At 33.7% G+C, this 132,415-nt stretch overlaps 8 protein-coding genes, 5 long non-coding RNA genes and 2 other non-coding genes across 27 annotated transcripts; 9 read left to right on the top strand and 6 right to left on the bottom strand.

Moving 5' to 3' along the window:
* The first annotated feature begins 14,016 nt into the window (after window positions 1–14,016).
* Window positions 14,017–17,042, top strand: LOC148771458 (inner membrane localized protein). Of its 2 annotated transcripts, none has more exons than XM_088815346.1 (5): window positions 14,017–14,214; window positions 15,334–15,430; window positions 16,071–16,167; window positions 16,313–16,399; window positions 16,675–17,042. In XM_088815346.1, exons 1-5 carry the CDS (start codon window positions 14,151–14,153, stop codon window positions 16,807–16,809), a joined length of 480 nt encoding a protein of 159 aa, XP_088671472.1. In that variant the 5' UTR covers window positions 14,017–14,150; the 3' UTR covers window positions 16,810–17,042. The 2 variants fall into 2 exon arrangements, with proteins under 2 accessions (XP_088671472.1, XP_088671471.1); XM_088815345.1 differs by having other exon boundaries at window positions 14,056–14,214; window positions 15,331–15,430.
* An 883-nt stretch (window positions 17,043–17,925) lies between these two features.
* On the top strand, window positions 17,926–21,333 carry GAPB (glyceraldehyde-3-phosphate dehydrogenase B subunit). Its single transcript, XM_088815344.1, has 8 exons — window positions 17,926–18,087; window positions 18,336–18,449; window positions 18,886–19,050; window positions 19,141–19,308; window positions 19,474–19,634; window positions 20,292–20,353; window positions 20,451–20,907; window positions 21,018–21,333. Exons 1-8 carry the CDS (start codon window positions 17,989–17,991, stop codon window positions 21,148–21,150), a joined length of 1,359 nt encoding a protein of 452 aa, XP_088671470.1. The 5' UTR covers window positions 17,926–17,988; the 3' UTR covers window positions 21,151–21,333.
* A 14,453-nt stretch (window positions 21,334–35,786) lies between these two features.
* LOC105953654 (serine/threonine-protein kinase/endoribonuclease IRE1b) lies at window positions 35,787–39,707 on the top strand. Its single transcript, XM_012977329.2, has 6 exons — window positions 35,787–36,199; window positions 36,696–36,930; window positions 37,015–38,402; window positions 38,530–38,702; window positions 38,796–39,042; window positions 39,154–39,707. Exons 1-6 carry the CDS (start codon window positions 36,078–36,080, stop codon window positions 39,602–39,604), a joined length of 2,616 nt encoding a protein of 871 aa, XP_012832783.2. The 5' UTR covers window positions 35,787–36,077; the 3' UTR covers window positions 39,605–39,707.
* A 118-nt stretch (window positions 39,708–39,825) lies between these two features.
* Window positions 39,826–45,298, bottom strand: GLR3.3 (glutamate receptor 3.3). 3 transcript variants are annotated; one of them, XM_012977328.2, is made up of 7 exons: window positions 45,001–45,298; window positions 44,230–44,531; window positions 42,090–43,438; window positions 41,599–41,876; window positions 41,485–41,516; window positions 40,992–41,398; window positions 39,826–40,411 (listed from the first exon to the last, which is right to left on the bottom strand). In XM_012977328.2, the coding sequence occupies exons 2-7, from the start codon at window positions 44,504–44,506 to the stop codon at window positions 39,938–39,940; spliced, it is 2,817 nt and encodes a 938-aa protein (XP_012832782.2). In that variant the 5' UTR covers window positions 44,507–44,531; window positions 45,001–45,298; the 3' UTR covers window positions 39,826–39,937. The 3 variants fall into 3 exon arrangements, with proteins under 3 accessions (XP_012832782.2, XP_012832780.2, XP_088671469.1); XM_012977326.2 differs by having other exon boundaries at window positions 44,613–45,256; XM_088815343.1 differs by having other exon boundaries at window positions 44,927–45,238.
* A 5,953-nt stretch (window positions 45,299–51,251) lies between these two features.
* Window positions 51,252–53,595, top strand: LOC105953655 (putative protein phosphatase 2C 27). 2 transcript variants are annotated; one of them, XM_012977331.2, is made up of 4 exons: window positions 51,252–52,003; window positions 52,088–52,282; window positions 52,373–52,578; window positions 52,680–53,595. In XM_012977331.2, the coding sequence occupies exons 1-4, from the start codon at window positions 51,803–51,805 to the stop codon at window positions 53,236–53,238; spliced, it is 1,161 nt and encodes a 386-aa protein (XP_012832785.2). In that variant the 5' UTR covers window positions 51,252–51,802; the 3' UTR covers window positions 53,239–53,595. The 2 variants fall into 2 exon arrangements, with proteins under 2 accessions (XP_012832785.2, XP_012832784.2); XM_012977330.2 differs by having other exon boundaries at window positions 51,674–52,003; window positions 52,085–52,282.
* On the bottom strand, window positions 53,557–56,080 carry LOC105953656 (TLR4 regulator/MIR-interacting MSAP protein). Its single transcript, XM_012977332.2, has 8 exons — window positions 55,869–56,080; window positions 55,731–55,757; window positions 55,153–55,232; window positions 54,995–55,067; window positions 54,769–54,826; window positions 54,165–54,241; window positions 53,977–54,068; window positions 53,557–53,867 (listed from the first exon to the last, which is right to left on the bottom strand). Exons 1-8 carry the CDS (start codon window positions 55,971–55,973, stop codon window positions 53,810–53,812), a joined length of 570 nt encoding a protein of 189 aa, XP_012832786.1. The 5' UTR covers window positions 55,974–56,080; the 3' UTR covers window positions 53,557–53,809.
* Window positions 56,081–69,760: 13,680 nt separating this feature from the next.
* TRNAG-GCC (transfer RNA glycine (anticodon GCC)) lies at window positions 69,761–69,831 on the bottom strand. The gene has a single exon. It is a non-coding gene; the product is annotated as a tRNA-Gly (tRNA).
* A 1,441-nt stretch (window positions 69,832–71,272) lies between these two features.
* LOC105953657 (U-box domain-containing protein 43) lies at window positions 71,273–75,039 on the top strand. Its single transcript, XM_012977333.2, has 4 exons — window positions 71,273–71,584; window positions 71,799–72,363; window positions 72,474–72,783; window positions 73,352–75,039. Exons 2-4 carry the CDS (start codon window positions 71,818–71,820, stop codon window positions 74,911–74,913), a joined length of 2,418 nt encoding a protein of 805 aa, XP_012832787.1. The 5' UTR covers window positions 71,273–71,584; window positions 71,799–71,817; the 3' UTR covers window positions 74,914–75,039.
* A 766-nt stretch (window positions 75,040–75,805) lies between these two features.
* Window positions 75,806–75,876, top strand: TRNAG-GCC (transfer RNA glycine (anticodon GCC)). The gene has a single exon. It is a non-coding gene; the product is annotated as a tRNA-Gly (tRNA).
* Window positions 75,877–79,407: 3,531 nt separating this feature from the next.
* LOC105950498 (uncharacterized) lies at window positions 79,408–82,697 on the bottom strand. Of its 9 annotated transcripts, XR_016030185.1 has the most exons (5): window positions 81,995–82,697; window positions 80,945–81,051; window positions 80,566–80,803; window positions 80,261–80,456; window positions 79,408–79,539 (listed from the first exon to the last, which is right to left on the bottom strand). It is a non-coding gene; the product is annotated as an uncharacterized LOC105950498 (long non-coding RNA). The 9 variants fall into 9 exon arrangements; XR_016030181.1 differs by lacking the exon at window positions 79,408–79,539 and having other exon boundaries at window positions 80,071–80,456; window positions 80,945–81,101; XR_016030180.1 differs by lacking the exon at window positions 79,408–79,539 and having other exon boundaries at window positions 80,071–80,456.
* A 23,633-nt stretch (window positions 82,698–106,330) lies between these two features.
* Window positions 106,331–107,805, top strand: LOC148771455 (uncharacterized). The gene is made up of 3 exons (XR_016030463.1): window positions 106,331–106,687; window positions 106,779–106,811; window positions 107,364–107,805. It is a non-coding gene; the product is annotated as an uncharacterized LOC148771455 (long non-coding RNA).
* A 4,798-nt stretch (window positions 107,806–112,603) lies between these two features.
* Window positions 112,604–114,605, top strand: LOC148771454 (uncharacterized). Its single transcript, XR_016030175.1, has 3 exons — window positions 112,604–112,776; window positions 112,898–112,945; window positions 114,324–114,605. It is a non-coding gene; the product is annotated as an uncharacterized LOC148771454 (long non-coding RNA).
* Window positions 114,606–115,197: 592 nt separating this feature from the next.
* On the bottom strand, window positions 115,198–116,061 carry LOC148771453 (uncharacterized). Its single transcript, XR_016030176.1, has 2 exons — window positions 115,900–116,061; window positions 115,198–115,527 (listed from the first exon to the last, which is right to left on the bottom strand). It is a non-coding gene; the product is annotated as an uncharacterized LOC148771453 (long non-coding RNA).
* A 6,127-nt stretch (window positions 116,062–122,188) lies between these two features.
* Window positions 122,189–123,505, top strand: LOC148771452 (uncharacterized). The gene has a single exon (XM_088815990.1). It carries the CDS (start codon window positions 122,189–122,191, stop codon window positions 123,503–123,505), a length of 1,317 nt encoding a protein of 438 aa, XP_088672116.1.
* Window positions 123,506–130,062: 6,557 nt separating this feature from the next.
* On the bottom strand, window positions 130,063–131,654 carry LOC148771451 (uncharacterized). Its single transcript, XR_016030462.1, has 3 exons — window positions 131,573–131,654; window positions 131,358–131,470; window positions 130,063–130,337 (listed from the first exon to the last, which is right to left on the bottom strand). It is a non-coding gene; the product is annotated as an uncharacterized LOC148771451 (long non-coding RNA).
* Between the last annotated feature and the right edge of the window lie 761 nt (window positions 131,655–132,415).

Genomic DNA, 132,415 nt, shown 5'->3' with positions numbered 1-132,415 from the left:
TTCAATTTCTCCTAACCCAAGATTTTTAAAAGTAGAGTACGGCATAAGATTAATGCTAGCACCTAAATCAATGAGCGATCTAAATTTTTTACCTCCTATAGTACAAGGAATAGTGAACTTACCTGGATCGCCGAGTTTTTGTGGAAGAGGCCGAGTAAGAATTGCACTAATTTGCTCCGTGAGTTGGATCATCTCGTTCCTTTGCAATTTCTTACTTTTCTTCACGAGGTCCTTGAGGAACTTCACCCACTTTGGCATCTTTTGAAGTGCTTCAATGAAAGGAATATTTATTCGAATTTCCTTCAACTTGTCCAAAAATCTTTGATATTCGGCATCGAGCTTCTTCTTTATAAACTTTTGAGGATAAGGAATTGGAGGGACTTGTGAAGGCACCGTCGATGGTGGCTCGTCATGAGATGATTCTTTTTCCTCATTCGTTTTCGGCTTCTCGATTACCGTGCTTCTCTTCTCTTTTCGTGGGGCTTCCTCCAATTGCTTACCGTTCTTCAAGGTGACTGCTTGGCATGTCTCGACCTCGATCTTTTTCGTTAGCAATCTTTGTGGATATGGGATTGGCTCGACCCATTCGGCTACAGTGACTTGCGGCTTGATTTGAATTTCTTCCCTTTTTTCGCTCTTGACATCGATAGCTTGGCACGTCTCGAACTTTTGATTTCGAGGATCTTCCGTATTCGATGGCAATGCTCCCGGCGGGCGGTTCTCTTGCTTCAAAGCTAATTGAGTGAGTTGATTCTCCAAATTTCGCAACGAGGCTTGGGTAGTGGTCATGAATTGGGCCAATATCTCATCTGTGTTTGATTTTTGGGCCGGTGGATTGTTGCCTTGATAGCTTTGTTGAGGAGGGGCTTGATTTTGGAATTGACCTTGAGGTCTTTGATATCCTTGGCCTTGTTGATTTCCTCCATATTGCCCTTGTGATCTCCACCCTTGATTTTGAAATTGGCGAGGCGCGTTGTTGACGTAGTTCAGCGACTCCACATCTTGTTGGCATTGGAGTGTGTAATGATTTCCCCCGCAAATTTCACAACATGGAGACTCGACGGCTTGGACTTGTTGTGGTGGATTTGCTTTGATGTGCTGCAAAAGGAGTTGATTTTGTTGAGCAATTTGGGTCACTTGAGCTTGAAGGGCCGTAATTGCATCTAACTCCAACACTCCGGGAACTTTCTTGGCTCCACTAACCGTCCTCTCGCTTGATTTGGCAAACCGATTTTGAGCAATTTGATCTAACATGATAAATGCGTCCGGTATCGATTGACTCATAAAATTCCCCCTGGTTGATGCATCTAAGACCGTTCGTGCATTCTCGTTAATCCCTTGGTAGAAGATGTGGATTTGCCGCCATTGTTCGACTCCATGTGTTGGACACTGCCGCAAAAGAGTTTTAAATCTCTCCCATGCCTCGTATAATTGCTCGCCTTGCTCTTGGACAAAATTGTGAATTTCTCGTCGGATTCTCTCGTCCTTCTCGGGTGAGCTATAGACTTTCATGAAAAGATTTAGGAGTTGAGGCCACGACGAGATAGAGTGGGGGGCTTGGGACATCAACCACTGGCGAGCTCTTCCTTGTAGGGAGTGCTTGAAGAGAATTAATTGAAGCGCCTCTTGGGAAACGCCGTTTTGACGGTGGGAATTACAGGTATCTAGAAAATTGACAATGTGAAGATGGGGATCTTCACCTGCCAACCCACTAAATAGCCCGTTATTTTGGAGCATCGTCAAAAGGCCTTGCTTGATCTCAAAATTATGCGCCTCAATGGGTGGATATTGGATGCTCGGGCGGAATCCGTCATGAGTCGGGATTATGTAGTCTTGAAGTGCTCGTGGCCTAGCTGCTGGCTGTAATGGGAGTTGAGGAGGTGGGTCTTGGATTTGGTTTCCGTTGGCATTGAGTAAATTACCCGCTGCCATGCGTTCTTCGTCCTCCATTATATTGTTTTCGCGTTGAAGTCTCCTAGCGGCTCGAAAAGTACGTTCGATTTCGGGATCAAACGGTTCTCTAGCAAGATCGAGTCTCCTACGCATACACAGTACCTAAAAAGAAAAATAAAATAAAACAAAAATTAAATGGGTGAATCGTGAAAATTGTTCAAATCTAGAGCTAGAATAAAATAAATAATTAAAATATTCCCCGGCAACGGCGCCAAAAACTTGTTGGTCGAAAACCTACACGCAAGTGCACGTATCGTACAAGTAATAAAGTGGATTTTTTAAGTCCAAGTATCGATCCCACAGAGAATATTTAATTATCTAATCCTAGACGCTAAATTCTACCAATTGTTTTCAAGCCCACCCTACACAGTCGAATTTGGAAAAGATTAACTAAATTAAACTATATTAAAAAGCAAATTAAAAAGACAAGAACACGAAAGCAATAAAAAACGAAGGTTTAATCAGAGTAAACAAGCCTAGGATTTTATTCTTCCCCCTATGTGATTATTATTCCCCCAATTCCTTCAATTATGCAAGCAATTAACCCGGATTATTAACCTGAGATGCTAAAATAATCATAACCCGCTTCCGCGTGTATTACGATTCTAATACTCTAGATTCAATTACTATATTCCTATGCAATTAATTCTAGAACACAGCATTAAGCACAAATCTCAATAATGGCTACCTAAGAGATTAACTATATTCCTATGTTAATACCACAAAGGCTCTTCTACCACAGTTCTAATTATTAACCCGATCTTCCGATTCATGCGATTAACAATAACATAAAAGCGCATAAAGTGGCCAGTTTCATGAACTTAATAAAACAAGTAGAAGAAATAATCCGGAATTAAAACTTGCATAAAATCATAGAATTGGGTTCATAAATCCCACATAGGGTTCCAAATAAAATCCTAGAAATAAAGACTTAGCTACTCGTAATTCTTATGATAAATAAAATAAAATAAATAAATTAAATAAGAAAAACTATGCTTGAATCTTCGTTGATCTTCTTTGCTCTTGATTTTTGCGTAAAAAGATAGATAATTGTGTGCTTGGATTGGTCTTATATAGGGTGAAGAACTTGGGGAAGAAGGCAGTTTCCTTGTGCAATTAAAATCCCTTTACTGCGCAACTTCGGGGTATGGGACGGGGGTCCCATAATTTGCACTAAAACTGGGACGGGGGTCCGAGCCTTGTTTCTTCAGAATTTTGATATTTTCACTTTTGACCCATATTTTCGCCAAAATTGCAGTTTTGACCCCATACTTTTCCAATTCTTCAATTTGTACCTAAAATACAATAAATCAACTTTTTAAGCACCAATTATCATTAAAACACACCAAAAGCCCAAATAAAAAGGTACGATAAAGTGTAAAAATATACACTTAACAGTAACATACACATTTTGCATTGTTCATATTCTCTATGTCGTGCACATTACTGAATAATAAATCACCTAAAAATGTAAAATAAATACAATTTATATAAAATTACCTAGGTTAAAAAAACTCATTGGAGCGGCACTAATGTACATTAGAGATGAAATTTTTTGTTATAAAATCACAACATTCTGTGCTATACCTTCATAATCACTTATAAACCCTCCTTGTAGACAAAATTGTTAATAACATTATTCGTCTGATTTCAACTTGATAAATTTCTTTATGCTACCCATACTCTATTCTCTGCATTAAGATATATAATTGTCCATGCAACTTGTAATACTAATGTTGATACTAATACTAATATTAATACTAATAATAATACTAATACTAATACTAATATTATTACTAATACTAATCGTAATACTAATACTAATACTAATACTAATTATACTAATATTAATACTTGATGATGCTAAAATATAGCTCACCTAGGGTGGTGTAGAAAAAGGACTGGGAGAGCAAAGCGGATCAGTAGCTTGACAACTTGATGCTCCTGAGGTACCTGCGATCATAGAACACATGAACTAAGCCGGGGGTTGATCCGGCGGAAACCCCTCCGACGCTCAAGTCAGACGTGCTGATAGTGGAAATAGTCCAGAGAATACAATTAATAGTATTGCTCAGTTAATAGGACGTACCTTATGGAATGAATTCAAATGTGTATTTATAGCTTAGTTGAGATTGTCGGGCCCAAACCTTGCTTGAAGGTGATTGGACCTCGGTGATAGTGGTCTTCGATACTGGGCTCGTGGCCCAGTAGGTAAATAATTTGTAGGCCCATTGGGTTGGGCCAATTAGGCATATCATTAAGCCCCCCACTCTCGAGTCGATGTGGGGGCCATGTTGAAATGGGTAACTTATCGTGTCGAGAGTAAAAATTGTAGTAGTCGATGGTGTGCGATAACGCGTTGGAGCGTGTGTCGGAGGGGCATGAATGCGCATTGGTGCATAGCGCGACCAAGTTGTCGCGATGTAAGTGACTTGAGTCGTCGGTGTTGTCCCACGACGATGTGGTAGCGCAGATCAAGTTATCTCCTCGTGGGAGTTGTCTCGTCGTGCGGTAATAGAGTTGATCGAGTTATCTCCTCGTGGGAGTTGTCTCTTGATGATGTTGTAGCACGGAGCTAGTATTCTCCTCGTGGGAGTTGTTATTTATCGACATTGTCAATGTTTTGACGCGTTGCTTGTATGTGTTTACATATAGCCTTCTGCGTGATGTACTTGATGAGGGGATCAGGCTCTCAAGATTTTTATATGGGGATCGTGCCCTTTGTTAGACCTCGTGGGTCGTAAGTATGTTTGGACCGTGGCCACGTTTTAATGAAGGACCCATCGAAAACAAGTAGATAAATTTGAGTAATCAAGCTGACCAGGCTATATAGATTCTCATAATATTTCTAAGTGTTTCTAGGGTCGTAATCGTGCTATCTTGAACTTGCGATTATATATTGAATTTCGGGCGAGTTGTCTCCTCATGGGAGTTGTCTCGCAACGAAGTTGTAGAAGCATTGGATGACGCGCGACTGAGGAGCGTGCGTATCGAGGTCGCTCTGAGCGAGTTGTCTCCTCGTGGGAGTTGTTTCGCAGCGAGTCTTATTATCGAGCGAGGTGGTTGCACGTGGGAGTTGCCTTGCAACGGATTTGTAGTATCGAGCGAGTTGGATCCTCGTGGGAGTTGTCTCGCTGCGGGTTGTGGTACTGAGCGAGTTGGCTCCTCGTGGGAGTTGTCTCGCTGCGGGTTCGTAGTACCGAGCGAGTTGGCTCCTCGTGGGAGTTTCCTCGCTGCGGGTCGTAGGATGGAGCGAGTGGTCTCCTCGTAGGAGTTATCTCGCTGTGGGTTCGTAGACCCGAGGGAATTGACTCCTCGTGGGAGTTGCCTCGCAACGGGTTATATGACTCAGCGAGTTATCTCCTTGTGGGAGTTGTCTTGCTGCCGGTTGTATTACCGAGCGAGTTGGCTCCTCGTGGGAGTTGTCTCGCTACGGGTTGTAGTACCGGGCGAGTTGGCTCCTCGTGGGAGTTATCTCGCTGCGGGTGGTAGTACTGAGCGAGGTGGCTCCTCGTGGGAGTTGTCTCGCAAGCCCCCCACTCTCGAGACGATGTGGGAGCCAAGTCGAAAGGAGTACCGGATCGTATTGAGAGTAGATCGGTGCTGTAGTCTTGCGTTAATCGTTGGCATGGCGTGGAGAAATATTTTTTTTTTTATTTTCCATTTGATAGCGAACGCAATTTGGTAGGTGCGTTAAAGAGCTCGCGCAATTTGGTGGAGCGCGTTGAAATTCTCTTGCGATTTGGTGAAGCGAGTCAAAATCTACGCGTAATTTGGTGGAGGGCGGTGAAAGTTCCGCGCGATTTAATGAGTGGAAAGTGGGCGCGCGCGAATTTATGTAGTATGGGGATGTGCGCGCGATGTGATATTAGCTGATGCATGACATCATGGAGGAGGGTGATGTGATGGGTGGCATCACCACACGTGCTGCTCCACTCTTTAATTTATCTTTATCTTTTTTTTTTTTTTTTTTAAATAGTGGCGCGCGCGCCCCGAGGCAGGAAAAGCAGCCCATGTGGGGCTGGCGCGCGGCTTAGGCGGCTTTTTGGTGTTTTTCTTTTTTTTTTTTTTTTTTTTTTTTTTTTTTTTTTTTTTCCTGAAGCGCGCGCGCGTCAGCGCGTCTGCGCCTCGCGCGCGTGCGGTGCACGCGCGCATCTTGATCTTTTTTTTTTTTTTTTTGTATCTACTTCTTCTTTCTTCTTTATTTCTTCTTCTAATTCTTCTTCTTTTTTTCTTCTTGTTTCTTTGTTCTTCATCTTCTTTTTTCTTCTTCTCTTTCTTGTTTCTTTTTTCTTCACCTTCTTCTATTTTTTTATTATTTTTCTTCATCTTCTTCTTTTTTCTTTTTCTTTCTTCTTCTGTTTTTTTTTTATCTTCTTCTTTTTTCTACTTCTTTCTTCTTCTGTTTTTTCATCTTCTTCTTTTTTCTTTTTATTTCTTCTTCTCTTCTTTTTTTTTTCTTTTTTCTTCATCTTCTTCTGGGGTTTCGCGTACGCGATTTTACCCCTTTTTCTTTTTTTGGTGGTTGATGTTCACCCCTTGGGATGTTCTATTTTTTGAGTAGGAAGATTATACTCGTCTCTTGCGATGTGATGTGAACCCACTTGGGGTTGAAAGGTAAGGGTGATGCCCAACCTTGGGATGGGTTAACCACCCCCACTGTAGGATGAGGCACTCGAGACCTATGGTCTGAGGTGAATGCACACGGTTGTGTCGTTGCTTCAGTGACAACACGAGTTGAAGCTTTCGCGGTCGTATGCTGAAGGTCCTTGTCGGTTATCTGAACCGTTAGAGGAGCAAGTAGAAGTTGATATTGTTGAAGTTTCGGCGATCATACGCAGAAGGTCATCTTCGGTTATCTGAACCGTTCGGGGGGGGGGGGGGGGGGGGGGGAGTAGGCCCCCAGAGAGTCAATGACCCATGGCGAGCAAAATATTTTGGGGGCACTATAAACCCCCGGGGAGTCGATAACCCTTGGCGAACGAAATATTTTGGGGGCAGATGTAAGCCCCCAGGGAGTCGATAACCCTTGGCGAGCGAAATGTTTAGGGGGCACTGTATACCCCCAGGGAGTCGATAACCCTTGGCGAGCGAGATATTTTGGGGGCAGAGGTAAGCCCCCGGGGAGTCGATAACCCTTGGCGAGCGAAATGTTTTGGGGGCACTGTATACCCCCAGGGAGTCGATGGCGGTGGTGCCATAGGTGGCTCCACATGTGGAGCAGGTGTTGGTATCGTGTTGGGAGCATTTGCTCCCATCGTGGCGATATATTGGGTCACGGCCTCTGTGGCAGCGCGAGTTGAAGCTTCTGCTATCATGCGTTGAAGCGCATCCTCGGTTATTTGAACCATTCGAGGAGCAGGGAGTGGTGGATCGGCGAGTGATGGGTCCCGAGGGGGATCACCTGAACCTCGCGAGGCGGATCCATGGGACGTGGAGGAGGTGGCAAGCCAGAGCCTCCACGAGGTGGGAGGTCGTTAGTTGTGTCATTTTCTCTCCGAGCAGACGCCTCAGGAGGATCTTGTTGGCTACGTGATCTGGTTTGCATCGTTCCCACAGACGGCGCCAAAATGATGATGCTAAAATATAGCTCACCTAGGGTGGTGTAGAAAAAGGACTGGGAGAGCAAAGCGGATCAGTAGCTTGACAACTTGATGCTCCTGAGGTACCTGCGATCATAGAACACATGAACTAAGCCGGGGGTTGATCCGGCGGAAACCCCTCCGACGCTCAAGTCAGACGTGCTGATAGTGGAAATAGTCCAGAGAATACAGTTAATAGTATTGCTCAGTTAATAGGACGTACCTTATGGAATGAGTTCAAATGTGTATTTATAGCTTAGTTGAAATTGTCGGGCCCAAACCTTGCTTGAAGGTGATTGGGCCTCGGTGATAGTGGTGTTCGATATTGGGCTCGTGGCCCAGTAGGTAAATAATTTGTAGGCCCATTGGGTTGGGCCAATTAGGCATATCAATACTAATACCAATACTAATACTGATACTAATACTAATACTAATACTAATACTAATACTAATATTAATACTAATACTGATACTAATACTGATACTAATACTAATACTAATACTAATACTAATACTAATACTAATACTAATACTAATACTAATACTAATGCTAATGCTAATACTAATGCTAATACTAATACTAATATTAATAGTATATTAATAACGATAACAGTGATACTGATATTGATACATATTATATTCACTAATATTAATACTAATACTACTGTGAATACTGATACTAACACTAATCGTAATACTAATACTAATACTAATACTGATACTAATGTTAATGCTAATGCTAATGATAATGATAAAAATAATGCTAATGCTGATACCGATACCGATACCGATACCGATATCGGTACCGGTAACGATACTAATACTGATACTGATACTAATCCTTATATTTGTACTCAAAATAATACTTATAATCATACTCATACTTTATTATTAAACAAACCAAAATACTTACGCACTACCATAAAGTGTGCTTGTAGTACATGTAAACGGTAGAAAATATAAGATTTCAAAATTCAAAAATTCCAATTGGGCGGCAATAGCAAATCGATTTTCCTAAAAGCATTATCTCTGAATGGGAGGAGTATAAATTTTACCTAAAAAATATATATTGTTATATAATTGGACATAAATGATTCAAATGTATGTCTCAATTAAAATTTTATTAACGTAAATATTTAAATTAAAAAATAATACAAAAAAAAAAGATATTAAAAATTATGTTTCTCGGAACATTAAATTAAATAAGATAATATTTTTTGAATTTATAAAATATAAGATTCATAAAAGAATATGTATGTACAAAAGTTAAGTAGGAAACAATTTAATAATACAAAAATAAAAGCTGACAAATAATCAATTAACTAAAAGACATAAGTAATTTAGTTCAACTAAGCGATTTCAAAGTTTGACATAAGCATGCATATTGACACATGTCATTCGTTAAGGCAATAATTTTTTTAAAATATTTTATATAGATTAGTATAATATAAATCATGCCTATTGTCCTTTTTGGTTGTATGCAAATTAAATTTCTCGGACGTAGCATTGTATTGCAATTTATTATTTATCATGCCTACAATAATTTTATAATAAAAGATCATTTATCAAAAAAGTTATGATATTTAAAATTTCAATTAATCTAATTTCCTTTCTTATAATATGAATATAACACGCTATTTTATATTTAGCATTTCTTTCACTTTTATGAGGAGAGTAATACAAAATGTATTGATTGTTGTTTGATGATGTCACATGCTTATTTGAAAAATTAGCTTATTAAATAAACTCACGCGGTTTTTATTTATACCAAAACACATTATGCTATTCAGATCATGAAGGCAAGATTAAAACACTTCTAATTATAATCAATGATTTCTTTCTTTTTTTTTGCGTATTTATATAATTTATCAAGTCAACTAATTAAAACTTGATATTCCTAAGTTCAAATAAATATATAAGATTGGGAGGACATATTAAAATAATCAGTCCATTTAAGGTAATTAAAGAATATAATTTGAGGATATAAAAAAATTAAAAACTCGTATAGTTTTGAAAATAAGATTTGAATATATCAAATTCATATCAATATTTTTGACAAAGTTAAAATAAATTAATATATAAATTGATTGGAATATATTGATAACAAACATGAAAAAAATAAAGGAAACAGAAAGTAGATAATGACGAGTGAATGTCAAACGAATGTAAAGAAATAGTAATTCTCATCGAAACATTATTAAGTGAATAAAGATACTAACAAAATTTATAATATAATATAGCATTTAATGTGATAGATTCTTTAAAATTGAATCATGTAGACAAAAAAATTGACGTATATACGAAAGACTTGTCTTAATCGATTGGAATAATATATAATCTTAAAACTATTTACCATGAATAATCAAAGTGCGGTAAACACTTATATAAAATTTTGTAACCTACTAAAAAAAATGGGAAAATAAGCCTAATAGTAGCTTTGCCAAATTAAAGGATGGGCCAATGGCGTTCATACTTCATATAATGTTGCAGTCAAACTTCCTTGAATCCCATTTTGCATTTCTAATTTCTTTATAGTCTCATTTATTCCGTGAATTTGTATATGTACCTGTATGCTTTGTATTTTCCACTCAAACAACGTAACTGGGTAATTCCACTATATATTTTTGTCTATTTTTCAATAGTTGCACAAGTGCACATGATTTGGCCTCAACTAAGTGGCTAAATTTTGTCACTTCTGTATAACAAAAAAAAAATATATATATCAAATTGTGTTAATGATACAAATAAATAAATAGAAAATTAAAAAAAAAATATAGAAAACTATATAATAAAATATTCGTATTATAAAAATTATTGAATAATAAAATAAATAATTGTAAATAAAAAATGTAAGCAAACCCGTTTCGATGAATTATGTATGATCGAAGTTGGATTCGTGAAAATACTCTGCAAGAAAAGCATAAAACATATAACATGTTATTATTTAACTAAATACAAATATCAAATGGAATTAAAAACCTATATAAAAAATTACGAAAACATAAACATATAAATACCAACAAAAAATAAGAGAAGAAAAATGCACAAAAAATATAAACAAAAAAAAATTAAATTCAATGTAATGTACATTATACTATGTGTAGAAAAGGGTTGGGGTAGTGTGAATAAAATGAATGGGGGATTATATAGTTTTGATTATGATATATCGTTTAGGAAATTTTATGAATTCAAATTTCAAATTAATTGGTCATGGGCGGCAATAAAAGTGAAACAAAAAAATAATAAAAAAATATGATCAAAAGTCCTCACATTTCGGATTTTAGTAATTGAATATTAACAAAATCATTAAATACAATACATAAGTGAATATACATATACCATATACCATATTGGTTCCAAAACTCAACTCAAATCAAAATCGGATACCATAACTGAATATACACATGCCCCATATGCCACTGATTGAAAAAAAAAAGTTACCAAAATTGGATAACTAAAAGAAATCATCATAAATAAGTAATCATTCAAAGTCTAAATTAATTGGGAGAGTATTTTGGCAACATATTAAAAGGAAAACTTAAATATTCAAATTATATAAAATTTGAAATCCGGATAATTGATTAATTTGTTACATTAAAATATAAAAATGCATAAGATAGTAGTAGAACTAATTTTATCAGAAATTAAATAAAAGAAAATTAATAGTATGTATATTTAAATAGTTATTGCATTACAATAATTATTAGATGATATTAATTTTAATATGAAATCTCAAATGTCTAATTTACTTTCGGATTTTGAATTTTTACGTGTTTTATTTTATTACACGAATTATTTTCATTCTAAAATATTGGAAGACTTGAAAAAATATAATAGAACTAATTATATCAGAAATTAAAAAATAAATTAGAATAAAAGAAATTAGTTTTATTAATTAAATAATTCATGAAACATTAAATGGAAGAAACGTGCACAATATATATTATAAAATATGGAAATGACTCAGACATATTAATAGGTATCATGCAAAATATGAAAACCATGCATAGTTTATATTATGCAATTCGTATATATTATCAAAAAATCTCGCAATAAACTTAACTTATTATGATATTATCATATATTGAAAAGATAAAAACTTATGATATTATGGTATATAATATACATATTATAGAGAAATTATTTATATAATAAATGCATATCCAAATTTTAGAAAAAAATCAAAATATATGAAATATACATACATTTGTTTTTGTATTTTAATAATAAAAATATAAATTTCGTAATATATAAAGATTATTTTTTTCAATTTGGTTTGAACATTTAAGTCTATAAATATACTATATTTGCAAGAATTAAAATAAATGAAAATTAATATGATATCAAAATACATGGAATGATGTTAATGTAAATTTTTAATTATAAAAATACTATATTTTCAAGGAACATACAATGCAAGATCCAGAGCGTGGAACGACTTTGATTGATTCCCTACATGAGACGCACATACATGGATCGAAATTAGGATCAAAATACGCGTTGCAAAGAACACATTGTTTGAAATGAGCGCAAACAATTTTTTTGATCTTCATAAAGTATGAACGACTTTATTTAATAAACTGCATGAAAACAATTAAAAAAGTATATTAAAATTAAAACTCAAAAGAAAGAAATACAAATAGTACTAATATGTATATATAAAAATAATTATAAAAAAATGTAATACGAAACTGTATAATACGAACATTGTGCACTTTGTAATCGAATGGTGGTAGATAAAAATGAAATGAACATTGAGGGATATATATAGTATTGAAAATGAACTTAGTTCTATGGGAAAATTAAAAATTCAAAAGATTTATATATTAGTAAATCAAATCAAATCAAACAAATAAAGGAAACAACCCAAAAAAATAAAATAATAACTTGTGGAAAAAATCTTGCAATATAAAAACATTAAATATGGAGATAAAATTTTTATTTTTAACCATTCAATTTTGAATTAAAGTGTAAATTAAATCAATCAAATATGATATGGAGGAATCTTGGAATATTAAATATTCATTTGTATTGGTGATTTGATATTTTATTTGAAATAGTAATTGACAAATATAATGCATAATCCGGTTTATAGTTCGAAACATATTATATAATAAATAGTGTTTTCGAAATATACTTTAAAATTACTGCATTTAGAAAACAATTTCTTGTCCTAACAATTGCGGGCTGGAGATCACAAAAAATTTAGAAAACAACAAATATGCTTTAAATTGTTAAAATATACTGCATTTAAAGTATTAAATTTTCAAATTTCAAAATATTGCATATTTATTAAATAGTATAATTATTTTTAATTTTAAATATGGTATAATAAAAATTATATACAAAAAATATTGTATATTTATTAAATAGTTCAATTAAAAAATAAAACATTTTTTTATATATTATTATTTTTAATGGATGGATATTCGAATATTCTAAAATATTGAAAAAAAATTTAAAAAAAAAAAGAAAAAAGAAAACAACAACAACATATTCCTATATTTTAATATTTTAGTATTTAAAAAAAATATAATTTTTATGAAAATTATTTGAATATTCGTATAAAAATTGAGTTTCATGAATTTTTTTCAATAAATATATTTTGAAATACTGAAAATATAAATAAGATTTTTTTATTTCGAATTTATAAAAATATTAACTTTGGAAATAATATATATATATGTGGTAATTATTTAATGATTGTGTAAATGTAAAAGAGGAAAAAACTTAAAAACATCCATAAATAAAAATGCCACCTAATCAATTGAAGAATCCACCTCATCAATTGAACTCCAACTAAGCAATTTTGACAAATGACATCATCATTTGCCACATGTCAATCATTGAGGGCATAAATCCTCTTTTTATATTATATATATAGATTAGTGAGAAATCGGCATACAAAGATATTTGAACAATTTTGTTTTGTCATTTTAATTTTCAAATTATGAAACTTCTTTGAAATAATTAGAATTAATTTTTCACCAAGTAATAAATTTAAAGGGAAAATTACAAACACCCCCTGAGGTATGGTCAAATTACAAAAACACCCCTCTTGTTTGGATAATTACAACCACCCCCTCAACTCCTCAAATTTAGTGGAATCTTCGAGATTATATGGAATATTATCACTTTTGTATCCGTTTTATCCCATTCAAACTCTACATTATGAAGCAAGATGATCATAATATGTGATTTTTAGCTTGTATATATCAGTTTGTGGTGCATCGGAAACTGTATTTTTTACACAAAAAGAGTACAAATTAGACACATTTCACGGAATCTAGATGACTATGTTGAATTTGGCACCATAAAGGTGGAGGTCTAAGAAAAAATCATAGTTGAGGGGGGTGGATGTAATTATCCAAACAAGAGGGGGGTTTTTGTAATTTGACCATACCTCAGGGGGTGTTTGTAATTTACCCTAAATTTAAAAAATAACATGATATTATTTCCTATTATTAAATTCGAATGCCACGTGTCCGTTAGCCATCTTCGATTTCATCGACACAAAGAAAAAGGAAGAAAACAATGGAGATTGAAGTGTACCATTTTTCACTCAGTTTTCTCGATTTACTTACTTTCTCTCTCTAAAAAAATCAATCGGCGAAGATGACAACAGCTCTATCCAATTCGTTTGTGATTTCGAATCGCCCTTCTCTCCATTTCTCATCCGGTAATTCCTCCGATCCAACTCATTAGCGATTCCTGATTAATTTTTGTTTTTCATTCTTCAAATCTGATGTTTTTCTTTTTTCTCGAACAAATTATTTAATTTTTATTTTTATTTTTTATTTTGGATTAGATTTCAATTTCAAGTTTCTGATGTGGATGATTTGATTTATTGAACACCTCGAGAATCGGTGGTGTTTGTTAATTTTTCTGGTTTGGCTTGTTTATTTATTTATTTAATTTTTTTTATGCCTTGTTTGAATTTGTTCACTGGTATTGATCGTGGAAGAAATGTAATAAAATATCTAATTTCTAAGAATGATTGTGTGAGTAACTTGGAAACAGATTTTCAAATTAGGAACAATTAAAAAATGTTATTACATAATGAAATTCAATGCTGAATCTAAAGAAGAATATGGATGACAATTCGAACTTAGTTTTAACTTTTATGATCGAAGCTTCTTCGGGATATTTGCTATCTTGTTAATTTTTTTCGACTGAAGGAAAACGGGAAAAAGTATTGAATTTCGAATCCATTTGAACAACCAAACACCTCAACTTAATATTTCATTTTTGGAGTCTGTTGGGAATACACCAAAAGTTTATATGAAAACGAGCACGTTTATCTGATTATGCATTGTAGTTTCCGTACAGCTGAAAACGAGCACGGTTATCTAATTATTTTGACCACTAGTTTTACGGCGAAATTTTTTTTATGTTTCTTCGGATTCTATATTTTTGAGTTTTTGAGTTTTTTTTTTTCAGTAAATATCTTGTTCTAATTGAAGTATGTCTTCATTAGCATACCCGATATTTGAAAAACGTATTTGCGGCATCGCCATTTATGCAGTTTCAGTTGATACCTTGATGTCATATCGGCACAATTATATATGCTTAAGAAATTTTATATAATATATTCTTTGAAATTGTGGTTGATGATTCGAACTATTTGAAGGAGTTTGATTAATCTTGAATTGCTACCATTTAACTTGCGTGTTGTTCTTTGTCGAGTTTCGGTTTGTGAAAAGGGCAAATGAGTACTTATATTCCATGTTGAATATATATATTAATGAGTATTTAATATTTGGCAAGTATTTTTTTAACTCTGCTATTGCATTAGCAGATCAATGTTTAGGGTCCAGTAACTTGGCTTTCAGTTTGACGAGCACAAGGAAATCGCCAGCTCAGAGAAGGAGAATCGTTGTTCAAGCAAGTTATAGGTATACCGTATTTTTTATTTCCTTCTTTTTTTTTTCTACTTCGTCGTTATGTGTTTGACTTCACTTTATATTGCCCCTTAATTACTCAGAAATTACTTTATAGTGCTTCTTTTAGTACAATAGATGAATACGGGAGACGTCTTATTCGGTGGAATGTAATTTTAATAGGCCGGTCTTGTTTGGGAATATTGATGGTTTGATAAAATCAATTGAATTGGATAGGATAGGAATACATTGTCCATGATTACATAATATGTGGTTATGTTATGTTTGGGATTAATGATTATACAATCCGTGTATTGGGTAATATGTATGTATATATATATATATATATATATATATATATATATATATATATATATATATATATATATATATATATATATATATATATATATATATATATTATCTAGAAGTCTAAATTCTAACAGAATACGGGTTCGTTTTTATTGCATTTTGATCCGAGAGTATACTATTTGAAGTACATTCGGCAATTTTTCGTTAATTGGTGCTTCGTCAGTGAGCTGCTTTCAATTTGTTATAAATGAGTCGGCCTTACATTCATTTTGATGCATAATATGAAGAGAAGTTATGTAAATGATATATCTTGCAATTATATATTTAATTATGTATGATGTAGTGATGGTGGAAGACCAAACAGTGCAAGCATCTTTGTCGGTGGCTTCGTTCTTGGTGGAATAATTGTTGGTACACTTGGTTGTGTGTATGCACCTCAGGTACTATTAATCTCTCTCTCTCTCTCTCTCTCTCTCTCTCTCTCTCTCTCTCTCACACACACACACACACACACACACACACACACACACACACACACAAGCTAATTGTGAAGTGACACCTAATTGGTTCTTGTTTGTCTCACAGATAACTAAGGCTTTAACTGGTACTGACAAAAAGGATTTGATGAAAAAGCTGCCCAAATTTATCTACGACGAAGAAAAAGCACTCGAGGTAATCTAAGTGATGTTCTTACCTATTGGTGGTCCTAAATATACGCTCATTTAGGAATCGAAAATGCTTGCAAATCAAGTTGATAATGTTTTAGCCTAAATTCTTTGCTCGAACACGTTCAACTCAAACACGTTGTTTTCGATTAAAGAAAAAAATTGCACAATTTGTTGTATAATTCAGACAAGGGAAAAGTAGATAATTCGATTATCTTGAGTTAATTATTGGACATGAACAAATCTTTTTTTTCCTTCGTCTGTGCTGTGTTATAAATGTAGAAGCAGCGCAAGAAACTGGCGGAGAAGATAGAGCAGCTTAACTCAGCTATAGATACAGTGTCCAATCAGTTGCGATCTGAAGAACCACCGAACGAAGAAGCAGTTAGCGCAGACGACATCGAAGCTCTTGTCTGAACGGTCTCTCTCTGTAATTCTTTCCATAATTTCGATAACAATGTTGTTGTGTTTTTGCTTAGTTCATGTTCGATCTACATATATATCTATATATCATGATATATATAGTTCTTTTTTTTTTGTTTTTCTTTTTTCATCAATGCTCAAGTTCTTAAATTTAATACTGTTTGTTATGTACTTATGGTTCTTCAATTGTTGTTCTGTTGTTGTTAATAAAAGTTTAGTCTTGTAAATATTGTATGATTAGGGTAAATCACGACCACCTCATGAGGTAAGGTTAAATTACTAAAAAACCCATCATGTTTGGGTAATTACAACCCACCTCAACTATGAATCTTCTTACATGTCTACCCATGTGTTGTCAAATTTAGTGGAATCTTCTAGATTATGTGGAACATTCTTCAGTTTGTACCCGTTTTACCTCATTCGAGCTTCATATTTTGAAACAAGATGATCATACGATGTGTCTTTTGACTTGTAATTTGTAAATATCAAATTGTGGTACATCAGAAACTGTATTTTTGCACAAAACGAGTAAAAACTAGAGAATTTTTCACGTAACCTAGAAAATAATGTTGAATTTGATATCATAAGGATGAAAAACGTTAGAAGATTCATAATTGATGTGTAGTTGTAATTACCCAAACATGAATTTTTTTTTCTTCTCGTAATTTGATCTTACCCCAAAGAGTTGGACGTAATTTACCCCTGTGATTATAGATTATCATTTCCATACGAAAACAATAAAAATATTTTTTTTTTTGAAATATTAAATCATGATTATATAACCCTTTCTTAGTAATGTAATTTTCTCATATTCAGGAAGTTATAATATTTTTTTCAATTTGTGTCACGGGTATTGAACTCTTGTGGTAAGTATTGTTCATATATGTAGTATATATATATATATATATATATATATATATATATATATACATGAGAAAAAAAAAGATCCATGAAGGAAAAATATATTGTGGTTGATATTTAGATGGTGGAGAAAGAAACATGATCTTATCTGATATCAATATGCTTTCATACAAAAATCCTCACCACTCATTACAACTCATTTCTAACCAACTAATTTTCTGCCAAATAATTCAGAAAAATATTAAAATAAAAACTATATATACATATATATATAACTTGTGAATTAATATTGTTATAGTTTGAGTTTCAGCCATGGCTTCCAATGCAGCTTTGGCATCTTCAAGAATCCCAACAAGCACTAGGCTTCCATCCAAAACCACTCACTCTTTCTCTGCTCAATGCTTCTCTAAGGTACTTTTTAATCTCGATTTTATTAGCAAATGTTCTCCGTTTTCGATAGCAGAGTCGGCATAAGACCGCAGGGGGCCACGGCCCCCAATTTTGTTTTTAGTTTGGATAGAGATTTGTTATATTTCGTGTAGTTTAGTGTAATTTTGTTTTTTTGAAGTGTATATTTATTTGGTTATCGTCTAAAAGATAAAATTCTGGCTCTGCCACTGCTCGGTTTTGATCTTTATTTATTTATTTGTATTTTTTAGAAAGTGGAAGTAGCGGAATTCTCGGGGCTGAAGTCCAATGGATGTGTTGCCTTTACCAAGAATTCAAGGGAGGCTTCTTTGTTTGATGTTGTGGCTGCACAACTCACTACAAAGGTATTTTTTTTCTCGTATTATATCGAATTAGATCGGATTAGATTAATTCCTTACTAATTAATTAATTATTTAGTTAGTTAATATCATGTTTCGTTCTTTAGATTACATCTTGTATTAAATTTGTTAGATTCTGTTATTATATGTAAACTGTCTATAGAGTCTTATATTTAACATAATTAAGTTATGGTTCTAAGGATAAAATTGTAATTTTCCTTTTTAGTCACCCTACAAAATTACAATGAAGTAATAGCATTTAACTGCGGACTTCTACTTCAGTAACGGACTTTACCAACCAACCATCTTATTAATTCGCACTATTAAAATACGAAATGGTTCATATAGTTACTTATTCATCTATAATAATTAATTCGAAAATTTCGAAAAAAAATGTTAATCAAGATTCTTGTTTTAACATGCTTACTTTGTCGAAAATCAGACATCGGGAGAATCCGCACCCGTGAAGGGAGAGACGGTGGCGAAATTGAAGGTAGCCATTAACGGTTTCGGAAGAATCGGAAGAAACTTCCTTCGGTGCTGGCACGGCCGCAAAGACTCGCCCCTCGAAGTTGTTGTCCTCAACGACAGTGGTGGTGTAAAAAACGTACGACATCCTTAACAAAAAAATAATAATTTTTTTTATAAATAAAACGATTAAATTCATTTGAAATAATTCGTCGAATAATTGTCGCAGGCGTCACACTTGCTCAAGTACGACTCGATGCTCGGAACATTCAAGGCGGATGTTAAGATAGTCAACAACGAGACGATCAGCGTAGATGGAAAGCTCATTAAGGTTGTCTCCAGCCGGGACCCACTCAAACTTCCTTGGGCTGAACTCGGGATCGACATTGTCATCGAGGTATATATATATATATATATATATATATATATATATATATATATATATATATATATATATATATATATATATATATATATATTATATTACATAAAAAAGACGAAATATGAATTAGTCGAAATATGTTTATATTCGAAATTGTTTAAAATTTATTTATTGTTACAGGGTACCGGTGTATTTGTTGATGGTCCGGGGGCAGGCAAGCACCTCCAAGCTGGAGCTAAGAAGGTTATTATTACAGCTCCGGCGAAAGGTGCCGATATTCCAACTTACGTTGTTGGTGTGAACGAAAAGGATTACGGTCACGATGTTGCTGACATCATAAGGTTAGCAAATTCTTTAATTAGATACTCTTCACTTTCTTTCTTTTTTTTTTTTTTTCTTAAAAAAATATTTATGAAGAGTGATATAGGGGTGAATATCGGACGGTTCGGGTCGAAATTTAGCACTTTTCGGATTTATTATATTTTATTTCTTTTTTTATTAAAAAAATATTTATGAATAGTGATATAGGGGTGAGAATCGGACGGTTCGGATCGAAATTTAGCACTTTTGGATTTTTTATTTTTATTTTCTCGGAAGTGAAAAACTAATGCATGTTCTGTTACAAAAAACAAATATAGGAAAAATCGGAAAACTCAAAATCAAATATTGTAATTATAGAAATTGGAATGAAAAACATTGTCGCAAAAATTTTAAATTTTCGGACTGGAATCGTCAGAAATTCGGAATAATTTGAATTGTTTATTCGGATTAAATCGGAATTTTTGGAAATTAAAATTGGATGGGAAATTGGAATCTCATATATATTCCAATCCCTACAAGAAAATTGGGAAAAAAATCGAAATCGGAATTTTTGGTGTCGGAATCGGCGGAAAACAGAAATTCCATTCCAGTTTGCACCCTTATAATGATCTTTTGTATGTTTTATTCATGCATATTATATTTATCGACAAAAATCTTCGTTTGATTGATTAATGCAGCAATGCTTCTTGCACGACCAACTGTTTGGCTCCTTTCGCCAAGGTCTTGGACGACGAATTCGGTAAGACGACCGAAATTTTTTTACGTCGAAAAATAAGAAAAAAATCGTGCTATTTATTATAATTATGTATAATATGTGGTCAAATTTGCATTTGCAGGCATAGTCAAGGGTACGATGACAACCACTCACTCGTACACCGGCGACCAGAGGCTTCTAGATGCTTCTCACCGGGACCTACGTAGGGCCAGAGCCGCGGCACTAAACATCGTGCCGACGAGCACCGGTGCAGCCAAGGCCGTTTCTCTAGTGCTGCCTCAGCTAAAGGGCAAGCTCAACGGCATTGCGCTCCGCGTGCCGACGCCGAACGTCTCTGTGGTTGACTTAGTCATCAACGTCGAGAAGAAGGGAATCTCCGCGGAGGAGATCAATGCCGCCTTCAGGAAGGCCGCGGAGGGGCCGATGGCCGGGATATTGGCCGTCTGCGACGAGCCTCTCGTCTCGGTCGACTTCCGGTGCTCCGACGTCTCGACCACCATTGACTCCTCGTTGACTATGGTCATGGGGGACGATATGGTCAAGGTCGTCGCTTGGTACGACAATGAATGGGGTTACAGGTACGTACGCGAAAAAAAAAAAAAAAAACGTGACATTTCTAATTATTAAACGTTCGTTTATTTTATTTAATTAATTAATTAATTAAATTAATTAAATTTAATAAATACAGTCAAAGAGTTGTGGATTTGGCACATTTGGTGGCAAGCAAATGGCCAGGAGTAAGTGCAGTTGGGAGTGGAGACCCTTTGGAGGATTTCTGTAAGGGCAACCCTTCTGAGGAAGAGTGCAAAGTTTATGAGTAATTATTTTCTTCTTTAATAATAATAATAATTATTATTATTATTTTTATTTTTATTTTCTTTCTGCTGCTGAAGAATTGTTTTTTAGGAGCTAAGAAGGGAATTTTTTGTTGTATTTACTACTACTTAATTTTTTGTAATAATTTGACAATGGAAAGAGGGACTATGGAACCAATTTTCTTTTTTTTTTTTTATGTTGAAAAGATATGCTTAATTACTTAAATTCAAATTTTCATTAGAAGACACTTGGGTAATTGGCATTTTGCACCCTGCAATTATGCTCATTTGAGACTTTGCACCCTTAAATTAAAAATATGACAGATTGCACCTCAAATTAAGATTTACTTGGCATAGTGCACCTCAGAATCTAATAGTAGTAGAATAAAATGATATCGGGGGAACGAAAAGGGTAAATTTGTGAATAAATTCACTACCAACCTTTTTAATTACATAAAATATTTATATTCTTCCTCGTTCACGGATGTAATTAACAATAATTGACCATTTTGCCCATTGAAATATGGTAAGATCATTTATTCGGACGCAAAGTTTAGCAGAAAAGTGAATTGGGGTGCTATGTGCCAAGCAAATCTTAATTTCAGGGTGTTATCTACCATATTTTTAATTCACGGGTGCAGAGTGTCAAATGAGCATAATTGCAGGGTGCAAAATCCCAATTACCCGACTATTAGTGTGGCTGAATCAATTTGCTTCATTCCGTGAAGTTCTAACAAGTAATTCATATAATTTTTGAGGTAGTTTTAACAAATTTTCTTATTATTAATATCTCCCAACCTAATTAAATTAATTTTAGCAGACTATAATTAGTTTGACTTCTATTTTTAAGATAGTCATATAAATCAAATGAAATTTGAGTTAATCGCACATAATCCCTATGTAATTCCACATTGCCGAAAACGCCCTTGTATTAAGACAATTAGCAAAAACTCCCCTTTAAAAACTAGTCAACAATAAAGCCCATGTCAAAAAAAATGAGTTTTGTTGATATAAAAAGACTCAAATGCCCTCCGATAGTTTATATTTTGAGTAAACTACAAAAAGTACCCTCTTTTCATGTAGCGGTAATTTAAAATATATACAAAAATTATGTGATAATAAAAAAAACATAAATTAAAGATCCCATTGTACCTTTATAATTAAGATATAACAAAAAATAAAATAATTAAAATATTTAAAAAATATAAGAATTTATTAATTGCAAAATCCCGGGGGTATTTGTGTCTTTTTATATGAAGTCAACACTCAAATGAGAAATGGGCCGAGTGTGCTATTTAAATAATTTCACAGGGGGTTTTTTGCTAGTTTATTTATTGTAGGAGGGTTTTCGCTATTTAGAGATTATAGAAGGGTACTTTTTGCAGTTTACTCTTTTTATTTTATGAATACATAAATCCAATTTGAATTTAATACAAAAATCAGTTACATTTTCCCGGTCTATTATTAACTTCTTCAATTCACAAAAAAAATAGAAACAAATTTAAAATCTCACACACCCCTTCACAAAAAAAGCCTTTTTTCCCATTACACCTAATTTAAAGACGTGACCCCTAAATTAAATGTTACACCTCCAAAAAACTATATATACACACACACACACTAACGCACACACAAAACACACACATTTGCATTAGAAGTTAAAACTCATTCCAAATTGTACAATTCTTTGTTCATTAATTTATACACTCACACACATATATCGATAAATCAACATCAAGAAATGGCAAGAACTCCGGTTATCCCAACCATGATAGCGGTGGCTCTGGTGGCGGCAGCGGTGTTGGCGGTGGCGGCACAAGCGGCGGAGCGAAGCGGTTGCATGACGGAGTGTTACTTCGAGTGCATGCAAATTAAGATATTCAACGAGGGCGAATGCAAGAGAGAGTGCATACTTGCTTGTGCAAGGGATGTTATTAGGAAAGCTTCAATGGAAGAAGATGATAGTAATAAATTCTTTCCTCTATGGATATAATAATTTAAATGTATATCTAGTCTAATTGTTTCATAACTAACAATATTTTTCTTGTAATACAATATATATAATATATTATATTGTTAAAAGATTAATGAATATTAGTAGTTAATTTGGTATATAGTATCATTTTATTTTATTTTTTGAAGAAAGGTTACTTTTGACTAATTTAATATCCATTTTAATGTTATTAATGTAGACCATGGACTTGCTTAGTATAATTAAAATTATATTTGAAAATTGTGGGTTCGAATTAAGATGAGATTATTTATTAATCTTTCATAACTCCGATTTTAATTTCTATAAAAAATATTACGAGCCAATATTTTCGGTCCCTCATATTTTTTTTGGTGATCCACAAAAAATTGGCACACCATATATATAAATAAATGTAATACTGACCGGTAAAAAAATTTATAAAATTTGAATTGCGTGGTAAAAAAGTAATAGAATTTAATCAAAAATTAATATAATTTAATGAAATGGCTGCATAATCAAGAAAAAAAATGTTTTTAAATTAATAATAATAATTTTTTTTATTTAAGATGTGGTTGCTAAAAATATATATCAAGGTTATATAATAGGTGTGACAATTTAGCATTTAAATTATTTTTAAAAATGTTGGAAAAATATATTTTGGAAGTAGAAAGAAAAAATAAAGTAAAAAAAAAAAAAAAAAAAAAAAAAAAAAAAACCGAAGAAGTTGAATTCATGTGTGTAAAATTTGTTAAACGTTGACTTATTATATTAAGTCAAATATCAATTAAGTTGCAGGCGCATTTTTAATTGAAGGTGCCAAACGCTCCCTAATAAATAAGTCAAACTTCATTCATACTCATAATTCCACCTTTGGATTAGTAGAATCCACCATGTTCAAATATTAATTAATTATTATTAACATTAAAAATGTATATGTATTAATTTGGTCAAAGCACAATTCGACAAATCGTAACATGAGTCAACTCAGTTCCTTGGAAAAAATATGAAATTATATCAATTTTCCGAAATTCGAAATATATTAATAAAATTCTTAATTTATAAATATAATCTTAAAAAAAAAACAGGATTCGTAGTACAAAATTGAACCACTAATTAATAATCAATATTCTCTTGAAGAAAGAAAAAAAATATAAATGACAAGGAGACTATTCTACCTTGTTAAGTCTTTATTTAGACTCATAATACATTTAATTATTTATATCCATAGAGGAAAGAATTCATTTTGATCTTCTTCCATTGAAGCTTTTCTAATAGTAACTTGCTTTGCACAAGCAATTGTGCACTCTCTCTTGCACTCGCCCTCGTTGAATATCGAGATTTGCATACATTCGAAGTAGCACTCCGTCATGCAATGCATGCTCCCGCTTCGCTCCGCCGCTTCTGCCGCCATTGCCACCACCATTGCCACCACTAGAGCCGCCACAATCACGCGGGTCGCGATAATCAGAGTTCTCGCCATCTCGTGGTCGTGATATATAGATCGATATAGATATTTGTATTATGGAACAATAAATTGAAATTTTGAATGAATTATAATGCAATTGTGTGTATGTGTGTGTATATATAGTTTTTGGAGGGGTAACAATTTGAAGGGTCATGTCTATTAGGTTTTTGTTTTTGTGAAGGGGTGTGTGTGATAAATTTAAATTTAATTGTTTCTATTTTTGTGAAATGATGTTTTGTGAAGGGGCATGAACGTTATTAGTAGAACGTAAAAGGTAATTTTATAATTATTAAAAAAATACTAGATATTATTTTTATTTGAATTTACAAAGCTTTTGACAAATTTAATAGGCGGGAAAGGGAAAACTTTGAAATTACGACACAATTAATTAGGCATTTGATTTGATTAGGGGTGCAAGTTGGAACGAAAATTCAAATTTCCGTCGGTTCCGATCCGAAAAGTTTCGATTTTGGAACAACTTTTTTTATTCTGACTTCTGAATTCCAATTTTCGATCTTTTCCGATTTTTTTGGATTGGAATTTTCGATTTTCGATCCGATTTAATTTTCGAAACTAATTCCGAAAACTTTCGAGCTTTTTTCCGAAAAATACACCTATAAATAAATGTATTATATAATACTTATTTTAAGATTGTTTTGTTTTCTGAAGCAATAATTTGATTAAGTTTGTTTTAGAATTTTGACATATTGAAATTGAATTGTTGTCAGAAGTTTTATTGAATATTCTGATGTTGTTTATTTTAATTTATTCTTATGAACTGGAATTTAGTAGTTATTTGTTTTACGTTAATCGACGTGGATGTTCTTATTTTTAGAAAATTATGAAAATTTCAAAAAAATTCCGCTAAGTTTTGAAATTTTAAAACTTAAGTGATTTTCGAATTTTTTTCGAACTTCCTAAATTTTCGGGCCTTTTGGAATTGGAATGATTTTTTAGATTCCGAAAAGTTTGAAATTGGAATTAATTTTGTAGTTTCAAAAAGTTTTAGAAATTTTCCAAAAAGACTAATTCGGATTCGATCTATCCGACTTTCACCTTTACATATGTAAAAGAAAAGAATATTGCCTATTTGATGCTCGTGCAATTTCAGCATCGTTATATATTCTCATCAGCTTCATTCATCTCAAAAGAAAGAAAAAAATATAGACGCACTATATAATTTCCCATTTTTTCTATTCTTCCCTAGTAAAAATTAATATTATATATATATATATATATATATATATATATATATATATATATATATATATATATATATATATATATATATATATATATATATATATATATATATATATATATATATATATATATATATATATATTGAATTGTTGTTGATATCAATCACACGCAGTCATATTTTATTTTTATGTCAAATTATATTTTTGGATTTAGTTCTGAGGTGAATTAAGTATGCAATATAGGAGTTCATGACAAGATGGGTACTTGGAACAAATTGCCTCATCCCTCCATAATGGAATTGGACTTGTGCATTTTGCCGAGAGGACACGGTGTTCGTCAATTCAAAACAGTTCTTTTGCAATCGATAGATTGGAGTTGTTATCGGATTGAAAAATGAGATTTGAAGCTATAAATACAAACTACAATAAGAATTGCTATGCAAGGATGCATAAAAAAAATTCTTGAGGTATGTGAATCAATAAAGTCCTTGAAAAGGAAACGCATGTTCTGATAGAAGAAAACAACGAGTTGAAGGTAATAATTTCTATTCCATAAGAGAATGTTATTTCAACAAGTAGAGAAACAGATAGTTTGACGGCCAAGTTTTCCCAAATGCAAGATGTTATTTGAAAATTAAATACTCGTAGGATAAACTTGAATGAAATTTTGAAGAAAAATAAGTCAAACTACAGTCGTCCAGGTAAATGGGGTGACCTGTTATCTAATGATGCATTGAACAGAAACCTACCTATATGTTCTCGTTTCACCCACATAAGGTTAATGATACAACATTGCACATATATGCGAGGATGTTCGACGGCGAAGATCCAATAAGCCATCGGGGTAGATTTCGTAGCGACGGGTTATTTTTCCTCTCTCCTTCTTGAATTTTTGGATGACAATTGAATTCAGGGGTGAGATCGTTGTTGTTAAAAATTGTCAAACAACTGGAGTTCTGCGAAACTTAGTAAACTGGAGAGATTTGGCAGAGATCTACTTAGGAGAATATTATCTTTATACTATTATAAATGTGTATTTTGTGGTGCATTGTGGCGAAAGAAATTAGGTGTTAGTGTGTGATTTGGTGTCTGGTGAGGCTGATTTGATGTTATTGGTTGCGAGAGAAGGTGGAATCGAGAGTGTCAAAAAATCATGGGAAAGAAAATTAAGAAAGAAGAAGAGCATAATGTAGGGCCAAAATCAAGAAATTGGATAAATGTTAAATTAAGTTCAATTGAGTCCTTGGAACTTTCAATTTCACCTACATATGATATCTTCAGATAAAAAGACGAAAAAGCCCTCACACTTAATCATGTGCCTCGCACGTGCGCCTGAATATGTGAAGTTTCGCTTGAAAATCCGCCTTAGGTGACAAAGTGGGTCAAAATAACAGGCTTGCGTGTGCTCTTGCAAATTCTTTTTGTTAACATGGCAAATTACAAAAACGGACAAAGTACGGGTGGCAAAATGCTATTAACCATATTATTATTATTAATGAGAATTCTAGAATTTTTGTAGAAACCTATATATTGCAGTTAATTTCTAAAATATAAATTAAACTTTAATGGATATCTATTGTAGTTAATTTCTAAAATATACATAAAACTTTAAGGGATCCTGACAATCGTAATCAATCATCACCATTGTAGACATCGAAATTTTGAGATAAATTACTAATTAATAACCCAAATAAATCGGTTATTAATTTAGGTCTCAAATTAAAGTCCATAACATATTTGGGCTTTAAAATGTCTGGCCCACTCTGCAAGTCGAGAAACCCTAACCCTAGCTTGTGCCTATAAAAGAAGATCTTTGGTGCATCTAAAAAAAATGGAGACTCACAAAGACACATATCGAGCTCTCAAGCTCACGTCTCGAGCCTCCGCCTCGAATTCATAACATATTTGAATTCGAGATGTTCGTGATAGGAAATCATATATTCGATTCCTCGAATTCATAACATATTTGAATTCGAGATGTTCGTGATAGGAAATCATATGTTCGATTCAAGAACAAGCTTTTAAGCCCTTGAATCAAAATTAGAATAGGAGAGAAGAATCAGGGGAATTACGGAGATTGTAATCCACATCGTTTTGATTAATAAATTATTTGTTCCCTATTTTCTTGTCTTGTATTTTTATTATATTTTGCAGACCCGAAAATTTGTGGTTAACAAATTGGCACGCCCGGTGGGACAATCTTCGCCCCTCATCTCTTTCTCCTATATTGAAGTTCAAATCGTTTCACAACTGTGGTTACCGATGATGACTTAGAAGATAGACTACAAAATCTTCAATCGACCATGAAATCGTTGGTGCTCGTGCATATGGTTGACAAAAAGGAAAAGGCATAATCCTTTATTTACTTGGGGGCAAAGACAAGTAATTGGCCGAGGGAATTTCTCTTTCAAAATGGAAAGAATATAATTTCTTCTCCAATCTATCAAGTCTTGCCGATTGAATGAAAGTTACCAAATCTTTGGCATGTAAATGGAATGAAACTTCAAAAAAAAAAAAAGTTTCGTTTTTTTTTGCAGCCACAACAGCCATGGTAGTGACAGTTGCTACCAATAATTCCTTCCATCAAATCAAATTGAGGAGGCCGTCGGGGTATGCTCGCCGACAAACGCCACATCACCATCAAAAGCACTCGTCGATGTTATCATTTTCTACCCCGGTACAGCCCCACTCGTCCAAATATGCCGCCGCCATTGGAAGTGTCGCACCTCCTGATTTCAGTCAAGCCTCTCCCACTACCGTCATCAGCCATGGCCACGGTTTGCCTCTGCCAACAATTCTCTGTACCTCCTTAGCGGAGAAGACGCCGCATCGCATTTGAATTTCGTATGCACATCGTCGCCGGCCGTCCATGGCAATCCACGCAAGTTAGCTTCAATTGCCTACTCTGCGACTCTTATATCTCCAACACCACTCCAAAGTTAGCCGATTTGAAGGGCGACCATGAATTGGATGCTCGAGGTCCATGGTCAACGGTGGGATGCCATCAAAGCAATGAAGGCCAAAGAAATTTGACTAGTGCCGCCAAGCATTTGGTGACAAAGGAGGCAAGGATGATCGCAAATTGAGAAGAGAAAAAAAAAATTGCAATTGGGCCTAAAGGAAAAATTGCAATTAAGTCCCTATGGTAGACGTTTCAGATTGAAATCCGAAAAAAAAGGAAAACGAAGCGTGATCAAGTAAGAAGAACCAAAAATGCTGGACTTCTCAATTAAGCCCACAAAAGTGGTGGAAATTCCGAATAAACCCCCAAAAAATGGAGAAAAGGGATTTTGAAGCCAACAAATGAAGTACTTCAAGTCTCGTCTCACAAATATGCAACATGTTCTTCGCCGAGACTAGAAGTGGGGGCATTTGTAGACATCGAAATTTTGAGATAAATTACTAATTAATAACCCAAATAAATCGGTTATTAATTTAGGTCTCAAATTAAAGTCCATAACATATTTGGGCTTTAAAATGTCTGGCCCACTCTGCAAGTCGAGAAACCCTAACCCTAGCTTGTGCCTATAAAAGAAGATCTTTGGTGCATCTAAAAAAAATGGAGACTCACAAAGACACATATCGAGCTCTCAAGCTCACGTCTCGAGCCTCCGCCTCGAATTCATAACATATTTGAATTCGAGATGTTCGTGATAGGAAATCATATATTCGATTCCTCGAATTCATAACATATTTGAATTCGAGATGTTCGTGATAGGAAATCATATGTTCGATTCAAGAACAAGCTTTTAAGCCCTTGAATCAAAATTAGAATAGGAGAGAAGAATCAGGGGAATTACGGAGATTGTAATCCACATCGTTTTGATTAATAAATTATTTGTTCCCTATTTTCTTGTCTTGTATTTTTATTATATTTTGCAGACCCGAAAATTTGTGGTTAACAAATTGGCACGCCCGGTGGGACAATCTTCGCCCCTCATCTCTTTCTCCTATATTGAAGTTCAAATCGTTTCACAACTGTGGTTACCGATGATGACTTAGAAGATAGACTACAAAATCTTCAATCGACCATGAAATCGTTGGTGCTCGTGCATATGGTTGACAAAAAGGAAAAGGCATAATCCTTTATTTACTTGGGGGCAAAGACAAGTAATTGGCCGAGGGAATTTCTCTTTCAAAATGGAAAGAATATAATTTCTTCTCCAATCTATCAAGTCTTGCCGATTGAATGAAAGTTACCAAATCTTTGGCATGTAAATGGAATGAAACTTCAAAAAAAAAAAAAAGTTTCGTTTTTTTTTTGCAGCCACAACAGCCATGGTAGTGACAGTTGCTACCAATAATTCCTTCCATCAAATCAAATTGAGGAGGCCGTCGGGGTATGCTCGCCGACAAACGCCACATCACCATCAAAAGCACTCGTCGATGTTATCATTTTCTACCCCGGTACAGCCCCACTCGTCCAAATATGCCGCCGCCATTGGAAGTGTCGCACCTCCTGATTTCAGTCAAGCCTCTCCCACTACCGTCATCAGCCATGGCCACGGTTTGCCTCTGCCAACAATTCTCTGTACCTCCTTAGCGGAGAAGACGCCGCATCGCATTTGAATTTCGTATGCACATCGTCGCCGGCCGTCCATGGCAATCCACGCAAGTTAGCTTCAATTGCCTACTCTGCGACTCTTATATCTCCAACACCACTCCAAAGTTAGCCGATTTGAAGGGCGACCATGAATTGGATGCTCGAGGTCCATGGTCAACGGTGGGATGCCATCAAAGCAATGAAGGCCAAAGAAATTTGACTAGTGCCGCCAAGCATTTGGTGACAAAGGAGGCAAGGATGATCGCAAATTGAGAAGAGAAAAAAAAAATTGCAATTGGGCCTAAAGGAAAAATTGCAATTAAGTCCCTATGGTAGACGTTTCAGATTGAAATCCGAAAAAAAAGGAAAACGAAGCGTGATCAAGTAAGAAGAACCAAAAATGCTGGACTTCTCAATTAAGCCCACAAAAGTGGTGGAAATTCCGAATAAACCCCCAAAAAATGGAGAAAAGGGATTTTGAAGCCAACAAATGAAGTACTTCAAGTCTCGTCTCACAAATATGCAACATGTTCTTCGCCGAGACTAGAAGTGGGGGCATTTGTAGACATCGAAATTTTGAGATAAATTACTAATTAATAACCCAAATAAATCGGTTATTAATTTAGGTCTTAAATTAAAGTCCATAACATATTTGGGCTTTAAAATGTCTGGCCCACTCTGCAAGTCGAGAAACCCTAACCCTAGCTTGTGCCTATAAAAGAAGATCTTTGGCGCATCTAAAAAAAATGGAGACTCACAAAGACACATATCGAGCTCTCAAGCTCACGTCTCGAGCCTCCGCCTCGAATTCATAACATATTTGAATTCGAGATGTTCGTGATAGGAAATCATATATTCGATTCCTCGAATTCATAACATATTTGAATTCGAGATGTTCGTGATAGGAAATCATATGTTCGATTCAAGAACAAGCTTTTAAGCCCTTGAATCAAAATTAGAATAGGAGAGAAGAATCAGGGGAATTACGGAGATTGTAATCCACATCGTTTTGATTAATAAATTATTTGTTCCCTATTTTCTTGTCTTGTATTTTTATTATATTTTGCAGACCCGAAAATTTGTGGTTAACAACCATCTATTTGGAAAGTGGAGTAGTATAAATATCCCTTTCTACTTCGGTTCATATCATCTAAAATCTACTCACCCTCACTTCAACCAATCATTAATAATGGACGGTCGAAATTTATACGAGGAAACTAGCTATAAAGAATCAAGTGACGAGGAATATAGTGACGAGAGCGATGGGGAACTCGACGAAGATTAATTTCTTACTAATAAATAGTGTTTCAGGTTAAGGGAGATGAAATAAAGTTGGAAAGTTGCCTTGACTCATTGGACGACAAGATGAAGACGACCATCACGATCACTGCTTCAGAAGAGTTGGAAGGTCTTAAGTTGCTTTTAAAACATAAACGAAGGTGGGAAGGGACAGTTATCGTAGTAGGAGAAGTTAGAGTGGAACTTTGGGAAAGTGTACGTAGCCTTATACGAAATATAAGAACAAGTTGATTTCCCCCAATTTTCAGCTCGATGGAGAAGAATTTGAATATCAGGAAGAAGATTTACAGTGAATGTTTGGCTCTGATGTCAACATCGACGAAAGAACTTCTGTTTATCAATGAATTGGTGAAGCAGCATGGATTTAAAGGCAAAATTTATGCATCAAGCCACTAACCAGGCGAAATGTGGAAGTGTTTGCTTATTGTTCGAAGATTGAAGAGTGAGATTTCTTTCTTTCTATTGTTTTGCATATGTTGATTGCTACTATAGTTTGTTCTTTTTGAAATTCGATGTTTGAGAGATTTCAATTGTTGAATATAGACACGGTCATTGGCCGGTTTTCGGCTCAGAACCGACCCGTTGACGAACCGGACTGACCTGTTGACCGGTGAATCGGTCCCGGAACTGTGAACCGGCCCGTGTACCTCAGATCGGGCCCGATTCTAGAGATAGGTGAACCGTGAACCGCCGGCCCGGCCCGGCGGTTCACCCGAATTTAAAAAAAAAAAAAAAAAAAACTAACAAAAGCTTTAAAAAGCTGAACCGGCCCGATGAACCGGCCCAGTGAACCGGCCGTTATTTGTTCTTTTTTGAATTCCCCCCCCATTTTTTTCCTATTAATACCTTCACACCCCATTTTTCCTATAAAATTAAGTTCAAGTCCTTTTATTTATTTCCTATTTAAAAGTAATTATTTTAATTTATTTATTCATCAAGTATTTTCAAAAAAAAATATTTATATATATAAATATAAATTTTCAGGCCGCCCCGGAACCGGCCCGGATAGACCCGGAACCAAAGTGAACTGGCGGGCCGGCCCAGCCAGCCAAATCGTGTATAGTACGGGCCGGTTTCAGTTCCGAAAAAAGTGAACCGCGAACCGGAGTGAACCGGCCCGAACCGGCCCATGGCCGTGTCTATGCTTATCAGTAATTTCCTTTCTTGGGAGAATTTGAATTTCACCTTCTTGCGTTTTGTTTTACGTTGAGGTTTATTGTGGACAACGATTTGCTCTTTTTTTTTTTTTTTTTTTTTTGTGAACTACAATGGATTCCGAAAGGATTCATGCAATTTGCGAACCTTGATTATATCGTACTAATATTGATAAACTGAACTTAGTTCAGAAAACACCGGTTAATGTTTCATGGGTAAATCGTTAGTCGAAAGAAAACACTCGTCCTTGTCGGTAAACTTTGATGTCATATAAGAACATATGAATTGTTAAATGATGATTAGGATCGTGATTTCTGAGCATATTTGGCATAGCTTAAGTACTACTGTCCCTTTTTTCTCAGATAATTTTGTATACATGAACACTAATATTTATATTTTAATGTCGAATTAACCTGGAGCCCAAATTCGTTTCCGAATCAGCTCATTTCACTCGATTCCCTTCGTTGCTCAATTTCCGTATTTTTGCATCGAGTAAGAGGTAAGAACATCTTTGTTGTTACTGTTAATCAACAACACACACACACACATCGAGATTTTGGTTGCTTTTTGTTGTGCCATGTCTTGTCTCGAATCTTAGTGCGGATTTTGATCTTTTATTGCGTGAATTGATTCGTGTTCTTGTTTTTAATATCATGGCTTATCTGTTTCCGTGAGTACATGTTTATTGTTGTTGGAGGAATACGTCATGTTTGTTGCGATGACTTCGATATTTTTGGATGATAATGCAAACTCGAACCACCTCTCGGGGTTGGAACCCTTGAAAGAAGGCACATCGATTGTGAATTCTTTCAAATTATCGACATCATCGTACGAATCCAATATATCGTTAATTGAACTTACGTATTTGGGAAATTTATCCTTCTGCAAAAACTGCATATACTCCTCATTGAAATAGAGATAACATGATTCTAGTTCTTATAACTACAATTTGCAATGTTGAATTATGTTTACTTTATAACTAACTAATTAAGCTATCTAATTATGTTATTTACGTACTAAAAATTGATTGAAATGCATGTTTGTTTGTTAATATCCTAACCATGAACATAATTGGACTCTCTAATTAAGATTTCTCTTAACACTACGTAAAAGCATGTTTATTTGTTTAGCTCTTCACCATTAATATAATTAAGCTCTCAAATAAGTTTCTTGTACAATTCATTCTAATTATACTCTATAAATAAGCTCTATGTTTAAGCTATATGTTGAATCCTTTCATTTAACTTATAAGCTCTTTTACCAACTTTTAACTTATCTCTCTAATCTAAGGACTATATTAGAATGAGTTGAAATGATCTTTTTGTTTGATATGACCTTGGTCATTAATGTAATTAAGCTTCGCAAATAAGCTTGCTATCCAATTAGAATGGATAAAATTAAATCAAATGTAATATATATAAAAATTTTAATAAATTAAAAAAAAATTAAAAAGTAAAATAAATTAAAAAAATTTGAAAGATTAAAAAAAAATATAAAAATATATAGTAATAATTACAAAAATAGTAAAATATATATTGGAATAAAAACATAAACAAAACGAAATTTATTAAAATTAAAAATCAATGAAAATGATAAATGCAGGTCCAAAAATGTCAAGTGCAGTTGGTGGAAATGCTTAATGTGATTGGACGAAAATTGCACATAAGGGCACAATAGTACTTTTATCTCTCCAGGGGTATCTCAAAGAAAGAATTATAGGGGTGAATCTACACCTATATATTTTCCATGTTAGGGGTGTATATCAAATGACCCCAAAATATAAATTATTTTAGGGTAAATTCCACTTTACCCCCTTGTACTCTGCACAAGAACCACTTTACCCCCTCGTACTCTTAATTTCGTCGATTCACCCCCTTGTACTTGTACAATTTCCCAATACAACCCTCTTCGTCAACTTTTTTCGATTTTGACTCTGACGCCATTTGGTCAAGAGTCAAAATATTGACGTAAATATTGAAATTTTTTCGATTTTGACTCTCGAGATTAGAAAAGAGAAAGTTTCACACATTCATATATTTTTTCTTTGCACTGGGTGGAATCGATCAATTTTTGGGTCTTGATTTTTATTAAGTTAGGGGTTCAATTTGGGGATATCTTGGAAGGGGAAGTGGTGGGAGACGAAGAAATGACAATATTGACGGAGGAGAAACGACGCGTTATAGGCAGTGGCAATTTTGTAATTTACAGAGTTGACCAAATGGTGTTAGAGTCAAAATTGACAAAAAATGAAGGAAAGGGTTGTATTGGGAAATTGTACAAGTATAAGGGGGTAAATCGATAAAATTGAGAGTACGAGGGGGTAAAGTGACTCTCAGGCAGAGTACGAGGGGGTAAAGTGGAATTTACCCATTATTTTACTCATACTCATTTTTTTTTTCACTCGAGTTATCTAGATGTTAAAAGTTTTGACGAACAATTACTTCGACGGGTAAATATATTTTTAAACAAAGAGGTTTATTATTTCGCAGTCCTATCTCACAATATGTTTGTAATATAATGTACCACTTCGATAATTTTTAAAACTTCTAACAAAGCAAATAGTCGGAGTTAATAGCATGTTCGGGTCGAGAAAATTATTAACTAAAGTCCGCTATAAATATCTAATCTACAATGAGATGCTACTATTCAATATAATTTGACATTAGTAATTGTCCTACACCATAGATTACTTTTTTAGGTAGGTACTAAATAGGAAAAAAAAAAATTGTATCCATAAAATAGTATAATTTAACATATGATTATTGTTAAATTAGGGAATGTTATTTTTAAATTATATAATTTAAGATATGATTATTGCTAAATTAGAAATGTTATAAAAAAAATCTCATTTAATACTATATTGTAATAATTTTAATACCAAATCTAATACAAGAAATCCAATATATTACTTTACTAAACTCTTAATTAGTTATTAAGAAATTAACCCCACTCTAATTTCATTCAAATTAATCCCATATAAAATAGTCGTCCATTTATGACTGAAGTAAAATAAAATATTCCAATTAAGCTGCACGCGTCTTTCATCGATTGTGCCAAACGCGCCCCCAAATGAATAACAGTTACTTGTAACGGCCGTTTCTCTCTTCAATAAGATTTTGCAAAACTCAAAAAAAAAAAAAGAAAAAAAAAAAAAAGATTTTATCTAATCTTTGTCTTCCTCCGTATGAATCGAAAACCCCAGAGAGAGAACAAAAAAATAAATATGATTTAATTGTTTTTTTTTTCTCTCTCTCTCTCTCTCTCCCAAATTCACAACAATTATTCAAAGATCTAGAAATGAGAGGTTTATTGATTCCTATTTTATTTATTTTAATATTAATTTTAGCAATTGTTTTTGGGGTTAATTCAAGCTCCGAATCGGAACCGGGTTCGGAAAATTTGCCGTTGCCGTTGACATCGTAAGTCGTGTAAATCTAATTATGGGTTTATGTATTTTTTTTTTTTTTTTTTTTTTTATTTGTTACCTTGTTGAATTTTGGATGTTCTGAAGTTGTCTGGGATCTATTTTATTTATTTTTTTATGTGTTTTTCGGTAAAATCGGGTTGCTTCGTGTCGATGTTTTGATGAAATATTTAATTTTGAAAATATAATCATTTTTTAGTACTGGAATTAATTTACATTTTTATTTAATTTCATGAGTTAGGGCATTTGATAGGTTTTGCAAGTGATTTTGGGATGTCGTAGATTCGAAGAAATTGCTTTTTCGATAAACGATTACATTTTGTTTTCACATTTCTTCGAATTATGTCTTTTACATTGAATAAAATAATCATGAAAATGGAAAAAAAGAGTCATTCTTTTGTGCGATCGAATGATCGATTCTCGACAAGAAGTAATTTCTGCGCAAAATCGATTTTACTCTGTATTCTGATACTCCTTGTATTTAAAATCAGCAAACATGATACAGCAATAGTGGCTGCTCCCGACGGAACTGTATACTTAGTGGAGATTGGTTCCGGAAAAATCCTATGGTCGTTTTCATCGGGCCCTTCAATTTATTCCTCGTATCAAAAAATCCCCGATCACGAAGGAGAAAAGCTCAACACCTCCACCGATGGCGATAATTTTTACATCGATTGTGGTGAAGATTGGGAACTCTACATGCACGGAACTGGCCTAAAGAAAGTCGTACGTCTCGTTTTTTTTTTTTTTTAAATATATTTTTTTCGGTTTCGTAGCTAATACTCGCAAAACTCGTATGTCTCATTGCAGAAGCTTCCGCTAAGTGCGGAAGAATTCGTAAAGCGGACTCCATTTGTATCGGATGGTGGTGGTGTTATGCTGGGATCAAAGAGAACTGCCGTATTCCTCGTTGATGCTAAAACGGGAAAAGTCGTTCGTACGATTAGATCCGATAACCTTCCACCGGTTGAGAAGGACGACGACGATGCTTCTATCTTGACGAGGACTGATATCGAAGAATGGCTTCCACCTAGTTCGTCTGTCGATGAAGACGAAGTCACCGAGAAACCACTCTACGTTACGAGAACGGACTATGCTTTGAAGTACACCTCGGTGAAAACGGGGAAAGTTTTGTGGTATTTAATGTTTGCCGATATCGAAGCCTCGTTTAAATGCGAAGGGATAGAAAATTTCTTGGGCGGGTTTCCGAACGATAAACAATTTGAACGGCTTGATGTGAAGTTGCCGATGCATTGTCAGAAACGGCCTGTGGTCTACCGCATACGTGATCGTAGCTCTCTCGAGCCTCTTTTTAAAGCTAACGGGCTTCGAGACGCGCTTCCCGGAGGAGAAGGAGGAGTTCTTTCTTTACCGGCTTCGGATCACCTTGCTATAGAGCCGTTGAACAATTTATTAGCTCCTTATCGAAGCTACGAAAAAGAATCCCCGCTTGCTCTTCCTACGCCCGACCGTAACGAACTTAAAAATCGGAGTCTTCCTCAAATCAGTGGCCGTATTGAATTCGATAGGCTAGCACAACCTCAATTTTGGTCTGCTATGCTATATTCCGCATTGGGGATAATAGCCGTGGTTTTCGTATTTTTTCGGAGAAAGGGTGGGATAAGTCATTTGTCCGAAGATCTTAAATTGCAAAATGTAACACCCAAAAAGAGGAAAAATCGGAAAAATAGTAAAAACGGTATCGTTGTTGGGGGAAAGCAAGAGGATAATTCTCAAAGTAGTTACGATACTTCTACGACTGGACGTAAGATTGGTAAATTGACTGTGACAAATAAACAAATCGCAAAGGGGAGCAACGGGACCATTGTTCTCGAAGGAAATTACGAGGGCCGTTCGGTGGCTGTCAAACGCCTTGTCCGGACCCACCATAGTGTGGCTGTGAAAGAGATCCAAAACCTTATTACATCCGATCGGCATCCGAACATTGTTCGATGGCATGGAGTGGAATACGATCAGGATTTTGTCTATCTGTGTCTGGAGCGTTGCACGTGCAGTCTACATGATTTGATTTCGTTTTGCACTTCTCACAGTCAAGTAACTACCAACGACCGAAATCACGAATCTCCGAGTCTCGTTCTTTGGGATACGCAATTGCTAAGTACTCTCGGAAGTAACACGGAGCTCGAACTCTGGAAGGATAACGGCTATCCATCTGCAACGTTGCTAAAATTAATGAGGTACTCTGCGCGTGGCCGATCGATGCATCTGATTCGTAAAATAATGATCTTAGCACACTTTTTTTTTTTTTCCATAAATTTGTGTCAACCATGATTGAGTGTTTATAACGTAACGTGTTGACCACAGGGACGTTGTATGTGGACTTGCGCATTTGCACGAACTCAAGATTATACATCGGGACTTGAAACCTCAAAATGTTCTCGTAATTAAAGATCGAGCAATATCCGCGAAAATTTCCGATATGGGTATTAGCAAGCACTTAGATGGAGAGATGTCGTCGTTAACGAATCATGCCACGGGTTAGTACTATATATCTATGTTTTTGTTCCTCGAGTAATTTAACCACTTTTCAAATAATGAAACGTAAAACGAGTGATTCTCTTTTTGAGTAGGATCGGGTAGTTCAGGGTGGCAAGCGCCGGAACAACTCCGTCAAGAACGGCAAACTCGAGCCGTAGACTTATTCAGTTTAGGTTGCATTCTATTTTTCTGCATGACCGGAGGCAAACACCCCTTCGGGGAAAGTCTTGAACGGGATGTCAACATAGTCAATGATCGAAAAGACCTCTTTTTAATCGAACATATCCCCGAAGCTACGAATCTCATTTCTCAACTTCTCGATGCTAAACTGGAGTTGAGGTAATATATCCTTTATTTAAAGCATCAATATTTTATGTTTCGTAACGTTTTCTATGACTATTATACCCCTGTCAGTAAATTAAAATATCGATTAATGATTGTGTTATATAGGCCAACGGCTACGGAAGTAATGATTCACCCTCTATTTTGGGACTCCGAAACGAGGCTCTCGTTTCTTCGAGACGCTAGCGATAGAGTCGAGCTGGAGGACAGGGAGGAAGCGTCGCAGCTTCTAGAAGCACTGGAGGATCGGGGGAGAGTTGCTTTGGGCTGCAAATGGGACGAAAAGATGGAAAATGCCGTCATCAATGACATCAGCCGCTACAGGCGTTACAAGTTCGACAGCGTGCGTGATTTATTGCGGGTAATACGAAATAAGTTGAATCATTATAGGGAACTTTCGAAAGAAATTCAAGCAATATTAGGGTCCGTCCCCGAAGGCTTCGACTCTTATTTCTCGACCCGATTCCCTAGTCTTTTAATAGAGGTGTACCAAATATTTCTTAGGTATTGTGCAGACGAAGAATTATTTCACAAGTACTTCAGAAATACTAGGTTTTAATCTCGATTTTGTATTCAACGTTGTTGTTAGCAAATTGTACATGTTTAAACTTGTATCTCGATGTAGTATATTTTGCATAAATACGTATATGTATTTCTAGTAATTGCATCTCGTCGATTAAAATCGTACCGCCATACTTCCAATTTTTAATCAAATCGAGTTTTTTTACGACATACAGATTAGATTTTTATCGAACATGTATGTTGTCTGTGTACAAAATGTAGAACTAAATGCATGTGTAATAACTATTATGTACATTTGTTCAATAATTTTTTTTAAATTGTACAAATTAAATTCATATAAAAATTATACGAATTAATCTACGAAAAAAATTCAACTCCTCAAGTTAAAGCTATTATTCTCGGAGGAACAAACTTGGGAATGGCTTCGCTTCGAATCCATTTCCAAGTCGTTTTCTTTCTCGATCTTTCTTCTTTTCCTCTCTCTTTTCGACAAATCTTCTTTCTCGTCGATTAAGGACAACAATGTCTGAAGGCGTTTAGAGCGCGAGCCCCCACCTGAGGGTCCACCATCGGGGCTGTAATCCTCCGTGGCAGCGTGTCGAAACCTATGAAAGATTTGGAATATGTATATGAGGAGAGCGATGAAGCAAGCTATCCCACATAGAAGATAGAGTCCCCAAAAGCTCTTTAGGTGAAGCCGATCCGACTCGAGCTCGGTGTTATCTGAACTGCAAGTGCTCATTGTTAGCCACTTGTCGTGTATTCGTTGGAGATCTCCGTTTTCGGATAGTGTTAGGATCGCGGTCGATAAATCGATTGCCAATGGAGAATCTCGTGGAAATGCCTGGAACAAAAAAAAATTGGCAGGAATTTAGCAATAAGTGGAAAACTTAATTTCAAGAATTTTCGAGCTTTTTTAGGATTTCAAATCCGTAATAACAATATTTACTGCGTCTAATTAGATGGAATTTCAAATTCCGAGCTCTTCCAAAGAAAAAAGAAAAAAAAGAAGCAATTGAGATATAATAAAACATAGGGAAAATTACGGACACCCCCTGAGGTATGGCCAAATTACAAAAAAACCCTCTTGTTTTGGGTAATTACAGCGACCCCCCTCCTTTTAAATATTTTTGCATAAAATTTATGTAATTCGGTTATTTACCGAACCAAATCGTATATTTAGTTTGGTAAACGGTATGAAATGTTGGCGTACCGAAATTTCGGTTCGGTTTTGACCCAATTAACATCCCTAAATTTACCTCTGGAGGGGTCTTTTCGTAAGATAATACATAGTTGGGGGGGGGGGGGGGGGGGGGGGCTGTAAAAACCCAAACAGGAGGTGGGTTTTCGTAATTTAACCATAACTCAGGGGTGGCCGTAATTTGCACTAAAATATAATAGTAAAAGATAGATTGTGTACTTACAAAACCCCATCCACTTTTAGTGAACTCTTGACCAATAATCCTGAACTTGCATTGACTCGCCAAGAAAAGCTCGATATACGGCCGCTCGTCAACGACAGCCGCAACGCCACCTTTCTCGGGCCCCAGTTGAAGAGCTTCTGCATACGCTTCGGGACCGCCAAGTGGCACGAGCCTCGATTGTGGTATCCCGATTCCCTCTCTCAAATAATGTTCGGCAAAAGATCCGACTTGAAATCCAATACGGTCATTTCCTTCTCGTAAGGTCTCGATTCCTTTGATCGGGGAATAAAGCTGTTGTACTGTTAGAATTGACGTCAAACTCGCCGTGTAGCTCGAGTTTATTATTAGTACCACAAATAGCCATATTATTAGCACTAATCGCCCGAGCGTACTCACTGTAGTCTCTCCTGCATTTTAAAAACAGATAAAAATTCAAGAATCGATGAAATTATTCGAATTTAATTCGTCGTATTATGAGAATACGTCGACTTACTGTGGGCGAAAAATAGAGTCGAGAGACTGAACCTGCATGAGAGAAGTAATATGTATATTAAATAATAAACTTTTTTTTTATATATAATTTATTCAAATCGAAATTTATTTTCACCATAAAATCGTTATAAGCTGCTGCTTCGGAGGCCCACGGAACTCGTCATTAGTCCGATGCTCCAAAGTCCAAACAACAATACCGATAAAGACGAAAAAAGCGGCACTAACTCCCCACATTTGTCGAGAAAACGGCCGTAAAAAAGCCCAAGCACCCGTATTCAACTTCTTCACGGGGGCCACCACCACTAGCCCCGACGCTGCGTAAGGCTGCGTAAAATCCACAACCTTCGTTCGGTTCGTCACGATCGCAATATCACCAACCACACCATCAAAATACTACACAATTAAAAAAAAAATACTTCATTAGAAAACCTCTAATATTAGAAACAAGCCCCTAAGGTTCGTTTTTTTAGCAAACGAGACCCTAAAAAAATGCATTATAAGGGGTGTTTTTGGCTAATATTGATAAACACGGGGAGTTTTTTTAACAATTTGATATAACGTAGGGGTACAAAATGAAATAAAACTCTAATTAATTCTCATACTTACTCCAGTAGTGATCAACTTCACTAGCTCGTCATAACTCGGATTTTCGACCCCGTTTCCAAACGGTACAAACTGATATGGAACAGCATAAGGCAGCAAATTCACCGCAGAAGTGAACACATCAATGCAAAACCCTTTTGACGTATTCGCCCCCGAAACCTGCGACACAAACTCCCGATAACTAACCCTACGCGGCACGCCGATCTTCAATTGCTTCCCGTTATTCGGAAACACCCACCCACGTGGGGCCCGCGTTGTCTCCCCGGGCCAAACCACACCGTTCAATAACTGGTTCGCGCTCGAACGATTAGGCGGGCCCTGCAAATATAATATCTCGGGTGCCACGACCGATAATCCCGAATAATTCGACCAATAGCCAACTCTATGTAGACCCGTTCCGATTATGTTCACAATCTCGTACGATGGGAAAACAAGAGATTTTTCCGGAGTGAATTTAACGGGCCCCGTTAGGCCAACGAAATCACTCTCCAAGATATTCTTCATTAAAAGTGGACCTCCGTCGAAAATGGACATCGCTTCGAGGTTGAGATTACTTTCTTGCAACGAATTCACTAAACTCGAATCGTTCGAAAAAGAAATAACCCCACCTTGATTAATAAACGAATCTATAGCATGAGCTAGTAACCAAACGGTGTCGTAAGCGTAGAGCGCGTACGTGCTTACCCCTAAAGAACCCTTGGTTAATTTATTCCATCTCGTTAAAAATTCCCGTTTCTTCTCCGAATCGGGCGTGTGTTGACGAAGAACAAGAACCCCTTGAGTAGAAGCCGTAATAGCTTCGGAAAAATGCGGCGGAGAAGAATCAAGAACCGACGAGAGCCAATCGGTTGCTATCCAGACGTACCCCTCGTCCATCATTCCGAGATAGTGCGCTACGTCAAACACAACGGACCCCACATGAGGGTACGCATGGAGGACGATGACGCGCGACTCCATTAGGGCAACCTTAACTAGAATATCCATGATGTCACTACGGGTGATGTCACCCGGTGGGACCCCCGCCTTGTAGGAGACGCGGCAACGTCTCGACGAGAGGGCGTCGTCCAACGAGGAGAGGCCGTTTCGGCCGTAGTCGTCGTCGATGAAAATTACGATTACGTCCTTCCAGTTGTAGTGGTCTACGAGTTCGGCGATTGCGGTCATTTGGTGGAGGTCGCTTTGGGTTGTTCGGAGGAAGTATGGGAATTGGAGAGAGGAGAGAGTGGGGTCTGTTGCAGCGAAGGAGAGGAACGGGGTTTGGAGCTCGTTGGCTACGTGGAGTATTGTGTGGGCTACCACGGAGGATTGTGGCCCGATTACTGCCATTACGTCGGTTTCCATGAATCGGAGAGCTGCAAGAAAATTGAAATTTGTAAAGATCAGCTTCTTCATCCTGTCAGACTATGAATGTTTACGACATCTTTGGATAAAAAAAATAGGGCTCGAAATCGGACAAATCGAATCGAAATTAGCACTTTCAAAGTATTGTAGAACCTCGATAAATTAATACTAGATAAATTAGTAACCTCGATTAAAAAAATAGTTTCTTGATCCCGACTCGGTGAAAACGTGTTAAATTATTAACTCGATAATTTAATAATTCGCTAAGTTAATAGAATTTCCCTGGTCCCGACTGTATTAATTTATAGAGGTTTAACAGTAATTCCAATTCCGTTTTAAAAAAAAAAATCGAAAATCGGAATTTTGGAAATTGGAATGACGAAACAATGTTTTGAAATCGGAATAGATGAATTCGAAAATTCCAATTTTTTAGTCACCTATAATACAAAATACATAACACTATTGATGCTGTAAGTGTAATTTTCGGGAAAAAAAAAAGTCAAAATTTTTGCATATCAGTGTCGGATCGAAATTGGAATATAATAAGTATCCCAATTCCGTTCCGAAAGAAAAAAAAAAAAAAAAGAAAAAAATCGGAATGAAAAATGTATTTTTCAAACTCGGAATCGACAGAATTCGGAATCTCCGTTCCAATTTTCACCCTTAAATATAGAAATTGTGCTAAGATCATCATCGAACATTGTCAATAAACCCGAACCATTTCTCTTTCATTTCTCATAATCGATTCTTGAGATAAATAAGTGTCCACAAAAAAAATTATTCAGGGTGTTAAAATTTGTACCTTCAACCAAACCAAGAAATCCACTGCAATTTGAATTTCTGATATCCACGACGAGTTTCGTTCCGCTGAGAACACTCGAATTGGAGTTGACATCTTTAACAGCTTCTTCAATGGCAATCTTGGCAACTCTTCCAATAGTAGAATCGAGCGTGAAAATAGCTCCAACGTTCACTACCTTCGGCCTCGAAAACGAAGAAGAAGCACTCGCACGCAACCCGTTCGATAAAATGCCTAAATGAAGCGACAACAACAGAAGAACATTCCAACACAAACCCATCCTAAATACACATGAATTATGAATTCTGCAGCAACAACACAAGCAAATTAATTCAAAATTTCGATTATTTACAAAAAAAACACACACACACACACATTGTATATACCTATTAGAAGCTTCTAGAAATCACTAAGAATCAGATTCTGAGCTGAGAATCAGAGCTTTAAAAAAAACCCAAGATTGAAACTTTGGCACAATAGTTGATATTCCAATCAATAAAGATTCCTTTTTTTTTTAATTAATTATTATTTATTTATCAAAAGGGATAATCAGAATTCAGAGGAGGAAAACCACAGACAACAACCAAAGAATACACACACACACACACAGACACACTAATAGTGGGGGCCACGTCGGCAAATCAATAAAATCATCTGAGGAAAGAACTAAAAAATAAAACCCAAGAATTGAAACAACAACCTGCAGACAAAGGGACAAATTAATTAAATTTAATGTGAAATTAAAATGGATTTGATTGCAACGTAATATCTCACAATTAACTTGTGGTGGGTGTGTGTGTAGGTGTGGACTTCATGTTGTTCATGTGTGTGTAATAATAAATGCAGCTGCAAGATTCATCAATGGAAACAAAAAAGAAAAAAAGAAAAGTAATAAAGATGGGATTTTTGACATTATATTATATAATATAATGGTCAACAAGTATGAGAATTTGTTGAAATGGAAAATGTGTATGTGGTTTAGAGAAAAAAAAACCATTGTCTAAGTGTGAATACAAGTTCAAGAAGACATGGGTTTTTTAAGCCACTCATTCTTCAAGTTGACTCTAGTGCTGTCGCGAGGTTTAGTTTGTTACACGTGGTTTTTGTATAGTGGGATTTACGTCTCTCGTATAGTTTACAACTGCTATGTAGCACGGAAACTTCAACTTATTAATGTTTTTGTATTTTGAAAACGTTTCATATCAGTCAAAGACACATGTCAGGACACCTTATAGGTCATTTTGCAATTTCAAGAAAAGTAAGAAACTTGTTTTTTCTTTCTTTTTTTAATATAAAATTTCATTCATACATTGAACAATTAAATGAAATTTTAATACACTATTTTCCTAGGAAATTTAGGTATTTGGCAATTCTGAACACACAAATCTTCATAGCTATAACATATGGTATCAATTTGAATAACAAATTTTTAAATATTTTTGTTACTTCCAAAATTATTTACATGATTCAATGATCAATTGCGATTTGATAGTTGATAGTAAACTTTATTTTGAATATGTTTGTATAATAAGTATCTAAAAAGAATTAATATATAAATAAAAACTTATATATGTTTATAAAGAGTATTTATAAATATATCCCCACATTATTATTATTTACACGTTCCCCAAATTCCCATATCCTCAGTTTCAGAACATGCTGGTTCTCCAGACCCATTTCCCTGTTTTCCCGTATACCCGTTTTCATTTCCGTGCTACTATTATACAATAGTGCAAATTACTCACTGCACCTAGGGGTGGGCATTCGGGTCGGGTTATTCGGGTATAACCCGACCGGATCGGGTAATTTTTGACGTAACCGGGTTTTTCCCGGGTTCGGGTACCCGGTGATCCCAAACCGGGTCGGGTCCGGGTAATAGAAATTCTCCCCGGGTACCCGATCGGGTACCCGGTTTAAAAAAAAAAAATTTTTTTTTTTTTTTTTATATATATAAAGATGTATATATATATGTCTGTAATACAGACTGTGTATATATATATATATATATGTCTATGTTTGTATGTATATATATAGGGCTGAAAGTCGGATGGATCGGATCGGAATTAGCCTTTTCGGAAAATTTCCAAAAAAATTCGGAAGTACAAAATCAATTCCAATTCCAATTTCAAAATTTTCGGAATCTAAAAATTCATTCCAATTCCAAAAGGCCCGGAAATTTCGGAATTTCGGAAAAAAATCGGAAATCACATAAGCTTTAAAATTTCAAAACTTAGCCGAAATTTTCTAAAATGTTCATAATTTTTCGAAAATAAGAGCATCCACGTCGATAAAAGTAAAACTAATAACTACTAAATTTCAGTTCAAAAAAATAAATAAATATAAACACAGCATAATATCCAATAAAATTTCTAACAACAATTCATTATGTCTAAATCCTAATACAAAACTTATAGATGTATTTTTCGGAAAATAAGTATTATATAATATATACTATTTATAGGTGTATTTTTCGGAAAAAAATCGGAATTTTTCGGAATTAATTTCGGAATTAAATCGGATCGGAAATCGGAAATTCCAAATTTATTTTATATAATTCCAATTCCAATCCAAAAAAATCGGAAAATTTCGGAAATCGGAATTTCGGAAGTCGGAATGACAAAAGTTGTTCCAAAATCGGAACTTTTCGGATCGGAACCGGCGGAAGTTGGAAAATCCGTTCCAACTTGCACCCCTATATATATATGTATATGTCTGTGTATATACATATATATATATATATATATATGTATATCAGTATATGTATATGTCTATATGTATATCAGTATATGTATATGTCTATATATATATATATATTAATATATATAATATATATGTATATCAGTATATGTATATGTATATTTCTATATATATATATGTCTGTATATATATATGTATATCTTAAGTATATTTAGTTACTATTTATTTTTCAAAAAAAAAAAAAAAAAAAAAAGGAAAATAGCAAAACCCGAACCCGACCCGAACCCGACCCGAAATAACTGGGTACCCGGTTGCCGGGTACCCGGTTATCTCGTGTCGGGTTCGGGTAATTTTTTTTTTGCAAAAAATCCGAATAACTCGACCCGAATAACCCGACCCGACCCGAATGCCCACCCCTAACTGCACCTATATAGCTGACTGTGGTTCCTCAGTTACCAAAAATGAAAGAAAAAGAGTTTGTGGAAAAATTAGAAGATTATTACAAGATATGTTTGGGAAACATGATTTGACACTACGTTGTAAGGTAATGGTGATTTGGTGTGGTGAAGAATAATTGAAGGGTAACACAAGTTTTGGATTATTAGGTCAATTATGGAAAACTATCACAATGGCCCTCCTAAGTTTAGGATTTAAGAATTAATACCATAGAAGCTAGAATTATTTGGATTATCAAATAAAAAATATTATAGAAAAGTCTATCGATAATCCTGATTATTGAGATGGTGCATCGGGTCATATATATCGGGTATTTTTAACTATTGATATTGTTAAATAACCACCGAGAAAGACTCATACACATAGCTGTGTGTGATTATGTGCAGATCAACGATTCATAATCATCCGATGTATTTCACCAAGTGTAACATTAAGTCAAATAAACCAACAATCCTTTACTATTATAATTTAGCTTAAGTGATATTAAACAGTTTTCTGATGTAATTATTTTTTTCTCTATTGTAATGATCAATATAAGTAGAATTTACACGCGCGCGCGCACATACACACATATATATATATTTTTCTTGCGCGTTTATTATATTACGTTATGTGACATAAACAAATTGCGACTTAAACGGATGGGCAGACAGACAATTTCATAACAATTCAGTCGGCTTATTTATGTTCAATTTTCACTAGTAAATTTGAATGGCTAAATAGTAAAAGCTATTAACAATATTATATAGTAGAATCACATTTGGTATCATACTTAATAAATTTAATCCCAAATGTAAGATAAGGAACCAAGTGCAATTACTAATGTAGTGCAACTTAATTATTTTTTACTTGTCCGAATTTTCAGTTGGGCTTACAATAGTAAGAAAAACAGTAGATAGTGACAAAATTCACGTGTTAATTGCGTGTGACTTTTTAGAGTACAATGAACTTGGAGGGGCCATGGCCCCCATGGGATTGTAAAGACATTTAAATTGGTAAGGGGAAGAAATAAGTGGTGTTTCAAAATTGGACAACTTCACATTTATTGAACTTTTTAATGATTTGTCTCGTTATTTCATTTACATGAACTATATATAAATCAAGGGCGGGCATATGTATACTAGGGTTGGGTATGGATCCATTTTATCAGCCAACTGACTTATATTTTACCCATTTTTCGTAGCTGATAATAAATAATTAACTTATTCATATATTGGATCAGTAATTTTTAACCAACCCATAAATAAACGGGTCGGTCAGTAGTTTTCAGTTCACTTAAAATTCGGTTGGCCGATAATAACCCGGTCAACCGACGTTTACAAAAAAAAAATATTTTAAATATTTAATTGTAAATATTATGTTTAAAAATTAAAATAACATAAAAATAAAACAAAACTCTAAAACTCTAAAAATAAATCTATACACATTATATTGGTTCTTTAAATTATTACTCTAGTTCACAATACTTTTCATTTTCCATTTAATATTTTATTTTTATTTAAATTTAAATGTTTGTCCTTTAATATGCTGTATTTAAATTTTAATTACTAAACAAATTCATACTTGATCTGGACTAATTTGTACTGGGCCCAAATTATATAGGAACCCGAAGCCCATATATAAAAGTCCATCAATCAGCCCCTATTCTCTCTCTCAAGCCCGTCAATCCACCGGCCCATTAACTTCCTGGCCCATCTCTCTCCTTATCTCCATGGCACGCACTTCAAGGTAGAAAAATGAGGATAAAAGGAAGGAAGTGGCTATAAGAGAAGGAGGCCAAGACAGAGAGGGGGGGGGGGGGCACCCACACATCCTACACACACAAGCATAGATATACATACAAGTAAACACAAATATACAAAAATACTTGAGGGGTCCAAATGGGCCTCGTCAAATGGCGTCGTCTGTGGGAACGTTTGAGTTATAGACGTGCGTTGGTTTGATTTTGGGGTTTCCTCCAATAAGTAGAAGAGCGAGAAGCACGGTACTCCTTCTCGGGCATCGGCGTTAGGCAGCTCAGCAGCCCCACCAACGCGAGTTGTGCAGATGAAAATCGTATATATCATATCTCTAACTCTCTTTCTTTCTCTATTGATGATTATGTGTGTGTGTTCTAGTGTGTGGGTAACGTACAGATCAACAGCTTTTCCGTATACGTAAATATATGTATAGTTATTTGTTTATTAATGGTTGTTGACCTTTTTTAGGAAATGACGTAATTCCATAGGCTACCGAAAAGACGGGGCCGGAATCGACCTCGCACGAAAGATGAGTAAGACGAGGTATCTCGCATCTAAAGTAAGACGAGGTATCTCGCATCCGAAGTAAGACGAGGTACCTCGCATCCTGAGTGTGACGAGGTATCTCGCATCCAAAGTAAGACGAGGTATCTCGCATCCTGAGTAAGACGAGGTATCTCGCATCCTGAGTAAGACGAGGTATCTCGCATCCGATGTAAGACGAGGTATCTCGCATCCTGAGTGTGACGAGGTATCTCGCATCCTGAGTAAGACGAGGTATTTGAAGTAAGACGAGGTATCTCGCATCCGAAAGATGAGTAAGACGAGGAATCTCGCATCCTGACTAAGACGAGGTATCTCGCATCCGAAGTAAGACGAGGTATCTCGCATCCTGAGTGTGACGAGGTATCTCGCATCCGAAGTAAGACGAGGTATCTCGCATCCTGAGTAAGACGAGGTATCTCGCATCCGAAGTAAGGCGAAGTATCTCGCATCCGAAGTAAGACGAGGTATCTCGTATCCAAAGTAAGACGAGGTATCTCGCATCCGAAGTAGAGACGAGGTATCTCGCATCCGAAGTAAGACGAGGTATCTCGCATCCAAAGCAAGACGAGGTATCTCGCATCCGAAGTAAGACGAGGTATCTCGCATCCTGAGTGTGACGAGGTATCTCGCATCCAAAGTAAGACGAGGTATCTCGCATCCGAAGTAGAGACGAGGTATCTCGCATCTAAAAGAGGAGTAAGACGAGGTATCTTGCATCCGAAAAAGAAGGGTACGTTGTAAAATACATAGTGAAAAGAAAAAAAGAGAAAAACCAAACTCGAGGTGACTAGTTATTTCGCGTCTCTTCCGACGAATTGGGGGGGAGTAGATTGGTTCGATTTCTTCACCTCGTCAAAGCATCTCGAGAGAGTAGTTCGCCACGACTAGTTACTCCGCACTCCTCATGACGAACTGGGGGGAGTAGATGATCTGGACTAATTTGCACTGGGCCCAAATTATATAGGAACCCGAAGCCCATATATAAAAGCCCATCAATCAGCTCCTATTCTCTCTCTCAAGCCCGTCAATCCACCGGCCCGTTAACTTCCTGGCCCATCTCTCTCCTTATCTCCATAGCACGTACTTCAAGGCAGCAAAATGAGGATAAGAGAAATGAAGTGGCTATAAGAGAAGGAGGCCAATACAGAGAGAAGGGGGCGGGGGGGTAATGGGCCTCATCAATACTTGATGCTCACATTTTTATTGATATTGGCAAAATAATTTGTATATTCTCTTACATGCCAAATAATAAAATGCATCCATCATTTAAATTATAGGTTTTATTTTTTCATATATCTACAATTTAACTCAAAAAATTAAAAGAAATTAATACGATCAATGCAATATCCATTTAAATTATGGATTTTGTTTTTCGCCTCACCCAAGCACATCCACTAGCAAGTCGACACGTGTCCAAGTAATCAGATCGTCTTTTTAACGACCGCCAACTAACTACCCTCCCAAAACTGCAAGAGGCAAAATAGACTCACTAATCTGACGGTCGGGATTCAATTTCACCAACCAACCAACCAGAAACCTCCACGTGTCAGTAACTTTTAAATCTAGCTTTCCCTGTAATCGCCGGTCACCAACGGAAAACTCCGATCCCTTTTCTCATTTATTTCTTTCAATTTCTCCACACAAATTTTCCTGTGTTTTTTTTTTTTTTTTTTTTAAATTTCTCTGTTCTGAATTTTGTTATTAATTGAATAAAAAAAGAAAAGGAAGAGCATTTGCATATTATTAATTGAATCAGAGACAAATGCTCTTTCTTTACGTTTGATCTATCTTCATCTTCGACCTAAATTTTGAATTTTGATTTTCATTTACTAGAAAAGGAAATTTTGATTTAATCGAGTGAATATTAGCTTAATTAAATTCCTTACTATTTAGGGATTTTTTTTTGTTCGATCTCTGTGAAACACTTCCGATTTTGATTTGTGATTAGGGCAAAATTATCAAAGTCTAAATCTTTTGAGTTTATTTGAATTTTACGGTGTTTAGGGTTTGATTAATTGAATTTATTAGTCGAATCAATAGTTTTTTTTTTTTTAAATTTATTTTTTTAGTTTTTTAAATTTATCTGGAATATAGAATTCTGTGTATAAAGATATTGAGGTTGGTGTTTAGGAAGAAATATGGCAGCTGGTGCCGATTTTTCGCCTATGTTAACTGATATCGAAGCTTGTTATAATAGCAAAGAAATTCCGGTGGCGAAAAATGAAATTTCGGATAATGTTAACGACTTTAAGCAATCAAACGGTCGACCGCCTCGGCATCTATCTATCGTGCGCCATTCAATCAGCACCGCTACATTACTTTCGCCCACGGAGTTGTTGGTAAATACTTTTCTAAATATTCGATTTCATTTAATTTTTGTTTTTTTGAAGTATATAATATGCAAGTTTTCGTAATTTTAAAAGGATTCCGAGATTGGAGCTACGGGAATAAAGTCGCCGTCGGATATAAAATCGAACTTCCAACCAATTTTCCGATCGGGAAGTTGTGCTGAGAAAGGACCGAAGCAGTATATGGAAGACGTGCACATGTGCATTGATAATTTGCCTCGACATTTAGGTGAATTTACGGGTTTTACTTTACCGGGAGCTTTTTACGGCGTAAGTTCAATTATATATTATTATCATATATCGTTTAATAATTGAGTGTTCGCTTTATTTCATCGAGTATTTTTCGCTTTATTTAAGCAGGTTTTTGACGGCCATGGAGGTATAGATGCAGCATTGTTTGTGAGGAATAATATTCTTAAATTTATAGTTGAAGATTCGTTTTTTCCGGTTTGTTTGGAGAAGGCGATAAAGAGTGCGTTTCTTAAAGCCGATTACGCGTTTGCGGATGATAGTTCTCTCGATATATCATCTGGCACGACTGCATTGACCGTATTCATTTCCGGAAGGTACAATTGCTATATTATTGTATTTTTTTTTCTTTATTTCTGAAAGGAAATTTATTTCGGGTTTTACATACGTGACATAATTTTTCAACACTCCCCCGCAGAAAAATGATAGTTGCCAATGCGGGAGACTGTCGAGCCGTGCTAGGAAAACGAGGCAAAGCAGTCGAAATGTCACGAGACCACAAACCAAACTACACATCGGAAAAACTCCGAATCGAAAAACTCGGAGGATCCATTTTCGACGGGTACCTAAACGGTCAACTATCCGTATCGCGGGCCATAGGCGACTGGCACATGAAGGGGGCCAAGGGGTCCGCTTCTCCACTAACCTCGGAGCCCGAATTGCAAGAAACCATACTAACGGAAGACGACGAGTTCTTGATTATAGCATGTGACGGTTTGTGGGAGGTTATGAGTAGCCAATGTGCGGTCTCGATTGCTAGGAAAGAATTGATGAGACATAACGACCCGGAGAAATGCTCGGAGGAATTGGTGCGCGAGGCGTTGAAGAGAAATACGTGCGATAATTTGACGGTGGTTGTGGTTTGTTTCTCGGTGGATCCTCCAACGAGGGTTGAGATTGCTCCGGGAAGAGTGAGGAGGAGTATTTCCGCGGAGGGGCTTAATCTTCTTAAAGGTGTCTTGGAAGGTCATTTGTGAGGGAAAAATATGTTATTGCATTTAGTACCCCTGTGTTCCGATTATTAGCAAAAATCCCCTTATAGTGTATTTTTTTAGCGCACGACCCTCTAAAAAGTGAGTTATTAGGTGGCCGTTTGCTAAAAAAGTTGAATAGTTGGGGTTTTTCGCTAATAAAATAACATGATGAGTTTTTTTGACAATTAGAGAAAATATAGGGGGGGTTGAATGCAATAAACGCATGAGGAAAACGATGTTCGGGGCTAAATATGTCGATAAATGAGGAAGAAATGTAAATTTTTTTTCTGGTGAAATTTTGTTGCTTTTAATTGGATGAGGTTTAGAATTGATTGTTTATAGTCAATTGACTTGATTAAATATCGAGTTTTCCATGAATATTTCTGATGCTTGAATTAGCAACTAACATTTCTGTTACACAAACACACACATCCATGTGTACGTACGTACATGAATGAATATAGATATTTTACCCGGTGCCAGCTGTCAGCTGTAGCTCGTATTCGACCATGCCTAACAAACAATGAAGTATCCTCTATGCTCAATCGACTCCAACGACAATCGTCTGTGGCTCTTAGAGCTCTCCTTCCCCATCGCTTGTATCTTCATCGTCAACTACTTTTTGCTTACCACTGTATAATTAGAGAAGTTCGTTAAAAATCGTGTGGCTTTTTACTAATCTTATAGTAACGACGAATACTTATAAAAAATCATGATCTTCGTTATCAAAAAAAAAATTACCTCGTTTGGCTACAGTATCTGCCGAGGTCTTGGCATAGGACCTTATTTACTTCCCCGACTTTAACGGAACCTTCCTTTATCAGTTCCGACAGCTGTTTTTGTTTTAAAAACAAATACTTGTTTATGTCGGAAATTTAACTTAATAAGAGAAAAGGTTACCATAAATATTGGGAATAGAATATTTATACCTCATCTTCAGTTTCCTCGAGCAACCTTCCACAGAAACTTGAGATGTCTTTCGAATATGCTCGAGCTTCTTGTTTATCTAATATAATAATTTAAAACGGGACGTTATATTCGTCAAAAAAAAAAAAAAGGACGGTACCTTAATAGTCTGGTCTGTATAAGTAAGAAAAGAAGGCAAAAGTTAACACAAATCTCACAGGAAAAACGGCTTATTTGGCAGGCATAAATAATCGATAAATCCATCTGCTCCTATATTTGTGTTTTGTTCGTTAAATCGAGCATAATTTGAAGTTAACGCCCATTAACCCTTTTACCATCAGATCATTAGAAGCAAGATATTAATACAAAAAAATCACCACGGAGCTACGTATTTTTCCCTATCTTATTAATCTTGATAATAATTGACAGGACAGCCCAAGTTCATAAACTGCTACAACGAGAAATTACTTTAACGTAAAACATTATATCAAGTATTTTTGGAACACGACTATTCAACAGCATGCATTTGAATTTTGAACAAAAGGCAAAAGAGTTTAAAGAAAAAAGTAAATAAAAACTCAGGGAACCAAGTACAGTAAGAATATTAAACTAAGTTTCGATACGTACTAATTTCAAGATTGTCCCAGTTAGTCACTTTGATCCATGTTTGTCTACTCGAATCAACCTGCCAATATATAAAAAAAAAGACTTAAATCAAATCGAAGGGAAAGTCATAAAATATTTCAAGAAAATCACGACAAAGTTCATCCACAAACATTTTTTCGAATACATACATTGCACAAGAATATAATATAGTGGCATCTTCAAAGGGAAATATGAATAGCCAGATTACCTTATCGAGAGTATAATCTTGCATCTTTTCGCAGAGACCATCAAGGAGTTCAACAACCCTTAAGTCACTGACTCTGCAAGCGAAAAAACGGGAAACATTTGAGTTTTTTTTTTATAAATAATATTTAAAATAAATAAATAAAATCGTTTAGCCAATACCTGTAATCTATTAGCTTTCCTTGACGCTGACCTTTAGAATCCAAACGATGTCTCATGTCCAAATGGTTTCTAGGCTTTTCCTGTGGATTGAAATCGATTTTATGACCATTGTTTAGTGACGTGTCGAAATAATATTGTGATAGCAAAAGTATATCAAATTTGACTGTCTCGATTAGCAATCATGCTGTATTTACACACTAATGCAAGTATTTCTTTGTTGCTAATAAATTTTGTTCCTTAATCCGATTACAAAGTATTACGAGCTAGTTTTTTTTCAATCGTTATAGATCAACCTCAACAAAACCAAAGCATTCTACCCATTTGCAATCCTTGAATGTAAATCCCTAAATCCGAATACATCGATCGAACAACCTCCGAATCTAAACAAACAAACCTAACTGCAACTAAAAGGGATCCATTTATTTATGATTCATCCATTTAAAGCTTCATTTCTTCCAACAATTGTTTATATCCTTACAAAATCCAACAAAATTATGTTCCATACTACATTACCAGCTCTCATCTACAAAAATTTTGCACATAATTTAGAAAAAAAAAAAAAAAAGGTAAAATCTTACACGCAATAATCCGCGCTCCAGCTCCTCCTGAAAAAAACTCATAAAAAATAAATAAAAATAATGAAAATAATATACGAATTAAATAACTGCAATATGAAAAATTGCATAACTGATTTAAAAAAAATAAAAAAAACTTACGGCAATCGCATTGCAGGCCGAGCATTTATCGTCAATGGCGTAGGTCGAATTTGAGAAAATAGCAATAGAGACAATCAGTATCAAATTTAAGATGGAATTCGCCATTTTTAAGCTCGATTTTCTCTTCTCTTTGATCTATGTTTCTTCTGCTGCTGGTCTGGGGTTTATTTACTTACTTACCCTCACTTTTTTTTTTTTTTTTTTTAATACATAAATTGAAAAAAAAAGAATTAAAAAAAAAAGTAATAGTAAGACATGTCAGCAGAGATCTGTGTTGTTTTTAGCCAATCATAGGCTGCCATTTGGTAGCTTGTCGTGTCAGCTGAAGTTTACAGATTTGGGCTCAAATTGGACCACTGTGGTGGGCTTGGCCTTGTTCATAAAATAATATTTTTTATTTTACTAGTATTTCACCCGTGCGTTGCACGGATGTCAGTTTTGAATTGAGACAATAATAATAATACGAAAACAACTATCTCTTTATAAAACACGAATGCAAGTAAAACAAAATGGAAGGAAATAAAAAAAACATAAACTTTATCCCTTAATTTTGAGTTGTAACATGTGAAATTTAATTAAATATTACAAAGAAGAAAACGCGGAGCGCGCAAAACACGATATGAAGATTAAGTGAAATTATTTTAAACAGATGGTATAAATCTATTTCGTGGAATGCAATCTACTACACCATGTCAATCTTCTACAAAATAACTAACTTAACAACAAACACGGTAGCAGAGAAGTAACACAATAGATATTCAAATTAAATAACCTGCAAGTTTATTACAAATGACGTTAAATTAGTGATGCACATTACTCAAACAACAATACAACTTATAAATATTACAAAAGAGATACGATGTATACGTCATTATTGATACCAATGCTGATACCAATACGGATACCAATACTGATACCAATATTGATACTAATATCGATACTAATACTGATACTAATTAATATCGATACTAATACTAATACTAATACAAATAGTAATACTAATACTAATACTAATATACTGATACCAATACTATTACTAATCGTAATCCTACAAATACTAATACGAATACCAATACTAATGATACCAATATTAATATTAATGTTAATACTAATACTAATGCTAATACTAATACTAATACTAATACTAATACTAATACTAATACTAATACTAATATTAATATTAATATTAATACTGATATTGATACTGATATTCGTACTGATACTCGTACTAATACTCATACTTATATTGATACTGATATTAATATTAATAGTAATACTAATACTAATACTGACACTAAGACTAATATAATACCAATACTCATACCCATACTGATACTACTGCTAATACTAACAATAAGACTAATATTAATATTAATACTAATAATATTTCTAATACTAATACTAATACAAATACTAATACTAATATCAATACTAATGTTAATAATGATACATACTAATATCAATGCTAATGCTAATACTAATATTAATATTGATATTGATACCGATATTCGTACTGATACTCGTACTAATACTCATACTCATACTGTGATATTATACTAATACTAATAGTAATACTTATACCCATACTAATACTAATACTAATACTAATACTAATACTAATATTAATACTAATATACTAATACTAATACTAATACTAATACTAATACTAATACTAATACTAATACTAATACTAATACTAATACTAATACTAATACTAATACTATTACTAATACTAATAGTAATACCAATACTAATACTAATACTAATACTAATACTAATACTAATACTAATACTAATACTAATACTAATACTAATACTAATACTAATATTAATACTAATACCAATACTAATACCAATACCAATACCAATAATAATACTAATACCAATACCAATAATACTACTAATAATAATACTAATAATAATATTGATACTGATACTGATACTGATACTGATACTGATACTGATACTTATACTTATACTGATACTGATATTGATATTAATACTAATACTAATACTAATACTAATACTAATACTAATACTAATACGCATACTAATACTGATACTCGTATTAATATTAATGCTATTACCAATACTATGTTAATATGCTAATCCTAATATTCTGATGTATACTAATGCTAATGCTAATATGAATATGATAATCCTAATGCTGATGTTAATCATTATTGTAATCCTAATATTATCCAAATTTTTATCTTATTCATAATCTTATTCCTAACACTAATCATAATTATATCCTTATCCTAATCTTAATTATAATCATAATCTTAATCCTAATACTAATCATAATCCTAATACTAATACTAATAGTAGTACTAATCATAATATTAATACAATCCTATACTAATATTAATCATAATCATAATCCTAATCCTAATACTAATACTAATTCTAATTTTATATTAATCATAATTATAATTTGAATCGGAGTCCTAATATTAATACTAATACAAAAACATATATTCAATATATTAGAAATTAATATTTAATTATGTTATCAAATTGACATTAATATTTTTTTTTCAATATTATCAGTGTATAAGCAAATATTAACACATAGAAAGAACAATAATCTTGGATAAATTGCAAAAATCACCCTAAACTTAGGATAAATTACGAAAAGCCCCCACATGTCGGTAATTACAGAGATCACCCTAATGTTTGTTTATGTCTTACATGATCTCCTTATGGTGTGATTTTTATGGAATCTTTTTTATTCCATGTAATATCCTAGAAAATGTGGATTCTACCCCTGCAACGTGACATTTCTTTTATCCTATTGTTTAAATAAAAAAATTACCCACATGTAGGGGTGAGCAAGTCGAACCCATCAACCCGCTACACCCGTCAAACCCGTGAAAAACCGCCCCATTGGGACCGGACGGATAGATTCATCCAAAGGATTGGGTCCTAAAATGGTGAAGAACCGTGGGTTTTGGTCTTAGATGGGTTCAATTTTTTTTAATACCCGTGAAACCCGTCCCGCCCCGCCATACAAAACGACGTCGTTTTGCTTACATTTTATAGTATAATAAATTAATAGTATTAATGAATAAATAAAGTATCTCTAGTGTATCAAATACATAAATCAACTAAACTATAATTGTGGAAGTAATAGCTTTAAAGATTAGGCTTTTGAGATCCTACACCGGGTGAAATACACCGGGTAGATCTCTACCATTCATATACACACAAACACACACACACACACCCACATTGGTATGTGTAGATCAACGGTAAAAAATCACCTGGTGTAACCTTCACCGGGTGTAGGATAGATAAAACCTAAAAATTATGAAAATCCCTAAGAAAATGTTGGAAAAACGATATATACAACGGTCAACACACGGCAGAAAAAAAAAGGGAAGAAAATGGTGTTGAATGGAGCTGAATAGCGTTGGTTATGCTTGAAAAGGCTGTATTTATTTTATTAAATTTTATCTTTTAAGTTATGAATTAGTTACTTTTAGTTTTATAGTATTTTTTTATTTTCTCTTGACATTTACATTATTTATGTTTGGTTTGAATTTAAGATTTTAGGTTATTCATTTTAGTTTCTAATTATTCTCTCAAAAAACTTATAAATTATATATATAAAAAAAAATAGTTTAGACGATAACGGGTTTCGACCCCTGAAGGTTGGGTCCTACTACAAACCCACCATGGACCCGTCTATCGTAAACCCGTTAAAAACCCACAAGTTTGGTTCTTCAAAATTAAGAACCGTTGTTTGACGGGACGAGGGCGGGTTTTGATAGAACCCGCGGGTTTATGTCCCGCGCACACCCCTACCCACATGGGAGGTAATGGTAATACTAAAAAATTGTGAATGTGTTATTTAAGAAGAATAAATATTTCGTGTAAAGTCCCCGAAAAGATAAATATCAAAATTAAATATTAAATATCAAATAAATATTTGCAAACTCATTTTGATACTTTTGGGGATGAAATTGCTCTAAATATGTACCTAATAATATATATCGGTGTTATAGTGGAATATAGTATATAGTACATACGATCATTATATATCTTAAACATACCAATTGATATTTTTAATCTTTGGTATTAAATAAAGCGAATAAACTAATTTAATACCAAAAATTTAGAATAACATTGTTATGTTTTGAAATATATAAAATAGGTTTGTTTATTTGTTATCAGTTGATTAAACTTAACTTTTATTATTCAATTTATTAGTATTATGAGAAGTTTTTTTTTAATTAGTATATAATTAGAAGTGTCAAAACAGTTATAAATTATTACTTTTATTATTCAATTTATTAGTATTGTGAGAAGTTTTTTTTTAATTAGTATATAATTAGAAGTGTCAAATCAGTTATAAAAGTTTTTGTCAGTGCATCAATGAATAGAATAGAAAAATTAAAACATTAACATGAAATTCATTTTCAATATGGTAAAAAAATTGGTAGTTTATTGTACACACCGCGGGAGAAAAAGACAGTGTGGATTACCGCAATATAGTAAATTCAAACATGTATTTTTTTTATATACATATAATACTAATATATAATAAATTAGGAAAAAAGAAAAGACATATTCTTTCATCATGGTCATATATATAAAATATATAAAACAAAATTATTTAACCTACAATATTTTTTAAAATCCATATCCAACTTTATGAATTAACATACAAAATTTCTGTTACAACACAGTCATGCAATTATAATGACTGCCATTTAAAATTTTAAAATAAATAGACAACGACCATATAAGAAATGTGAATTTAAATTTCACGAATCACAACAGTAATAATGGACACAAATCATGTCATGCAATTCACATAACATTGTTTATATTAATTGTAGATAATTAAATAAGTGTTATATATATATATATATATATATATATATATATATATATATATATATATATATATATATATATATATATATATATATATATATATATATATATATATATATATATATATATATATATATATATGCAAGTAAACATAAATTTAAGGATTACACTTATATATTCAAATGACGAAAATGACATATTAAAACATCGTTCACTAAAATAAAGTGAAATAAAATAATTCAAAATTAACACAGAATGTTACTATTTATAAATACAAAAGGATACACAAAAATTAAAAACATGTTATGAATCAAATGTGAATGAATGTAAAAACTGAAATTGGAAAAAAATAAGTAAAACAAATTACGATAATCATTAAAAAAAAAATTCAAGCAATAGAACAATGAAACGATATAGGTAAGAAAAAGAAAAGAAGCACTCACTCATACATTTATTTTGAATAAAATAGAATAATGTGATGATTGATGGTATTGTACAGTTTATTTATATAGTCCTGTTTGCACGATGAAAAAAGAAACTACAAATTGAATATGGTAATGCTATCAATAACATTAAAAGAAATATATATGGACACATTTTTTAATTTGAAATTATTGGAAAATAATTAAAAATCCGGTGAAAAAAAAAGAGAGGAATAAAATGGAACAAAAAATCCGGAAAATAATATGGTAAATAAAAGTCAATAAAGTCTATTATGAGAAATGGACATATGACTTCCTTATTGGTAAGATTTGATGATCATTTTTATAATTAATGAGAGATGGATTAATGGTAATACTACCTAATTATGTAAATGACGTGGAATGTAAATAATAGAAATTGATGACATGTTTTTTGATATTTATTTCCACCAATCAAATTGACACATAGGATGAAATTGGGGACATGTCACATAATGAAATTGACAAATGTGACATATGTCAACAGCAACTCCAACCCAAAAGTATCAAATGAGTTTGCAAATATTTACGTGCTATTTAATATTTTATTTTGATATTTATCTAAATGTATTTTCTTCAACCATAGGTATTAAATAGTTGTTAATTAAATATATCTAATTGCCACGTGTTATTTTCTAAATGGACACTGAGGTGGTTAAATTCACAACTCATGTTTGATATTTTATTCAGCATGATTGTATAATGTATTTTTACATTCTGAAATATGAAATGTCAAAATACCTCATTTCATAACTCTATTAGAATTAAAAATTACTATTTTGGAGTATAAAAATGGTGGTTAATTGTTTTGATAGCTCATTTAATAATCCCGCTCGAAGTGCTCTTGCCGTAAATAGTTTATATTAATAATTCCCCTAATGTTTGTTTCCGTCTTACATCGACCCCCTTATGGGATGATTTTTCAAGGAATTTTTTTATTACGTGGAATATTCCAATAATGTTTATTCTACCATGCACACACGACATTTCTTTATGGTACTTTTTAAAGACAAAAATTACCCTCATGTGAACTTTACACGAAATATTTATTCTTCTTAAATAACACTTTCACAAATTTTTATTATTACCATGACAACCCTGAGGGTAATTTTTTAGTTTAAAAAGTACGATAAAAGAAATGTCACGTCTGCAATGGTAGACTCCATATTTTTTGGGACATTACATGGAATAAAAAAGATTCCGTAAAAAAATCACACCATAAGGGGGTCGTGTCAGACAAAAACAAACATCAGGGGGTTTTGATATAATCACCGATAAGTGGGGGTATTTTCTATAATTTGGAGTAAGTTCAGGAGGATTTTCATAATTTATCTTATTAACAATGATTATTGTTCTTTTACGTCTCAACGTTTGCTTATACCCTTATAATATTTTAAATAATTTTAATGTCAGTTTGATAATATAATTAAATATTAATTTCTAATATATTTAATATGTGTCTTTTTTATGGTTCAGCTACCACACATAAGAAATTTGATATAAAGGTTCGAGATTGAATATAATTGTTTTTTTATATTAAATAATAGATCATTGCAAAGAAAATTGTTGCAAAATCAGAATTTGTGATTAATATTAGTATTAGAATTATAATTTTAATTAAGATTCTTTGAATTAGTATTAGTATTAATACTAGAAATAGGATTCAGATAGTAATTAGGATTAATATAATATTAGGAATTTAGGATTATGATTAATATTAGCATTATAATTATAATTAAGATTATAATTATGCTTAGTACGATAATTAGTGACATGCATTAGTATTAGGCAGTGTACTAATAATCGACTGAGGCGGCCGATTAATCGGTCTCGGAGGCGGAGGGGGTCCAAAACCTTTACGATTTTAGTGTAAATGTTTGAAAAATCGGTGTTTTGCCTGTGAGGCAGTTTTAGGCAGTTTGAGGCGGTTCGAGGCGGTCCGAGGTGGTCAAACCTTTAAGGCGGGTAAAACTTCAGTGGCAAAAATCGGGGGTTTTTTTTTTTTTCAAAATAAAAAGTTGGTATTTTAATAAAAAAAAATGAGTTTATGCTTATTTTGTTTATGTTAACTCTTATTGTTAAAAAACTAATAATGTATGCCACGAATGATCAAGAATAAATGTAAATTAAAAAAAAATGCCGTTGTATTTATATTTTATAAGGATATTTATGTATTATGATCTTATTATTATTAAACTTTTTTTATGTTATTAGGATATATACATGATGGAGATATAACTATGTTTAAATATCTTTTTATATATGTTTTTAGTATTTATAAATAATATCTAGAAATATATTACATTAAATTTGAAAAACCAATTTATTTCTGATTTTACAGATTAATCACCGCCGCACCGATTAATTGTGATCCGGTCCCTGACCGCCTCCGACGCGATTACCGCTTTTTACAACATTGGTATTAGGATTATGATTAGCATTAGGATTGGGATTATAATTATAATTAAGATTAGAATTAGAATTAACATTAGCATTAGTATTAGCATTATTAGTATTAAAATTATTATTCTTATGATTAGTGTTAGGAATAGGAGTATGGTTAGGATTACGATTAGAACTATTATTAGTGTTATGAATAGAATTAGGAATACAATCATGATTTGGATAATATTAGAATTACATCATAATTAGCATTAGCATAATAATTAACTAGCATATCTAGATTAGCATTAGCATCAAAATTAGTATTAGCATTAACATTAATAATATTAACATATTAGTATTAGTAATAGTATTAATAATAGTATTAGTATTAATATTAGTATTAGTATTGGTATTAGCATTAGAATTAGTATTAGTATTAGTATTAGTATTAGTATTAATATTAGTATTAGTATTAGTATTAATATTAGTATTAGTATTAGTATTAGTGTTAGTATTAGTATTAGTATTAGTATTAGTACAAATATTAGTATTAACATAAGTATAAGTATCCGTATCAATATTATTATCGGTATCAGTATAAGTATCAGTATCAGTACCACAATATGTATCAATACCAATATCAGTACCAGTATCAGTACATTATTAGTATCAGTATCAATATCGGTATCAGTATCAGTATCAGTATCAATATCAGTATCAATATTAGCATTAGATCATTAGCATTAAAATTAGTTTTAGCATTTATATTAGTATTAGTAATAGTATTAGTATCAATATTACTATTAACATTAGTATTAGTAATAGTATTAGTATCAATATTACTATTAACATTAGTATTAGTAATAGTATTAGTATTAGTACTAATATTAGTATTAATATTAGTATTAATATTAGTATAAGTATCCGTATCAGTATTAGTATCGATATCAGTACCAGTATCAGTATAAGTATCAGTATTGGTATCAATATCAGTATCATTATATGTTATAAGTATCGATATCAGTTTCAGTATCAAAATCAGTATGAGTATCAATATTAGTATCAATTTTAGTATCAGTATCAGTATCAGTATCAGTATCAGTATCAGTATCAATATTAATATTAGTATCGGTATTATTAGTATAATATTAGTATTAGTATTTTTATCAGCATCAGTATCAGTATGAGTAACAATATCAGTATCAGTATTAATATGAGTATGAGTATTAGTAATAGTATTAGTATCAATATTGATATTACTATGAGTATCAATATGATTATCAACATCAGTATCAGTATTAACATCAGTATCAATGTCAACATCAGTATCAGTATCACTATCAATATCAGTATCAATATTTGAATCAATATAAGTAAGCATTAATATTAGTAGTATTAATATTAATATTAGTATTAGTATTAGTATTAATATTAGTATTAGTATTAATATTAGTATTATTATTAGTATTAGTATTAGTATTAGTATTAGTATTAGTATTAGTATTAGTATAAGAAAAGTATTAGTATCAATATTGATATGAATATTGGTATTATTATTGGTATTGGCGTATACATCTTATCTATCTTGCAATATTTATAATGTGCATCAGTAATTGAATGTTGTTAGTGATAAACTTGCAAGTTATTTGAATATTTATTGTGTTACCTCTATGCTACTGTGTTTGTTGTTAAGTTAGTTATTTCGCAGATGATTCACATGGTGTAGTAGATTGCATTCCATAAAATAGAATTATACCATATGTTTTAAATTATTTCACTTAATCTTCATATCGTGCTTTGCGTCATTCGCGTATTATTCTTTGTAATATTTAATTGAATTTCATATGTTACAACTCTGAATTAAGAAATAATTTTTTTTTTCCTTCCATTTTGTTTTACTTGAATTGGTGTTCTTATAAAGAAATAATCGTTTAAATATTATTATTTTTCACATTATCATTTTAAATAATTGTTTTTAGCCAATCATAGGCTGCCATTTGGTAGCTTGTCGTGTCAGCTGAAGTTTACAGATTTGGGCTCAAATTGGACCACTGTGGTGGGCTTGGCCTTGTTCATAAAATAATATTTTTATTTTATTTTATATCATCATCAATTAAATAGTCGTCGTAGAGTAGTACACGAGCTGAGCCGATTCGTGAGTTCGATTTCTGACGAGTCGAGCTCAAATTTTTATCTGCGATGTAGACAAACAAGAAAAACTTGCACAAAGATAATTTATTGAATTAAAATAAAATATTGCGGGTTACAAACTCTAATTTAATCCTATGATTCTTCTCTCAAGAACAATATGTGTTTGACTTTGAATTTCGGCGTCGGGTCGTTGACTTGATCTTCTCCGGATTTGATTTGGATTTGAATAACGTCTTCTGAGGGTCTTGCGACTTGAATCTCGGATCGAACGCTGAACTTTGACGGGTTTTGACTTGAAGATCTTGGAGTTCTTGATGGATTTGGCCCTTCAATCTCCCTTCGTTCTTGATTTGTTGAAGAACGCCCTCGATTTGATGAAGAACGCCTTGAATTTGATGAAGAACGACTTGAATTTGATGAAGAACGACTTGAATATTGTAGAGAGAATTTTCTCCTACGGTTTTTCTTCTTCTTGAGTTGTGTTTTTGAATTGTGTAGGGAGGGTCCCTATTTATAGTGGTAGAATAAGAGTCCTACTTGAAGTCTACTTGATGACGTGGCGCGATTTGATTGGCTCTCTTTAAATTGATATTTATCTCTTATAACTTGGAAGAGAAGAAATAATCCTATTGGCCAATAATTAATTAATAATTATTCCCATGACTTATCTTGCAAGACAAGGTATAATTTAATTTAGGCACAATTTAATTGGTTAATTTAATTAACCAATTAATTAATTTTATGCGTCTACAAATGCCCCCTCGAGACTTGTTCACGGACAATGCATCTTTGGAGTGGATGAGTCTCGATAATTACTCAACTTCAATTGCAGCTTGATCTAGCAAAGCACATATATCTTTTGAAATCATTTTGAAATCATGACTGAACTTAGAGAGATTCTAAGTTGCCTATGTACCCTATAAAGGGATCAAGTCATAACGTAGTTCAAAATATATCCTTTTGAGGGATGTCATGCGCAGAGTTTATACTCATGTGGACAAGGAGAAATATATGCAGTTTAAGCTCGTGCTGAAGGAGCATTTGACTTGAATTTGTAGATAGTTTACGCTCGTATCAAGGAGCCTTGACTTGATTTCGATATATAGATAGTTTATGCTCGTATCGAGGAGCCTTGACTTGATTTGGATATATAGATAGTTTATGCTCGTATCGAGGAGCCTTGACTTGATTTGGATTAATAGATAGTTTATGCTCGTATCAAGGAGCCTTGACTTGATTTGGATATATAGATAGTTTATGCTCGTATCAAGGAGCCTTGATTTGACTTGGACATGCAGACCTTTTAAACTCGTATCAATGAGTATTTGACTTGAATTTGTAGACCTTTTAGACTCGTGTCAAGGAGTACTTCGTTTGATTTGGGCATGTAGACCTTTTAAACTCGTGTCAAGGAGTGTTTGATTTGATTTGAACTTGTAGACATTTTAAACTCGTGTCAAGGAGTGCTTCGTTTGATTTGGACATATAGACCTTTTAAACTCGTGTCAAGGAGTGCTTGATTTGATTTGACTTGTCATACTGCATAGGGTGTTGTTTCTTCAAAAGACTTGCCCCCATCCTCATGATCTTCTTGTTCTTCTTCGACATGTTCTTCATTGAGCTGGTACGACTTTTGGAATGAAGGTTCTTCGAATCCATTTACAGCTATGCTCAACTCCATATCATGTGCTCGAGTGGCCAACTCTTCAAAACTTTTAGGTTGAATTCCTTGAAGGATATATCGGAGTCCCCATTGCATTCCTTGGATGCACAGTTCAATAGCTGATGTCTCAGGCAGTCGATCCTTGCAATTAAGACTCAAATTTCTCCAACGGTTGATGTAGTGGATGACAGGTTCCTTCTTCCATTGGCGGGAATTGGTGAGCTCAATCATGCTGACTGTTCTTCGAGTGCTGTAAAAGCGGTTGAGAAATTCTTCCTCCAAGTGCTTCCAACTATCAATGGAGTTTGCCCCCAAATCAATGTACCAATCAAACGCGTTGTCTTTAAGCGATCGAACGAATTGCTTGACGAGGTGATCTCCGTACGTCCCGGCATCATTGCAAGTCTCGACGAAGTGTGCCACATGTTGCATGGGGTTGCCTTTGCCGTCAAATTGTTGAAACTTTGGAGGTATATAGCCCATTGGCATCCTTAGATCATCAATCCTTTGCGTGTATGGCTTGACATAGGTTGATGGAGACTTCGAGCTTCCTTCCAACTTGTCTTTGATAGTTCCACTGATCAGCGTCATCACTTGATCTACATAAATCATCCCTTCCGGAGAAACTTGAAGTTCTTGAGCTGGAGCCCTCTCGTTTTCAACTGGTTGTTGCTTTGTGGATGTCTCGACTTCGTCTTGAACCTCTATCTGATTCTCCACATCTTGACTAGCATCGGCTTTGTCTATCTTGTTGATCAACTCGGCAATTTGAGAATCTCGTTGTTGAACATGCTTTGCGAGTCCCTCAATGGCCTTTGTCAAACTTGCAATTTGCTCCTCCATGGTTGTAGCGTTTGTTGTCATGACGGATGCCACCTCTGAGTAGCTTGATGTTGAACGAGGCGTGGGTTGTGAAATCTCTCGTTTTGAACCTTCCACGTATTCTGAATGGTTTGAGGCATCGAGTTAGTCTCGGAGGATGCTTGCAGCTTCTTAGCCATACTCCTTGTAGCTAAGCCCACACTTGATGAATCCGAAGTAGCAATCTTCATTGTGAACGTAGAGCAGTCACAGCAACACTTCGAGGATCTTCGAGAGAGAGAAGAGATGAGAGGTAGAGATGTCCCACCGGGCGTGCCAAAATTTGTAGCAACAAATTCTTATCTGCGATTTAGACAAACAAGAAAAACTTGCACAAAGATAATTTATTGAATTAAAATAAAATATTGCGGGTTACAAACTCTAATTTAATCCTCTGATTCTTCTCTCAAGAACAATATGTGTTTGACTTTGAATTTCGGCGTCGGGTCTTTGACTTGATCTTCTCCGGATTTGATTTGGATTTGAATAACGTCTTCTGAGGGTCTTGCGACTTGAATCTCGGATCGAACGCTGAACTTTGACGGGTTTTGACTTGAAGATCTTGGAGTTCTTGATGGATTTGGCCCTTCAATCTCCCTTCGTTCTTGATTTGTTGAAGAACGCCCTCGATTTGATGAAGAACGCCTTGAATTTGATGAAGAACGACTTGAATTTGATGAAGAACGACTTGAATATTGTAGATAGAATTTTCTCCTACGGTTTTTCTTCTTCTTGAGTTGTGTTTTTGAATTGTGTAGGGAGGGTCCCTATTTATAGTGGTAGAATAAGAGTCCTACTTGAAGTCTACTTGATGACGTGGCGCGATTTGATTGGCTCTCTTTAAATTGATATTTATCTCTTATAACTTGGAAGAGAAGAAATAATCATATTGGCCAATAATTAATTAATAATTATTCCCATGACTTGTCTTGCAAGACAAGGTATAATTTAATTTAGACACAATTTAATTGGTTAATTTAATTAACCAATTAATTAATTTTATGCGTCTACAATGAGCTCACGAGTCCTTACTTTTATATATATATATATATATATATATATATATATATATATATATATATATATATATATATATATATATATATATATATATATATATATATATATATATATATATATATATATATATATATATATATTTATATAAATAATGTATAATAGTATAAAATAATAAAAAAACATATATATATTAAAAAAAATTATATATAATATTACAGTTTTATTGTTTATTTTGTAATTTTTTTATTATAATCTAAATAATTTTAGTAATAAAAATTGATTTTAAAAAATAAAAAAACCAAAATGAGCTGGACTCGACTCGAGCTCAAAAAAAAAAAAGGAAGCTTGACGAGCTCGAGCCGGTCAAAACAACCGAGCTAATGATATTTTAGCAAATTAATAAAAAAAAAAAAAAAAAGGCTCAGCAGCGCCGGAATTTCAACAGAAGATCAGTGAAAGCAACGGACCCAACCGCATGCGGCGGCGCAGTAATCATCACAGCCAAATGCACCAGCCGGGAATCGAACCCGGGTCTGTACCGTGGCAGGGTACTATTCTACCACTAGACCACTGGTGCTTGTTGGGCATCTGTAACAATATTCCATATAAGTAGTATATTACAAATTCAAATTTGTCAATTAGGGTAAATTACAACCACTTCTGAAACTTCTGAGATACGGCCAAATTATGAAAACATCCCTCGTGTTTGGATAATTACAAGTGGCCCCATAAACTATGAATCCTCTTACAGTTCTATCCTTATGTTGTCAAATTCAACATAATCTTCTAGATTCCCTAGAAAGTTATCTAGTTTGTACTTGTTTTGTGCAAAAATGCAGTTTATGATGCACCAAAATCTGATATATACCAGCCAAAAAACACATCTTATGATCATTTTGATTCAAAATTTGGAGCTCGAATGAGATAGAATGGTACAAAATTGAGAATATTCCATATAATCTATAAGATTCCACTAAATTTGACACCGCAATGGTGGACGTGTAAGAAGATTTATAGTTAAGGGGTGTGGTTGTAATTACCCAAACAAATGTTTTTTTTTCGTAATTTAACCATACCTTAGAGGGATGGTTGTAATTTACCCATTTACTTATTTTACAAACTGGTGTTATAAGTTACTACATCCGTTTCATATCAAGTGTAACGTTCGATATATTTGTTTTCTCATATTACGTGTCACTTTAGACGTTCAAGGTAAGACATTTTGTTGTAGACAACTGAGTTGAAGAGTTTACGCTGAAAATAGATAGTTTATACTGAAAATGAACAAGTTAGTTGGAGAATCCGAACTGCAAATAGACATCTTCAATGAAAAAAACATTTTTCCAATGGTGTTGTAGAGGAATCTAGGTGGTCGGTGATTGGGGAGTGGTAGGGAGAGGCGGGAGATTGAAAGAAATGTCTTTTTTCAGTCTAAGATGATTATTTGTTATGCAGGCTTTCTAACTAAGTTGCCCGAGAAACTTTTAGTAAAATACGAAAATATGACTATCCTGATTTGAAAGAGTATAAGTCACAAATATTCATAATATAACCTAGTAACCCATCCAACTTTTTTTTGTCTTTCTAAATTTAAATGCAAATATGCATAATATAGATCACCACCATCAATAAAATGCAATACAAATATTTTTGACATACCCAAAATGTCTAACCAATATTAATTAGTTTGTATACTAAAAGTGTATTATATTTTCCTTTTTATAATTATAAAAAAATATCATTGTTATAATTCTCCCTTCCCACTCTTCTAAGAAATGAAAATTTAAATTTATTTTAGTAACTTTAATAAATTTAGATATATTTAATTTTCAATAGTTTTTACTTATATTAAAAAAAAATTAATTTTCATATTTTTTTTAACAAAATTATATTTTTACATTTTTTTTTTATAATTATTCAGCATTCAAATGTAGACACATCAATTTATTATTTTATTCATCATTTAATATTATTGATCATTTAATATTAAACAATTAATTCAAACTCTCTTCTATTTCTTTCTACACAACATCGCTACTCAGTCCAACACCAAACAAACAACGATGACTCCATTAAAATTACAGTCAAAGATTATTCCTTTTTTCATTATTACAAACACATACAACTAATCAAACGTTGTTTCTTGTTTCTCTCTCATCTTTCCTTTGCTTTCTCTCTCATCTTTTGTCCTTTTCCGCAAGAACCCATAACTGAAGCAAGATATTCATGGAGGAATCAGAAGTATTAGCTTCAATTATTTGCTGGGTTTCTTGAAATTACTTCGCCCATCAATTGCTTGTGTTAATTCTTTCAAGATTTTTCCTTTTGAGGTAATGAATCTCAACTTTTGTAATTCTCTTGTTGAAATTGATGACCCATGTTCACTAAATTATCTGCTCACTTGCTCAATTTTATTTATTTAGGGTTTAATTCAGTTCTTGATTTAACCATGTTGGGGATTTCGAAATGCTGTTGAAATTCAATTGAAATGTTTTGGGTGTTATTTTTTCAATTTATTGTCTTATTATTTCTTTCAATTTGTAGTTAGAATCTGAAAATTATCATGGCTGGGAATTGGGATTCGATTTCCGAGCAAGGCGACGAAAGCCACCATTTCGACAAGCTACACATCGAACCAATTTACGATGCATTTATCTGCCCGCTAACCAAGCAAGTAATGCGAAACCCCGTCACTCTCGAAAACGGGCAAACGTTCGAGAGAGAAGCAATCGAGAAATGGTTCAGAGAGTGCAGGGAGAGTGGAAAAAGACCCGTTTGCCCCTTAACTCTGAGGGAGCTGAAAAGCACGGAGCTCAATCCGAGTATTGCATTGCGAAACACAATCGAAGAGTGGAATGCAAGAAACGAAGCTGCTCAAATAGACATGGCCCGCAAATCGTTATCGTTGGCCAGCCCGGAGAACGATGTTACACAAGCGTTGGGATTCGTGCAGCACTTGTGCCAAAAAAACCCGTCGGATAAACATGTTATCCGTAATGCTGGTTTGATACCTATGATTGTTGATGTGCTTAAAAGCAGTAGTCGTCGAGTTAGACGGAAAGCTCTAGAAACCCTTCGATCTGTTGTCGAAGATGATTCCGATAATAAGGTGGGTTTTTTTTTTCTTTTTTTTTTTATTTTTTTATTTTTTGATGTATTTATATTTTCTATTGAATTATTTAATTTTTTTAAAAATTTTGAATCTAAATATTTTTGTAGGAAATAATGGCGGAAGGGGACACGGTGCGAACGGTGGTGAAATTCTTGTCACACGAGCAATCGGAGGAGAGAGAAGAAGCTGTTTCGTTGTTGTACGAGCTTTCTAAATCGGAGAAGCTATGTGAGAAGATTGGTTCGGTTAATGGGGCGGTTCTCATTTTAGTAGGAATGGCTAGCAGTAACTCGGAAGATGTTCTGACTGTTGAAAAAGCCGATTTTACCCTTGATAATCTTGCGCAGTGTGAGAACAATGTAAGACAAATGGCTGAATGCGGCAGATTACAGCCGCTTCTTACGCTACTACTCGAAGGTACATCTCGTCAACTTTTTGCAAAAGCTTTTACAATCAGCAAAAGTCAGTGATTCTGAGTTAAGTGTAGAATAAGCGGAATTTTTTTTTCGGAAGTGCAAAACTAATTCGAATTCCATTCCAAAAGAAAATCAGAAAAAAAAAAATCGGAATTCTGATATTGGAACGAAAGAACTTGGTCCGAAATCCGAAAATTTTGGATCGGAATCGGCGGAATTTGTAATTTTCAATTTTTTAGTCACCTATAATAAAAAATGCATAGTAATATTGATACTTTTAGCATAATTTTAGAAAAAAATTGGTTTTTTTTTTTTTTTTTTTTTGCGAATATTTTCGGAAATTGAAATCAGATCGGAAATCGAAATCAAATATGTATCCCAATTCCGTTCTCAAATCAAATCAGAAATCGAAACTATGGGGATTCAGAATGACAAATGTTATTCCAAAATCAGAAATATTTGGATAAGAATCGGCAGAATTCGAAATTTTCGTTGCAATTATTTTGCACTCCTACTCATGACAAAGTAATATATATAATAATAATAATTATCAATGTTAATTATTGCAGGATCTCCCGAAACTAAACTATCAATGGCATCGTTCCTCGGCGAACTAGTTCCAAACAACGAGGTGAAGCTCTTCGTCGCCCGAACGGTCGGTTTCTCGTTAATCAATCTAATGAAGAGCAGCGCTATAGAGTCACGAGAAGCGTCTCTAAAAGCTCTAAATCAAATCTCCTCCGACGAAGCCAGCTCTAAGGTCTTGATCGAGGCCGGTATTCTTCCGCCCCTCGTAAAAGACCTATTCACCGTCGGAGCCAAACAACTCCCGATGCGCCTCAAGGAAGTTTCAGCGACGATCCTCTCCAATATCGTGAATTCGGGCCACGATTTCGATTACATACCCGTGGGGCCCGATCACCAAACCCTCGTCTCGGAGGAAATAATCCACAACCTTTTACACCTCATTAGTAATACGGGCCCCACTATAGGGTCCAAACTTCTCCAAGTTCTCGTCGGTCTCACGAATTCGTCTTCCACCGTAATTAGCGTCGTTTCTGCTATTAAAAGCTCCGGTGCTATAAATAGCACAGTTCAATTTATCGAGGCCCCCCAGAGCGATCTGAGGCTGGCCTCGATAAAGCTTCTTCAGAACCTCTCGCCGCACATGGATCAAGAATTGGCCGATTGCTTGCGGGCCCCGCTTTCGGGCCTAATCAGGGTTATAACGGAAAACGTAGGTATGGTAACGGAAGAGCAAGCGGCGGCAGTCGGCTTACTAGCGGATCTTCCTGAGAGAGATTCGGGGCTTACTAGGCAAATGCTCGACGAAGGTGTTTTCGAGATGTTCGTTTCAAGAATCGTCAAAATACGACAAGGGGGGGCGAGGGGGGGCCGTTTTATGACCCCCTATTTAGAAGGGCTCGTGAAGGTCCTATCAAGAATCACGTTCGCCTTAACCGACGAGGGCGCTCGAGCAATTTGCCATAGCCACAATCTCGCCTCTCTCTTCGTAGAACTTTTGCAAGCGAACGGGCTCGACAACGTACAAACGGCATCGGCTATGGCGTTAGAGAATCTATCTCAAGAATCGAAGAATCTGACGAAATTACCGGAACATCCTTCTCCGGGGGTCTGCGCCCCCTTCTTCCCTTGCTTAAGCAAACCCCAAATTGTTACGGGACTATGCAAAATCCACCGTGGCAAATGTTCGTTGAGAGAAACATTTTGCTTATTGGAGGGAAATGCGGTCGATAAACTAGTCGCGCTCTTGGACCATAATAATGATAAAGTGGTGGAAGCTTCGCTTGCGGCTATTTCAACTTTGTTGGACGATGGAGTTGATATAAACGAGGGCGTTCAATTGTTGATAGATACGGAAGGGATTAAGCCTATACTCGACTTGTTGCTCGAGAAACGAACGGAGAGTTTGATAAGGAGGGCAGTTTGGGCAGTTGAAAGATTGTTGAGGAATGAAGAGATTGCTTATGAAGTTTCGGGTGATCCGACTGTTGTTACGGCACTTGTGGATGCTTTTCAAAACGGAGATTATCGGTCACGGCAGATTGCTGAGCGTGCGTTGCAACATGTCGACAGAATCCCGAGATTCTCGGGTATTTTTCCGATCTAGTGAATGGTTATTTTCGAACTAGTTAATACTGCAATTGGCAGTTTGTATTATTATTATAATAAATTATTTTTTTGTTGAGTCTTTGAGATGTGAAGGTATATAGTTTATTACATTTTGTTGGGTTAACCCTTTTTTTTTTTTTTTTTTTTAATTATTTCCATAGTTTTTTACTTTAGAAGTTCAATGTGAGATTATGCATCATTTGCAGGAAGTTGTTAAGGATACATTGTCAATTATTGTGGATTTTAGTCATGATTATTGAGGAAAAATCACTAAAACAATTCTTACTCTGCTCCTAGGGGTAAAAATCGGATGGAGCGGCTTGGAATTTGTACTTCTACAATTTTTTTTTCAGAAGTGAAAAACTAATTCCAATTACGTCCCTATAAAATCGGAAAGGTTGGAAATTGAAATGAAAACAATTGTTCCAATAACAGATTTTTTTATCAAAATCGCGAAATTTACCACTTTATAAGATGGTTTAATTCTATTTTGTACCCTTGAAATACACCAATTTGACTTTTTACGCCCCAAAAGTAATTTATGGCACCTTGCATCCTAGAAACATGCTTAAGTTTATTGACTAATTTTCTGGTTGTCAATAGAGTCAAATTTTTGTCACTTGGACCTACAATTTGACGTCATGTACAATTTATATCCTGAGGGGTATTTTGGACATTTGCAAAAATATTTTATGTTTGGACATATGTTCAATATATTTGGGTTTATGAGCTTATTTGCAATATCCATAAAATTTTGATCCTTTGTTAGCTGCAGCCGGATTTACATTTAAAGCTGCAGAAGAAATTTTTAAATAAATATAATTGGCTAATTTAATTTTTAATATATTAGATAGGAATATATATATTGTATTGCTACAGAAAGACATGAAGCACCAGTGGTCTAGTGGTAGAATAGTACCCTGCCACGGTACAGACCCGGGTTCGATTCCCGGCTGGTGCATTTGGCTGTGATGATTACTGCGCCGCCGCATGCGGTTGGGTCCGTTGCTTTCACTGATCTTCTGTTGAAATTCCGGCGCTGCTGAGCCTTCCTTTTTTTCATTTTTTTTTGCGTGATTTATACAATTATCAGCATATCAGCATATATATCTATACTAGATAGGGAGCACCGCGCAAGGCGCGGTGCCGGTGCCCCGTTCACGTATTTGCACAAGTATATACAATTTTTGCTGGGAACGCATTTATATAAAGTTGAACGGGTTATTTTGAATGGTTTGATGATTGGTTGTACCTGAAATTGGCGTTCTATGTGCATAATAAAATAGATAAAATTTGTGCAGAAAACGAGTTCTATATGCATAATAAAATAGGTAATAGTTGTATAGGAAACATAAGGCTAGCTAGCATAATAAAATAGGTAATAGTTGTACAGCTGCAGTAGAGCTAGAATCAGCAAGAAGTTATTCCAATTTATCTCTTATTGCTAACCGAGAAGGTGCATAGTTGTAGTAGGTGCTTCTTGATTCAATACGTGGTAGTCTTGCAGATGAGTGGCTGCAACAGTTTTTTAATTATATCTACTGTTCATTGTGTCTGTGTATATGGTGAACCTTAACATTTTGAGAAACAAGCTGAAAAAAGAAAACAACGTAGACATTTGAAAATGCTACGAAATCATCAGCACAAGAGATAGACAAGATCACACGAGCAACAACTCGTAAATCAATCTTTCAAATGATCAACAATGTTGTGAAAAGGCCAATTTCGGGTCAAATTTGCAATTTCGTTGGAGCGGTTAAAAAGATGGAGTAAGTATAGGGGTGATTCTACAATTTTCAAAGTTGTTTTAGGCTGGGAGGTGGATTTTCAGAAATTATAAATTGACCCCCACTTGGGGTATTTCCGGTTTAAGGACCAAAAAAAATTGTATATAGTATAAGGACCAACACTGTAATTATCCCAAGTTTATTATAAATAAAATAATAAATTAAAGTTTTATTAAATTCGTAAATCGTAAAATTTGATCGATTTGTGGATATTTAAGATTTATTTTCAGATTTTTTCACAGAGGGAGGTGGATTTCCAGAAAATTACAAATTGACCCCACTTAGGGGGCATTTCCGGTTTACGGACCAAAATTAAAAATGATATAATATAGGGACCAAAAGTGTAATTATCCAAATTTTATTAATTAATATAATAAATAAAAGTTTTCTTAAATCGTAAATCGTAAAAGTTGATCGATCAGTTGATATTTAAATTTATTTTAACATTTGAATCGACATATGTATTTTTTAGCTCGGTATTGCGAATTTTCGTAAATGAGTCACACGCAATTACATCTTAGGAGGAGTTGAAACATGCGACATAGGTACGAATGAATTGAATCGTAAGATTTCAATCGTAAATCATAAGATTTTAGGCTTGGTATTGCTAATTTTCGTAAATGAGTCATACGCGATTATAGCTCAGGAGGAGTTGAAGCATGTTGTGTTGGTTGCAGATATTTTAGATATTGCATGAGAGATCCACTTTGGGGCCAAATTTGCAATTTGGGTAGAGCGGCTATAAAGATGGAGTAAGTATAGGGGTGATTTTGCAGTTTTCAGAACTGTTTCAGCCAGGAGGTTGGATTTCCTGAAATTACAAATTGACCCCCACTTGGGGGCATTTTCGGCTTAAGACCGGAAATTAAAAATGCTATATAATATAGGGACCAAAATTGTAATTATCCCAATGATCGATATGTTGATATTTAACATTTATTTTAACATTTGAATCAACTTAGGTATGAATGAATTGAATCGTAAGATTTAAATCGTAAATCATAAGATTTTAAGCTAAGTATTACGAATTTTCGTAAATTAGTCACATGATTACAGTTGAGGAGGAGCCGAAGCATGCGTTGGTGGGGATATTGGGGTCAAAAATACAATTTGCGTGGAGCGGCTAGGAAGATGGAGTAAGTATAGGGATGATAATGCAATTTTCAGAACTGTTTAAGTCAAGGAGGTGGATTTCTAGAAATTACAAATTGACCCCCACTTGGTGAGCGTTACCTGTTTAAGGACCAAAATTAAAAATGGTAGATAAAATAGGGACCAAACCTGTAATTATCCCAAGTTTATCATAAATAATATAATAAATTAAAGTTTTCTTAAATTGTAAATCGTAAAATTTGATCGATTTGTTGATATTTAAGATTTATTTTAACATTTGAATCGACTTAGGTATGAATGAATTGAATCATAAGGTTTGAATTGTAAATCATAAGATTTTAAGCTCGGTATTGCGAATTTTCGTAAATGAGTTACACACGATTACGGCTGAGAAGGAGTCGAAGCATGTTGCATGTTGCGTTGGTGGTGGATATTTCGGATATTGCAAGAGAAATCCACTTTGGGGTCAAATTTGCAATTTAGGTGGAGCTGGTGGGAAGATGGAGTAAGTATAGAGGTGATTCTGCAATTTTTGGAATTGTTTGAGCCAGGGAGGTGGGTTTCCATAAATTACAAACTGAACCCCACATGGGCGGCATTTTGGATTGAAGGACCAAAACAAAAAATTATATGTAATATAGGGACCAAAATTGTAATTATCTAAAGTTTGTTATAAAAAAATATTATAAATTAAAGTTTTCTTAAAGCATAAATCGTAAAATTTGATCGGTTTATTGATATGTAAGACTTATTTGAACATTTGAATCGACTTAGGTTTGAATGAATTGAATCGTAACATTTGAATCGTAAATTATAAGATTTTAAGCTCAGTATTGCGAATTTTTGTAAATGAGTCACACACGATTACAGCTGAGGAGGAGTCGAAGCATGCAACGTTGGTGGCGGAATTTTCGGATGTTGCAAGAGAGATCCAATTTGGGGTCAAATTTGCAATTTTGGTGGAAAGACTGCGAAGATGGAGTAAGTATAGGGGTGATTCTGCAATTTTCAGAAGTGTTTCAGCAAGGGAGGTGGATTTCCAGAAATTACTAATTGACTCCCACTTGGTCAATGGTATATGCATATGTATTGTCTCATATTTTCTCGGTTAATTTCTTCGAGAGCCTATTTTATGAATTCCGATCTTCTTTGGCTTGAAGGTATCTTCCAACTTTAATTTGCTGGCCACCAAGGACAAAGTGTGGCGGCCTTCAAGTGATTCGCGTTAACGCCTTTTCGAAAATATATAGATTATTGCTCTGTTGTTAGTAAAGTTTGTGTTCTTGCTTCGTTTTGTTCATTATAGCCATGCGTCGTTAGATGTTATATAATCGCCACTTATCTATCATTTCTTATATGATCATTTTTGTCGCCGCATGATGAAATGTTGAAGGTGTTGGTGCTGGTGGAGTTCTTTTTTGGTTGTACTGCATCTAGTGTGAAATAGAATTTTCAGTAAATGTATTTATGCATTTAGGGAGCAGCACAGAACCTACTTCCTTGCTGAACTTTGCGTATTTCGGCAACCAATTTTATGACTGCCCGATTTTCCTTCCTTTTTTTTTTTTTTTTTTTTTTTTTTATGCAGAGCCCCAGCTCCAATGAAGATAAATTCTTCCATAAATCTCCGTTGCTGGACTTAGAAAGAACGGGCTCTGTAAAATTGATAATTCTAGTTTTAAAGCTTCGTTCCTCCGGTACGAGATGCCACTGGGATTGGGATTCTGTAAGAATAATTGAGGTAATTATGATGATAGTGACAATAAACATAACCTTACATGTAAAGTATTACAGTTCAAAGGTTGAGTTTAGAGTAAAATACACATTGTTACTATCACATGATGCAACATCTAATCTATAAAATTAAAAAACTATATAACGGTCGAGACATCTTCAACGGAATTAAATTGATTGAGGCGCATTTCCATATATGCTAATGAAATTGAAAGTGGATTTATCTATTTATAGATAAGAATGCATATATTATAGTATGGAATGAGATATATGAATTTTATTTTTTTCATAAATGCTGCAACAATAATCTCATAATCCGAATTGTGTGTACTTGAATAAAATAACAAAAAAATCATGCCATTGTCTGAAGATTCCCACTTTATTTTACCCTTATTGAGGGTTATGTTCTTGATAAATTTGTTTACTCATTTTTTCCTAACATCACAGAAAAAGAAATACAAAGATATTGTAAATCACCTGACCCCCTCTCCCCCTTTTCTTTAACACCGAAAACAAAAAAGTTGATGACCAAGAGTCATTTTCATAAGCCTTAGAATATGGATGGATATTTACAGCTGCAATAATGATAAAGATGCAAATTACCTCATAGTTATTAAGTACAAAAGTCACAAAATAATGAGGCAAATTGTTTGCGTCAAACAAAATTTGTATACATACTACATTAGAAGCTGGTCGACACAAAATTATTACCGAAATCATTGCTACTGTTGACTTATTTCCAGAGATTGGCTGCACGGTGATATGTAACCGTGCAATGTCTTTTGGGTGATGTAAGTTCTGATGTATTGCACGCTTCAATATTCTCTATCTTTTTCCAAGTTCCGGTGATTTGCATTTAGTGGAAACGGTCTCATGTTTAATGTCTATCTTCCCCAAGGATGTTGTCCTGTTGTGTGGTTAAACCGTAATCCATGTAATTCAGAAGTTGTCCAATTGGCTTTCACCAAAGTAATAAAATATTTGAGAATCATCATAGAGAAAGAGTAGAAAAATACCAGAAGCAATATTAATGGATAAAGAATCCAGTTCATTTCTTCTCACAACCTCTATTGAAAAAGTAGCTTGCTACGAGCTTCTTCTCGGGAGTATGATGATCAACCTGACTATTTCAAAATACGCGGGCAACACACCTCTGTGGAAATTACTCTTAGCAGTTGGAGCGTTATCATTTCTTCAAAAAAAAAAAGTGCAATAGCAGAATATGCTTTGAAGCATTAACACACTATAGCCTGTCTGAAAAATGTTAAGGAGGTTTGTCCGTCAGTCTCATTCCGTCACGTAAGAGGGCATGAGGCACATAACAAGAGAGGCAAAATGCAAAATATCTCTGTAAATTATAAGGCAAAATAGAGTTCTAAATACGGAAACACGCACCTCTTAGAAAAGTCTTATTCAAGACATGGCCTCTGTTACTATTTCCACAAAAACAAAATTTGTAATAACAGAACACACGCTGAAGCAGTCACATGCCAAAACATAACCTGTAAATGTTAGGGAAGTTTATACCTAGTCGGCATAATATATAGATGGCCTGTAAAGTAACAAAAACATTAAATTGATTGCAAACAGGTGCATTTATTGGAAAATATTCAGTAACAAAAGTCTAACAACAAAGTTTATGCATGTCATCATATAGCAAGGGCCGGAGCAGATAGAAAGATAAGTAAAAAGGCATAAATCCATTGTTATATTAAAGAAGTCGGCATAAGTAAAGGCATAATATATCTAATATTCAATGACTATGCACTCTGCAGTACGTGCTGCGTCGAACACGAGTTCTAATGCACTTTGACATGTTCGTAATTGTGATTCTACTACTAATTAGGGTCGATGAAGCTAAAATTAAGAAGATGCAGCATATTAGAGGTAAAAACATAACAGCTGTTTTAGATTCTTATACCTCCACTTATTATTTATTGCTAACTGGTTTCAAAACGAGATATAACATACGAGTCGAACACGTTGTTCACACTAAAAGTCATCGATCTTTACGTTAAAATTCATAATTTCTTGCCAACATAAGCTGCATAATAACATATAGATTGATTGATTTTCCATGATAGACCGTAGTCACCGAACGAAGATTCCTACATGTTTCGTTCAAACGCTATCCCCTTATTTGGTAAATAAGTCCCCGAAAGAAATTTACTCTAGGAATTACGGAAATCAGTTTAGCAGAAAACTCAGAAAAGTTGACCAGTAAAAAACCCACCATCATCAATCGTGCATCTTATTTAGAATTCACATTACTAATTTGCAAATATTTTAAAGAAACTCAATATACGCATTTCTTGCATTTGTATCGATGGAAACTCAATCAATCAACAGCTAATTCTTACAGCAAACGTTAATATTAAAACAGAACATATATCGAGTATCAAAACAAAGAAAATAATAAGAGCAACAACAGTAAGAGGGCCTTACGCAGTGGTCTATTGGTCGCCGCCTTGAGTGCCGGTGCCGACGAAAAATCTGGCTTGTTTTCCGGGCGAGTTTTTGCTCCCTCCATAGCTGCACAGTCGAATCAAAGAAAGGCTTCATTTGCGTACCTCGTCAGAAACCCGAAGAGAAACCCATCGGCGCCGGTCAAATCCTCCGGAGAACCGATTACGGGAATTGAATCGTCCTTCTGTGGGGCCAGCATTTTGGCGAGGACTTCATCGGGAAGGGTATGGGGCGCCCGGTAGAGCACGGCGTCGATGCCGCAGACGCTTCATCCGGCGGGCGAGTCCCTCCCCGTGGTAGTACACTATGAAGAGTTTGAGATTCCGATTGGGTTCGGAGGGAGAATTGAGAGGGAGAATTTCGTTGGAGAGTGAGGAGCCATTGATTTACTACTGTTGGAGCAGCCATCGATTGCCCTGTAAAGGGGCCTCGCGCTGTCGAGAGTCGTCGGAGGAACTGGCGGCGGTCGGCAGTCAACAACTGTGGGAAAAAAAGAGAACAAAAGAAAATGAAAAATAAAATAAAAAAGAAGCAGGTTAAGCAGGAAGATTTAAAATTGAAAAATATATGGAAAGGAAAATGAACAGGCGATGGTGATTGGAAGGTGAGTGAGAAACGGCGTCGTTTCACAAATTAAAGTGCGGAAAGAAAAACAAAAAGAAATGGGGGCGAGATTTAAGGGGTGATGCACATATATATATACTTAATATATATATATATAGAGCAATTTGAAGAAATGACCTTAAATCTTTGTGCGGCACGGACCCTAATAAAGAAAGGGCGCCAGGAAAAAAAGAGAACAAAAGAAAATGAAAAATAAAATAAAAAAGAAGCAGGTTAAGCAGGAAGATTTAAAATTGAAAAATATATGGAAAGGAAAATGAACAGGCGATGGTGATTGGAAGGTGAGTGAGAAACGGCGTCGTTTCACAAATTAAAGTGCGGAAAGAAAAACAAAAAGAAATGGGGGCGAGATTTAAGGGGTGATGCACATATATATATACTTAATATATATATATATATATATATATATATATATATATATATATATATATATATATATATATATATATATCCTATTTTTTCCCGTCTATTCAATTATATTATATATTTATTCTATTTAATGTTTTAATCTATTTAATTATATCATTTAAGCCTACTTATTTGTAGTCCACTTACTCAAAGCCCCACATGTATGACTTGCTCTCATCTTCTATTTCTCAATTTCATTACGTTTCTTAAAAAAAAACAAAAAAAAAAAAAAAAATTATTCTCTCCCACAGTCACACTAATAGCGGTTAAATTGCCCCCCACCGACGATCGTTTTAGCATTTGACAACTTCTCTGTGTAAATTTGATAATCGACTTGATATTCATGTTTCTTAAGTTTTCATAGCAATTTAGCTATATTCTGAAAGTGAAGGAAAAAAATTCATATCGAATTTTCATCTCAAATTTCTTTCGTAGCAAAATTTTTTTCGGGGCCGCTGCCCCTGAACCCCCGTGTGTTTAAGCCCCTCCTCACCAAACTTTTTGGCTTCGCCACTGCCGTACCATATCGCAATACTATATCGAATTGCGATATGGAGTGATGTTCAGTGGTCATCTACCATTGAATACTTACATATGCAATCATCTCTCTCCCAAATTATGCAACTACACAAAATGAACCAACAAAATACGTAGATCTAGTTTCCAAACGATTATTGTGCATAAATGTGATTATACGTGTGTGTGTGTGAGTGTGCTGAGGTCACTATGTGGTGTGTGTGCGCACTTGGGTTTGCGGACGTGTATGTCTGTCTCTTAATTGAAGAGTTTCAGTGATGGCAACAGTGGATAGCGGGGAGGAGCATATCTGAAGGATTATATCAAAGATGAAAGAAGTGGTGGAGAAGAAGACATGGATAAATTATTGTTAGCAAAATACCAAAATTTCATTGTCTTCATCTGGAAAAGTATTAGTGAAATTGCCCTATAAAATAATATAAAATATGAGGGCTAAGATTGTATATACGAAATTAAAAATTGTTTTGTCAATAGTGTAGTCAATATTGTGATATGCCGCGATATGTATCGTGATATGATACGATTTCTATGAAAACAATACAACTCGGCATATGTATCGATTGTAATCAAGTACCGATAAATATCGCTTGATATCGCGATTCAATACGATATTTGGTTTGGGGATGATTCATTAATATTCGGTATATTTAAGGGTGATTTGTGCGATTTTCAGCACAATTTCGGTGATTTATGCAATTTTCAGCACATTAATTGGGGGCGTTTCGTGCGATTTTCAGCACCTTTTTTTTAATTAACAATTGTGTTTTTTTTAGTTAAGGCAAAGCAAACAGAGAAAATGCTTAGATAAAATTTATTGTTCTCCCAATCAAAACCAATAAATTTGTTCAACATCACATAAAACAAAATGCAATATATATTAGCAAAGGTAATAAAACCGATAATAGCATTTCTAAAAACGATGACTTTTATCCTAGTTAATAATTTAATTCTGAAACTTTAATTAATTAGATCTACTTTAAATGGATGGTTTAATTGTAAAATATTAAGTTTTACATGTTTATTATATGATATATATTTCGTACTATTTTTAGTAGTTAGTTAAATATCTTACGATAATATACGATAAATGATAGAGTACAATATATGGAGGGAAATGTTAACAATGTTTGTCAACCGCCTGCATGCTTTATGACTTATTTAATTTGATATCGCATAATCTTTCTTGGGATGGTATATCTACATTAAGTGATGTATACATATATTTTATATATATATATATATATATATATATATATATATATATATATATATATATATATATATATATATATATATATATATATATATATGTGTGTGTGTGTGTGTCCTTTAATAAGACATATATTCATATCATTTACTAATATTTACATTGGGCATGAGAAATATATATTCATGTCATTTAATAAGATTTAGTTATTGTGTATATTTTGTTTTTCTATTTAAACCACACAATTTCATCTGTTAGTTAAACATACTCGTTTTGTTCAAATGAAGAAAGTAAAAGTGATATTTTGGAGAGTTGTAGGTAAATCTTTATAAATTCTTTTAAATTGGGGTTCTCATTTAATTTGCCTCTATCTAATTTCAACATCTCTCTCTTTTTATAATTCTTCTTAAAATTATTTCCAAATATACAATACAAAAAACATATTTGGATTTATAAAATTTGTACCAACAATAAAGTAATAGCACTTTGTTGAGTTTTGTGTTTTTGGTAAACAGTCGCACGGGCCTCGTCACTGCGACCCCTTTGTGCGGAGGCACCCCCTCACCTGAAGTTACGGGACAATTTTGCCGAGTTCCTTAAAGAGAGTTGTCTCACGCACTTAGTATTCTCGACCTACCCACCTGTGTTGGTTTCGGGTACATGTACCCCTTTGTTTAAAGGTCGTTCGAGCCTTTTCTGGGAGTATATGGCGTGGGTTACTTCAATGCTGTAGCACTGATGCTCAAACATTATCTCGAAGTATTTCGTTACCCCTTGTTACCCTTAAAATATATACGTATATCGTATGTTTTGGGAGGACCGAGTATTTGTTGACAAACGATCAAGTCAATATCAACTGAAATCTCGGAATATCAACTCAAAGAAGGTATTTTTCACTCTCTCATTCTCTTATAATTCATTATTTGTCTCTAATATATATGATCAATGATAAATTTTAGAGTTATTCCCAAAATAAAATAAATAATAATAATAATCATTTAAACATCTTCTTCGTCTTCTTCTTTGAGTCATATCCTAGTATGAGTAATTATATACCTAATACTACAAATTAAGGCTATGATTATTATTTTTCACCTATTGCCTTCAATATTTATCAGAATTCCTAGTGCAATTCCAATAATATTGTCGGCAAACCCGAAATCAACGGTGATTCTGAATCATACAAGAATTGAAATTAAATTTATGGCACATGAAATGAACATAACTAGGGAATATACGTCCTTAAAATATTCCTCGAGTATAAGTGCAAGTACGGGGAATACCATCACACATAGCGCCTCGAGAGCTCTGAGTATGCGAATCTTTACTTCGACATCTCGTATCGACTTGTACCCATACGAGAGCAAGAGCGCAACAAACACGAGCAGAAAATATATCGGAACTCCAAAACACATGTGCAGACGAAAACAATACCGTAGTGGCCGAGGCTCGGGATTTTTATTTTCCGAGAAACTGCTAATTATTTATGTTATTATTTGCAGAAGACGTAGATAAAATAATAAACATAAATAATTAGTAGTTTCTCGGAATAAAAATCCTGAGCATCAGCCACTACGGTACTGTTTTCGTTCTGCACATGTGTTTTGGAGCTGCGGTATATTTTCTGCTCGTGTTTGTTGCGCTCTTGCTCTCGTATGGGTACAAGTCGATACGAGATGTCGAAGTAAAGATTCGCATACTCAGAGCTCTCGAGGCGCTATGTGTGATGGTATTCCCCGTACTTGCACTTATAGTCGGAGAATATTTTAAGAACGTATATTCCCTAGTTATGTTCATTTCATGTGCCATTAATTTAATTTCGATTCTTGTACGATTCAGGATCACCGTTGATTTTGGGTTGGCCAACAATATTATCTGAATTGCACTAGAAATTCTGATAAATATTGAAGGCAAGACGTGAAAAATAATAATCATAGCCTTAATTTGTAGTATTAGGTATATAATTACTCACACTAGGATATGACTCGAAAAATTAAAGTGATGAAGAAGACGAAGAGGATGTTTGGATGATGATGATGATGATGATGATGATGATGATGATGATGATGAAGAAGAATATTATTATTATTATTATTATTATTATTATTATTATTATTATTATTATTATTATTATTATTATTATTACAACCACCCCTGAGGAATGATCAAATTACGAAAAACCCCTTATGTTTGGATAATTACACATACCCCCTCAACTTGAATTTTCTTACACCTCCACCCTTATGGTGTCAAATTCAACATAATCATCTAGATTCCGTAGAATGTTCTCTAGTTTGTACTCGTTTTGTGCAAAAATATAGTGTCTGATGCATTACAATCTGATATTTACAAGCCAAAAAACACATCTTATGACCATCTTGCTTCAAAATGTGGAGCTCGAATGGGATAAAAACGGTTACAAAATTGAGAATATTTCATATAATCTAGAAGATTCCGCTAAATTGAAGCTACAAGGGTTGACGTGTAAAAAGATTTATAGTTGAAAGGAGTGGTTGTAGTTACCCAAACAAAATGATAGTTTTAGTAATTCAATCATACCTCATGGGTGGTTGTAATTTGATCACTGATTTCTGCTTACTGAAAAAAGATTTTGCAAAAAGTTGATGAGTTTACCTCCGAGTAATAGCGTAAGAAGTGGCTGCAATCTGCCGCAATCAGCCATTTGTCTTACGTTGTTCTCACGCTGCGCAAGATTATCAAGGGTAAATCGGCTTTTTCAACAGTCAAAACATCTTCCGAATTACTACTAAAATGAGAACCGCCCCATTAACTGAACCAATCTTCTCACATAGCTTCTCCGATCTAGAAAGTTCGTACAACAAAGAAACAACCTCTTCTCTCTCCTCCGATTGCTCGTGTGACAAGAATTTCACCATTGTTCGCACCGTGTTCTCTTCCGCCATTATTTCCTACAAAAAAATTTAAATTCAAAATAAAAAAAAAAAATTAAAAAATTCGATATACATACATTAAAAAAATCAACCTTATTATCGGAATCATATTCGAAAACAGACCGAAGGGTTTCTAGAGCTTTCCGTCTAACTCGACGACTACTGTTTTTAAGCACATTAACACGAATAACATGTTTATTTGACGGGATTTGCATCCACACCTGTAATTTGTAGATTTCTCATTAGCACCACTTTGTTGTGGTTGGATGTAAGAAATTTACAAATTTTAGAGATCTGAATGTAATTTCTAAAAAATAAGACGTTTTTTTTGTATTTACATTTTTATCTCATGAAGGTATTGTAAATAATGGAATATAAGTAAGGATATATTTCTTTTTTTCTTTTTTACTGAATTTTCTCTGTATCTAACGGTAGTGGTAGATTAACATTTCTTCCTACCATTTTCCGGCAACGGACGGCCTAAATTCCTACACAATATCATTGAAAAAAAAGGTTATTTTTAATTGAAAATGTCTATTTAGTATTTTTAGTCCAAAATTTTCAACTAAGCTATTAATTTTCAGTCTATTTTTAGTGTAAACTCTTCAAATCAGTTGTCTAAACTGTCTACTGTCATTTTAAGTTGTCTAACTAAGTTGTTCCATTGATTTTTTTTTCCAGCAAATTCAAAATATCCGGGCGGACTGTACAAAATATCTTCAGCACATTTTTATAGCACAAACTAATTATTATCAATAAATTAGTTAATTAGTTAAACTGGTTGCTAATAGTTTTAATTTTGATTTAAAAAAAGCCAGTACTTTGACTCGATATTACTTTACTCCCTTCTACTTTCAATTGCATCGATTATTGTCCCCTCGTACTTTGGCTCGATATCACTTTACACCATTCCACTCTCAATTGCATCGATTTGCCCATTGTACTTGAAAAATTGTCTCAATGTGGTCATCGCCGTTAGTTTTCACACATTTGATCTTAACACCGTTTGATTTAAGTTTAAAAATTACAATAATGCCACCCCTCCCAGTTTAAGTAATTATTGAAAAAATAAAAAAAAATATAAATAAATTTTGGCTAGCGTCGTCAACTATGTTTTCTCGCTGTCTTGAGTTTTTTTTTTTTGATTTTTTTTTTAATAATTATTTAAACTTAGAGGGGTGACTTTTTAGTAATTTTCAGACATAGGTCAAACGGTGTTAAGGTCAAAGGTCTGAAAACTAACGGCGAGGACCACATTGAGAAAATTTTTCAAGTACATGGTGCAAATCGATGCAATTGAGAATAGAAGGGGGTAAAGTGATATCGACCCAAAATACAAAGAGGCAAATCGATGCAAGTGAGAGCAGATGTGGATAAATTGATATCAAGCCAAAATACAGGGAGGTAAATCAATATAATTGAGAATAGAAAAGGTAAAGTGATATCGAGCCAAATGCAATGGGGGAAACTCGAATTTACACTTAAAAAAAAAGTCAATTCATCATGGTAATTACACGTGTGCATGTATTTACTATTTTGTCCTCACTGTCTCAAGAGACTGTGTGTTGTGTGCATTTTGTGGATAAGGTTAACGGAAGAATCTCACTTTACTAAATAGTCAACAAATGCATTACACTTTTTACATGAAGTTACTGCTGAGTGTGCAAAGTTCGATTGCAATTTAAGGCTATTTCTATGCTCCACCACCGAGCTGTATTTTACACCGTTGATCTACACATATTAATATGGATATGTGATTATATGAATGATAAATATTTACTTGGTGTATTACACCCCGTGTAGCATAGTATAGTCCCCATTTTAGTTGGCGTAAATTTTTAATTTTCTTTTGAGTTATCCATTCACTCTTTACTAATCTCTTATCCATTTCTTTTACACTGGCCTGGTAATTATATCGAACTTAAAATTAGTACGCAATATTATTATTTTTGAGTTGTAACAGGTTAATTAAACAATTTGTCTACGTCAATTTTTAAATGTCAAAGTATAATTAATAAAACCTCCTCATAGATATAATAGTAATAAATAAATGAATAAAATTAAACAATATAAATAAATAAGTGACGAACTTTAGCATAATCGAATTTATATTTTTCTTCATTTTTCATTTATTAAAATATCAAACAAAATTAATAATTCAAGGATCGGATTTTATTTTATTTATGTATATTAACAACAAAAATTGTGACTGAATTGTATTGTATTATGGATCAAATTTAAATGATTTAAAGGACTTTATCTCAGTTTTATCACCAAGATTATTAATTTTCTTAGTTAATTAATTGTTAACACAAACTGATCAAGGATCGAGAGCTTATTTTTATTTCGAGAATAAACTTAATTAAGTTAGAAAAAAGTTAAATGCACAAATAAATAAATGAACTTCTTCATACCATATATAATCGATTTTATTATTTTTCTTCATTGTTTTTGTTAATAATCAAGATATATCAACTTAACAATTCATTCTATCGAAAAAACAAATATAATAAAAAGAAATCGTTCCGTATGCTATTTTAAGGGTTAATTTATTTTATATCTAAAACAACCAACACTTAGCCATGTTACGTTTTAATTTACTTCCCGACGAAGTACAATAATTAAAGATAAAGATGAAATGTGTGTTAATATATCTAAAAATGACCATATATATATTTTTAGATGTATTATATATTTTCATTTTTAGATATATTAACACACACACACACACATATTTATATGTATATATTTTATATATTTATTTAGAGCTTATAATGTATGCATGCACTTGGAAACGCCTATATATGTGATGGTCCCTGTGGTAAATAATATCAAACTCAGTTATTCATTTACTCATTTAATTACTTCCTTGTCAAGAAATTGAAGTGGTAAAATTACTCTGGTAAAAAGAGCTTCAGTTCATTAATCATTTAATTGGGAGTTTGCTGCAGAGGTATTTACACATTAATTTTACTGCTTCATTTCTTATGAAAATTATAACCTATAATTAACTGTTATCTATATATATATATATATATATATATATATATATATATATATATATATATATATATATATATATATGTTTAGTTTAATCTCAATATCTTTTTTTTTTTTAATGTTCAGATGAGGAAACTACTACTAAAAATCATCCAGTGCAGGTGGTTGTGGATTAGTACGCATTTGTTATGCGTAACGCTTTCTTGGGTAATGTTTTTACTCACTGGCTTTCACACGAAATACGTGCAACCCATAATTCCGAGCAAAATAAAAATCCCGGGCCTCAATCACTACGGAACTGTTTTCGTTATGCACATGAGTTTCGGAGCTGTGATATATTTTATCCTCGTTTTTGTTGTGCTCTTGCTCTCGTATGGGTACAAGTCGATACGAGATGTCGAAGTAAAGCTTCGCATACTCAGAGCTCTCGAGGCGCTGTGTGTGATGATATTCCCCGTACTTGCAATTATACTCGGGGAATATTTTAAGGACGTATATTCCCTTATTATGTTCATTTCATTTGCCATAAATATAATTTCAATTCTCGTTCGATTCAGAATCACAGTTGATTTTGGGTCTGCCGACAATATTATCGGAACTGCACTAGGCATTCTGATAAATATTGAAGGCAAAACGTGGAAATTGATAATTATAGGTTTTATTTGTAGTATTAGATATATAATTACACATACTAGATTATGGCTTGAAGAAGAGGAAGAGGATGTATAGGATTATTATTTATTATTTATTTATTTTTGTAATTAATCCTCCCACTGTAAATAAATCAATTTATTATTATCTCTGTTTTCTTCATTCAATTTTTACTGATTATTTATGTTATTATTTCACCTTCGTCTTCTGCAAACAATTTTTTTTTCTGTCATCTTCTCCAAACTTCACCCAATTCCCAATTCCCAATTCCCAATTCCCAATTCCGAATTCCCAATTCGAAAATCCCTAACCGGTGAAGCAATCTCCCAATTCGAAGGATTCGTCGAAAATCGCTGATTATATTCAACGGCGAGGAAATTCGGGTCCACGGAGGAAGAGCCCACCGCCGCCGCTGTAAGAACCCTAGACTCCCCTGTGAAATCGTTCGATTTTCATTCACTCCTGTAATTTACTGATTTCTTCTGCTTTTATTTCCTTCGGCAAGTTGCAATTACTGCAACAAAAAAAAAATTAAAAAAAAATCGAAGCTCAAACCCTAACCCTAACCCTAACTGCCATTAATGGACTGAGAGAGAAGAAGAAGAAAGAGAAAAATATCTGGAATATTATACTTTGATTAATTGTGATAATGATTAGAGATTGAGTGTATATATATATATATATATATATATATATATATATATATATATATATATATATATATATATATATATATATATATATATATATATATATATATATACTTTATTTCGGTCCCAACTCGGTAAAAATGTATTAAATTATTAGTTCGATAATTTAACATTTCGCTAAATTAATAGAATTTTGTTAATCCCGACAGTATTAATTTAAAGAGGTTTAACTGTATAAGCATATGTTTTCGTTCTAGTCTCTGTTTGAATTGAATACGTTACTATAAACACGATTGCATGCAGACAAGCACTCGAGCACTGCTCTTATATATATAGGCATATGTTTTCGTTCTTGTCTCTGTTTCATAGCTTCTTCGGTTTTTTTTCTTCACCTTGCATGATTAAATTGATGAGGTTCAATGATTTTAATAAGTTATAAGTCGGTCGTTTGGAATGCTCTATTAAAATTTGTCTTCACCGTAACTTCGAGTATTTATATGGTGGAATTTTCCGGGCGAGAAGTTGTTCTTCGTTCCATTCTTATTTAATATTTCATAATTCGTTCGTTCGGAGCTGTGTGTTGTACGTAGTATATGATCTTATGCCTCGTATGCTTCTGCTGCTTATAGCCTGAATAAACTAATGCTCCGAATTTCTTTTTGTTTAATAAAATAATATACTTTTCGTGCAGGGATTTTTCACCCCAAATCCGATGCTCTTGTTGTTGTTGTTGGTGCAGTGGTGCATTTTAAGCTTATGGACCTTAATCGAAACGAAAGTAATGCATTGTTCATTCTTGGGCACATTGCGTATAGGCGGCCCAAAGGCCGAGACTTAAATGCATACATATTCAGACCAAAAATAGTTTCGCAAAAGAAGCCCAAACCTTTGCCTTTTGCCGAAAATACCACCCATAATATAATATACATCAATTTTATCCATGAAATTATGACTTAACCAATATTGCACATTGACCCCCGATTTTAACAAATATATAACATTAACTCAAAAAAATAGGAAACATTTTTTAAAAATTAATAATATGTGGGGTCCCAAAGAAAAAAGGATTAATCTCAAAAAGGCACATGACAATGATACTTAATTCAAAAATAGACATCTAACTTTTTTGTCTTGCAAATATTTCCAGCTCATTCAAACTTATTTGCAAATAAGGAAAACCCTTTTATATATATATACCAAAATCACCTTCAATTCATTGAAACCCAATTCAACTATAATTTAATGATTTACACCCCAATTTAGTCCAATTAACCAATTTTGACCAAAATTTCAATTTTGATCCCAATTTTGACACGCCACCACCGGAGACCGCCGGTCAGCCGCCGTAGACCGCCAGTCTCCGGAGTTGACTTTTTTTTTTTTATGAATTTTTTTTCCGATAGGTCAACCGCCGTTGACCGACAAGTCTCCAGCGTTGACCTTTTTTTTTTCATTTTTTTTAATTTTGTTTTTTCTTAAAAAAATATTTTAATTAATATTACTGTCTTGACTGCTAAATTACTGTCTCCAGCAGTTATTTAACTGTCGGAGACAGTAATTTAAGGGTTAATTGACTTTTTTTTTTAAATATTTTAATTAATATTACTGTCTTGGCTGCTAAATTACTGTCTCCTACAGTTATTTAACTATCGGAGACAGTAATTTAACTGTTAATTGACTTTTTTTTTTCTTAAAAAAATATTTTAATTAATATTACCATCTTTGCTCTAAATTATTGTCTCCAGCAGTTATTTAACTGTCGGAGACAGTAATTTAACTGTTCGTTGATTTTTTTTTTTTGAAATGTTATTTTTTCTTAAAAAATATTATTTTAATTAATGTTACTGTCTTGACTACTAAATTAGTGTTTCCAACAGTAACTTAACTAACTGTCTTATGCAATAATATTACTGTTTGTACAATAATATTACTGTTCGGAAAAATAATATTCATAATATAACTGTCCCAAACAGTAATATTACTATCTGAGAAATATTAATTAAAATATTTTTTTCTAAGAAATTTCAAATTTAAAAAAAAAATGAAAAAAGTCAACGCCGGAGACCGGTCGGAAAAAAAAATTTAGAAAAAAAAAGTTTTCAAAAAAAAAAAGTCAAAGCCGGAATCTGTCCTGAAAAAAAAAAAAATTTTCTGAAAAAAAAAATATTTTTTCAAAAAATTATTAAAAAGGGAGTTAATGTGATATATTTGTTAAATCCGGGGTCAATGTGTAATATTAAGGAAGTTAGAGCATAATTGATGAAATTGACAAAAAATATATTAAGGATGATATTTTTGACTAAAAATATGGGGATGGATTTATTTGAAAGACTGTTTTTTTTGTGGACCAATGCGCATTTAAGTCTTTTGGGATGTGCATTTTTGCCATTCGCCCAAGAAAAAATCCTAGGGCCGTTTATTACCTACTTTGCACCTACATGTAAGTGCCACGAGTAGTTTGGTATTAATTACCATATGGGCAAATGGCAAAAAGGCCCATCACATGGGACTTAAATGAATTTTAGTCCACAAAAAAAACAGTCTCTCAATTAAGCCCATCCCCACGTCTTTAGTGTAAATTACCCTCAATAATATAATTCTTAACAATTCCACCCATTATGCTCTAACTTCCTTAATATTACACATTGACCCCGAATTTAAACAAATATATCACATTAACCCCCAAAACTTTTTTTTTTAAGAAAATAATTTTTTTCTGAAATGTTTTTTTTCCGGCGAGATTCCGGCGTTGACTTTTGTTTTTTTTTGAATTTTTTTTTTCTGAATTTTTTTTCCGGCCGGTCAACTACCGTTGACCGCCGGTCTCCGGCGTTGACTTTTTTTTTTTTTTTTTTTAATTGTTTTTTCTTAGAAAAAAAATATTTTAATTAATATTACTGTCTTGACTACTAAATTACTGTCTCAGACAGTAATATTACTGTTTGGGACAGTAATATTATGAATATTATTTTTCCGAACAGTAAAATTATTAATATTATTGTCTAAGACAGTTAAATTACTGTTAGAGACAGTAATTTAACATCCAAGACAGTAATATTAATTAAAATAAATTTTTTTGTAAGGAAAAAAATAATAAAAAAAAAAGTCAATTAACAGTTAAATTACTGTCTCCGACAGTTAAATAACTGCTGGAGACAGTAATTTAGCAACGGTTACAGTAATATTAATTAAAAATATTTTTTTTAAGAATAAAAAAGTCAATTAACAGTTAAATTACTGTCTCCGACAGTTAAATAACTGCTGGAGACAGTAATTTAGCAACGAATACAGTAATATTAATTAAAAATATTTTTTTTTAAGAATAAAAAAAGTCAATTAACAGTTAAATTACTGTCTCCGACGGTTAAATAACTGCTGGAGACAGTAATTTAGCAACGAATACAGTAATATTAATTAAAATATTTTTGAAGAAAAAAAAAAAAAAAAAGTCAATTAACAGTTAAATTACTGTCTCCGACAGTTAAATAGCTGCCGGAGACAGTAATTTAGCAGCCAAGACAGTAAAATTAATTAAAATATTTTTTTAAGAAAAAACAAAATTATATATAAAAAAAAAAAAAAGTCAACGACGGAGACCGGCGGTCTCCGGCGGTCAACGCTGGAATCTGGCCGGAAAAAAAACATTTCAGAAAAAAAATTTATTTTCTGAAAAAAAAAGTTTTGGGGGTTAATGTGATATATTTGTTTAAATCCGGGGTCAATGTGTAATATTTAAGAAGTTAGAGCATAATTGGTGGAATTGATAAGAATTAGGGTTAAAATTGGGGTCAAAAATTGAAATTAGGGTTAAAATTGGTTAATTGAGGAAATTGGGCTAAATTGAGGTGTAAATCATGAAATTGGAGTTGAATTGGGTTTCAATGAATTGGGGGTAATTTTGGTATATATAAAGGGATTTTCCTTATTTGCAAATAAGTTTGAATGGGGTGGATTTATTTGAAAAACAAAAAAGTTGGATGTCCCTCTTTTAATTAAGTGCCCTTGTCATGGGCCTATTTGCCATTACCCCTAACCATATTCTCCCTACGAGGTTGATAAGTTAAATGTCCATCAATAAGGGCCGATCCCAGTGTTTGAGAGACATGAAGCGGTAATTGAAAATGAGACAATTAGATTTTGCTTTTTTATTTTTATATTAAATAAATCTCAAAAAAAATAATTGGACAATAATACTATAGTTGGAATTTGGGGAGGCTCTTCAATAATTTAATCAAAAAAATACATGAGCTTTTGTTTTTGGTAAAATATTTTTTGTGAAAAATTATAATTTTTAAATATCTCAATGGTATATATTATTATTTTTGCATCGTTTAGTTTAGATAGTATTGACGAATATTTTTTTTTTATTTAATATTTCGGTATCCTACAAAATACCACTAAAACTATTAAATTAATTTCATTATCTTAAAAAATTCGTACGATGTGCATTATACACGATTTATTATGTTTCGATGGTGTGAAGTGTTATTAATTTTTTCCGATGGTGCAAAATGTCAAAAAACTATACTTTAAGGGTGCAAGGTCGAATTAAGCCATTTAGTTAATGCTTCAAACAAACGGAGGTTGATCTGAAGTGTTGCAGCAAAGATGGATAGAATGGTAGAGAAAAAAATCTCATTGTCGTGATTAAAAAAAAATATTATTGCAATTGCGCTATAAAATAATATAAAATAGGGCGAATGACAAAAAGACCCATCACATGGGACTTAAAATGCATTTTGGTCCACAAAAAAAAAAAAAAAAACAGTCTTTCAATTAAATCCATCCCCATGTCTTTAGTCTAAAATACCTTCCATAATATAATTCTTATCAATTTCATCCACTATGCTCTAACTTCCTTAATATTACACATTGACCTTGGATTTAAACAAATATATCACATTAACCCCAAAACTTTTTTTTTCAGAAAATAATTTTTTTTTTCTGAATTTTTTTTCCGGCCAGATTCCGGCGTTGACTTTTTTTTTTGTTTTTTTTAAACTTTTATTTTTCCTGAAATTTTTTCCGGCCGGCCAACCACCCTTGACCGCCGGTCTCCGACGTTGACTTTTTTTTTTTTTTTGAATTTTTTTTTTCTTAGAAAAAAATATTTTAATTAATATTAATGTCTTGGCTACTAAATTACTGTCTCAGACAGTAATATTACTGTTTGGGACAGTAATATTATGAATATTATTTTTCCGAACAGTAATATTATTAAAATTATTGTCTAAGACAGTTAAATTACTGCTGGATACAGTAATTTAGCAGCCAAGGCAGTAATATTAATTATAGTAATTTTTTTAAGAAAAAAAATTTAAAAAAGAAAAGAAAAGGTCAATTAACAGTTAAATAACTGCATGAGACAGTAATTTAGCAACGAATACAGTAATATTAATTAAAAATACTTTTTTAAGAATAAAAAAGTTAATTAACAGTTAAATTACTGTCTCCGACAGTTAAATAACTGCTGGAGACAGTAATTTAGCAACGAATACAATAATATTAATTAAAAATATTTTTTTAAGAATAAAAAAGTCAATTAACAGTTAAATTAGTGTCTCTGACAGTTAAATAACTGCCGGAGACAGTAATTTAGCAACGAATACAGTAATATAAATTAGGGTAAATTACAAACACCCCCCTGAGGTATGGTCAAATTACAAAAACACCCCTCTTGTTTGGATAATTACAACCACCCCCCTCAACTCTTCAAATTTAGTGGAATCTTCGAGATTATATTTAATATTATCACTTTTGTACCCGTTTTATCCCATTCAAACTCTACATTATGAAGCAAGACGATCATAATATGTGATTTTTAGCTTGTATATATCAGTTTGTGGTGCATCAGAAACTGTATTTTTTACACAAAACGAGTACAAACTAGAGCACATGTCACGGAATCTAGATGACTATGTTGAATTTGGCACCATAAAGGTGGAGGTCTAGGAAAAAATCATAGTTGAGGGTGGTAGATGTAATTATCCAAACAAGAGGGGTTTTTTTTGTAATTTAACCATACCTCAGGGGTGTTTGTAATTTACCCTATAAATTAAAATATTTAAAAAAAAGTCAATTAACAGTTAAATTACTGTTTCCGACAGTTAAATAACTGCTGGAGACAGTAATTTAGCAGCAAAGACAGTAATATTAATTAAAATATTTTTGAAGAAAGAAAAAATCAATTAATAGTTAAATTACTGTCCCCGACAGTTAAATAACTGCCGTAGACAGTAATTTAGCAGCCAAGACAATAATATTAATTAAAAAAAATTTATTTAAGAAAAAACGAAATTATAAAAAAGAAAAAGAAAAAAAAGAAGTCAACGCTGGAGATCCGGCGGTCAACAGCAGTTGACCGGCCAGAAAAAGATTTCAGGGAAGAAAAAAGTTTTTAAAAAAAAAAAAAAGTCAACGCCAGAAATCGGCGGTCTCTGGTGGTGGCGGGTCAAAATTGAAATTAGGGTTAAAATTGGTTAATTGATGAAATTGAGCTAAATTTGGGTGTAAATCATGAAATTGGAGTTGAATTAGGTTTCAATGAGTTGGGGGTAATTTTGGTATATATAAAAAGATTTTCCTTATTTGCAAATAAATTTGAATGGAGTGAATTTATTTGAAAGACAAAAAAGTTAGAATGTCCCTCTTTTAATTAAGTGCCATTGTCATGGACTTTTTGTGATTAACCATATAAAATGGGCGTGCTGTGATTGTAAATATGGAATTAAAAATTGTTATCTACGTTGTCACGCGCCTGCATGGTTTATGACCTATTTAATTTGATATTGCGTAATGTTTCTTGTGGTCCATGTGATTTAACAAGACATATATATTCTTTACTAATATTTACATTGGGCGTGGGAAAGATATATTCATGTCATTTAATAGGACTTAATTATTGTTTATATTTTGTTTTTCTATTTAAACAACACAATTCATCTTTAGTTAAACATACTCCTTTTGTTCGAATGAACAAAGTAAAAGTGATATTTGGAGAGTTGTAGGTTAATCATTATACTCTTTTAAATTGGGGTTTTCATTTGCCTCAATCTAATAATTTCTTTGTCTTTTTATAATTCTTCTTAAAATTGTTTCAAATATAAAATACGAAAAAACACATATTTTGTCGGGTTCCATATGTCTCGCTCCTATTCACATGTGTCAGTTTTGGGTACATGTACCCCATTGTTTAAGGTCCTTTGCGCTTTTTCTGGGAGTATGGTATGGGTTACTTCAACGCCGTAGTGCTGGTGCTCAAACATTAGCTCGAAGCATTTTCTCTACCCCTTCTCACCCTCAACACAAATATATCTCCAAATATCAAACTCAAAGAAGGTATTCTTATTTCTCTCTCATAATGTTATAAATGATTATTTGTCTCTAACATATTTGATCAATGATAATTTTTATAATTATTCTCAAAATAAAAAATAATAATTTTACTTATTTCCCTCACTCTTCATCATCTCATTTCATTTTTTGATATATATATATATATATATATATATATATATATATATATATATATATATATATATATATATATATATATATATATATATATATATATATATATATATATATATATATATATATATATATTACAACCAAAGGGTTAACAAGAATAATAACCAATAAAATGTGTAAGAAAAAAAATGTTCGTAGAAGATGAAAGGGAAATTAATAACATGAATAATTAGTAGTCTCTCGGCAAAATTAAATGAAGAAAAGAGAGAGAAATTTTTCAGTGTCAGTTTATCTAATGCTTTCATTTTTTTGATGGAGAAGAAAGGTGAAAAATATAATTCAGTATGAGTCTCAATACTAGATCGTATTATTAATTATTCCAAATTAAAAAGCTTATTTTACTTATTGTTTCCCACAAACTTCAACATTTCATTATACTCGTGAATTGAGATAAAATTATAAAATCGAACTAAATGGAAAAGAAATATTACAATGAACTTTTGTCGATCAATCATTGTATAAGTATCTTTATTTACAATATAGGATTAGTTACAAAAATACATAAATAATAATAATAATCATCCACACATCCTCTTCGTCTTCTTCATCACCTTCTTCTCGAGCCATATCCTAGTATGAGTAATTATATACCTAACACTACAAATTAATGCTATGACTATTATTTTCCACGTCTTGCCTTCAATATTTATCAGAATGCCTAGTGCAATTCCGATAATATTGTCGGCCAACCCAAAATCAACGGTGATTCTGAATTGTACAAGAATTGAAATTAAATTTATGACACATGAAATGAGCATACTAGGGAATATACGGCCTTAAAATATTCCCCGAGTATAAGTGCAAGTACGGGGAATATCATCACACATAGCGCCTCGAGAGCTTCGAGTATGCGAATCTTTACTTCGACATCTCTCATCGACTTGTACCCATACGAGAGCAAGAGCGCAACAAACACGAGCAGAAAATATATCGCAGCTCCAAAACACATGTGCAGAACGAAAACAATACCGTAGTGGCTGAGGCTCGGGATTTTTATTTTGCTCGGAATTATGGGTTGCACGTATTTCGTGTGAAAACCGAGGAGTAAAAACATTACCCAAGAAAGCGTTACGCATAACAAATGCGTACTAATCCACAGCCACCCGCACTGAATGATTTTTAGTAGTAGTTTCCTCATCTGAACATTAAAAATTTGATGCACCTTCTCCTCATCTCGCTTCTTCTCAAGTATGCGTAAAACTACTACTAAAAATAATCCGGTGCAGGTGGTTGTGGATTAGCACGCATTTGTTATGCGTAACGCTTTCTTGGGTAATGTTTTTACTCACCGGCTTTCACACGAAATACGTGCAACCCATAATTCCGAGCAAAATAAAAATCCCGAGCCTCGGCCACTACAGTACTGTTTTCGTTCTGCACGTGTGTTTTGGAGCTGCGATATATTTTCTGCTCGTGTTTGTTGCGCTCTCTCTCTCGTATGGGTACAAGTCGATACGAGATGTCGAAGTAAAGATTCGCATACTCAGAGCTCTCGAGGCGCTATGTGTGATGGTATTCCCCGTACTTGCACTTATACTGGAGGAATACTCTAAGGACGTATATTCCCTAGTTATGTTCATTTCATGTGCCATAAATTTAATTTCAATTCTTGTACGATTCAGGATCACCGTTGATTTTGGGTTGGCCGACAATATTATCGGAATTGCACTAGGAATTCTGATAAATATTGAAGGCACAACGTGGAAAATAATTATAATCATAGCCTTAATTTGTAGTATTAGGTAATTAATTACTACACTAGGATATGGCTTGAAAAAAGTGATGAAGAAGACGAAGAGAATGTTTGGATGATGATTATTATTATTATTATTATTATTATTATTATTATTATTATTATTATTATTATTATTATTATTATTATTATTATTATTATTATTATTATTATTATTATTATTATTATTATTATTATTATTATTATTATTATTATTATTATTATTATTATTATTATTATTATTATTATTATTATTATTATTATTATTATTATTATTATTATTATTATTATTATTATTATTATTATTATTATTATTATTATTATTATTATTATTATTATTATTATTATTATTATTATTATTATTATTATTATTATTATTATTATTATTATTATTATTATTATTATTATTATTATTATTATTATTATTATTATTATTATTATTATTATTATTATTATTATTATTATTATTATTATTATTATTATTATTATTATTATTATTATTATTATTATTATTATTATTATTATTATTATTATTATTATTATTATTATTATTATTATTATTATTATTATTATTATTATTATTATTATTATTATTATTATTATTATTATTATTATTATTATTATTATTATTATTATTATTATTATTATTATTATTATTATTATTATTATTATTATTATTATTATTATTATTATTATTATTATTATTATTATTATTATTATTATTATTATTATTATTATTATTATTATTATTATTATTATTATTATTATTTATGTATTTTTGTGGCTAGTCCTCTGATTGTAAATAAATATACTTATATAATGATTGATCGACAAATGTACACCGTAATATATTTCTTTTCGATTTAGTTCAATTTTACTTTATCTCGATTCACGAGTGGGATGAAATGATGAGGCTTGTGGCAAAATTACAAGTAAAATAAGCTTTTTTTAATTTAGAATAATTGAAAATACGATCTTTAATTTGATTGAGACCGATACGTACTGAATTATATTTCTCCATAAAAAAATGAAAACATCATATAAACGGACATTGGAAAATTCATCTCGCTTTTATTCATCCATTTTTTGCTGAGAAACTACCACGTAGTAATGTTATTCGTTTCTTTTTGTCTTCTACAAACATTTTTTTTCTTCCTCGTTTTATTGATTATTATTATTATTATTATCACTATTATATATATATATATATATATATATATATATATATATATATATATATATATATATATATATATATATATATATATATATATATATATATATATATATATATATATATATATATAATAAGTTGCTAGTTATTGTGTAATATGAATGATCAAATAAATATTATAATAAAATTCAATAAAACTTTAAATGTTTACCCACTAATATAATCTTTGTATGGGATCTTGTCCATATTAATAATTAGAATGATCTTATTTTTCTTAAAATCTTATGTGTATAACAGAAAACTTCAAAATATGAAAAAATTGTTAAGTTTAAATTAAATTGTCATTAATTAACTCTAAAAATATATTATTTTGTATATTATGTATAAAGTTCTACCACAATGTACATTAATATACAATGTTTAATATATATTTAAAATAACAAAAGAATTTTATTGTAAAATAAAAGAATAGATTAAAAGCAGGGATAATTACATTTTTGGTCCCCCAAGTTTGCCCGTTTTTCTGTTTTGGTCCCCCATTTACCGCAGTCAGCAAAATACACTCTCGTTTTATCAAAATTTAACACTTTTGGTCCTGCCGTTTGGTTGACCGTCTGACTTAACAGTCAACCGTCATGTGCCACGCACGTGACTTCAAATTAGGGCTTAATTTGCGTTTTTTCCCCCAAAATCAACATTTTTCTCTCTCTCTCCACGCTCTCTCTCTCTCTCTCTCAAATTGGGGATTTTTCCAAGAACCCTAATTTTTGGAAGAAATTCCAATTTCAACAATCCAAACACCAAATCACGAAATTCTCTCTCCCCTCTTGAAAATATGAGTAGTCGATCGACCACATCAAATCGAAAACAACAAACTGGCAGTGATTCTGAAGGTCTAATCGTTTATAGCAATGCAATTCTGAAGGTCTAATCGTTGAATGTTTTGTATTTTAAATTTGGAGTTAATTTGTGTTAGATCATGCTATGTTCGGTTTTAGACCTCACCTTAGGAAATTTATGATACGAAGTATTGAGTAGTGAGTGATTTGGGATATGATTTGGGCCTTCTTTGATCCGTTTGAGCCTTTCAAGCCGACCTTTTTATCGAAATTTTCCTTAAAACCTTGATTTGAGCCTCGGAGAAAAGGTGTTCTTTCTTTTATCCAATGTGTATAAGGTAGAATAGATGGAGATTCTTGAAAAATTACCCCTTGGAGTTCGCTTGAATTTTTTTATAAAGTCCTTCTTCTTCTTCCCTGAAAAAAAAAAATTAAAAAAAAAAAAAAAAAAAAAGAGAAGAAGAAGAGACTAGATGGGAGAAGTAAGGACTAGTTGTTGAATTGTTTTGAAAGCTCGATCCATTGTCTTAAGAGCAAAAGTGGAGACTTTTGAACTCTTAAGAATCGAGTTTATTAAAGTCTTTAGAGGTGACTTCATTGTTTCAAACGCTTATATTTCAAATTTTGGCGTAATCACCTCAATTCAAGAAGAATAGCCACATTTACCCATATTTCCTACCTCGAACCAAAAAGCCTAACAATTGAAAGCCAAAAAGCCCCAATGATCCCAATAGCTTAATGTTCGATATTAGTAGAGTAGAATATTTTGGTGAGTATTTGGAGTCAAACATATACATGTAAGCATAACTTTTTTCTATCTTTAATTTACAAATATTGGATGCTTGAAGCAATTGCATGATTTGTGGTTTTTTGCTATGGTAAGTGACTAAGTGCTTTTGAATTTTGAGCTTGCGAATGCCTATGAATTTTTATTATAATTACAAGTTCTGAAAACATGAGCTTGGTCATTAATCTATGTGATAAGATGCGGTAGTTGAGTTATTTGCTTACGATTAGAGATTGCTTGAGGACAAGCAAAAGTTCAAGTTTGGGGGTGTGTTGAGTGTAGATTTTACACTCAATACGTTTACTTTACGTGGATCTTTTGTTTAGATTTAATTATATTTGTGCTTTAATTGATTGATTTTGTGTTTTATAGGTGAAAAACGAGATATAGGTGTCAATGAAGGAAAAAAGATCAAAAAGAAAGGAAAAAGTTGCAAATAAGGAAACAAATCAAATTGGAAGAAGGAATCTCGCCACAGCTTTGACAGTGTCCACGATTTCGAGCATATCTCTCTCATACGAACTCCGAATTAGTTGATTTTGGCGGCATTGGAAAGCTAATTTCAAGGGCTACAATTCTTATTTACAAAATATTCCAAAATTCGGACTCCAACATGGCGAAAATCGAAGAACAAGTCCTGATGGGGGAAAGTGGCGGAAATTGATTCCTATTAGGTTTCTACTACTTCCTTATCAAGAAAAGCCTATAAAAGCAACATGTCTCTACACCATAAGCACGAAATTTTACACCACAAAACACGAAGAACGAAGATCAACGAAGACTCAAGCATAGTTTTTCTTATTTATTTTATTTATTCTATTTTGCTTATCATAAGAATTACGAGTAGCTAAGTTTTTAATCTAGGATTTTGTTGGAACCCTATGTGGGGATGGTGAACCCGTTTTCTTGAGATTATGCAATTATGATTTTATGATTATTTCTTATACTTGTTATGATTGTTAGTGCATGAACTTGATCAATTTATGTGCTTTATCTGTGATTATTGGGATTGACTCGACAGAGCTATTTTGATAATTAGACGGTAAGTATAGGAACCTTCGAGTAGTTTTCACCGGATGAGTGTGTCAATTGCATGTGGTGTCGTAGACATACAGATATCACCTTAGGTAGCCATTTACGAGACTTGATAGTTAATGCTTTATTCATAATTTGTTTGCATAGACATATAGTGAACCGTTTATGAATAATAGACTCATAATACACGCGACAGCGGGTTATGAGTAAATTAGTGTCTCGGGTTAATAATCATGAATCATATATTTCATAATTGAGGGGTTTTGGGTGAGCAATTCTTGCATAGGGGGAAGACAAAATCCTAGATCCGTTTTTATATTGATATTATCTCTTGTTTATTTGCTTTCCTAATTAGTTTAATATATTTAGTTGATTAAATTTGACAACCTTGCGTAGGCTGGATAAAAATCATAGTTGTTAGAATTTGGTACTTAGGATTAGGTAATTTGAGTATTCCCTGTGGGATCGACATCCGACTCTCACGAGTCCACTTTTACTACTTGTTTGCGATACGTGCACTTGCGTGTTAGGTATTTAGCACCCAACAACAAGTCTAGATGCAATTAATTGTGACATTATCAAATTATTGCAAGAAATCGAATGAAAAGTTCCAATCTTGAATAAATATCTCATTCTTGCTGAATATGATTCTGCAACGTCTGTGTAACGGCACCTCTCTTGCAAGAGAGAAAATAAGATTTTAGGCCCGCATGGGTGTAGCTCAACTGGTTCGGAGGTGGTAAGTTGGTGCAAGGTCCTAGGAAGCCGCAGTGTGGGAATTTCAACTCCAATGAGAGTTGGTTCCTTGTGGGCACCAGGTCCGGATCCGCTCCGTTAAGTTACCATGATTTATATTCCTCCATCAATCCTTGTCGGCCCAAGGGATGGGGACCCTGGGGGCGAGGGATTTCGCTTTTTTGGTGCAAGAAAATAAGATTTTAATTTTATTTTTTTATTTTATTTTTTGAGAATGAGAAAATGAGAAGTTACTATTAAGTAATTAATTACAGTTAGAACTCTATAAATTCATGGGGTATTTTTTTATAAACCCTCCATTCTAAGATTATATAGGTCCTAGTCCAAGTTATAAGTCCTATTTTTCTAAACCCCCTACTAATTTTTTTGGCTGATTTACCCTTTGCAACAAAATAGAAAAATTACCTTTTAAATATAATTATCCAGAATCAGTTTTTTAGCTAAAAAAGAGGCAAAAAAAACTCGTGGGATTGAAACTGCAAAACTTACCTCTCGTTTCTTTCAATTTACCAATATCCCTAATTCTCAAATTGACAGAAATTGTTGTATATCTTCACACCGCCATCGAAGGGAGAAACTGCAAAAAACTCACCTCTCGTTCTCTTTCAATTTACCCAATAGCCCTTATTCTCAGATCGACGGAGAACCTGTAATTCTGCAAACCGCCACCGAAGGGACAGATTTGCAAATCTTGTCAAATTGAAACATACAAAACTCTCCCCCCTTTCGTTCAACCCAAACTCTGTAATCATAGCACCTTATTGCTGAGATCGATGGAGAGTTTGTAGGTTTGGAAACCGAGAAGATGGCGCAAAATAAAAAACGTACAGGTAATTTGCTATATATTTCATTTTTTTGTATTTTTTGTTTTTAAAATCGTGATTCATTGACGAAATATAATGGATTTTTTTATGAATGAAGTGAAAGACAGAGATTTGGAGCCTACGACCCCAGGTAATAACTTCGTTTCCTGCAAATAATATTTTTTTGTTTGTTTTTTATTTTGTTGTTTTTATGTGTATTTTGCACTTTGTTATTTATTATGTATTTTGCACTTGCTTTTTTATTTTGTTGTTTTTATGTGTATTTTACACTTTGATGTTTATTATGTATTTTGCACTTGCTGTTGTGTTGTATATTGTATTTTGTATATTTCATTAAACTTTGGTGGCATGTCAATTTTTGCAAACCTTCTATTGTATTGTTGTTAATTATGTTGCAATTTTGAAATTGTGTATTGTTGTTTGAAATTACAATTGCCACTTGACACTTGCTATTACAATTGGCACTTGGCACTTGACACTTGGCACTTGGCACTTGGCACTTGCGATTGCTGTTTCAAAATACGCATTTCATGTTATATTGTGCAATTAATGTACATGGGTTTTATACAGATCAAATCTAGTTTCAGCTGTTCGCTTATTCCGGCAATATAAATTTACAAAAAAATATATTGACTGCATTGGGCGAACTGCGCTGACTGATTTTGTAATTCAATTTATGCAGAGGAAGATCTCTACACACCATGTTCGGAAGCCGGCAGAAGAGGTGCACAAGATATTGTAATGATGCGTTTCGATATTGTAATATGCATTGATGCAAATTTGTGCATATTTTAATTGGAAGTTTTTTTGGTTGAATTCGTAGTTTACTGTCGCTACAACTATAGGCCAGAAGAAAACAAACAAGAGATTCATTAGAGGTTGATGCTACTGACACGATCATGTTTCTAGAAGATCCCCGATGACGTTTGGAAGTTGTGAATTCAGTCGGACGTCGAGACTATGTTCGTTATGACATCAACCCAGTCATAATCAATTATGATATATTGTAGTTTGCTCATTGACTATATTGCAACACTGCTTGTATCTATTGATTTGTATCTTACAATATTTTGTATTTAATGTACTGATTTATTCCTAAGTAAAAATGGTTTGTTGGTTTGTTATATCATCTTTTATTTCATATTTTATATTTTAAAAATATTTTAAATTGTTCGAGAAAGAATAAACTTGAACCTTTTATGTTTGAGCAAATTATCATTAGTTCCATATTGTGTTGTTGTGAAAAGACATTTGTAAAATAATATTTTTGCAATATGGTAGGTGATTCTGTATTATATTTATTTTGCTATTTAATTTTGCTGTTATAAATTGCAGTTTGTATGTTGCTAATTGTACTTTGCAATTTGTTCTTGTAACTTGACACAAGTATTTTGCAATTTTGCTATTTATTTTTGCTTTTATAAAATAGAAAAAGAAAAAAAAAAGAAAAAAATGAGAGAGAGAAACAGAGAGAGAGAGAGAGACGTGATTGAGAGGAGAGAGAGAGAGAGAGGAGTTAAACGAGAGAAAAGAAAGGAAGGGGGAGATGTGAGGGAGAAGAGAGAGAGAGAGAGAGGGAGTTAAATGGGAGAGTGAAATGTGGAATTTTATTCATATTTTCCATAACTAACTACTTTAATATAAATAATAATTAAGGGTATTAGTGTCAATAGAAAAATAATTTCATTTAATTTATATTACATTTATTGGTCAAGGGACCTATAGCTATAATCAACTAACAAAATGGACCCCCAGCCATATAAGTTCCAAATAAGGGGGTTCCAGCTAATTATCCCTAAATTAATATAGTTGGATTAGTTAAATACTATTAACTTAGTAAAATATTAAATTATCGAATTAATAATTTAGTATACTTATACCAAATCGGAACCGGAAGAATTTATTTTTAAGCGAAATTATTAATTTATTGAGGTTCTACTGTAGAACTAAAAGTAGTGTGAGAATTATGTCGGAATTACAATTTAATATGATCATGCAACCTAACCCTAAAAAATCTTTCTAGAGTCACTTTCTTTTTTCAAGATTGTTTTTGTGTAATCGAAGAATTAGCAAGTTTCGTACATAAGTGTGACTAGATTACAAGCTAGTAGTTCGGAAATTTAAACTTCTTAATGTATCCGTGTTTCTGATACGTTTCGTGGCCGACACTCGAGGACACCTACTGGACACTCTACGGGCCATTTGCAAGTTCTAAAAAATTAAAAACATGTTTCAATAGCAAATTTTCAAATATTTTTATTGTTTCCCTAATTATTTACATGATTTAATGATCAATTATAAATTGACAGTTGATAGTAAACTTCTTTTTGAATATGTTTGTATGAAATATATATAAAATTGATTTATATATAAATAAAAACTAATATATATTTATATAGTATATGGGGAAATGTGCAATACCCCCCTTAAATGGAAAATATTATGAGTAAAACCCATTTGACTTTTAAGACTTTTGCCTAAACCCAAAATCCAATCTTAATTAGTGAAACCCCCTCAACAAAACATGATAAGTCGAAACTACCCTTATAAGTAGGTTTTTTAAATAATTGCAATATTTTTTTTCCATAACCTCTCACGTGATTGTAGGATTACATTAATTCTCTCTTTATATATCTCCATATCTCTCTCGTTCTCTCTCCTCTCGTTCTCTCAGAATTGGGGTAACATCATATATTATTACAGACACCTCTCGATTCTTTTCTCTGATCAACTAATGCAGATTTATATAATTATTGGTCGATATTTTTTTTTACTTTTTGCGCTTACGAAACATTGATCTCTCAATGTCTGAGATTCAATTCAATCTCACACAACTTGGTGTTCCTGTCTTGGTGCAAAAAGAATTGCTACTATTTTTTGGTGTTTATATGTGAAAGAACTTTGAGGGTGAGTTTTTTTTTCACGCTCTTTCCACAAAATATATATATATATATATATATATATATATATATATATATATATATATATATATATATATATGTCTGTGTATTTATTTTTCACTCACTGTGTGTGTGTGTGTGAACTCACTCTGCATCAAATTGTCTGATGTGTGTGTGTTTATTTTTCACTCTCAGTGTGTGTGTGTGTGTGTGTGAGAACTCACTCTGCATCAAATTGTCTGATGTGTGTGTATTTATTTTTCAGTCACTGTGTGTGTGTGTGTGCGTGTGTGTGTGTGTGTGTGAAGACTGAAGAGGATAGATATCTAGGTCACCACTTGCTAACTGTAAATGTTTATGGAATTGAATTTGATAACAGTTTGGTTGTTCACAATATGAAATAGGTAGGTAGGTAGATAATCGAAATAAAATTGTGTGTTTGAGTGTGAAAGAAGCTTATTGGGCAAACTTTGTGCTCAAGGGATTGAATTTCTCGAGTGTTTGTGCTCTGGAACAATATATATATATATATATATATATATATATATATATATATATATATATATATATATATATATATATATATATATATATATATATATATATAGACTAGGAGTGTAGTTACATCGGAGTCACATTGGAGTCACATTGGACGCACTGTTATTGAATAAATATAGACTTAATATGACTACAGTCAAGGTTAATTGATATATTTTTTTTCTCGAATTAATTGTCGAACAACAGACTAATTGGAGATAATCAACTATGTAGTCATACATAGTCATATGTAAAATCTGTAGGTTTTTATTCTAATTTACAATGATGTTGTTGGTTGTTTTTAGTTGAAAAATTGATACATGTGATTTTTTCGATGTATTTGTGTGGCTACAAGTTGACTTGTAATAACAAAATTCAAAATTATGATTTTTTTTGTGTGGATGTTGATTGAATTTTTTTTGTAAATAATAGGCTATCTTCATTTTTTTTTAATGTAATTCGGTAAACATGACTGTACTACACCATATAATCAGGTATTTAAAGTTGAAAATGCAAAAACAGGCAAAATAAAGAAAGAATATGACTACAGTTGATATAGTCACATACAGTCATATTAGGCAATAGTCATATTCAACTATAGTCATATTCAGCGTAGTAAACTTGTCGGGGAAATTTCAATTTTTCGTTTAAAAAGAATTTAAGAAAATATTAAAAAAAATATTAAAACAAATAAATAATAAAAAAAAATATAAAATATAAAATAAAAAATAGGGAATCTTCGTTGTTTTATATGATTTGGTTATTTATATGATTTGGTAAACATGACTATGCCATATAATCGGAACTTTTAAGTTCAAAATGTAAAAAACAACAATATAAAGAAAGAATATGACTACAGTTTATAGTCACATATAGTCATATTCAACCATAGTCATATTCGGCGTTGCAAACCTGTCGAGAGAAAAATTTCAATTTTTTGTTTAAAAAAAGTTTTAAAAAAAATTTAAAATAATATTTTTATTAAAAAATATTAAAATCAAAAATAAATTCAAAATGACTAAATAAAGTCCAAAAATAATATAAAAATAAAAAATAAAAATAATAAAATCCGATTATTTTTTTATTTTATTTTTTTGATTTCATAGCAATTTTTTAGGAATTTGGAACAGATTTTTAGGAATTAAATTGTTATGGAAAGAGAGAAAAAAAGGAATAATTGAGATAAATTAGGGAAAATATATAATTAAGCCTAATTAGCAGGATTAGGTGCCTCATTAATAGGGATTTCGAAATTATTGGATAATTAAAAAAAAAACGTGATACACTACTAGAGGGGTAAGATTGGAAATAAATATTCTAGGGGGTTTTCACAAAGAAAGAATTATGGTATGGACATATCACTAGTTTTTATCTAAATGAGGGGTGTATTGCTAATGACCCCATAGTATATTTATAAAATATATCCCTATACTTATAAAAATTTATATGTTTCCCCCAACCTTCCGTATTCCCATTTTTGTGACATACCGTTTCCCCATGTCCGCTTCCACGTATCGCCGTTTCCGTATCCGTGCTGTATAGATCACAATTCGTTTTGGAAAAGACTTTATTGTTCTATAAGACTGAGCTTCACTAATTTATTCCAACAAACAGTAAGAAATATTAAAATGATTTTTGTTTGTAATTTAATTAATGAATCAAATCAAATTTTTGAATAAACTCAACAAGCATAAATTCATAACGAGATAAAAATTGGAAGAATTTCATAACCTTCCAGATTGTTTTGTCGAATCAAACCTTCTTTATCCCAAAAAATAGAATACATGATGAATATGAAATATCATTACAAAGGTTTACATACTGAATGTTTGTTGTCAATAACACACTAGCCAATATAATCAATCTCCCAAAGCAATTTAAATCCTCAAAACTTCTTTTCTTGATTTTCCGACGAGACCTTAAACGGACCAGTGGAACCAAACGGATCCGAGTCGTCAAACGAGTAGTTGCTGCTGTGACCAAATCCACTTGTGCTACTCATCGAATCGAATCGGGTGAGGTTGCTCTCTCTATAGGGTTGAGAGGCACCGTCGTTTGCACTGAACGAATCAAACCTCGATTCGATGCTGTTTCTTGGAGAATATTCTTCGGCCCTCGAAAGTGGGGTTCCAGGAATAGACTCTTCAAAATCATTGTGGGATTCGTAGAAATATTTATCTTCGTGGTTTGTATGATCCGAATCCTGATTGTGAGATAGTGATAATGGTGAGGTGTAAGTATAGCTTTAGGTATCGAAAGTGTGTAGATATATAACACAGAATTAGCTTATCAAAGGCTTATTTCATAAACATAATAAGAACAGACAATTAAGGGGTGTTTGCAAAAGATTATGTCAAAGCAGAAGTTGGAAACAATTGCTTATTTTTAGAAGTTATGGGTGTTTGCAAATGTCGTTAAAAAACAGATTTACGCAGTTAATTTATAAGTTGATGTGTTTGCAAATCCCCCCCCCCAAAATAATCACGGTTGAAATCCACTCTGAAATCATAGTCTGCCCTTCGTTTTCAGCAGCCCATCCAATATATGATATTGTTACTGGTTGATAATCGAAAACCGCAAGTTTTTGTTTTGCTTATTAAGCCACGGCTCCTCTGTAATCTGTATAAGAGAAGATGGTTCAAAAATCAGTATCTAAAAGTAAGTAATTAGTGCGATGTGTTTGTGATTTATACTTGTTTCTTGAATACTGCAAGTAATTTAAGCGAATGTTCCTAATTTGTTGTGCTTGTGCCTAACCCATATGGGTAAACTTTTACAGGAAAGAGAAAATCGAATACAGGGCAAGACATTATGGAACTAGATCCTGGTGAGTTCTGAAATCCATTCTTGTTAGGCGTGTGTGGTTTTCAATTCGCATAACGGTTTTTAGTTTTGTGGGCGTGTGTGGGTTTAAATGTGCATTATCGGGGTTTAGATTTGTGTAATACACTTTGAAACATGTCGTTTATTCGGAAATATGTGGTTTTTCAGTATAACAATTGTACTGTGTTTTTTTGTAGTGTTGTGTTGATGTCTTGATGGTTTTCTTAGTTATTTGGTTTACATCTCTCTGTGTGTGTGTTGTGTGATGTCTGGGTGGTATTCATTTTTATTCGTTTTACATCTGTGCGTGTGTGTTTTTTTCCATCTATTGTGTTGGTGGTGAGTACCCACAATTTGCACATGGGTTTTGGGTATAGTGTATATATACATCTTTTTAATGTAGTTTTGAATAGTGGTATTGATTATGTGGTTTTTGCATCTGTGTGACTGCATTGTTTCATTGGTAACTAATTGTTTTGATTATGCATAAATTATATGTTTTGTGGATTTGAAATCCACATGGAGTATTATGTTATTGTGTGGTATTCATTAGTAACTAATTATTTCGAATATGCATAAATTATTTGCACACAATTATTGAAATATGCATATGCATTAAGTGTTATGTAATTATGTGGTATTCATCTGTAAGTTTTATTTTGTGGTTTTGAATATGCATAAATGATTACATATTTTGTGGTTTTGAAATATGTATATGCATTTATTATTAAGTAATTGCGTGGTATTCATTGGTAAGTACATTGTTCTGTGTGATGGGTTTGGTTAAATCTGGTTTGTTTGTGTAATGTTTAATTTTTGTTTTTGAATATGCAAAAATAATTTATTTTGGGGTTTTGAGTTATGTATATGCTTTTATTATTAACTAATAGTGTGGTATTCATTGGTAAGTGCGTTGTTCTGTGTAATGGGTTTGGTTAAATTGGTATTTTTTAATTTTCATATAACAGTATGTATTATGTGGTTATGCTAGTATGTGTAAGATGGTTTTTGTAGCAGTTGTCATGTGGGTTGTTGGTAGGAATAGGTAGTATGGGTATGTGGGTTTGGTAGTATGCGTTTTATATGAATGTGTGGTTTTGAAAATATGCGAAATCTACATAACATTATGAATGTGTTTGTGGTAGTATTTGTTTTGTGGTTTGAAATATGCATAAAGTAGTATGTGATTGTGTGGTACTGATTAGTAATTATGTGTTTTGAAGTTTTTAAATATGCATAAAGTATTTGGCTGTTTGTTTTGAAATCTGCATATGCATAAGTAGTATGTAATTGTGTGGTATTCATTTGTATGTATGCTGTTTTGTGTTGTGTTGATGATCATACATAATTTATAACCACTGTTTTTTTGACATATTACATAGACGAAATCAAGACACTGGGGCAAGCCGTTCGTCAAGAAAAAACATGGACGCGTCAATTTCGTGGTGGATTAAGTATGACCGTGACATTCTTCCGTGGCATGCCTCTACGACAACCACATTTAGACAACCACATTGCTGCATTTCAAAATTAGTTTGATAATCTTATATGACTTTAATTTGGATTGCACTACATTTAGATTCATTCTGCTGTTTTATGATTACTTTGTGTTATAAGTTATTATGTACTGATGAGTTTTTGCGGATCGATCAAAGTTTTGGGGATATATCGTTGATACATGCATGCTAACTAATTGAACAAAGATTTGCGGATATTTCGATCTAATTAAAACCACTACTAGTCTGCAAAAACAAATTATTGTCTGCAAAAAATAATGACATTGTCTCTAATTCATGATTATTTGAAAATTATGTTATTATTCTCATGACGGGTCCGCTACGACATAATCAATGGTTAAATCAATGAAGACTTAAAACGACTCGTTGATCATTGTGCACCAATTTTGCAAGAACTCTTATTATAATGCCCTATCCCCCTACAATTGCTACACATTATACTGCGGAGGGCCAAAGATTTGTGGATAACACCACCAATAATGAAAGTCATAGTTGAACAATATATGTATTAAACAGTATTTTGTTGTGCTTATGTAAGTATGGTTAAAAAAGCTAAATATGATTCTTTTATCTTCTACAATGTGTTAACTGAAAACCACTACTTGCTCCTGCACAACGGGATATGTTTTGCTACACAGTTTTACCCTATACGTGTAGTAGTTATGTCAGAAATTCAAACTAAAACCCAAATTTTCACCATATGCTGGAATTATATTTTTCCTGATCCCAAAAAAACACATTGCAAAATCAATTCAAAATGTTATCTGAAAAAATAAAGACATTGTCGTGAATGCAGGATATTCGAAAATTGCAGTACTATTCCCAAAACGGGTGTACTACGACATAATTATTAATAAAGTCAATTAAAACTTAAAATTTTAAAATATAAAAACGAAGCGTCGATCATTGTGCACCCATTTTGCAAGAATTCTTATTATGGCCCCCCATCCTCTTACACTTGCCACACCTGATGCTGCGGGGTACCAATTCACCTCAATACGTCATGAAAACCACTATGCAATTTTGAAATCGCTACTGATCTGCCGGAATTGATAACATATGTATACACCTTTAAAGACATAACAATCGATAGCAGTCGATAAGTAGCGATAAAAACCATATGTATACACCTTAAAAGTTTATTTACATAATCGATCACATAAAAACCACTCTGCAATTTTGAAAATTGCTACTGATCAGCAAGAATTGGTAACATGTGTATACACCTTAAAAGACATAACAATCGATAAACAATCGATTAAAAACATATGTATACACCTTAGAAGATTATTTACAGAATCGAACAACCCAGAAAAAATTTAATAACATGTGTATACACCTTAAAAGACATAACAATCGATAACAATTGATTAAAATCATATGTATACACCTTAAAAGATTATTTACAGAATCGAACAACCCAGAAAAAATTTAAACTTACATAAATTGCGAAAAGCCACGAAAACAGATCTGTATAATTTGTTCCTTCTTTTCCGATTTATGCGATCAGATCACAAATTCTTGGGGTTAAAAAATAACCAGCACGTTGAAGCGGTGCTCTATAATGGAGGGACGATAATCATGGGATTGTTTTAAGAACGTGTTGTTGAGATATAACGGGAATAGATATACGTATCTTTATTTTTCCTATTTTTTAATTATCAAAACTAAAAATTACGTTACTTATAAGGTAGGGGTATAATTGTGATAATTTATTTATTTTAATTAATAAAATCTGATTTGGATTTATCTCAAAAATTGGCTAAAAATTTGGGTTGATCGTAACATCACTTGTGTGATGGGGGGGGTTTTGCCAAATTTTCCCTATTTTAAGAGAATCAAAAGCAATAGCAATAACAACATTTGCAACAACTTAAAAACTGGTTAATAACCGAAAAAGCTCATAATCACTTTTTCAAAAGCTTTTGCAAACACCACCTAATAAGAGCAAGTGCAAGAAGCAAAAGTCCCTTTTTAGCAAATTAAAATTGATCACATGCAGACTTGACATATCTCGTGCAGTTTATTCAACCATAATACGCGATAAATTCGATAACAAAAATGTTGGTCACATAATAAACATAACAAGAGCAAACATGCCACATAACTACTTACTTTAGCATTAAAGCCCCAGACTGAATCAACGTCGTCGTTGTTGTCATAATTTTTCAGTATCTCCGTCGGAGCTTTTCCTGAAATGATCGTCTGGATTTTCTCGAGGTGGGCATTCAAATGTTTGCCTGACAGGACTTTCTCGTGGGCTTTTCGATTCATCTGCACTGTACACAGATTCGGCATCAAAGGAACCAACGTTAAATAGATCTTCCGTAGCGGCTGCATTCACCACTGAGTCAGGGGAAAAGCTACGAGTTGGGGAAGAACTTTCTATCTGAGCCGAATTCGGCTTGCCATTTTCAGGAGGAGCCGAATTCGGCTTGATGCAACTCCATCTTTCTCTCCTAGAAAATGTGATACATTGCTTTCTGAATCAGTTAAATGGTGATTGAAGTGCAGGGGGGAATGAAAGGTAAGATGGCTGGCCATATCTTTGTGCACAAAATTCATTTTTCAAAAACAATTCATGTGATTGAATTAATACTTGCAACTAAATCAAGATGCATATTTTAAATTGGGGATATTCGTAATTATCATTCTGCACATGTGTTTTGAGCTGCGATATATTTCGCTACAGTACTGTTTTTGTTCTGCACATGTGTTTTGAGCTGCGATATATTTCGCTACGGTACTGTTTTTGTTCTGCACATGTGTTTTGAGCTGCGATATATTTTCTGCTCGTGTTTGTTGCGCTCTTTCTTTCGTATGGGTACACTTCGATACGAGATGCCGAAGTAAAGATTCGCATACTCAAAGCTCTCGAGGCACTATGTGTGATTCTATTTCCTTTACTTGCACTTATACTCGGGGAATATTTTAAGGACGTATATTCCCTAGTTATGTTCATTTCATGTGGCATAAATTTAATTTCAATTCTTGTACGATTCAGGATCACCGTTGATTTTGGGTTCGCCGACAATATTATCGGAATTGCACTAGGAATTCTGATAAATATTGAAGGCAAGACGTGGAGATTAATAATCATAGCCTTAATTTGTAGTATTAGGTATATAATTACTCACACTAGGATATGGCTCGAAAAATTAAAGCGATGAAGAACACGAAGAGGATGTTTGGATGGTTATTATTATTATTATTTATGTATTTTTGTAACTAGTCCTCTAACTGTAAATAAATATACTTATATAATGATTGATCGACAAAAGTACATCGTAATATTTCTTTTCGATTTAGTTCAATTTTACTTTATCTCGATTCACGAGTGGGATGAAATGATGAAGCTTGTGGCAAAATTACAAGTAAAATAAACTTTTTCTTTTTTAATTTAGAATAATTGAAAATACGATATTTGATTGAGACCGATACGTATAGAATTATATTTCTCAGCCTTCTTCTCCATTAAAAAATGAAAACATCATATAAACGGACATTGGAAAATTCATCTCACTTTTATTGATTCATTTTTTGCAGAAACTACTAATTATTCATTTTATTTGTCTTCTACAATCATTTTTTTCTTTCCCCGTTTTATTGATTATTATTATTATACAAGCACCTCTGAGGTATGGTCGAATTACGAAAAAACCCCTTATGTTTGGATAATTACATATACCCCTCAACTATGAATTTTCTTACATCTCCACCCTTATGACGTCAAATTCAATATAATTATCTAGATTCCATGGAATTTTCTCTAGTTTGTACTCGTTTTGTGCAAAAATACAGTGTCTGAAAAGAATCAGTAGAGTCCGAAATCGACATAGTGCACATAATTTCATAAATTCAGAATTGTTTTTTGGAAATTAGAATTGGAACGGTCCTCGTACATTTTTGCAAGATCGAATACTGGAATCTTCCTCTTAATTATACATGAAAAATGTGCACTTCTCGTTTTTCTTTTCCCCTCGTACATTGTTTTTGCAAGCTCCGTTTCACTCGGTTCTCTAGCGCCATCACCTGCAAAAACTTCAGCACCGTATGGAGAGTCACCGCTTATCGAATCCATTTTAAACATACCTGCTCCACAAGTATATCCAATCGGAAAAAACAACATTCCGTGATGTGCTAGTTGAGTAATTGCAGTCCACCTAAATCGGTTAACATGAGAATTGAATCACATTTTATCGCATGGCGAAACACATGCTCGTCAAAGAGACAACAAAGATGTACAGCAAATAACAAAACTAAAATTTAGAAGATGCAGCAGCTTAGAGGTAAAAACATAACAGCTGTTTTAGATTCTTATACCTCCACTATTATTATTATTTATTACTAACTGTTTTCAAAATGAGATATAACATACGAGTCGAACACGTTGTTCACACTAAAGGTCATCGATCTTTACGCTAAAATTCATAATTTCTTGCCAACATAAGCTGGCTGCATAACAACAGATAGATTGATTGCTTTTCCATGATAGACCTTAGTCACCGAACAAAGATTCCCACTTGTTTCGTTCAAACGCTATCCCCTTATTTGGTAAATAAGTCCCCGAAAGAAATTTACAATAGGAATTACGGAAATCAATTTGGCAGAAAAGTCAGAAAAGTTGGTGCATCTTATTTAGAATTCACATTACTAATTTGCAAATATTTTCAAGAAACTCAATATACGCATTTCTTGCATCTGTATCGATCGAAACTCAATCAATCAAAGGCATTATTATTAAAACCGAACATATATCGAGTATCAAAACAAAGAAAATAATAAGAGCAACAACAGTAAGGGCAATACACTATATATCATGTAGAGAATAACATCGACGTGGCCGTATATCGAGTAGTACACTATCAAGAGTTTGAGATTCCGATTGGGTTCGGAGGGAGCGAATCACCCTGTAAAAGGGCAACGGTCTCGAATTGAGAGGGAGAATTTTGTTGGAGAGTGAGGGATTTATTAGAACTGTTATCGGATGAACCTCCATCTTGCTCAATCTTGATTTCCTTTTCGCCTTTATGATAATTCGCATTCACTTTCTCTGCTACAATATTTTGATTCATTTAAAAAGAACACTTCAATAAAAAATAAAAAAAAAAGAAGCAAAAATCGATATATATATATATATATATATATATATATATATATATATAAGTGCATTATGAAGAAAACTAAATAATCTCCAATGAACCAACTTAATTAGGAGGTTGCTCGAACGACCACACGGGTGCGTGATCGACGCTTTGGAGACGAGAAGAATAATACAATGGAGATACTTTCTTCGTTTCGTAATTAAAGATGCCTATATCATGGCCGCCGCCGCCGCCAGCGTGTGTATCGTCGTCATCACAACGTAAACTAGTAGCGAGTTTCTTTGGGTCGGTGAAATAGATTGAATCTGGCTCGATATTATAACGGACAATTTTGTCCTTATCTTCAATGACAAAACCATCTCCACCAGAACCAACGAAGAATGCCATACCATCCAATGTACCATTCATGTACTTGACCTCTACTTTCTCTTTCTTATTTTCATCAAAAATAACTTGATGAACATCAAAACCAACAGTCTTGTTGCTACTATCAACATTCTGCCGAACAAGAAAAAGCCGATTGGACTCCCCGGCAAACACAACGTATCGGCAAAAGCATTCTTCATTAATTTTTTCGGTCGTCTCCCATTCCAGTATTGGACAACGTACGTCCCTAAGATCCCAGCTCTCGACGCGCCCACATTTCGTCGCGCAGAACAACCGCTTCACTCTGCTGGAATACACAAAGTCGTCGTAATTAATAGACATTGATTTATTGATGATGGGAGTCCACCGCTGGTGGTGTTGGTCGTAGATTCCGGGGTTGCAGTAGTACAGCCTATTTTCCGGACCGAAACGCATAATTGCACGATAGGCGTAATCAAAGATTGTTCTTTTGCGCGAAACGACGATCTTTGTCGGCTTCTTCAATTTATCGATGGGAATCGGCAAGTTTTCGAGTCGTGGGAGTTGTACGAGTTCACACATGAGGGGATCATACACGAACATATCCAAGAGTTTGTCGCCACGGCAAGTGTAATGCAAATCGAACAAATCGATCCGCCACCTGTACAAAGCTAGCCAGCCGTTAGAAACACCAACCAATATCCCATTTCTCAGTTTGCCATCTGGCTGTTTTCTCCGAATTACCTTCTTATCGGCTACGTTGTAAAACTCGTATAACGTGTCCAGATTCGGTTCACCGTTGTCTTGAAGAGTGTAACCAATTAGCAGCATTGGTGAATCAGCAAATGATGATATTCGTCGTCGGAGTGTTGGCCGACCACCACAAATCAAATTACGAATAATGGAGCCGCGCCGGAGTATCGAAGACGCCATTTTTATTAGGTTCTAGGAGTGTAATTTTCTGAAAGAAGAAAAGAAGTAAGAAAAATATTGAAAAAAAAAAAAAAAAAACCAAGTTCCACCAACAATCAGTGACATAGGGTTATATCTCTCCAGATTAGGTTTTGTGAAAGAATGAAGAAAGGAAAAAAAGAAAAAAGAAAAACCCTAATCTTGTACGAAATATTAGTAGGGCTCATTTTATTGGGCCTTTTTTATTTTTTATTTTACAAAACCTAATCTTTTAATAAATGCTTTCTTTCTTTCTTTCTTTCATCGTCTCTTTGCTATCAAACCTTTCTTCATTCTTGATTCTTATTCTGTTATTCCTAACCATCTACATAGGTAATTTGTTTTTTGTTTTTTTTTTTTTTTTTCTTTCAGAAAATTACACTCCACGCGTTTTTTATTTTAATTTCCCTTTTTTCTCCACGCGTGTAAACGACGTCGTTTTCTTCTCTCTAAATCCCTTTTGCTTTTGTTCCTCTGGTCGAAAGAATCATAGATTTTCTGTCCGAAGAAGATTCAAGCTTTATGGGTGGTAGCCGATTCCAAATTCATGCCGATTTCAACCCGAGAAGGTGTAGGTGTGCTTACCCACAAAATTTCTTTCTTGTTTTAAATATTAAAGATCAAACATTTAATTTTTTAATTTTTTAATTTTTTTAAAAGTATCATGTTGTATGTTATTTGGTTCCCAGTAACAAAACCCATAGCTTCTGGAATTATATAAAGACCAAAATCAAGCCTTTTTTTTCTTACTTATTTAATAATTTATAGTTAAAATTAGCTGTTCTAGGAATTCCCTAACACGATGTAATTATCCAAACACGATGGGTTTTTTCGTAATTTGACATTATTTGCAGGGGTGACCCGTAATTATGTAGTATTGAAAAATTGCTAACTTTCCTCTTATTGCATTGTTGAGTTATCTTCTAATGTACTATTTATCTTTGTTTGATTGATTTTGACAGTGTGGTGGTGATACAAGTTTTGTGGGCGATGGTGATCGGATAAGTCGGTTGCCCGACGACATTCTTCTCGGCATACTGTCGCTCAAGGAATCCACACGCACCTTGTGGAAACACACCCCCTCCCTCGACTTCGACGACGCTCAAACTTCAATAGACAACCTGATCGATTTACGCAAGAGCGAGAGGCGCAAGTATATGAAGTGGGTCGACTCCGTTTGCCGGTCGCACAAATCCCCCACCTTGAAAGAATTCAAAATCCGTTTCCCTATAAACCGATCGGCCAGAAACGCGAAAGCAATCACCCGTTGGTTTAGATTCGCACTCTCCAGACAAGTCCGGCGCTCTTGTTTTAGAACCTAACCTAAAAATGGCGTCTTTGATACTCCGGCGCTCCATTTTTCGTAATTGGATTTGTGGTGGTCGGCCATCAGTCCGACGAATATCATCGTCGTCATCTGAACATGCGGCGGCGGCGGCTGCGCCATGGCTGTTGATTAAAGACTGGTCCCACAACATGTTTAACAACTTCTACAATCTCGGTGATGATAAAATCGAACGTTTTAGAAAAAAAGGGAAAGATGGTACATTGGTCGGATCTTCGCACGGGTGGCTAGCTTTGTACATGTGGCGCCACAAATACTACAAGTGGAATTATAGCTTCGATTTATTCCTCTACAATCCCGTCTCTCGTCTCTCCGTAAATCTCCCGCCGGTCGATACATTGCCTTTTTACAGCAGCGAATATAACCGACCGAGAAAGGTCATTCTTTCATGCTCTCCCGGCGACGAAGACGACAGCTGTCGGGCAATCATGTCTTTCGGTCCCGAACATAGGCTGGCCGTATGCTGCCTTGGTCACAGTAACGAGTGGACTCCAATCGGCGATCTTTTTCACCAAAACGAGCCGATAAACGACAAGTCCGGGTTTACTAAGATTCCTAGGGTTTACGAGGACTTTGTGTTTTCCAAGAAAAAAAATCTATTGTTCTGCGCGACAAAGTACGACAACTTTGAGTGTTGGGATCTTCGGGGCGCTTCTCCTAGAATTATTTGGAAGAAGGGAAACGATGAAATGGAATACGACACGGATAACTACCCTTGGTCCGCCCGATCGCGGAAAGAGTACGCGCTGGAAAGAGATGCTTCCTGCTTCGCCTCGTTCAAATACCTTGTGTTTGCGGAGAAGTCCAATCGCCTTTTTCTCGTGCGGCGTATCGTGATGGAGAGACTCTGCTGTAAAGAAAGATACGACAGTCTCTGGCTATACGATCGCAAGGAGGGTCCGTACCTTACGTACGGTTTCGATGTTCATGAATTAATTGTTGATGAAAAGAAGAGAGAGAAAGGAGAGATCAAGTACATGAACGGGACGTTGGATGGTATGGCGTTCTTCATCGGTTCTACGGGACATGGATTCGTGATCGAAGAAGAAAACGATGACGAAATACCGATCAAGAAGAAGAAGAATGTGAATCCCAATTCGATCTATTTCACCGACACAAAGGAAATTACTCTACATCTAAACGATGCAGATCCAGAAGACGAGACCGGATACGGAGGCCACGATATAGGCATCTTCGATTACGAAAAAAAGACTTTCTCCCCGTGCTACTATCCGCCTGATCTTCCATTCATGCCAAGAATCGACCCCACCCCAACATGGTTCAACCCATCCCAACCCTAGTTATTTTGATTTCGTTTGCCTTGATAAAAATCTTATTGTAACTCTTTGATCTTATTTAAATTGACTTATTTATAATGCAATTACATTAGTGGATTATTGCTAGGTTATTGTTTTATGTTTTGTAAGATTAACCTATTCTACTAGCTCTTGATTTTGGTTTTTTTTTTTTTTTTTTTTTTTCAATATTTTTCTTAATTCTTGATTGTGTGCTCTTAATAATTTATGTGTAAGAATAGTAGTTCTTGATTGTGCTCTTTTCTTTTTCTTTCAGAAAATTACACTCGTCTTGTTTTAGAACCTATAAAAATGGCGTCTTCGATGCTCCTCCGCCGCTCCATTTTTCGTAATTGTATTAGTGCTCGGCCAACAGTCCGACGAAGATCGTCGTCATCTGAAGTTGAGTGTGCGCATGTTGCGCCATGGCTGTTGATTGAAGACAGTGTTGAAGATGACAACAAGGTCTACAACTTTTACAGCATGGCTGATAAAAAAGTAATAAAAAAAAAAAAGGAAAATCTTCGAAATCATCGAAAGATATCGGGATGGTGGTGGGTTCTTCACACGGTTGGCTAGCTTTGTGCAATTTGTGCAATTCGGGGGACGGCCGCAGCAGCTTCAAAAATAATAATAATATGTATCTGTATAATCCCGTCTCGCAGAGTATCTTCGATCTTCCGTCGTTTCCTATTTCCGTACCGTCAAAGGTCATCGTATCGTCCTCCCCCGAAGAAGACAGCTGTCGTGCCATTATGTCTTTCGGTCCGCAAAATCGGCTGTTCTACTGCTGCCCCGGTCGCATTAACGCGTGGACTCCGATTGGCGATCTTTTCCACAAAAAAGTTTACGTGGACTTTGTGTATTCCAAGGGACAAAAGCTGTTGTTCTGCACAAACGATTCCGACTACGACTTCGAGTGTTGGGATCTCGAGGACCTCGCGAATCAGAAATGGGTTTGGAAGACAGGATGCAACGAGCGCGACGAGTGATTCCCCCGCCAATGGAAGTACCTCGTATTCGCGGAGCATTCGGAACGGCTCTTCCTCGTGAGGCGTACGCTAATGGAAGGCATCACCTCGTACTACGGTGGCGCCGAAGACGACGGAGGTCTGTACTTGACGTTTGACTTTAGCGTGATCAAAGAGTAAGAAAAGAGTTGCAATTAGGAAAATAAAATCAAATATATACAAGGCTTCATTACCCTAGAAGAAAATGTTCTTCTAGAAGTCGTTGTTAAACTTCCTAGCATTATGTCAAAATTTGCATCACCGGACAACGTCCGAGTTTTTAGGTCATTTTTCGACGGTTGTCTGAAGTTATTTTGGTGCATTTTGGCCGGCTTTTCCGTTCCTATCCATTTTTGCCCCACTTTTTTACTATGTGTGTCCGAATTTTGAAAAGTTTCATGATATAAGAGTTGAGCTTTGAGATATCATTCCATTGTTGCTGAAGTCATATGATTTGGAGTTCGGATGAAAGATATATGCTCGAAATCATGGACATTGATAAAGTTGTTGTAGGATTCCTTCTTCCAATTCGATTTTATTTTTTTAATTGCAATTTTTTTCTTTATTTTCGATCATTTTTCTTTCATGGATACCGAGTTCTCGGTTTGCACATATAAAACATAAAATCTACCAATTAGAGTAGAAATATAATTAAATCTAAACGAAATTCCACATGAACCAGTGTATCCTATGCTTCCACTGCTTCGTCGTCGTGCTAATCGTGAAGAAGTGAAGAAGGTAAGTTATGATATTTAATTTTTTTTTCTCGGTTAATTTAAGTTATGATATTTAATTTTTTTTTTCTCGGTTAATTAATATTTCAGTCTTAATTTTTATCACTTAAATGTTCAAGAATTCTTGTAATGGAGGACTACACAACGTGCTTGCGGGGAACCTACAAGTATGACGTTTTGTTTTCTCTTGGTGTTTAATTTCTCTTTCTTTCTTACTCTCTTTTCCTCTTGTTCTTTCTCTCTGCTTTCGTTCTTGATTTTCATATTTTCTTATTTTCAATTCTAATAGTTAAAAATGAAGTCCCACTCTTATTTATTCTAGTCTTATTTATTCTAGGTCAAATGAAGTCCCACTCTTATTTATTCTAGTCTTATTTATTCTAGGTCGCCGCCTTAATGGACTGTGAAGATTGATTTGATCAAACAACTAGGAGTTGTTCATTAGAACATTTAAAAGAATTCCTACAACATATCTACAAATGCAAAGTGCTAGAAAGTATCTAATTAGAATCTTTACTAAGTCTATTTACACTTGGCTAAATTAGCCTAACTCTATCGAGCTAAGTCTAGCTCGTGCTTCAGCTTTATAGCAGACTTGAATCATGATTCATGTCAATCAAACATGTTTCTAATTCTTGCTATACTAGCAACCAAACGAGGCTTACTTTTTTGCCCTCACATAGTCAATAATTTATAGGGTAAATTACAAACACCCCCCTGAGGTATGGCCAAATTACAAAAACACCCATCTTGTTTGGATAATTACAACCACCCCCCTCAATTCATCAAATTTAGTGGAATCTTCGAGATTATATGGAATATTATCACTTTTGTACCCGTTTTATCCCATTCAAACTCTACATTATGAAGCAAGATGACCATAATATGTGATTTTTAGCTTGTATATATCAGTTTGTGGTGCATCAGAAACTGTATTTTTTACACAAAAAGAGTACAAACTAGAGCACATTTCACGGAATCTAAATGACTATGTTGAATTTGGCACCATAAAGGTGGAGGTCTAAGAAAAAATCATAGTTGAGGGGGGTAGATGTAATTATCCAAACAAGAGGGGGGTTTTTGTAATTTGACCATACCTCAGGGGGGTGTTTGTAATTTACCCTTATTTATATTATATTTCTATTTTGTAAGTTTTTTTTAAATACATCGTATGTTACTTTAATTTCATTTTGCACTTGAAATGTTGTATTTTAGTATTTTTACACTTTCGGAAATGAAAATTCAGTAGTACTTTGCAATTAGGGTGGAGCGACTGGGAAGATAGAGTAAGTATAGGGGTGATTCCGCAATTTTCAAAACTGATTCAGTTAGGGAGGTGGATTTCCAAAAATTACAAATTGAGCCCCACTTGGGGTGCATTTCTTGTTTAAGGACCAAAATTTAAAAAATATATATATAATAATACAGGGACCAAAAATCGTAAAATTTGATCGATTTGTTGATATTTAAGATTTATTTTAACATTTGAATCGACATAGATATGACTGAATTGAATCATAAGATTTGATGCTCGGTATTGCGAATTTTCATAAGGGGAAAGTACAGTTTGCACCTCTGAACTATAGGGGTTGTACTAAATACCCCCCCTGAATTACCAAACGCGACAATTCAGCCCCTCTTTTTTCTGGTCAAATGTTAGAAACTTAACACCGTTAATGTGAACGTTTAATTACTTATTTACCCCTATGAGTGTAACATAATAATGTTGACGTGGACAAACTTCCCACTTAAACGTGCAATTATTTCTCTCTCCTATCCCTCTTCTGAAGCCAATTTTTATCAACAGAGTTCTCTCTCTCTCTCTCTCTCTCTCTATCTTCTTCTCCTCCTCTAATATTACGTTTAAATCCCAAGGCTCTTCATATTCCATCGCAAAGCTTCTATTTTCCATTCTCGCCGCTTGGCGGTGCTGAATTTCCCCCGGCGGCGCTAGAGTTTCACAGAGTTGCGATTTTTTGGTTTTGGGCTTCAATTAACAAAGATTTCCTCCTTCAATTCAGGGCGTGGTTTGGGTTTATTTGGGGTTCCGCAGCACGACTGAACGTCCTCGTCGGCGGCGGAGATCCGCTCCTCGGTGCCGATTTGCAGCAGGACTTGTTCGAGATTGGTGCGGAGGGAATTAGCGGCGGCTTCATTCGATTGGGCTAAATCTCTCCATAGCTGATTTTCGAGATAGAGGCTTCGAAATTAAATTTGCTTATTCTTTGGATTTGTTCATCTTTTTCTTTTAATTTCTTCATCACTCCTTCTCCTATAGCCATTGCCAACTTGCTGCTTTTGCTTCTCTTCTAATTACAATTTTATTTTCTTCGTCTGCATAAAGTAAATCAAATCAAATCAGATAACAAATCTACGGATTTATATTTTTTTTTTATTTAGAAAAATGTGAAAAAGACATACGTGTTGGGAGATAATGGCATCAATCTCCGACTGGTATTTCTGGATCTGAGGCATGATATTTTCACCGGCGGCGAACTGTGTTAAACTGTTGTTTTTGTAATGGGTATATATTTTTGGTGGAGTTGACGATGTACTGTAATAATTGAGAGAATTGAGTTTCATTTTGGTTCTGGTGAGGTAAAAAAGTGAGTGTGGAAGCTCTGTTTTGTGATAACAGAGAAGACCAAATATCTCTGCAAATTATTTTACCAGAGAATTTATTTATTTTTTCTTTTTTTTCTAATTCATTTACATTTAATAATTTTTTTTTTGTATTTTGATTGTTTATATATATATATATAATTGCACATTTAATAAGATACAACGAAAATATTTATAAAATTAAATAATAAATATTTGAGTTTTAAGATTTATTTATACTTAATATACATGTTTTAATCCTTTAATGGACTGAGGGGTAAAATTGTCCGAAAAAAGTGAAACAATTAAAATACAGCTATAAAAAAGAAAGTCAACGTGTCACGTCATCATTCACTAACAGATCCAAAACGGAGGGACCATTTTGTCGCGTTTGGTAGTCTAGGGGGGTATTTAGTACAACCACTATAGTTCAGGGGTGCAAACTGTACTTTCCCCTTTTCATAAATGTGGTAGATATTTTGATATTGAAAGAGAGATCCACTTTGGGGTCAAATTTGCAATTAGGGTGGAGCGGCTAGTAGGGATGGCAATGGGTACGGGTTTAGCGGGTCTTGGACCCGGAACCGACCCGTTTGGGGCGGGTATGGGTCAGCTAAATGGTTCTGGGGCGGGTAATGGGTTTAAGTTTCTAGAACCGGATGGTTCTGGGTCGGGTTACGGTTCTTATTGGAACCGACCCGTATATATATATATATATATATATATATATATATATATATATATATATATATATATATATATATATATATATAATTTCGAGTTTCATTTATCAAACTATCAATTTCCATCTTGTCTATTCTCATTTACCTATTTTCACTGTTTTATTTTTCGATTCTCATTTCTCGTGAGTAATATTTATGACTTGTCGACCACCGCTAATTATCTTCCATTTTGAATTTTACATATTATCGAAGTTAAATATAATTAATTGTAATTATATTGGTCATGTTATGACACTTGAAGAGGTTTTTTAAAATATTGTATTTTAGTATTGAGATTATTTCGTAAAATTATACAAGCAAAATGTTATGAAAGTTAAAAAATATTAAACTTTTTGTATGTTAATGGGTCTGGGGTCGGAACCGTTTAGTTAGGGTTTGGGTTGGGATCGGATGGGATCCCACATCCATCCCCAATAAACACTGTTGGGATATATGAAATTGTGTCTTTATCTCATATTAGGTTTCACAGATTCGTAGCTACGGATAGCATCCGAGTGAATCATTATGCCGTTAGGTACGTTGGATTGACTGGTAAATGGCGGTGAATGACATTTTTAGCCCTCAAAAATTCTATTTATTGAATTCATCCTCCTCATATACACGGTCTTCTCTGCTCCAAAAATTAGAAAAAATAGGGATTCTCTTCTTCCTCCATCTTGTACTGCTCTGTTCTAAATTTTTTTTTGAAATTCAATAAAAAAGTTTGAAGGCCACATGAGCAGCAACAGCAGTTCGTCGACATGTCGGCAACGGACAGGGCGCCATTTTTTCTGTGATGAGTTGAACGGCCATACTCACCCATTCGTATGCAGTTGTGGGTTGGAAGTTGTTGTCCAAACTTCGTGGACTACGGCAAATACAAAAAATAATTTACTTTAAACAAAGGCCAATAACAGTTAGTTTCAAAATAATACAGTGAAATAGTGCAAATAATAATTGTCAAACATAAAGGTTTTAAAAGTTGAAATTAGTACATGCAAGTCCTAATGATTATAGCCGCTTAGGTAACTTGTTTGTTTGGGAAAAAAGTTGGTCACATCACACCCTAGTAGCGACCTTCGAGTATCATTTGGACCATAACCGCACGCTCATTCTCGTCCAAGCCAAAAAAGATATCCAGCTCATTTGCACTGCCACAAACGACTTTGGCGACCTTTATCTTATCCTCGACACTAAAAAACAATGGTGTAAGCGCATCCAACACCTTCCTACGAGTACTAGAAGCATCATGATCGAAACCTATGCGTTGCGCCAATTCTCCTAGGGATGTCTTTGTTTCAGCAAAAATTTTGGCCATATCCGCCATCATGTCCACCATGCGAGCCTCAAGGTCGTCGCTTCGTGGCCTCTTATTCATTTTTTTCTTACCCCTACGTTGAGTAGATGTCGAGGTGCCTTCCCCATTCAGTGTAGACATGTATGCTTCACCGTGCATCGATGACGACATAGTCTTTTGCTTTTTCCATATTGCTTTTTCCATATTGCTTTTTCCACACGTGAATCTTCGACACAATCATTGGATCCGCCTTTAGGTCGGTTCCGGGGAACTTCTGCACCATGTGTTGTTCTAAGACACCTAAATAACCTGTCTTGAAGCCATTGTCACACTTCCACCCACGTGTAACAATGTCCTTCAAAGCCGTAATTAGATGTTGTTCTTCGATCATTGACCAACTTCGTCTCGTTACATTTGTACGGGACTTAGCTCTGCCCAAAGTCTTTTGTGACTGAGAAGTTGTCATTTTCTTTCCTGTATATATTACATTAAAATGTGTTTCTTATACAGTAGTTGATATAATGGGTTAAATATAAATTGCTAAGGCCATAAAAAATAATTAAGTTTAATATACCAGAAAAGTTAAGTTGCTAAGGCCATTAAACATAATTAAGTTTAATACAGTAGTGGATAAATATTGTTGGTCTCAAGCATAATAGTAATTGCAAATAAAATACACACCAAAATAAACTAAAAAACACACACAAAATATGATTCAATCAATTATGCAGCCCTCCTAGCTAGCCAATCATTGTACATGTTTGTCGCAAGAATGTCACGCCACGAAGTCCATACTTCCGAAGGCTCAACATTCTCTATGAAGGCGTAATTAGTGTCCGGATCTGGGTGGATGATTTCGGCTGGAACTAATGCTTCTTCGGGGTCGAAATCGCTTGTGGTTCGAATAAAGTTGTGCAATAGACAACACGCCATAACAATTCGGTTTTGCGTTTTGATCGGATAATACGACGGGCTCCTTAAGATTCCCCACCTCGACTTCAAGATAACAACAAAGAATAATTAAGTGAACAACAGAAACATAGCATAAATATTACCACAAAATATTACCACCGCACAGAGTGGGAATATTGTATATTCTATTTACACTCAACACACACTATATGTTTATACACATATAAATCGGAATACCACACAAATATGGAAAATACACAATTTGATTCACTAGTACCCACAACATACAAAGTACCCATTTCCATGTTGAATAAAAAATAATATTAAAAAAATTAGCTACTGTTTCAAAATTTCAAATTTAATGTGAGAGGTTACCAAAGCTTTTTGCAGTTTCAATGACACCGAATACCCACAATTAGAACCTCTTATTAATTGATTGTGAAAAAATTAGCCACACAAAAGACAGTAAACGTGTATAGGTCGCCGTGGAGATTAAGAAACATGGAAATACAATCGTACAATGGGTAAATTATAATTACTCTCTTCACAAGTACAAGTCACCGTGGAGATTAAGAAACTAACCTCAGGAGGTGATAGGTCGCCGGAGTACGTCCGTCGCCGTAGAGTCAGGGTCGCCGCCTGCTAGAAGCCGCTCAAGCCCGCGAGATCCACCGGTTCAGATCGCCAAAAAGAAACTGCGATTCATAACTTCAGCAAATATAAATTTGTTATGAGAACCAAATATTGTACTAAATAACCAGAAAAAAAAAATCAAAGAATTGAAAGAGGGAAGAAACCAAATGCGCTGCTAAGTAATTGCCTAGGGCTCCCGTAAGAAGTGATTTGGGGGAAATTTTGAAATATATAGTCGGCTAATTTGTAATAAGAAAGGAATTTTGAGGGCATAAAGGTAAAATAACATTTCACTTTATTGGGCTAGCGGACCGGATTGTACAATCGGACGTGTTTGGGTCGGATCTGTAATCCGTTAATTGGGGGAACGGTAACCGGGCCGCGGATCCATCCCGGATCAGCTTGTGACTAACCAAAGCTGAGATCCGCCCAGATTGGAAGATCCATCCGGGCCAATCCAGTGAAGCAAAATAGCCCTTAATGGACTGAGGGGTAAAATTGTCCGAAAAAAGTGAAACAATTAAAATACAGCTATAAAAAAGAAAGTCAACGTGTCACGTCATCATTCACTAACAGATCCAAAACGGAGGGACCATTTTGTCGCGTTTGGTAGTCTAGGGGGGTATTTAGTACAACCACTATAGTTCAGGGGTGCAAACTGTACTTTCCCCTTTTCATAAATGTGGTAGATATTCTGATATTGAAAGAGAGATCCACTTTGGGGTCAAATTTGCAATTAGGGTGGAGCGGCTAGTAGGGATGGCAATGGGTACGGGTTTAGCGGGTCTTGGACCCGGAACCGACCCGTTTGGGGCGGGTATGGGTCAGCTAAATGGTTCTGGGGCGGGTAATGGGTTTAAGTTTCTAGAACCGGATGGTTCTGGGTCAGGTTACGGTTCTTATTGGAACCGACCCGTATATATATATATATATATATATATATATATATATATATATATATATATATATATATATATATATATATATATATATATATATATATATAT

This window comes from Erythranthe guttata, chromosome 3 (assembly GCF_056151865.1).
Source record: "Erythranthe guttata isolate IM_541 chromosome 3, IM_541, whole genome shotgun sequence".
Lineage (NCBI taxonomy): Eukaryota > Viridiplantae > Streptophyta > Magnoliopsida > Lamiales > Phrymaceae > Erythranthe > Erythranthe guttata.
Note: the sequence above shows the minus strand (reverse complement) of the source record. Positions and strands in the feature narration are given on the sequence as shown.

Coding starts and splice junctions, on each gene's coding strand:
- LOC148771458 (XM_088815345.1), top strand. CDS start 14,151: ATGACAACAGCTCTATCCAATTCGTTTGTGATTTCGAATCGCCCTTCT. Junction 15,431..16,070: donor GTTGTTCAAGCAAGTTATAG/GTATACCGTATT, acceptor TGTATGATGTAG/TGATGGTGGAAGACCAAACA. Junction 16,168..16,312: donor GTTGTGTGTATGCACCTCAG/GTACTATTAATC, acceptor TTTGTCTCACAG/ATAACTAAGGCTTTAACTGG.
- GAPB (XM_088815344.1), top strand. CDS start 17,989: ATGGCTTCCAATGCAGCTTTGGCATCTTCAAGAATCCCAACAAGCACT. Junction 19,635..20,291: donor GATGTTGCTGACATCATAAG/GTTAGCAAATTC, acceptor TGATTAATGCAG/CAATGCTTCTTGCACGACCA. Junction 20,354..20,450: donor GGTCTTGGACGACGAATTCG/GTAAGACGACCG, acceptor TTGCATTTGCAG/GCATAGTCAAGGGTACGATG.
- LOC105953654 (XM_012977329.2), top strand. CDS start 36,078: ATGAGAGGTTTATTGATTCCTATTTTATTTATTTTAATATTAATTTTA. Junction 38,403..38,529: donor ACGTTGCTAAAATTAATGAG/GTACTCTGCGCG, acceptor TGTTGACCACAG/GGACGTTGTATGTGGACTTG. Junction 39,043..39,153: donor GATGCTAAACTGGAGTTGAG/GTAATATATCCT, acceptor TGTGTTATATAG/GCCAACGGCTACGGAAGTAA.
- GLR3.3 (XM_012977328.2), bottom strand. CDS start 44,506: ATGGGTTTGTGTTGGAATGTTCTTCTGTTGTTGTCGCTTCATTTAGGC. Junction 43,439..44,229: donor ATTTCTTGGTTTGGTTGAAG/GTACAAATTTTA, acceptor ATTTTCTTGCAG/CTCTCCGATTCATGGAAACC. Junction 40,412..40,991: donor CTAAAAGTGGATGGGGTTTT/GTAAGTACACAA, acceptor TTTTTGTTCCAG/GCATTTCCACGAGATTCTCC.
- LOC105953655 (XM_012977330.2), top strand. CDS start 51,803: ATGGCAGCTGGTGCCGATTTTTCGCCTATGTTAACTGATATCGAAGCT. Junction 52,004..52,084: donor TTTCGCCCACGGAGTTGTTG/GTAAATACTTTT, acceptor TCGTAATTTTAA/AAGGATTCCGAGATTGGAGC. Junction 52,283..52,372: donor TACCGGGAGCTTTTTACGGC/GTAAGTTCAATT, acceptor TTATTTAAGCAG/GTTTTTGACGGCCATGGAGG.
- LOC105953656 (XM_012977332.2), bottom strand. CDS start 55,973: ATGGCGAATTCCATCTTAAATTTGATACTGATTGTCTCTATTGCTATT. Junction 55,068..55,152: donor GGAAAGCTAATAGATTACAG/GTATTGGCTAAA, acceptor TTTCGCTTGCAG/AGTCAGTGACTTAAGGGTTG. Junction 54,069..54,164: donor TCGAGGAAACTGAAGATGAG/GTATAAATATTC, acceptor AAACAAAAACAG/CTGTCGGAACTGATAAAGGA.
- LOC105953657 (XM_012977333.2), top strand. CDS start 71,818: ATGGCTGGGAATTGGGATTCGATTTCCGAGCAAGGCGACGAAAGCCAC. Junction 72,364..72,473: donor AAGATGATTCCGATAATAAG/GTGGGTTTTTTT, acceptor ATATTTTTGTAG/GAAATAATGGCGGAAGGGGA. Junction 72,784..73,351: donor TCTTACGCTACTACTCGAAG/GTACATCTCGTC, acceptor TAATTATTGCAG/GATCTCCCGAAACTAAACTA.
- LOC148771452 (XM_088815990.1), top strand. CDS start 122,189: ATGGCGTCTTTGATACTCCGGCGCTCCATTTTTCGTAATTGGATTTGT.